Source organism: Pituophis catenifer, unplaced genomic scaffold (genome assembly GCF_029215685.1).
Source record: "Pituophis catenifer annectens isolate HBS135680 unplaced genomic scaffold, rPitCat1.0.hap2 SCAF_1, whole genome shotgun sequence".
NCBI lineage: Eukaryota > Metazoa > Chordata > Lepidosauria > Squamata > Colubridae > Pituophis > Pituophis catenifer.
The window spans coordinates 88,831,795-88,953,334 of record NW_027256881.1 but is presented as its reverse complement, the minus strand read 5'-3'; the positions used below and the strand labels follow the sequence as shown (position 1 = coordinate 88,953,334).

General features: G+C 39.3%; 1 protein-coding gene across 8 annotated transcripts; it reads left to right on the top strand.

Moving 5' to 3' along the window:
- The first annotated feature begins 69,411 nt into the window (after positions 1-69,411).
- MYB (MYB proto-oncogene, transcription factor) lies at positions 69,412-109,375 on the top strand. Of its 8 annotated transcripts, none has more exons than XM_070952378.1 (16): positions 69,412-69,434; positions 74,376-74,493; positions 79,062-79,133; positions 79,805-79,897; positions 80,949-81,169; positions 83,341-83,566; positions 85,697-85,777; positions 86,444-86,539; positions 88,945-89,199; positions 90,598-90,963; positions 92,071-92,210; positions 93,681-93,795; positions 94,556-94,681; positions 96,634-96,744; positions 98,428-98,535; positions 108,927-109,375. In XM_070952378.1, the coding sequence occupies exons 1-16, from the start codon at positions 69,412-69,414 to the stop codon at positions 109,041-109,043; spliced, it is 2,268 nt and encodes a 755-aa protein (XP_070808479.1). In that variant the 3' UTR covers positions 109,044-109,375. The 8 variants fall into 8 exon arrangements, with proteins under 8 accessions (XP_070808479.1, XP_070808487.1, XP_070808470.1 ...); XM_070952386.1 differs by having other exon boundaries at positions 86,444-86,548; positions 88,945-89,151; XM_070952369.1 differs by having other exon boundaries at positions 86,444-86,548.
- The last annotated feature ends 12,165 nt before the right edge of the window (positions 109,376-121,540 follow it).

Genomic DNA, 121,540 nt, shown 5'->3' with positions numbered 1-121,540 from the left:
TTCATACTTATGACCACTGCGGCATCCCCGTGATCACAGATTCAGATAGCAAGAGCATTTAGACTTATATACTGCTTCACAGTGTTTCACAGCCCTCTAAGCGGTTCACAGAGTCAGCATATTGTGCCCATAACAATCTAGGTCTTCATTTTACCGACCTCAGAAGGATGGAAAGCTTGAGCCAGTGAGAATTGAACTGCTGAACTGCAGGCAGCAGTCAGGCAGCAGAAGTAGCCTGCAGTACTGCATTCTAACCACTGTGCCACCGTGGCTCCTATGCTTGGCAACTGACTCATATTTATGACGGTTGCAGTGTCCCAGGGTCATGTGGTCACCTTTTGAGACCTTCTGATAAGCAAAGTCAATGGCGAGGCCAGATTCACTTAACAACTGTGTTACAGGTAGTCCTCGACTTACAACAGTTCATTTAGTGAAGCTACAACATCACAACGACCATTTTTCACACTTATGACCATTGCAGCATCCTCATGGTCACGCGACCAAGATTCGGATACTTGGCAACTGCTTCATATTTATGACGGTTGCAGTATCCCCAGATCATGTGATCCCTTTTTGCGACCTTCTGACAAACAAAGTCAATGGGGAACCCAGATTCACTTAACAACCTTCTTACTAACTTAATGACTGCAGTGATTCACTTAACAACTGTGACAAGAAAAGTAAAAATGGGACAAAACTCACCTAACAAATGTCTCACTTAGCAACAGAAATTTTGGGCTCAATTATGGTCGTAAATCGAGGACTACCTGTACTAACAACTGAAATGATTCATCTAACTGTGGCAAGAAAAGTTATAAAATGGGGCAAAATTCACTTAACAACTGTCTCGCCAAGAGAAATGTTGGGCTCAATTAGGGTCGTAAGTTGAGGACTACCTGTATCTAATTTCACAAGTTTTTCCATTCCTACCAGGTATTTCTGATCACATTTAACAATTGTCTCATTGCATAGCACTGGGTATTTCATTATTATCTAGCATCATATTTCTGGCTATAGAGTGGGATAATATATGATACAGTTCTTGGAAGGAAAAAGATGGTAAGATATCGTGACTGTCATGCTAGAGACAATGTTAAGAACACAGTACTTTAATACACTATTTCATAGTTATAATTAAGGATTTCTTTCATTCACCACATTAAGTTACAAAGGACAATAAATATTATTTAAATTTATCTGTAATAAAAGTTTAATTGCTCATTATAAAACAAATATACTACCATTTAAAGACTAATCTGCTACGTATGTCAGATACATTCTTCATTTTATAAATCAACTTGAAACCCTATCTGATCGAAGTTCATGCCTGCAGTATAATGATTCTTTTATATCAACATCTTTGTCATTCTGACCTTTTCAAAATTATAATAATACCACAGAGTAGGGTGGATATTGAAAATATGTGAGCTCTTGATAATGAGGCACATTATCACAAACTTTAAGAGGAACTGTTTACCCCACGTTCTTCAAAAGACTTTTTAGGCATTTATGAATATATTACTCCTTTAAGAATCATTATACTTAATGTTTAGAGCATATGACAAAATAAACACTCATGTCTTATACATTATAAATGTTAGAATATATTTCACTACATTTTTTTTGTAAAAAAAAAAAGTTGTGAAATAGTTTCAACTGGACAGCTTTCATAAATCATTATATCTTATCCTTCTTCCTTGTCTCAGAGGAAAAGAATAATAATCTTTTATTTTATGTACACTGAGAGCATATGCACCAAGACAAAATTCCTTGTGTGTCCAATCACACTTGGCCAATAAAAATTCTATTCTATAATAGTCATCTGATGTAATTTAACAGATTTAACATATTAACAGAGTTGGAAGGGACTTTATAGGTCATCTAGTCCAACCCCCGCTCATTTGACATTTCTGACAAATGGCAGTCCAATTTTTTCTTGAAAGTCTCAAGTGATGAAGTTCCCACAACTTCTGAAGGCAAGCTGTTCCATTGATTGATTGTTCTCACTGTCAGAAAGTTCCTCCTCATTTCTAGGTTGAATTTCTCCTTGGTCAGTTTCCATCCATTATTCCTTGTCTGGCCTTCAGGTGCTTTGGAAATATTTTCGGGCCCAGAATATTATCGGACTCCAGCTACCAGTCCTGGACAACATCTTTGAAACTCGCTGTTTGAGGAAGTTGCATAACATTCTCAGAGACTCTTCCCATCCTGCTTACAATCTTTTTGGACTGTTGCCATCTGGCAGAAGATACAGAACAATTAAAACTCAGACCACACGTTTTCTGAATAGGTTTTTATCCCAGAGCTATAATTGCACTCAACAATGAACTAAAGGGTCACCATCAGTGAGCTGTTGGACAATATTACTTGGTCTGTTGTGTGGATGTTTGGGTGGTTTAGGGGTGGGGAATTGTGGTGGGTGGGAGTGTGTTTGGGGATTATGTGTGTGGGACCTGGTCTTTGGGTGTTAAGTAAATTTCGTTGTATGTGTATACTGTGTATAAACATACAATGACAATAAAGTTTATTATTATTATTAAAAGAGATTGACCCCCTCCTCTCTGTGGCAGCCCTCAAGTATTAGAAGATGGCTATCATGTCTCCCCTGGTCCTTCTCTTCACTAGACTAGCCATGCCCAGTTCATGTAACCGTTCTTCATATGTTTTAGTCTCCAGTCCCCTAATCATCCTGGTTGCTCTCCTCTGCACTTTTTCTAGAGTCTCAACATCTTTTTTATAGTGTGGTGACCAAAACTGGATGCAGTACTCTAGGTGTGGTCTTACTAGAGTTTTATAGAGTGGTATTAGTACCTCACTTGATCTTGATTGTATCCCTCTGTTAATGAAATTTAGGATTGTGTTGGCTTTTTTAGCTGCCGCTGCACACTGCTGGCTCATAGTTAGTTGGTTGTCCACTAAGACTCCCAAGATCCCTCTCACAGTCACTGCTATTAAGCCTGGTTTCCCCCAGTTTATATGTGTGCTTTTGGTTTTTCTTACCTATCTGTAGGACTTTACTTTTCTCTACATTAAATTTCATTTTGTTAGATAGGGCCCAGTGTTCAAGTCTTTCAAGATCCATCTGGATCTTGAGCCTATCTTCTAAGGTGTTAACTATTCCTGCCAGCTTAGTATCATCTGCAAATTTGGTGAGTTCCCCTTCTATTCCCTCATCTAAGTAGTTTATGAAGATATTGAAGAGTACTGGGCCTAAGACGGAACCTTGTGGTACCCACTGCTTACTTCCCTCCATGTAGACTTAGACCCATTAAGGACTACTCGTTGAGTAAAATTTGTCAGCCAGTTGCGAATCCATCTGATGGTGAAGCTATCTATCTCACTTTTTTCTAGCTTACAAGGAAGTAGGTTGTGGTCTACTTTGTCGAATGCCTTGCTGAAGTCTAAGTATATTATGTCCACAGTATTTCGCTGATCTACTAATTTAATCACTATGTTGAAGAATGAAATAAGATTGGTTTGGCATGATCTGTTTTTAACAAACCCATGCTGACTGCTAGTTATTACTTTACTTGTTTCTAGGTGTTGGCAGATCTGTTTTTTTACTATCTTTTCCAGTATCTTCCCAAGTATTGATGTTAGGCTGATTGGTCTGTAGTTTCCTGGGTCTGGGTTTTTTTTTTTTTTTCCTTTTTTGAAGATGGGAACCACATTAGCTCTTTTCCAGTCCTCTGGTAATTCCCCGGTGTTCCAGGATTTTTGAAAGATGTGGTGTAATGGTTCTGAGATGACATCTGCCAGCTCCTTTAGAACTCTGGGATGTAATCCATCAGGTTCTGGTGATTTGTATTCATCAAGATCGGACAGGTGTTCTCTTACTATTTTTTTGCTTATTTTAACTTTTATTTCCAATCTGTTTTTTACAGTTATGTTTCTGGTAGGTTGGGCTATAGTTTCTTTTTGCATGAAGACCGATGCAAAGAATGAGTTAAGCAGCTCTGTTTCTCTCTGTTGCTTGTTACGTCCTTGCCGTCTTCTCTCTTTAGTGGACCAACTGTTTCCTTGATTTTTTTCTTGTTATTTATATGTTGGAAGAAACTTTTTTTGCTATCTTTGACTTTTGTTGCAAGTCTTTGTTCATTCTGAACCTTTGCTCTCCTGACTTCGCCTTTGCAGATTCTGGCTGTCTGCTGATATCCTGCCTTAGTTATGTGTCCCTCTTTCCATTTTTTGTACTTGTCCTTTTTGTGTTTCAATTTGTCAGAGAGATCTTTGTGCAGCCATGCTGGTTTCTTCTTGGATTTCTTTTTTTCTTTTTCAGCGATATTGCACTGGTCTGGGCTTTTATGATCGTATTTTTCAGAGTGTCCCAAGATTCTTGAGTTGTTTTCCCCTTTAGGATTTTCATTTAAGAAATCTTTCCCAAGTTCTCTCTGAGTTTATTAAAATCAGCTCTTCTAAAATCTAAGACTCTGGTATAATTTTGTTCTACTGCTTGTGTTTGCGTTATATTGAATTCTAGTATGACATGGTGACTCTCACCCAAGGTTCCTGCAGCTTCAACTCCCTCTATCACGTCTTCTCTGTTTGAAAGTATTAAGTCCAATATGGCTGTCCCTCTAGTTCCCTCCTCTACCTTTTGGACAACAAATTTATGTTCTACGTGAAGTTTCTCCAATGTTGGTTATATTGCACCATTCCAATTTTAAGCTGTTTCTAAAGTCTTGGAAATGAACAAGGATTGAGAATCAAAAAGTGAGGGAAGGAAAATACTATGTGTTCTTGTTTGTTTAAAATCTTGTTATTTCTGTACTGACTTTCTGGGCAAAATATTCTTCTCTTGGGTTAATTTGACTATAAAACCAAAATAACTGAAAGTTTTAATGTCACAGCAAAGTAAAAATAGTTGCTGCTGCATTCTTATTCATTTAAAATATTTAGATAGGAAAGTTTGTTTTGATGAACAATTATTTATTTGTGATCTTTTTATATCATTAGTTTTATATTGATATGCAGATAGTCCTCAACTTACAACCATTTGTTCAGCAATTGAAGTTACAAAGGTACTGAACGAAGGGATTTACGACCTGTGTCCAAAGTTATAGCCATTGCAAAACCGTTCTGTCATTTGATCAAAATGTGGGTATTTAATAGAGTTCCCATACACACACACACACTTTTGACTGCTGGAGCACTGCAACTGCCCAACTGGCCTATGTCCCCTCAAATGTGCCCTTTGGCCGTGGGATGAGTCCTTAGCTAATAATTGGTAAAATTTGCTTAATGACAATAACAGGGAATGCCAGGATTGTGGTTGCGGTCATGTGACATCTTGCTTTACAACTTCATCACTTAGCAACTGAAATTCTAGGCCCAATTTTGGTTGTAAGTTGAGAACTACCTATAGGCATCGACTGACATTTTTCCTGTGAATTTGGACACAATAATTCTAATTTTGCAGGTGGGATACCACCTAATATAACCGTACTCACATTCACTCTATTGTCTCTGTCCATTTGTGGTTCTTGAAAAATCTTGACTGAGTGGCATCATACTATATACGAAAATAATGGACAAAACATGTTTTCTGCCGGTACCAGCTGAAAGCAAAATCTATGGTAACAACGATGTACTCTAAAGCTGTACTGTTGAAGGGCTTCTATTCATAATGCAAAGAAATTGTGTTCAAAATTACATAGTCTTTTTAAACAATGTAGTATACACGCAGACCATTTGCTCATTTCTGGACTGCTGCTTCCTTTTTCTAGCTGTCATAATACAGGAATGCAAACTGTCTCTATATGTATATCTTAGTTTAAATCAGTCTTCACTTACATATGTTCCACTGTGTACACTTAAAAGTATATAGAGGGATTTGGATGAACCTTAATTTCCTGCTGAGATGTGTTTTACTTATAAATAGATCAGATTGGAAATATGCTAGTTTGTAGAGTAAAATAACTATAAGAAAACAAAACAATAATAAATGTTAACTAATGATGCCTAAATTTACTTTCCCCTTTTTCTCTCCTAATCCTTTTTCTTTTTATGATGTATCTTTTAGATTATAAATCTATAGGCATGAACTGACTTCTTATAAGCTACTCTAGAAAGTTTTTTGGCTACAGGCCAGGGTAAAATACTTCAGACAATAATATATAAAAAAAATGTTCACTATCCAGTAATGAAGAGGCCAGGTACATTTTCTTAATTTGCACAATAAGATTATTTCACACAGATTAATATTAAAGCACTATGTTGCGTTATAATAAAGGCATAATGCATTTAAACATGTATTTCGGGACATGAAGATGAAATAGACTTTCATTCTGCAAATGATTTTTTAGCCAAGTTTTTGTTGAAAGTGTTTTAAATCTTCTATTTACTAAAGTCAAAGTATGAAGGATTGTATCTCATCAGTCACACATAACCCACCATGTCTTATGTTGGCAGCAAAGAATAAAGAGACAATAGAGCTGTCTTTGTTTAAATATTTAATTGAGACACCTGGATGTAACCTAAAAAAGGGGAACTATATAGCTTTAAGTTGTCAGATATAGATGGATGAAGTAAAAGAACCATAAATAGGAAGCACTCTCAGTATTTTTCATCAAAAACAAAATACCCCTTAGCTGGGCAGCTACTATTAGATAAAACATTCATAAATGCTTGTATTTAGGCTATATTGTAATGCCATTGTGACCAAAAAGGTAAGAACTCCCCTTGTCTCCAGTATATTACATACATAAATAATCATTGTGACAATTAGGCAAGCTTATCCTTCAGTGTTTTTGAAATGAAAATGAGAAGCGATAATCATATACATTGTACATAATAGCTAAAGAATATCATACATTATTCTTAGTGTTACCGAATAGAAATAGAATAGAATAGAATAGAATAGAATAGAATAGAATAGAATAGAATAGAATAGAATAGAATAGAATAGAATAGAATAGAATTCTTTATTGGCCAAGTGTGATTGGACACACAAGGAATTTGTCTTTGGTGCATATGCTCTCAGTGTACATATGACTAACTATTCATTGTGACATTTACTTCTGAATAAACATTGTGAGCATAGCCAAGCTCCACTAAGGGTCCAATCCATCAAAGCTTTAGAATTTACTTTTTACATTAAACCTGTGACCTTAGTTGTACTTTTGCCACAATTTCTCTAGCAAATTCCTTTTATGCTGCTGGGTGGAAATGCACTTTATTGAATTCTGTCTTTGCTATCACTCTTTTCTGGCATCAGTGGAGCCAGGTGACAGTAGAGCTTTGAAAAAGGTTGAATTTTAAACATGTTGGGAAGCAAATACTCTGTAGGTCATCATGTGATTGAAAACAGAATTTCCTCCTGGTAGTTAAATTCAGTCTATATTATGACCATTGCCATCAGTATCAATTTATGGCTTATTCTTGTCTTGATGAAAGTGGTACTGTAGATGAAAGCTTGTAGTTAACAAATAATATATACCTGAAAAAAGTGGCCTATGAACATTTTAACACTGATGACTGTTGCAGCATCCCCATGGTCATGTGATTTACTTTCGGATGCTTGACAACTGACTCACATTATGATGATTGCAGTGCCCTGGGGTCATGTGATCACTTTTTGCAACTTTCTGACAAGCAAAGTCAATGGGGAAACCAGATTCATTTAACAATGGTGTAGTAATTTAACAACTGCAGTGATTACTTAACAAATGTGGCGTAAAATGGGGCAAAACTGACTTAACAATTTTCTCACTTATCTACATAAATTTTGGACTCAATTGTGGTCATAAATTGAGAAGTACCTGTAGTTTGTCACTACAGGCATTATGAGATTTACATAATGCTTCATGATGTAAGACAAGAAGATGAAATCAAAAATTTCCTTACTAAATTTTATGGTCTGGATATAAAGTTTTCAATGGAGCACTATTATGAATCTAATTCTCCAATTCCATCCACTATATTTGATAGAAAGAGTTTGTGTCCTGGGAGGAAGGATCTTTTATGTTAATTATTCTGTCTATAAATAAATAATCTATTGAATGAAACAACGGCAAAATAGTTTAACCATGTATAAGAAGCAAGAATTTTGTTAAAAAAATCCAACAATTTCTTCATGAAAGCTGATCACTATTTTAGTTTAAAATTGTATTAAAAACAAAAACCTTCAAAAACAAACAGTAGCAATCTGATACATTAAATAATTACAAAGAACACCTTAGGATTCCCAAAGAAGTAGGCAGCATTAAGAATTACTAATACTCAAATACCATGCTGGCATCTAAAATGCTGACTGCATGAACCTGTCTAGTCACTAGATCTTGCTGAAAAGCCTTTCTACAGAGATCACTTCAGAAATGGTGGGGAGTATTCAGAACCAGACCCTGTTACACACAGTGTCTGTTTCAGTACTGGAATAATCTATTTTTGTGCACTAGTTTCTTTGTCTTTATAAGGCAGATTACACCCATTTTCTTAATTGTAACAAATCATTACTGATCATTCTGAGGTTTTCTATCTTTCGTGATATTACTATGTGGTTTAGTTGTGCTCCTCCTGTTTCTTATAAATACAGGTAATCTTTGACTTATGGCCATTTTTGAGCCCAAAATTTATATTGCTAAGTAAGATTATTATTAAGTGAATTTGCCTCATTTTATGACCTTTCTTGCTACAGTTGTTAAGTGAATCAGTGCAGTTGTTAAATTATTAACACGGTTGTTAAGTGAATCTGGCTTCCCCACTGACTTTGCTTGTCAGAAGGTTGCAAAAAGTGATCACATGACCCTGGGACACTGCAACTATCATAAATGTGTGTCAGTTGCCGAGTGTCTGAATTTTGATCACATGACCACGGGGATGCTGCAATAGTCGTAAGTTTGAAAAATGGTCATAAGTCACTTTTCTCAGTGCCATTATAACTTCAAACAGTCACTAAATGAATTGTTGTAAGTCGAGGACTACCTGTACATTGTGAATCAATGCTTAGATATATGGTGTTTTAATTTTCACACAAATAAAATGTCTTTCTTAAAAGTCAAAGAAGAAATAAATGTCAGACATTAAAGAAATAATTATTCTGCCACCAGTCAGATATTTTCAAAGGTGTACTCCCACTGAGCACAGCAAGACAAGATTCTGTATTCACATGTTCAGGATTGAGTCAATTATTCTGTTTAACTGCTGAAACCTTTTGATGTGAGAGGTTTTGTTGTTGTTAAAGATACGTTAAGTGTCAGCGATGAACAGGTTGACAAGACTCAACATTTTTAAACACTATTTACACACAGTCACCTTAAATCAGCAACACTGGAAGGAAAGTTACCTAATTTGGGGTAATGAATGGATAGAAGAGTAACACATTTGTTGCAGATCAGGATGCTACAGCTGTCAGCCTGCTAAAGGGATATGTACATACTGTATGGTTAGTTATAATCTGCCACTGACTCACCTTTCAGACACTTAATAATGTGAATAAATAGTTTCTTCCTGTTAGAAAAATATGTTTGTAAGCATCATCATATGGCAAATCGTACCCATAGATAAGTATCAGGAGGAACAACTTGGGCCCTACTAGGAATGCAGAGCTGTGTTTATTTTTGTTTTTTCTCACAACAAAACCCTGGTTCTTTTATGACAGAAAATTTGCATATTTTATAGCACAGCATGCAAAACAGTTGAAAGTTCATGTGTCCTCAGCTGAAAGTGTTAATCCAATTGTCAACTGGGGAATTGCCAAGGAATTACTGGCGGAACATTTGCTTTAGATCCAAGAAAACACTGTTCTGTTCCAGATCCTGATTTTGGAAACAGCCTCATTGATAAAAGCTCACCAAAAGCAACATTGTATTGCCATACACCACTGGCAAAATGTGTGAAAGCCAGCAGATGAGTCAATTTCATTTTGATTTATTGTTTAAAATAGAGCTCTGACCAGGATTCAGTTTTGCTGAAGGATTTCCTGTTGCCATTGTTTGATAAATTAAATGCTTTTCTTCTTGAGACGGGAACACATTGTGACTTCCAGGGAACAAATGGGTAACTGAAAATAGCTCTGCTAAAAATGTCCATGGCAGAATGTAAAGTGAGTTAGTGAATTGGCTCTTCATAGTTCCTCTCCTGAGGAGAGGATTTGAGACCACTCAAAGCTACAGTAGCTACAGATAGTTGCTACTTGAGAGGCGACAGCAAGACAGTGGTCTCCAGTGACTTTAGAGCTCTGGGAGATAAGGGAACGCCATCTTTGTTCAAACCACAGTTGGTGCCTTTCCAAAGGGCACTGGGTTCTCATACTTCCTTTTCTAATCACTTTCTGAATTTACTTGTTAATTGCTTTTTAGCTATTAGGAACCTTCGGAATGACAATTTTTTATAGGACTGGGCAAGTCTCCTTCAATCCTCAATGAAAAACATTTTAAATAGCAAGTTTAAAGACTTTTTAAAAATCTTTTGTTTTTGGAATAAACAGCAAAAGGGTGATTACAAGGTTGATTCTGAAAAGTTGCAAACCGACTAAATAAAGATCCAGATCAATTTGAAATAAAATTTTGAAATTAATTAGAAGAATCCTTCCCACCAGAAAATGTTGTTTTGAATTCTTAAAGAAATAGGATGGGACTAGGTTGGACACTAGAAGGAATTACTTTTAACGAAGGAACATAAAGTTGGTTTATGTGATCAAAGTAAAACACATATGTTGCTATTAACTTTTAATAGACTTTTGCTAGTAGGACTGATGAGGTTTTAGGAATTTGTTTATAGATAAGATAAAATATGTGAAGAAGAGATCAGGGAGGTACTCTCTGTTTATACTTGTTCTGATGAAGGGAAAATCATTCCTTTATATATATTTTTTTCTTTAATACTTTGTTATTTTTTCTTCCTTTTCTATTGCATTTTTTTTCTTTTTGGCACTTTCTATTTTGCTTTTTATTGATTCAGTTTTTACTTTTATCTTTCTAATTCTAATGTTTAATTAAATTATTATAAAAAGAGAGAGAGACTGTTCTGGCTAATGTACTATTGTCATATGCTAAATAAATAAATACAGGTAGTTCTCGAGTTACAATCACAATTGAGCCCTAGATTTACATTGTTAAATAAAAACATTTGTTAAGGGAGTTTTGCTCCATTTTATTACTTTTCTTGCCAGAGTTCTCAACTGAATCATTGAATTTGTTAAGTTAGTCACAGGGTTGTTAAGTGAATCTGGCTTCCCCATTGATTGTGCTTGTCAGAGGGTCGCAAAAGCTGATCACATGATCCTGGGACACTGCGACCATCATAAATATGAGTCAGTTGCCAAGCATCTGAATTTTGATCATGTGACCTTGGGGATGCTTCAATGGTTGTGTGACAAACAGTCATAAATCACATTTTTCAGTGCCGTTGTAACTTGAATGGTCTCTAAATGAACTTTTGTATGTCAAAGACTACCTATAATTCTTTTTCTAGTTTTATATGCCATCCAGCAAAACTTGGCAATCTTATATGTTATTTCCGGATTAATATAAGAAAGTAAGAATTGCTTGTACTGTTAAGTCATTACCGTGTTTCCCCGAAAATAAGACCCTGTCTTAGATTTTTTTGAACCCTGAAATAAGTGCTTGGCCTTATTGTCATGTGCTCAAAAGCCCGATTGGGCTTATTATCAGGGGATATCTTATTTTGGGGAAAACAGGGTATATCCTGTTTTATTAGTCAGGAGTGGGGCAATTAGGGTATTTTGGGATGCTGTGTAAAACAGTACAAAAGAATTTGTTCTATCGTTTGTTCTTGTTCTGAGTCATAAGGATATACTCTTAAAGGGTAAAGATCTGTTTGTATCTTCCAATTAGAGTGTCAAGGGTAGTGCATTACGTCAGGCTAAGCTAAAGGCCCTTCTCAGATTTGGAATATTAAGATGTATGAGATACTTGGCTAATGCCAAGATGTACCTCTGATTGTCCATTATGGTAAGCTGAGTAATATTGCCCACATCCATTTGCCAGTCTATATCATACAGTTGTTGCTTAAGTGTGGTTCTTGCTTGCTCATAGCCCAGAGATAATAGATAAGTAGGGGAGAGTCCCGGGGGGGGGACTTTATTATAAACTGCTTGTTTCCACCCATTTTGAAACTTATCTTCTAATACCAGTGGCGCTAAGCCTATAGGGAGAAATATCAACTTCACCCAGCAGAATAGCATAGTTTGCCAAATTCTGGTCTCCATTTTAGCCTCCATGCATAATGAGTCATTAGAGATGCAGTGTGGAACTTAAGAATTTAGACTGGACCTGTTTTAATGGTTTAATTATAACAACAACAGAGTCAGCGCTGTTGCTTACCAAATTAATCTTTCTTTCTTTCCACATTACAACTGCTAAAACTGAAAATGTAAAAGTAATAGAACATTGGCATTTGAAACATTTGCAGAAGAATTGTATCTATATAATTTGTGTAGCATCTTTCTTTCATCATTGTTACCTATATTAATTGTGAAACCACCCTATTTAATCTGACTGTACACTGCACGCAGCTCTCAAGAAGAACCCTTTTCATAAGATCAGAGTCTTCATTTGTGGTTGGAATAATAAAAGGAAAAATACTTCAGAAATGAACTGGGTGTTACCTTACAGCCATGCAAATCAGAGAACATAATGCAGTCCTAGGTGTGTTTTCAGAAGAAGGAAATTGAAACGGAAATTTTTGTCGAATGTTTATTATCGAATGTATATTCATTTGGATTTGTATCAGCAGTTGACTGCCTTTAATTTAGAGAATAAGGATTCCTGATAGGAAAGAAAATGAAAGCATTATAATTAATATTTGTATGAGGCAAAAATAAGTACTGTAAGAATGGGAAACATGATTATCTGAATTGTTTCAATAATTGAGGGTCAGATTCTGGAGCTTTGGGATTTGGCCAGTTTCCTATCATAAAACTACAATGCAAAATACAGCACTCCTCCCACAAAAAAAATACACTGATTGATTCAGAAACAACCATATACTAAGTAATATATAATTTTATACATTATAAATTATATAAATACATAACTACAATGTCTTAAAATAACAAGACAAATACAAGAGGTTATAAACAAGCTTTTTTTCTTAGAAAAAATAATCTTAGACATGCCCAGATCTAAAATCATGTTAAGGTTTTAAAGATGATAGCTATTGTCTTGAATTACATCTGAAAGCTAACTGGCGGCCAATGAAGTTTCCACAGTAACAGTTACATGAATTAATATGGGCACCTGTAACTTCTTTGGCCACCTCATGCTGACCCTGCTGACCCTTCTAAATGATCTTCAAGAGCAGCCTCAGAGAGATTGAATTGCAATATCCAGACATAAAGTGATTTTTGAAGTTTCCCATTTCAGAAATACCTTTCACTAACATACAAAATCATCTAGAATTTTTCCCACAAGTGCAGGGTCCACTGAGCATTAAACCATTCAGTTGCAACAGGAATTGACCAACCGACTTATCGCCCAAGCCTGACATCATGGGCCGAGACAAAGTGACTAGCCCAAAGTCACCAGCTAACTTTCATTTCTAAATCAGAAGTAGAACTCTCAGTCTCCTGGTTTCTAGTACGGTGTCTTAACCACTAGACCAAACTGGCTGTCAACTCACATACCAAACATAGTTGTACAACTGCACTTTTGGCCACACCCTTTATCTGCTAATCTAAAAGGAACGTTTAAGTTCAAGAGGACTCCTGGATTGTAAACTAGTTCCATCCAAGGTATCATAGATGGATGACACTTTGACCACCTATCCTGTCTGACCTGGGGCTGCAGATATATAACTGGGTATCATCCATATATTCATGATACTGATTCCAAGCTTTTCCACTGGCTTCATGTGGATGTTAAGCAGCCGGGAGGAAGGACCATGATGTGTAGCATACCACAATAGAATGCTTGTGGTTCAACCTCTCTCCACAACCAACTGGAACCACCCTGTCTGGAAAGAGTACACTCCAGACCCAACCTCCACAATTAGCCCTGAAGGATATCACAATGGATGAAATTGCCAGAGATGTAGCAGGACCAGGAGAATGACAGTGCCCTCATCCTGATCCCATCAAAGGCCATCTGCAAAAGCAACCAATCTTCATATAAATCATAAAGCTATTCCAGCAACCAAAATAAGTCTGTTTCAGCTGCTTTTCTAAACACGATCAGGGAGGGTACCATTCAGCTCTTTCAGGATAGGAAATGACGAAAATCTTTGTTGAGAGAAGGCTCCAACAGACTTTCAACCCAAGACACTTTCATTGTACTTATACTCCATGCATCTTGTACGTAAGCTCACTCTGCATCATCTTGCTAGTCTTTGTCAACACTTTTCTTATGAGTCAGCAGAGAGTTGAAACTCAGTTTTTAAAAAGAGGATTCTTTGGTATTATTTTAACCACACAGAAGATAGGCACTAAGGTTATTCTCTCCAGCCCTGCAAATCTCCAATCAAACTGATCCCAGCTTGAGTGATCTTTCCAGAGAACTGGTGGAGTAGGTTTGGGTAGATGAACTCTTAATGTCAACTGCATTATATCAGTGTTTAAAGGTTTTTCAGATTTAAACAGAAACTATTAAAACATAGCTTACAGATACCTAAGTAGTAAAATCATATCTGCTACAAGAACATAATGCTGTTACCCCTCCACTCTCCCCTTCCAAAAGACCAGTCTAACTCTGGAATCATTAGAATCATGGTTACCAAAGATGGAGTTAAGGATGGAAAGGTTGAAATTACTGTTGACTGGCTTGGAAGAAAAGACTCTTGGTTGAGCTGAATGGAAAAAATCCCAGCTGATTTGGTCTTAAACTGTACATTTGGAAGTTTTTCTATGGCTGTAACCTAAGGAGCAGGATCTGGTGGTCTACTAGTTGAACTACAGATCTCATTCTTCCTCTCTGTCAGCCATAATGAACTCTAAGGACCTCAATTCCAGATAAGTTGAGTCTCCAGCAAGAATAAGATGTTAGGTGTTTCTATTTTTAAAACAGCATCACTCTGTTACAGAAAAGTACACCAGTTGTAGTACTGTTTAACTTTTGCTTGAATGCACAAAGATTGAGGGTCTAGGCTGAAGCTACACCTGCAAACCTTTCCTCCAGAGTGTTCTGACTTTAAAGGGTTCTCTACATATCCATCTGAATGTGCTTTGAAGCCTTTACACATTCAGAAGCCTTTTTGCCAGCAACCCTAACAAAATAGAGGAGATTAAGAAGTAAAAACAAGGCTCTGACGATCACAGCTGTGCCGCGCGATCATCTTAGTCTTTTTTTTTTCCTTTTTAAAGCATTTTTTACTACCTATTCGCCCGAGCCGGTAGTAAAAAAACACTTTTAAAAAGTTAAAAAAAAGGCTCCAAGGATCACAGCTATGGCGCACGATCATCGGAACCTTTTTTTTACGGGGGTGGGGTGGGGGGTCCATTTTTGCTCCCAGCAGACTTCCCTGAAGGCTGCTAGGCCAAAAACGGGGGGTGTAGGCCCAAAATGGGGGAGGGAGGCAAAGAACGGGGGTGGGGATGCGTTTTTGAAAGAGAGAGAGAGAAAGGAGGGAGGGAAGGAAGGAAGGAAGAAAAAGAAGAGGGAGGAAGAACTACAAACCTGGCACTAGACGCAGCTTCAGAGGATAATCCAGGGCTGGAAGGGACCTGGAGGTCATCTAGTCCAATCCTACGCCAGCAGGACATTCTTAGCGAGTTTCTGTCTTGATCCCCCAGTCACATGGTTACATAGCCATGCCCACCCAGTCACATTATTCCACCAAGCCATGCCCACAGAACCAATAGGAAAGAAATTTAGATTTCACCACTGTGTCAAACTTGATTTCACTGAGGAGCACATCATGGTTGTGTTTGACCTTGGGGGCTAGGGTGGGCATGGTCAGGGTGGGCATGGCCAGCTTGAAATCGCTCATGTCAGGGGCGCCTGTGGTGGGTGGCCCGAGGGCTCTGCCAATGAAAACCGGCTCCCGAGCTTTGTTTTTGGCTGCTCTCTGTCAGCAAAAATGGAGTGCTGCCCACGGGCCTCCCAAGCTCTGTTTTCACTGGCAGAGGCACTGCAGGCCGGTCCTTTCCTGTTTCCAGGATGGCCTCATGGGCCAGATCTAAGCCCCTGGGCTTTGAGTTTGACACCCCTGCCATATTGGATTACAAGTAGTCCTCAACCTACGACCACAATAGGATTTTAAAGATGGTTGTTAAACAGCACGGTCATTATGCATCATGTTACTCCACCCAATTTTACAACATTTTTGGCGTGCTCACTAAGCAAATCACCTGTGGTTGTTAGTGAGATACCACGGGACTGTAATTTGCAACCTCCTGCCAGCTTCTCCGTTGACTTTCCATGTCAGAAGCCAGCAGGGATGGTTGCAAATGGCAATCAGGACACTCAACAGTCACAAGGGTGAGCCTCTTGCCAAACTTCTGGATCACAATCAAATCACTGTGGAAAAGCTGCAATGGTCGTAAGTGCAAGGACCAATTATAAGTCACTCTCTTCAGTGCCGCCAAACGGTCGCTAAACGAATGGTTGTTAAGCAAGAACTATCCACATAATCTTATAAATCTAAATATGCTATCCCCTCCCTCTTTGTATGAACTAGAAGGAGAACTTGTGTGAGACGTTTGGCCCAGGCTCAAGAACCTCTTATCTGACTATTGTCTTGGTAGTGGTTCTCTCTCCTGTCCTTCAAGACCATTCCCTGTTCCCCCTACACTTATGTTATTAGGCTTTCTTATCAAGAGTAAGCTCTGAGTTCATTTATTCCAAACCCATCTGGAACCCCTGGTCTGATCTCTAGGCTCATTGCACTACAGTCCACTTGCAAGGGAGACAACAGGGACTGTGCTTGCCTGCCCATTCTTCCCTCCACCCACCTTCTTGCCCTATGTTTTCTGGTTCAGAACAGCTACTGCTTTTATGGCAGCTCTGTTCCATGTAGTATTTAAAAGCTAAACAGTTCCATTGAGAGCCTTGTTTGTATTTCATTGCATATACTGCAACTTTTGCTCTTTAGGGATTCAGCGCAGCTCTGGGTTGGGTCTATTATGTGGCTTACTGAGTTTTTGCAAAGCCACAAAGCATGTGTATGTGAAAAGCGAGAGTATCGTAGGACAGCCTTTTCCTTCCAAAGGTGTTGGGATTGTAAATCCCAGGAATTTCAAATCAGCACCAAAACATGCTCTACAATTCACAACAACGTAATCTGGTTTCCCAGTAAGGAAAACTTTTGGAAATTTTCCATATGCTTAATGCTGGTCAAAAAAATCAGGCTATCCTATGGGATAGTTGTTTCTAATATATATAAGAGCATTAGTCAATTGACAATTGTACTACATTTTGGATTCTCTAAGGAATCTCTAAGACCTTTCATTCACTAACACAGAGGGTGGTCAATATTGTTTTAGGTGAAGATCAACTAGTTCCTCTGTTCCAAAAGTTAAGAATAGACTGACTTATAAATTGTAGGAAATGCCTCTTGGAATTTAGCCAGTATACGTTTTGATCCTCTCTTGATCTTTATTTTCACTAATCCTTTTCTTTTTGTGTTCTTTCCTTTTGTAGATCTGCCAAAATTCTGTCATTCATGTTCCTCCTCCTTTGTCTGTCATGCTTTCTCCCTTCCCACCCCCAGATATTTTTTTGTTAAGTTTAATTACGCATTTTGCCAGCTTTGCTAAGTATAAATTAACTATCCACAGTACAGTAAAAGAAAGGTAAGATAAAATCTCTGAGGCAGGTTCAATTGCTGCTGATTTCATGGACATGTCCATATTGTTTTCATGGTAACAATACTGAACTGATATATGTTGCCCTTTCTTGGCTTTTTTCCCCCAATTGCCTAGTAGTCTATAGATTTGGGATTTCCTGGATGTCTCTCCTTGCTTAGCTTTTTGACATTAGCTAAAGTCCACTAGATATTGCCACCTAGTTTGGCCCAATAGATCAGAACATAGTATTAAGGCAGCATTGGTTCCATTTTCAGCAACCTATAGTGGGCTCAGAATGGGGGTATAGCAACCTTCTTAACCTTCTTGATCTCTCAATGGTTTTAATACTCTTGACCATGGTATTCTTCTGAGCTCAGAGGGTCGGGCTTAGAGTCCACGGTATTGGAGTGACTCCTCTCTTTCTTTCAATGGGGAAAGAAAGACCTAGCCCTCAAGCTCCGTTTTATGGGGTGCCTCTACACTCTCTCCACAACATCTAAATGAAGTCACTGGGTGAAATTGTCTGTTCATCAGTATGTTGATGATAATCAGTTGTACATTTATGCCCTAGGCCGAATAGATAGCACAGTCAAGATTTTCCCCTCAGTTTCTGGAGATTATGGAGGCCTGGATGGGGAAGAACAGGCTTTAACTCAATCCTGGCAAGACTAAATGGCTGTGAGATTTGGTCCTCTGAATCCAGAAACTAGACATTTATCACCATTATGTCTGGAGGGAGTGAACAAGTATGGACTTCAATAATCTTCCTGGACACACAGCTCTTCCTCAAAGAGTAGCTGGCAGTTGTACCTAAGAAGAGTTTTGCACAATCTCATCTGGTGCACCAATTGTGTCTATTTCTGGACTGGGAAGCCCTGCTTGTAGTCACCCATGCCTTAGTCCCCTCCCCGTGGACTACTGTGATGTGCTCTGTATAAGACTGCTATTGAAGACTATCCAAACTGCAGTGGGATGGGTAGATATGGGTCACCATGATATGTTCATATAACATTACTTTTAGGAAGCTATACTGGCTCCCAACATCCTTCCAGATGAATTCAAGGTGCTGGTTATCACTAATAAAACCCTACATCCATGATGGCGAACCTATGGCACGTGTGCCACCTGTGGCACGTGGAACCATATCAGTGGGCATGTGAGTGTTACCCTAGCTCAGCTCTGGTGCACATGCGCGTGCCAGCCAGCTGATTTTCAAACCTTCTGGGCCCACCGGAAGTCAGGAAACAGGCTGTTTCCGGCCTCCGGAGGTCTCCGGGGGAGTGGGGAAGGCCCGTTTTTCGCTCTTCCCAGGCTCCAGAGGTTTTCTAGGAGCATGGAGATAGCAAAAATAACCTTCCCCACTCCCCAGAGGCCTTCCGGAGGCTGGAAATGGCCCATTTCCCAAATTCCGGTGGGACCAGAAGGTCCGTTTTTCGCTGTCCCCAGGCTCTAGAGGCTTTCCAGAGGCCTCTGGAGGGCCTCCGGGGGGTAGAGAAAGCCATTTTTTGCCCTCCCCAGGCTCCTAGAAAGGCTCTGGAGCCTGGGGAGAGCAAAAAACGGGCCTTCCGGTGCCACTAGAAGTCGGCAAATGGGCCGTTTCCGGCCACCAGAGGGCCTCCGGGGGTGGGGAAGGCTGTTTTTGCCCTCCCCAGGCTGCAAGAAAGTCTGGGGAGGGCAAAAAATGGACCTACCGGGCCCAACATGGCATCACGTGCCAAAAGCAGGAGGAGCGCAGGGGGATCATGCGTGCCTTCGTGAGAGGATGGGGCACATGGAATTATGAATGTGGGCACGCACGAGCGCAACCCCCCACGCTCTCCTTGCTTTTGGCACGCGATGGCAAAAAGGTTAGCCATCACTGCCCTACATGGTACAGGACCAAGTTATCCTCAAGACTATCTATCTTTGGTTATTTCTGACCAATCACATGATTGTCCATGCTTGGGTCTCCTTCTTAAGGCAATTTCTTCTGATAGGACCTAGAAGAAATGCCTTTTCTGCTGCAGCACTTTTAGAATAAGTCCCCATTTCCAAACTTACAAACCTTCAAGACAGCTTTAAAAACTTGGGTTTTTTCCACCAAGGAAATAGGTTAACCCATCTTCTGGGAGATGGAGGGTATGATTAGTGAGCTTGGCTTAATACTAATATATTAGCTTCTGAATTTCCTTTTGTTGCTATAGCATGGTTTTTATTGTAATATTTGTTGTTGGTGTTATTATTGTTATGGCATAGGGAGCCAAATGCTTAGCCAGGATCTGGCATTTTTATCCACTCATTGATTCCTTCCCAGGGAACTGAAATAGGCAGATGTTATTGTGTGATGGTGTACTGTTGCAGGATGTAAATTGTTCCAAGGACAATTGCCTTTTGTAATTGACTTATGGACAGTTTGTCAATGCCAGTGATGTTCAAGTGGTGCTCAAGATGTTTTGGGATTGTATTATTATTATTATTATTATTATTATTATTATTATTATTATCATCATCATCATCATCATCATCATCATCATCATCATCATCATCTCTTTTATTCATTAAACATGAAACTCAGTCAACTGAACATTTAAAAATGTGTCACAAATATTATTATTATTATTATTATTATTATTATTATTATTATTATTATTATTATTATTATTTAATCTTTGGTGAGATTCACAGCCTTTGAGACTGGTTAATAGCTCAGCAACTCGAGTCCTAACCAAGGAGCTAGGAACTGTTAAGGTATTGTCGGAGGATGTAAGCTATTATTATTATTTCACTATGATCACATGTTTGATCCTTGGTTGATGATTTCCATTCAGAAAAAAAACTTTGTAATTGTTTTCATGATCACATTAATTGATCCTAATAAATGTGCTTTAGATTTTTACTCTCAAAGCAATGTAACTATATTTTTTGCAGGTATAAAACCTAGCCATTTCTTTAATTTTGAAATGTCTGAAATACAAACATTACAATTAGAATCATAATTATGTTTGCCTTATAGGAAATACTTTGCAAAACTAGTTGTTCCAGTAGCTTCCTTGTTACAGCAACTTCTGGGCTGGGATGACAAATGAGAGCAAAACGAAGTATATTAGGAAAGAGTTCTTCAAAAGCTCTGGAGACCAAACTCCTGATCTTTCAGAAAAGATAAAAAATATGCCAGTCTTTTAATGTACTGTCTTTCCGGTGAGACTAGTGGGAAAGGGAAACCAAAAACGAACAACAGAGAAGACATAAAGGGGAAAAAAAATCTCACCCTCTTTTTATTCTTGGCAAACTAAGCAGTTCTTTTGAAATGGGGGTCTTTCAGCCACGGATTCTCCATTACTTTTCCAATGGATTTGTGTGCCAGCTATCTCATGTTTAGAAGATTGCTAATATAGTTCCTGATGTTTTTAAATAAAAGGACAAATACCCAGGAGTTAAACCAGAAACTCTTCATGAAGTGATGTACCTACATATCTACAACTATTTGGGAGTACTAACAAAGGTAAGGATTTGAATTTGGATTTTGCTCCATTACTAGTAATCTTTCCCTTCAGGGTCAGGATAGAAAGCTGATTTTAGGAAAGAATAATCCAATTTAAAAAAAAAATCATTCTTTACAAGTGGGTAAAAGAAACCCTGGATGGCATCCAAGCATCAATAAGATTATAATCAGCTAATTTGTTCAAAAGGAATTTGACAGTTTGAACAGTTTGTAGTGAGCCTCCATTTCTCCCCTTCCGTCTTCTACTTTCTAGCCATTTACTTTGGCAAAATTAGACTGTTTGTCTCCCATAACAGCACAGCTTCTCTTGGTCTAGCAATCTCATACCTGCAACCACCTTTGGGCAAAAAGACATGTATTCTCCTTTGTCAAGCAATATCAGAAAAAAGTATTACTGACTAGTTCAAATGAAAGATTTCCTAATGAAGCTATAATTGATAGTCACACATGATACCTGTAATTACATGAAATATTCTTTTGTTTTGCTTTGGAAAAAAAGAAAGCAAACCTTCAGGCTTTCAGGGTGTGTGTGTGAGAGAGAGAGAGTTCAAACACAAACCCTTGTACACTCGGTTATCCCTCCAGCTACAGATAAATTTTAGCATTCATCAAATCTCTTGCCTGTTGGATGCACATACAATCACAACACACCTGCAGATTTCAGAAGCCCGTCCTGCTGGCTGGCTTCTTCTCCAGCCCATCTCCTGAGTGATTCATGCCAAAACACATGTTAAACCATCAAAATAGAGAATAATACGAAGCTGGTTATAGTCTTTTCAAGTGAATGCTTCAGAAAACATTGGGCTCCAGCAAAACCAGTCATGATGTGATATGTCACATTCCAGCTTTCTAATCCCATATCAAGAAAGAAGAACTACAGGTAGTCCTCTAGTTATGATCACAATTGAGCCCAAAATTCACTCTGCTAAGTGAAACATTTGTTAAGTGTTAAGCCCCATGTTACGACTTTTCTTGCCACAGTTGTTAAGTGATTCATTGCATTTGTTAAGTAAGCAGCATGATTGTTAAGTGAATCTGGATTTATCATTGATTTTGCTTGTCAGCAGGTCGCAAAAGCTGATCACATGATCCTAAGATATTACAATTGTCATAAATGTGAGTCAATTGCCAAGCATCGAAACTTTGATCGCATGACCATGGGGATGCTGCAATGCTTCCTTTTTCTACTCTACATGGGGCATAGAATTTGTTCTGACATTGATTTCCTGAAAAGAGCTAAATGCAATAAAACCTTTTCTGCTTTGGATCATTTTAAACCCTAAATATAAGGGTGAATGCCCCATGAGTAGAAAGAGGAAGCATTATGATAGCATGGTTTAAACTATTGTGCTAGTCTATGCTTTCCTTAATCATGTGTTGTTGAGTAAGTCACGGTGGCTCGATTCAGACAACATGCTAAGCCATAACACTACTTTTTACAATCACAATGGCTCTGTTTTGTACAAAACAAAAACTAAAAACAAATAAATATATTATGGTTAAGCTCAGTATGATGGCCAGTATCATCTAATCCAGATGGGAGCAGGGATGAATTTCAAATAAACTATAATGTAGGAATTTCATCTACTGGGGATTTAAAAGTCTCTATTTTTTAAGGTATTTCACAGCTATTAATCACGACCATCCAGAGGTAATCCAGCTTTGTGTAGTTTGAGAGTGTGGGGACCATTTGTTCTCTCAGTTCTTTAAACACTGTGTTAAGCACCATTGATGAATACATAAAGATAAATCATACTCTGTCTGCATATGGCAAAATGTACTTTCGGAGATTGGTATTAGATTATTTGTTTTTCTCTGCAACTGGATTTAATCCAGATTGTTAACTGGGGCTCCCTATTGCTGTTGTTTTAAAAAAATTTAGAGCAATTCTACATTCAAGTTCTACCAGATGAACTACCTTAAAATCTGTTATATCAGCAGAACTTGAGAGACATGCCAATATAAAAGACATGTTGAAGAATTGTCTAGAAACATCAGCAGAACAACTAAAACAAGGAAGTGTTGTGGGCAACATGGAAAGACTCATATTATCTCAGGCTGTTTTAGTCCATGATTATGCTTCAACTCAGGGAGCATTTTTTTAACCAAGCCAAGAACCAGTGCAAGGATCTTTTTCACCCATCAAACTCTGTGGCATTTGAACTCCTCCATTGGCAGGCACTCATGAGAGAAGTAAGGCTGGTCTTTAAGCACCTTGGAAAGCTCCAGATGAAGAATTTGTTCTATGAAAAACTTGAAATGCATCAAGTCCTTCCAGTTTACACTTCCCAATTTCCACTCTTTCTTTTCCTAACTTTAGGTCTCTGCTGGAGAATATTTATCTGTTTGTTTGTTTGTTTGTTTCTGCATATATGTATATATGTATTTAATTTGTTTGCACTCATCTCACCACATGAATATGATTCTTTAAAGATCTGAACATGGGTGGTCTTCTCCTTGTAATAACTTCTTGCTTTAATAAGTGCCTCCTGCTAAGCAGTGCAACTTGATAAGCCAAAGTCAGAGATTCCAAGGAGAAATCAGTTAGATTAATCCAGGCCAATCCAGCTTAATCAAGCTTTCAGGATCCAAAAGAAATACTAATATTTCTGAAGAACAAGCATAAAAAATATTTTAAGTGAAGAATAAAGACCAGAAATCCCAGTGATCCGCTAGAGTAAGGATCAGGAGAGCTGCAACAAATGTTGCTTCCAATACTTATATCCCATGTCACATCTGTATTCCATATGTGCTTATTAAATAGCCATTTTGAAGAAATTTCTGAGAAAACATTTACTTCCAAGGAACCCGGCCTTACATTGTGGCTCTCTTCAATGCTTCACTGCTTAGCAACAGTACTATTTCCATGGCTTTGGAGGCTCTGAGATATTCTGAGTCAGAATTCAAAGAGGTGAAGAGACATTATAATGCCCCTAATGTCATCCTTTGCTCTTTTAGGTGTAAACTGTCCCTGTGATATTCTCATCAGACTTTCCCCTCCTTTCCCTGTGGAGTGACCCATAAGGCCACAAAAGCATATCTTGTGTTTTTGACAAGTATGGTGGAGTAAAAGATATTTGATTCTAGGTTCCTTATCTATTTTTACCAATAGATTCATACACATTTGGCTTCAGGGATCATGTGTGCTCTATGAACATATCCATTCCTAAAAGCAGCTTCATGCAATCTTTCCCAAATAAGAGTGAGTGAAGATTCTGATGCATATTCTATAACTCTCTGGTATGGCTCGCAAGAGTAAAATCACTTTGCTTGCCATGTAATCACAGACAACACAAAACTATGAGGAAAGAAAGAAAAGCACAGAACAAACCTGTTTGTAGAACTAACAGAGCACGATGGGAAGAACAGATATCAGTGAAAACATCTTTGAAAACATATATGAAAACATCTTTTCATAGGCCTTGGATAACATTGACTGATTGCAATCCAAATATTTGTCAGTAAAATTTATTGTGACTATAATCTGACTATATAATAACACATAAAACACAAGCTAATTAACTACAGGCTTTTCAGAAAACAGACATTTTTAGGTAAACCCAAAGGAGAATGTTTCTGTTTTTTTAAACAACTTGTTACAAAACCTGCCACAAGGTATTAGTATCTGGTAGGGAATGGGAAGAAGGACACATTGCTTAAGTCTGAAATAGATAAATTAGATGCAGGGTGGGTGGGTGCTTAGGTGGAAGGATAGATAGATGGACTGACAGATGGATGGACAGACAGGGTCTTGTATGCCATCTAGCCCAGTGCTGCCCATTCAAATAGATAGCATCTCTCCACTTAACATCTGATCCACAGCTGGGATTGTCAGTTCCAGGATTCAACCTAGGACTTCCTGCATGAAAAATGGCTACCACAAAATGATAAGAATAGTGCTCAGATAAACACGACTTTGTTCAAGTGTACTAAATTTTTTAACTAAAGCCTATACTAGACAACAGGAAATAAGAAGGCTTAAATATAGTTTATCTATAGTGGAATCCACTTGCAGAGATAAAAGTTTTGAAAGCTGTGGGAGTTGGTGAATGGCAATGAGATTATGACATTTGTTCCATCAGAAGTAAGGAGATGAAAGGAGAGAAAAGGAAAGTAACTTTTTCATGAAATAACTATAAAGTTGTAGCTTGTAAATGCAAGAGGCCCAATATAATTAAAACAAAGCATTTTGAAGTCCCACAAGGTTGTTCAACACAAAGTTCACTTTGAAACAGTATTTTTTAATACAAGGCACGTTAACTTTTAAAATACCAAACACTACCAGCCTAAAATATATATATATTTGATTTGGGGCTCATTTTTAGAGCCCATTTGCTTGTACTATGAAGTTTTTGATACATCCCATGCCATTAATCTCATCAGGTGAGGACAGATCCTGATTCAAATTCCAAAGCTTCAGAAGTTTTCCATAGACTGGATGTGTGTAATTATGCCAAGAGAGAATTCAAAGAAACAATTGAATGAGTACTTTAGGTGGACATAATGAGCTCAGAGGACCCCAAAAGTAACTGACCATAGAGCAGAAGACAAATGCAAAGCCAATCATATGGAAATAGGTTTTAGGCTACATGCAGGTGCAAAAATCTTGGAGTAAAGAACTGGGCTTAGAGATGAATATCAAGAAACATCCATCTGCTATGACTTGCCAATATTTTTTAGCTAAGCTTACACTACTGAGGAAAGTGCAGTGCTTGCTATTTTGAGTATGTGAAAAAAAAAGGATTGTTAGGCATTTATTCGTTTCTTTATTAAATGTCTATGCTTACTGCTGCTTGAGGGCTCAAGAGTTGTTCATCAATGTCCTGAAAAATAGAGAATGATGGCACACTGCACCTTTGTCACCTTGGCCATCAATCCAAGAATGTAGAAATAACAGAGTACTTAAAATTACTACTTAAAAGATAGAAAAACCTAACATATCAATTTTTAAGCTTTCTAACAACATATATCCTATGAGTGCATTTTAGTACAAATTCAGATATTTTAATAACATAGCATTTTATCTTCAGTCACCCTAGAAGGAAATCAACTGCCATGTGTTTCCTCAAGACAAATGATAACAGCTTGGTGATAGACAAGGAAACAATCTATAGATAGATGTGAAAGGTCTAACAGATGATAGAGGACATTCTTGGAGGAAGAGGGTTAGAATCTGAACTTAATATTTAAGGTTTCAGAATTTGATCCATACAATTTGAATGTGGTTTTGCCAACTAGAACAACCTGAGGTAAAGTGCCTTCAATGTACCGAAGAACAAAATCCTGTAAATATGCAAAGCAAACTGTGCCATAAAGGGACTACAAAAATCGGAAGGTAGAGGTTCAGAAAGATCACTCCATAATATACAAAGCCTTGAAATCACTTGTACTTTGAGAACAAAAAAGAGGCTATCCTAGAGAAAACATGACAGACTCTGAGCTTTACTTTTTGATAGCTTTACTTTTCACCTCAGCTTTACTTTTTGATGAGCATTAACCAGATTACTGGATCTGCAACTCAAATCAGTTTGACTCTGTTAATATCGGGGTATTTTGTGGAATCAGATAGCTTTAGACGGCAATAAGGAAAATAATAGGCTTGTCTTCATAATTCCATGTTTTATTTGAAAGGGGGAAAGGGGAGTGATTTCCCACCTCTGAGGCAAAGGAAGGAGAGCCAGATGTAAAGGGTAAATATTAGTCCTAAATTGGCATAGTATTTGCTTCCTGTTCCAAGACTTGCTTTAATTTTTTGGAACACTTTCATTTATTTAAAAAAACCACTCTCTTTTCTGTTACTCTGTAACAATGGCATACGTGTGTGTATGTGTGTATTTATGTATGTGTGTGTGTCTGAAAGAATACTCACACTCATATGATGGCACAAAACTGTAATTTCCCACTAGTTCAGGTCTTAACATGATTGGACTATTTGGGTGTTTAGACAAACATTGAAAATTACTTCCATCACTTTCTGATTTTACCTCCTGGCTTCAGTCTTTGATTTATTGTCTACCACTCAAATGTGACATTTTTGTGATATACTTTAATAGTTACCACACCCAACACCCTTATATTATTATTATTATTGCAACAGGAGTTCCCTTCTCCAGCACACATTTTCACTCAGCAGCCTGCTTATTGGAATGTAGTAGATAAAAACCTAGAGCACAAAAGTAATGAACTCTTTTATGAAGGGATCTGTGGAGAAAGTATGTACATAAAGGACCTGAATCAGAAAACCTGACAAAAAAATAATTAAGAAATTGGAGCATTTTCTTCCTAATGAAAGGTTACAGTGTTTTTTGAATTTTGTTCAGGAAAAGAAAAGTATCTAAGGGGGATATTAGAATGATTGTTAAGAATTGAGAAAGTAAATTCAAACACATGTACCACATCCATATTTGATACAGGTAGCCCGTGTCATATTATGTGGGGTGTGTTTTAACCATGATTAGTGAATGCATTGCAATTGGATTCACGAATTTCCTAAGTCAAAATCATACTACATTAGTTTAGTATGATGTGAGAATCCAATCAATTAAGGCATAACAGAAAAGAAATGCTTTTCAGTATAAGGCACACTTAATTTATGTAATTTATTGACAAACCAGCATGATAACTGATGGTAACATCTATAAAAGAACATGGGTAGGTTGCTGGGAGGGATGAACAAAGAACCTCTGAGTGCAGGTCCCAAATGTGCTTTTTCAAAAGGCAGGGGTGCGTGTTAAAAATAGATACTCCCACAGGTCACCCAGGCATGAAGGTCATCCCAGCTGCCTAGCTAAAGCAAGCCTGTATCAAGGGGCAGCAATATAGGAAAATCCTGAATGATTTCAGGACAGACAATCATTCTCCAACGAGAGGAAAAACGTCAGTCAGGATGGGTATACGTCCCGTCTAGCCAATGACCGAGCACCTTCCAAAGCCAAAGCTCCGCCCCCTTCGAGGCTGCCCCAGTTCTTCGTCTCGGTCTTCGCTAGACAGGACGTGTCCTCCTCTGACTGTTTTTTTCCTCAGCTTCAATTAGCTCCATTCTAAACGGCAAGTGACTTTCTCGCTCCTGCAGGCTTCGTGCCTTGCTTCAGGGCGAGTTTTTGTTTTTTTTCCTCTAGTTGATTGCTGCGCTGAAAAGGCCGTTGCCTAGCAGCAAATTGCCGGCGCTAGAAGCCGCGCGCCCTCTCCCTGAGTCGCGTTTAGAGCCGGACGGCTAGCGACTGAAGAGCGCCCCTTTTCCCAGCTGATCGGCGCAGAGGGCGATCGGAGAGATAAGGCTGGAGCGGACGCTCGCCTTTGAAGCCTAAACGGAGCTTGGAGCTAACGGCAGTGAAGCGCGCTCTCTCTCTCCTCATTTGATTGGCGCAGGGGTTCATTAGGGAGGATCGGGCTGTAGCGATCTCTCCCCTTACCTGACTGACTGTGAGGGCTAGGTGCTGCGAAGTACGGATAGCCCTCTCCCTCCCGATTGTTCCCTGAGCTTCTAGGCCCTGTTTCTTCTGTGGACGCCATTTCACTGTTTCTGGCCTTTCAAAATGGCGGCCGCCATGCGGAGCTCCGATGGGCCTACTTCCTCCTCTCGTAGGCGCCATCCCAGCGATCCCCTCGAGGGACCTTCTACTTCTCTGCCTCCTCCAAGCAAAAGATCCCGCTCCACCAGGGATAAGGCCCAGTCCTCAAGGGCCCAATCCTCCAAGTCGGGATCTTCCCGGGAGGAACAGCGCAGGCACAAGGCCATGGAAAAGGCCTTCTTAAAGGCGCAGACTCAGGCCCAGCATCCAAACCGCTCTTCATCTCTGCCTCCCTCACGGCCTTGCTCGCCTCGTTCAATCAGGGAGCTCTCTCCGGACATTAGGGATGTCCCTCCAACGGTTTCGCCTTCGGAACCCCAGAGATTATTTCAAACCATTCAGGATTCCAATCATCCTTCGGCCTTGCCTCCTCCTCCTCCTCCTCCTCCTCCGGCCTTATCTTCTCCAATGACTGCTTCCCTGGAGGCTTTCATATCCAGGGCTATCCGTCAGTCGATTGCGGATTGCCTGAATCAAGCGCCTGCGGCTACCACTTCAGGAGCAGCTCCACAGACCCTTCCTGAGGCCCCGGAGGATTCCTTGTTGGACCAGGAACATTCTGCTCCACAGGTTGCTCTTGACCAAACTTCTGTTTCAGACGGTGAGGAGTATCTAGATCAAGCCTGGTCAGATGATGAAGGCCTGGGGCCCGACCAGCCGGCCTTTATTGGTCTTTTTAAGCCACAGCTCTTCCGCTCCCTGCTGTTTAAGGCCATTGCTGTTACCCGTTTGGGTCCTCCTCCCTCTGCTGTGCCATCGTCATCAACTTCAGATCCGGCAGCGGCTATGTTTGCAGAACCTACCAGCGAGCCTGACACCATCCCAGCTCCAAAGCTTTTTACAGATGTCTTGCATCGCCAGTGGGCCTTACCAGGGGCTGGTCCTAGCCCTAACGGACTGGACAAGCGTCTCTACAACTCTGCCTCGCCATTGGCGGATATTTTACAAGCCCCGACCGTTGACCCTCCTATCGTGGCTTTGACTGATACATCTCATCCTGCGGGTCCTCCTGAGGACTCCCTCAGACCTGAGGACAAGAGGGCGGAGAAAACTCTCCTGAAGGGTCACCAAGCTACGGCCTGGTCTATCCGGGCTTCAACATCTGCCTCTTTCTTCAATCGAGCAGCCCTCCTATGGCTGAAACAGCTGCAAGCCAGGCTTCCTCTTTCGGACGCATGGTCTCATCAAGACCTTAATAAGATTGCTGCTGCATTGGAATATTCGGCGGATGCCACCTTGAATTCCACTCGTTTCTCTGCCAGGGCCCTGGGTTCTAATGTGACGTCTCGCCGTCTCTTGTGGCTAAGAAACTGGCAGGCCGATGTACGCAGTAAATGGCAACTGGCTTCGGCTCCTTACACCAGTGGCTCCCTCTTTGGTTCAGCTCTAGAACCCTTGCTTGTCGAGACCAGGGATCGCCGGAAGATTCTTCCCCCTACTAGTCGTCGTTCTGATTCCCGTTTCTCCTCTTCACGATATCAGCCCTTTCGGACCTCTGGTTTCTCTTCCTTTCAGCCCCGGGGACAACGTTCCTTTCCTTCCAGACCCCAACAGGAACCCCAGGTCAGGCAGGGGCCCAGGTTTCCCCCTCGGAAACCTTCACGGGGTGGCAGGGGGGGTCGTTGGTCTCGAAGGGGCAGATGAGCAGTTTTTCCAGGCCCCTATTGGAGGTCGCCTTTCCTTATTTCACGATCAGTGGGCTTCTTCCATCAACGATTCCTGGGTTCTAAACACAATTTCCCTTGGTTTGTCATTAGAGTTTTCCTCCCTCCCACCCTCCCGTTTTATTTCTTGCCCCGTTTCTCGTGATCCGGTTAGGGCAGGGATTGTTTCAGCGGCTATTGAACATCTGTTACAGACTGCCGCCGTCGAGAGGGTCCCCCCTTCTCAACAGGGCCATGGTTTTTATTCCCGCCTTTTTGTTGTCCAGAAAGCTTCGGGTGGCTGGCGTCCCATTTTAGACTTGAAGGCTTTGAACCGGCACATTAAATACCGCCGGTTCAAAATGCACTCTCTTTCCTCTATTCTTGAGTGCATTCGCCCTGCTGATTTTCTTTCGTCTATTGACCTAACAGATGCTTACCTGCATGTTCCCATTTTACCTTCCCATCGCCAGTTTCTCCGATTTGCCTTTAAAGGGTTGCATTACCAATATAGGGCCTTACCCTTCGGGCTTTCCTCGGCCCCCAGGGTATTTACTAAGATCATGGCCTCGTTAATTGGATTCATAAGATCACAGACAATTCGCCTTCAATTTTATTTAGATGACATATTAGTTATGTCTCCTTCCCTTCAAGCAGCCCAGCAGGACTTGTCCTTGGTTCTGTCCGCCCTTCAGTCACATGGTTTTTCCATAAATTGGTCCAAAAGCCATTTGACTCCTTCTACCACCATCCTTCATTTAGGTGCCTCCATTGATACTGTTTCCTCCACCGTTTGCCTTTCGCCGGAACGCCAGTCCAATATCCGTGCTTTAGCGCGTCAATGTCTTACGGCTGGCTCGGCATCTGTTCTCCTCCTTTCCCGTCTTTTGGGAATGATGGTTTCCACGTTCGGCATTACACCCTGGTCACGTTTGCATAGTAGAGAGCTTCAATGGCTCCTATTGCCCTTTCAGCGTGCAGACTTGGATTCCTCTTCCCGTCGTATCAATATTCCTCAACCTGTCCTCCAGTCTCTTCTCTGGTGGCTTTCTCCTGCTTTATCCCGGGGGTCTTCCTTCAGAGAACCTCAGAGACTCCAGCTTACTACGGATGCGAGTCTCTCTGGCTGGGGGGCACATATGCAACATCACATTGCTCAAGGTCGGTGGACCTCGCAGGAATCTCTTTTCAGTATTAACTTGTTGGAATTAAGAGCCATCCGGCTCGCACTGTTACAGTTCCAGGATTTAGTGGTTGGTAGACATGTGTTGGTCCTAACCGATAATACTACTGCTAAGGCCCATGTAAATAGATTGGGGGGCACTAGGTCTCATTCTCTGATGGACGAGGCCCGTTTGTTGGGCTTATGGGCCGAGGAACATCTGGCTTCCATCCGAGCGGATTACATTTCTGGATTCGACAACGTCCAGGCCGATTCCCTCAGTCGATCGCAGGTGGACCAGGGCGAGTGGGCTATCTCTCACGACCTCTTCCAGGATATCGTTTCTAGATTTGGCTGTCCGGTTGTGGATTTATTCGCCTCTCGTATGAACCATCGTCTTCCCCGTTATTTTTCCAGGTTCCTGGATCTGCAGGTGGAAGCCACGGATGCCCTTCGCAACCCGTGGCCTTCGGGACTATTATACGCCTTCCCTCCCCTTCCCTTAATTCCCAGGGTCGTTCGGAAATTGCTCGAGGAGCAGGCTCAGCTCCTCCTGATAGCTCCATTCTGGCAGATGCGCCCCTGGTTTGCGGACCTGATGGACCTTTCAGTGGCTCCTCCTTGGCGAATCCCTGTCTCCAAGGTCATCCTATCACAAGGGCCCCTCATTCATCCGAACCCGGGGTGGCTTCGCTTTACTGTCTGGCGGTTGAGCGGCTCCTTCTGACGGGGATTCTGCCTGAGATCGTCTCCATTATCCAAGCTGCCCGCAGACCTTCTACCGTCAGGATTTATGAAGCTACTTGGCGGTCCTTTGTCTCATGGTGTTCATCGGTTCCAGTTTTACCTACTTCAGCTTCAATTATCCACGTTTTGATGTTTCTTCAATCAGGGTTTCGCAAAGGGCTGCGTCCCAATACGTTACGACGCCAGGTGGCCGCCATTGCTTCCGTCTTGTCCTGCGGTTCGACGGATCCTATCTCTCGCCATCCAGTCATCACAACCTTCCTGCGGGGAGCTACCAATTTGCGGCCACCCACGGTGCATCGGTTTCCAACGTGGAACTTGAATAAGGTTCTTAAGGCTCTCATGGCTCCTCCCTTTGAGCCTCTTCGTTCGGTCTCTCTACGTTTCCTTTCGTTAAAAGTGGCATTCTTGGTGGCTATCACTTCCTCCCGCAGGATTTCGGAACTGGCAGCATTATCTGTCCGGGCAGACCTTTGTATCTTCCATACCAATAGGGTGGTTCTCCGGCTTGACCCGGCCTTCGTGCCTAAAGTAAATTCGACCTTTCACAGGGCACAGGAGCTCGTTCTCCCAGACTTCTGCCCTCGCCCTGTCCATCGGCTGGAGAGGGCTTGGCATTCGTTGGACGTCCGCCGGGCGCTGAAGATTTATATTGCCCGTACGGCCGCGCACCGAAAGACGGAGGCTCTGTTTGTTGCCTTCCTCCCTTCCTCTCTAGGAGTGCGCGTATCGAGTGTGACCTTGGGTCGTTGGATCAGAGCCGCAATTGCCGTGGCTTACCGACAGTCGGATTCCCCTCTGCCGCATCCCATCACGGCTCATTCTACGAGGAGCGCCTCGACATCGGCAGCCTGGGCTACTCAGGCTTCCCTCGAGGAAGTTTGCCGAGCGGCCACATGGACTACAATCAGTCCCTTCATCAGACACTACAAGGTGGATTCCTTTGCTTCCGCTGACGCTGCTTTCGGCAGGAGAGTTCTACAGTCGGTTCATGTCTCTTGAGGACTTCCGGACCACTTTCTTCCCTCCCTGGTGACATCTGGCTTTGGTATGTCCCCATCCTGACTGACGTTTTTCCTCTCGTTGGAGAATGGACATTGGTCTTACCTGATACGTCCGTTCTCGACACGAAGAAAAACGTCAGTCAGCCCCGCCCTTGGATTCGGTCCGGTGGTGGTTGGGGGGGGTGATATTAATTCTCTCTTGTTTCAGGAGGACACGGAGCACAACTTCATCGCTTCGCCTCACCGAAGAACTGGGGCAGCCTCGAAGGGGGCGGAGCTTTGGCTTTGGAAGGTGCTCGGTCATTGGCTAGACGGGATGTATACCCATCCTGACTGACGTTTTTCCTCGTGTCGAGAACGGACGTATCAGGTAAGACCAACGTCCATTTCAGTGATGAAGGCAAAAGTATCATTTCATATTGCATGGGAGAAGGAAACCGTAAATCATTGTTATATTTTTACTAAGAAACCACATGAATAGACAATAGGAAATTATTGACAATATGAATGCCAGAGGACAGGCCCCACAGATCAAATAGCACTTAATGAGCAACTGAGGAAGAACATTGTGAATGACTAATCTTCATTTGATGAGGACTGAGTATCATTCAAGATTTCAATTTCTACCTAATAGTACAGTTTAGTTCATTTAAAAGTAAATATGACATAACCAAGTATTTATTGATTCCAGCAGGCCTTATTTAGTACCAAAGCATTGTTTACCAAACTTTACTGTGCCTGGCCCTAACTTTCAGAAGAAGTAAGAGAATATTAATCTAAAAATTGTAGACTCAGCGGCACCTCATCTGATTATAAGATGCTGAAAACAATTGTCATCACAGCCATGTGGTAGTATTCTCTTTCTAAGTTCTTTTAAACTTAAAAAAGTCCTGTTTTTAAATAACCTTAGGATATTCAGATTGGGAATAAAATTCTGTTTGGTATGTTTGCTTTCAGCTGGACAGCAGTGTGCAGCAAAGCCACAGAAACCTGTGGCATTTTGAAAGCTAATGCATAAGATCACAGTCCACTTGATTGCACAGGTCTCATGAAGTAGACTGTGATCTATATAAACGTATCCTTTAATAAATATGCTATTAAGTGGCAACAGAGCTCTTTGTTGCTGTTGTTTTTATGAAGCTTGAAGATCAGCATTCTCTAATAGTTATCCCTTAAAAATGTGTGTACGGGTGCGTGTGTTTCCTGAATTTAAAAAAAAAAAAAAAAGAATACAAGATAAATGAGCTAAGAAAAAAAATAGAAAAATGAAAAGTCAGGAAGAAAGCAAGATAAAAGTACCAAAAGGAAAAAAAAGAAAAGAAAAAGTAAAGAAAATAGAAAAAGAATGACTTCCAACTTCCTTTGATACAGATATAAAAACACATTAAATTCTCTAAAGTTAACAAAAGTGTGAATTATTTCTATAATTCCATATAACTCTAATTCTCAAATTACCCATTTAAAAATTGAGAAGAGGGGAGTTCTATCTTTGATAGGCAACAACTCAAGCAAATTAATAAGTAAGAGAAGACATGTAAAACTCAGAATGATAAAAAAACATTTGAATAAGTACAGAGAGCCAACTAATTTGGACCTTCATCTGTCATAATGTGCAGACTGGAAGACTAACAGGTATTTTACTCTAGTCTAGGCATAGAGGTAGCATCCTCCTTATTCTATGCCCCAGACCAATTACCAGTAATCCTCGACTTACAACAGTTCATTTAGTGATCATTCAAAGTTACAACAGCACTGAAAAAAGTGACTTATGACCATTTTTTCACACAACTATTGCAGCATTTCCATGGTCACGTGATCAAAATTCAAACACTTGGTAACTGATTCATATTTATGACACAGAAGGTCATGTGATCACCTTTTGTGATCTGACAAGTAAACTCAATGGGGAAGCCAGGTTCACTTAACAACCATGTTATTAACTTAATGAAAGAGCCCTGGTGGCGCAGCAGACTAAAGCACTGTTATTAACATCAGCTGTCTGCAATTACTGCAAGTTCAAATCTCACCAGGCTCAAGGTTGACTCAGCCTTCCATCCTTTCTAAGGTAGGTAAAATGAGGACCTGGATTGTGGGGGCAATAAGCTGACTTTGTATAAATATACAAAAGTATGAAGGCTATTGCTTAACGCATTGTAAGCCGCCCTGAGTCTCCCGAGAAGGGCGGCATATAAATCAAATAAAAAAAAATTAAAAAAAATGACTACAGTGATTAACTTAACAACTGTGGCAAAAGAAAGTCATAAAAAGGGACAAAATTGACTGAACTGTCTCGTTTAGCAACATAAATTTTGGGTTCAATTGTGGTCATAAGGATTGTCTGTAGGTCATCTCATCCGTCATGGAACACAAGAAAGTAGAGGGGAATCCAAGGTTTGCCATTCCTGTTATAAATATAGAAAAAGACATTCAGAACAGAACTAAGCACAAGCTATTAATATACAAATCCACATGAAATTCTGATGCCAGAATTTCATGGCTGTAACTTTTTAAAAGTTTTATTGTAAGTGTGGATTATTAAACTCAAATAAAACATTCCTCCATTGCGATCCATCACCTCCTTCTTTGCATGGATTAAAGAGTGCCTTACAGGTTTTACTTTTTTCAGTATCAGAAGAATGAGATATCACTTTCTCCTGTTGATGCTCCTTGACATAGCTAGTGTGTTGACTGTGTGATATTTAACAAAAATAACTTCTAACATTATGCAGCCACATACTAGCATGACATCTGTTGTTGAGAGAAGGTGTTGAGCAATGCACAATCAGTTCAAAAAGTTCCTTTCCCTGTGAATGTTTTGACAAAAATAATGGCTTAGAATATTTTCTGATAGTCCAGATTCTCTTACCCTGATTCTTAGAAAATGTATACATTACATTCCTGGTTCTGAAACTGATAGAAATGCCAGTACCAATAGGAGTAAATCATCCTTCCCTTGTACTTAAAACAAAGATATACACAGAAAATAAAAATATGCCAATTTAAAGCTATCTTTCTTCAGTCAGTAGTTTATGGAAACATATTCCAAATAGAATTTTTTTTTTAAATGGTTAATCAAATAAGTAGATACATATTCCAAACAGAGTCTAATCAGGCGAGAGTTCTGTCTACACCTACTTATTTCTCCTAAGTATTATTTTAGGTTATAATTTCTTTGAGCATAGTCCTAATTTTCTTGTCGTTTTATTGCTTCAGCTCCACCAAACACTTTCTTCAATCTTCAATGTTTATTATGCTAGATGTTATATCTTTTATTGCGAAACATGAATAGACAATTAGCTTCTTCAAGTTTCAATACTAAATGACCTGGAAAGTACATTTTGAATTGCTGACTTAGTCTTTAATATTTTCAGATACAGTTGGAAAAAATCTGTACCAAGAAGCCTTGGAGACCTGTGCCAGAATGGACAATACTAAATTGTTCAATAGTATTATTCAATACAAAATAATCTCTATGTTGCTAATAAAGCCTTATTTCCTAATAGGAGTTAGATAACAGTATTTATATTCTTTTGGAGAAACATTATAGATTTAGATTAACTCAAATGGCTTAGAACAGGGGTGTCAAACTCGTGTCGTCATGGCAGCATCAAGTGACATATCATGACTTTTTTTCTCCTTCCCTAAACTGGGCATGGGCATGGCCAGCGTGTGACACATCCGGCCTGTGGGCCGCGAGTTTGACAGCTTAGAATAACACTTGAAAGTCACCACTAATTATGGAGGTGGTAATAATCTTGGAAGAAATCCTTCTCTTAATTTTTCCCCATCTTCCTCTGTCCCAAACAATGTCTTTCCACCAATGCTATAAAAAAATGTGTGTGTACATTTTTACGTACATTTTTTATTACTTTGGTAGCTTGTATGAAGTATATATATATATATATTGTTATAATTTTTATTTCCGATTTGCCTTTATTTGTCCTTATTTTCAAATAAAAAAAATGTGTGTATATATAAGCAAAGTAAAGATACTAGGTCCTACATATAGTATTACTTGTCAGTGTTCCAAGTAAGAGTTAACACTACTACTATAATACAATCTATAGTACAATATAATACAATCTACCAATTTGAAAGCAGAGTCTGAAAAGTAACTATTAATTCATCTCTTTCCTTCTCTTATATTTCAAGTGACAATTTTTTACATTCCACAGTCATCACCTGATTGGCCCCCAGATACTGGCTATTATGGCTTTAGTCAATCAGACTTTTCACATGGGACTACAGGATTTTACCCAATTGTGTCTACTCATTTGTGAATCAGTGACACAAATTCTTTCCCTTCACTGTGTGTTATACACATTGCAGTAGGATCTCTAGAATAGATTTGCATAGAGCATATTACATACCAAATAATGCAAAAGCTCTGTCTGGGATTGCACCAGCCATGAGACAACAGTTCTACTTATTAAGTTCATCAGCCAGGAAGAAAACTGTAGCTACACATTATAGTTTAATTGGAGCCAACACTAGTTGAGGACCCTTTCTCCAAGAAAGGTTGTTAATGCTATTTTGACCATTATTTACATAGGATTGCTGCAGGAAGCTTTGAGGATACTAATGCAAAGATTAAAAAACAATGAAAGAAACAAATTAATAGTACCAGTATGGTAACTCACGGTTAGCTTCTTCCAAAAAGAAAAAAAAAATGAAAACATTTTATATTTCTCAAATATTGCTGTCTGAGAATAGAATAGGATCACGTAATCCTTTAAACGCCAAAAGGAAATTGTAAATAAAACATAGGATGGCCCTCAGGGTACTGGGAAGTATAGAGAAGATGGAAAAAGCAGATGGCATAGAATAAAGACTCCTGAGAATCTAAAAGGTTTGCCAACACAGGGTGCCAAAAAGTGCGGGTGGGGTGGGATTAGAAAATTTCTTTTTAGTAGGAGCTGGAAGGCAGGTGTGCATGTGTAAATCTCGAGCAAACGGGAGACTGATGCTGAAAATAAAATAGCTGTTACTCTGGCTTGTACTTGTCAATAATACTCCTAATGAATGAGTGGAAAAAGAAAGAAAGGCTTTTAATGGGAAAATTCCAAAAGAATGGCAGCAAAAAATGGGCAGTCCTTTGTAGACCTGAATTTTAGTGGCTGTACGGCAAGATATGAAACCTTCTGTTTCCTGAAGCAATTGCAGAGACATAAAGAGATGAACAGCCTCCTGAAAGCAACACGATGACTACTTGGAGCAGACCACGCATTGTATTGATATTTAAAAAGTCCAAAATCTCATCTCAATTATATAACGTTAAGAACAGATGATAGTTACTGTTTGAATTGTTCTTCCATTCACCCAAGAAATGGTCATTCCTATCAAAGCACTTCCTTGAAATTCTCGGGGCTATTTCCAAGAATTAGCCCAACTTTGACCAGATGATCACCATCTCCAGAGAAAGTAAGAAAGAAGAAAAGTGGTTTTCCATGGCGATGCTACGCAATTCATCTATGGGATTCTATCATTCTTCAGATATAGGGACTGAGGGAGTACTGTGCCTTTAAATCTTTCTTGTGGCCACTCCCCTCTGGTTCTGTTGTCACCTCAGTTATTTCTCTCAGTCTTAGTGTAGGGACATGAGTTTAGTTTTCTCTCTTTGTGAGGGTATTTTTTCTCTTCTTTCTATCCTTGTGCCTTAGCATTTTGTATATATTGTAGATAGTTTTTGTATAAAGTATAATTTTTTTTGTATAGGCAAAGGGAGCGTTTAAAAAAAAAAAATTTGCAAATGGCGTGCGGCTGCCGCGGAGGCAGCTAGCCATCGGCTGCAGGCGTGGACGTCGCTGGGTGAGCTATCCGGACTGTCCATTATCCCTTTTGGTAACGAACGGCCTTTCCTTCCGTTGGAGAGGCCGCACAGCCTGAGAGCTGTAATTCCGGGCCGCCAGCAAGCGGAGTGGAGTTGCTGGTCCGCTGGCTATTCCCTCGCTGCCGTTTTTGCTCCCTATTTACTGGCGGCTGCAGAGTACCTGCTCGGGGACCCAAGTTCAAACTCTGCATTTACTGTATTTACCTCGCGGCGCTCTAGGGATCGTCCATTGTCCTGCGCCTTCTCTGCCACCTCATTTCAGGCCGTTTGCATTTTCGCGCCCTTTTTCAGCCGCCATTTTCTGACTCAGCGAGGCAGCGCTTTTAGGGGATGGTCAGTCCCTAGCGCTTATACAACTGGGCCACCCTTGAAGACTGCCTACTTGTGAGTAGGGAAAACCAATGCTATCTTCTGGTTTGTGAGTATTGCCAATTATTCGGGGACCTTGGGCCTTAAAGTGCAATTGGGAGCTGGCAGCCATTTTGAGGGCAATTTTTTCTTTTTATTCACTGTGGGGCCGGTTTACTGACAGTGGGTCCCCTTTCTTTCCTCTAGTATTCTGCTGCCACCTGGTCTCTGATAACACTATGGCTGACCAGGAGTTTTCCTCAGACCCTGAGCAGGCTCCAATTATTCCAAGGCCAAAAAAGGCCTCCAAGAAGAGGTCCACGGCCCATTCTGCTGGCAATACTTCTCATTCAGCCCAGTCTTCGTCTGCCTCATCTACCAGAGGCAGGGAGGAACAGAGGAGGCACAATGCCCTTGAGAGGCAGTTTACCAAGGCTCAAAAGCAAGCTCAAGTCAGGGGTGAAGTGATTGTGGATATCCCTTCTACTCAGCAGCCTGGGGGCGATCATGACTCTGATTTTCCTCCTCATGTTGTTCCTGCTGCAGATACGGTTCAAGGGGGGGACAGACCTGCTGAACCTCGAGAAACCATCTCCCCTGGTAGACCTGGGCCCTCGGCTACCTTTACACCCACGGCTGCTGGCCTACGCCCGCAGGAGGGGATGGGTTGGCCCCCTCATCTTGACTTTCAGTCTCTCTTTACAGATACCCTAGCCAAAGCTATCTCCTCCAGCCTACAACAAGGGATACCACCTTGGCAGATGCCTTTGCACCAGATAGTGGTTCAGCCCCCCTTGCCACCTCAGCTGCCACCACCTACTGTCATTCCAGCTCCGTTACCTCAGGCGCCCTTGGAGATTACTCCTAGTGAGGAGGCAGAGTCAGGTGAAGGGGATCAGCCAGACCCCGAGTTCTCTGATGATGATGAGGTGATTCCTGATAGGCCAGCCTTTGCCACCCTGTTTAGACCGGCTGTATTCAAAACCTTACTTAGAAAGGCAAAGGCTGCTACGAATATGGGCAAGATAGTTAATCCAAATGACCCAGGTGCATCGGCCATCCAGGCACATGGCGAACTGTTCGCTGTGCTGGCTCCAGACCAAGATTTCATTCCATGCCCTGAGCTTTTTCAGGATGTCATTAAGAGACAATGGGAAACCCCGGGTGTTCCGTCTGCCCCAAGTGGCCATGACAAAAAACTTTATTGTGCTGACCCAGTCTTGGAAAATTTGCTTAGTTTGCCTTCTGTAGACCCCCCAGTGGTAACTCTCTCATCCTCTGCGGTGTTGTCCTCGGACGCTGTGGAAATCTTAAAATCGGACGAACGGAAAGCAGAGGTTTCTTTCAGGAAGACGCATCAAGCAGCTGCCTGGGCTGTGAAAGCTGCAACCTCTGCATCATTCATTAATAGGGCTACGTTAATTTGGCTTCGCCAGTTGCAAGATCGATTACCCTCGGGGGACACCAGGCTTAATCAGGACCTTAATAAATTGGTGGCCGCAACAGAGTACTCTGCTGACGCCTCCCTAGATGCTGCTAGATTTGCTGCCAGAGCAATGGCGTCCTCTGTCACATCACGCAGGCTCCTTTGGCTCTAACCTTGGAAGGCGGACGCCAAATCAAAGTGGAAGCTAGCTTCCGCCCCTTACCAGGGCTCTTCACTTTTTGGAGCAGCTCTGGACCCTATTTTGATCGAGGGGAAGGACAAGCGGAAGGTCTTGCCGGTCACATACAATAGGCAGGAACGTAGATATGCCCCTTATGCCCAGCGACAGCCCTTTCGGACTGAGCCGGGTCCCAGGGGGCCCTACTACAACAACAGACCCTTTTCCCAGGGATACGACCGTTTCCCAAACAGACAGGGTAACAGTGACAGGGGACGTTTCCAACCATCTTCCAGACGTCCCTATAGGGGTTCGTCCTCCCGCTCAGCTAGAAGGGGCAAATGACTCTCTTTCCCCTGTTCCCATAGGGGGGCGGCTTCTTCACTTCCTACCCCAGTGGGAGGCCACCACGTCCGACCCCTGGGTCCATCGCACGGTGGGTCTAGGCCTGTCATTGGAATTCCAAACTCTCCCCAAAAATTTTTTCATTCAATCCCCAGTACCCACCAACAAGGTCAGGAGGGACAACCTTTGGGCGGAGATGCAGCATTTATTAACCATAGGGGCTGTAGAGCCGGTACCCCCTTCTCATCAAGGGAAAGGGGTATATTCAATTTTGTTTCTGGTTCCCAAGTCCTCGGGGGACTGGAGAGCTATCTTGAATCTCAAGCACCTCAACAAATTTATCAGGTACAAGAGATTCAAGATGCAATCTCTCAAAACCATCCTAAATTGTGTTCGGAAAGGGGACGTTATGACATCAGTCGACCTTCAGGAGGCCTACCTCCATGTACCGATCCATCCCCAACATCGCAAGTTCCTTCGCTTCGTTTTTGCCAGACGACATTACCAGTACCGTGCAATGCTGTTCGGCCTCTCCTCTGCCCCGAGGGTCTTCACCAAACTGTTGGCGGCCGTGGCGGCCTCCATTCGTCTAATCCCTATCCGCATTTTGTGTTACCTAGACGACATTTTGATTTTGTCCAGTTCCCACACCCAAGCGCAGCAGGACATGTTGACAGTGTGTCGGATCATGGAGCTCCACGGCTTTTCTATCAATCGTCGGAAGAACCATCTTCTTCCTGCCACGTCCATCATCCACCTTGGAGCCCGAATCGACTCAGTGAAGTTACAGGTCTTCCTTTCGGAGGAGCGTCAACAGAACATCAAAGACCTGGTTCTCCATATCCTGGCCTTGAGGCGAGTGTCTCTCATAACTTTGTCTCGATTGCTTGGCAAATTTATCTCCTGTTTAGGAATCGTTCCGTGGGCACGGCGTCACTCAAGACCACTCCAGTGGTTTCTCCTGCCGTTTCAGAGACTGGGCCAGGGGTCATCCAGAACCACAGTGTCGCTTCCACTGCAGGTACGTGTATCCCTCCGGTGGTGGGTATCGGGGACCCTGAAACTGGGTTGCCAATTTCACGAACCAGCCAGAATAGTCTTCACCACAGACGCGAGCCTTTCCGGTTGTGGGGGTCACCTGGAGTCTCAGGTGATCCAGGGCCTTTGGACTCAGCTGGACTCTCGGGACAATATCAATGTACTGGAACTGAGAGCGGTGCGACTGGCCCTAGTCCACTTTCTACAGCGGGTGCATCACCGACATGTCTTGGTCCTCACGGACAATATGTCGGCAAAAGCCCACATAAATCGGGAAGGGGGCACCCAATCTCAGGCTCTCATGCGGGAGTCGGAGACTTTGTTGGACTGGGCGGAACTTCACCTATTGTCCCTGAGGGCGGAGCATATCTCCGGGTCTGCAAATGTAACAGCGGACTGGCTCAGCAGAAAACAGCTGGATCCTTCAGAGTGGAAACTGGATCCGGACCTGTTTCGGGAGCTGACTCGGCAGTTCGGCCTTCCGCTGGTGGACCTGTTCGCCCATCGGGACAACGCACAGCTTCCCAGGTTCGTGACTCGTTTTCCTTGTCCGGGAGCCGAGAACGTCAATGCCCTTCGGTGCCCGTGGCCCCCGGGGCTGCTTTATGCCTTTCCCCCCATCCCTCTGATTCCGGGGGTGATCCGCAAATTGCTTTGGGAACGCGCAGAGATCCTTCTGGTGGCTCCACACTGGCCCCGACGCGCCTGGTTCGCGGACCTCGTGAACCTTTCCGTTCAACCCCCATGGCGCATTCCTCAGGACAAGGTTTCGCTCAGCCAAGGGACTGTACTCCATCCAAATCCCCAGTGGCTGCAATTAGCCGTGTGGCACTTGAGCGGGTCCGCCTGAGAAAAGACAATATATCCGGAGGAGCCATCCACATTATCCAGGCGGCTAGGCGTCCGTCAACCGTAAGGATTTACGATGCCTCTTGGAAAGCATTCTGTCAGTGGTGTGCCGCTCGTCACGTTGACCCTACTTCCGCTACAGTGCCGGAGGTCATAGACTTCCTTCAAGCAGGGTTTGCTAAAGGGCTAGCCCCCTCCACTCTTAGGCGTCAGGTAGCTGCCTTAGCGACAGTCCTGGGATCTGGTGACGCTAGGTCCCTGACCCTCGATTCACGCATTAAAGGTTTTTTACGGGGGGCTACTAATCTCCGTCCCCCTCCCATTCATAGATATCCCTCGTGGGACTTGTCCCTAGTTTTGAGGGCCCTCACGGCTGCCCCCTTTGAACCTCTGGCATCTGTCAGCCTTAGATTTTTGACCCTGAAAGTGGCGTTTCTTCTTGCCATTACATCGGCTCGAAGGGTTTCTGAACTTGCTGCCCTTTCGATCCGTAGTGACCTTTGTATATTTAAGCCCAACGTAGTTGTTCTTAGGCTTGACCCTTCCTTTGTGCCCAAAGTTAATTCCGTTTTTCAAAGACAACAAGAGATTATTTTACCTGATTTTTGCCCCCTACCTCGTCATCCTCTGGAGATCCAGTGGCACACACTAGATGTCAGACGGGACCTGCGTCACTACATTGCCAGAACTTCATGCTTTCGCAAAACCGAAGCTCTTTTCGTTTCATTCCACCCGGCATCCATGGGACAGAAGGTCTCTTCTCAAACTGTAGCTAGATGGATTAAAGCTTGCATCGCCTCTGCTTATAGCTCACAAGGCAGATCTTCTCCAGGGAGGATCTTGGCTCACTCAACCCGCAGCGCTGCCACGTCGGCCGCCTGGTCAACTCAAGCATCCATTCTGGACGTTTGTCGCGCTGCTACGTGGATGTCATTTTCCCCATTCGTCTGCCATTACAGGATCGACTCCCTGGCTTCAGCAGAAGCTTCCTTTGGCCGACGGGTGCTGCAGTCTGTCCACTCCCCTGGGGTCTACGAGCCCAGCCAGCCTCCCCCCCAGTAGTTGGGTGCTTGGGCATATCCCATAGATGAATTGCGTAGCATCGCCATGGAAAAAGAACGTTGGATTACCTGAACGTTCCTTTTCTTGGCGATGCGGAGCAATTCATCCCACCTCTCAGGCTGTCTGGGATGGGGAGGTGGTCTCTGGTGTTTTCCTCTCTTTTCAGGTTATGTCTCACATGGAATTCCTTCGAGAAATAACTGAGGTGACAACAGAACCAGAGGGGAGTGGCCACAAGAAAGATTTAAAGGCACAGTACTCCCTCAGTCCCTATATCTGAAGAATGATAGAATCCCATAGATGAATTGCTCTGCATCGCCAAGAAAAGGAACGTTCAGGTAATCCAACGTTCTTTCTCAATACATATGGCTTTTGCTCCTATAGTCCTAGGAAAGAGGCAATGGCAAACCGCTGCTGAACATCTCTGCCAATAAAAACTACAGGGACTTGTCCTGGCAGTCTCCGAGAACTGGGCATGATTGAACAGAAAGGGGTTAAAAAAAAACAAAAAACGGCTAAATAGGAAATTTAGCAGACTAGAATATTAATGCCTGTAGCTAATTAAGGAGACCTGGGATTACTTCTCTTAATACATATTTATTCAATAACATTCAATATTGTTGTATTTTGCTTGGGAAGGGGGGTTATTTCTCTTTCCTACCTTATATTATGTGCATGAGTATTTATGGCCTCAATATGACTTTTTAATTTTTTTCCAGGGGCATTAATGCTCCTATTTTAATAGTATGGAAAAAGGGTGACATTACGGAAAGAGGGGAGGTAAGATCCTTTCTTTTTAAAATGTTCCTCTTTTCACCTCCTTTAGCTACCTAAGGATCCTGGGGAGCTAGGAGCTATCACAGGCCTTGATGCCATTCTTCCTTTATTCCAGGTAGATTTCCAGTAATATATACCAAGATGTTCAGGATTGTTGATATTGTGCTTCTTAACTGCCTCTCTCCCATTGCATGTAATATACCAAGAGTAGTTTTGAAAAATAAATAGTTTTGAGTAATTAAATATTAAGGGCAAAACAAGTATGGCAGTGGTCCAAGAATGAGTAATTAGGCATTAACATGAGATCTATGCAGCAGTAGTGAGAAAAGAGATCTCATTTCCCTTTACATCTGCAGAGAATCACCCAAGGGAACTCTCTTCACCTGTAAGCCAGATGGCCCCATCTGACCTCCATTACTTACATACATACATACATACGTACGTACGTACGTACGTATGTATGTATGTATGTATGTAAGTAATGGAGGTCAGATGATAATTATTTACATAAGAGTTCACCACATAACTTAATAATATAGCCTGAGTTTGTTTTGTAGTTTGTTTCCTGAGAAAGTGGATGAGGTTCTTAGATCTCTAAGCACCACTCTCTGTATGTTGGCTCCTTCCTTGCCTGTCTTACAGAAGCCTCTTACAGGGGTGTCAAACTGGCAGCCCATGGGCTGGATGCGTCACATCCAGGCCACGCCCACCCCAGATCTGTGAAGGGAAAAAACATACATCACATGACAGCAACGTGATGGTGTGAGTTTGACACCCGTGCTCTAAAGCATCAGTCTTGGCCAGTGTTGATTACAGAGTCTTCTAATGCCTTAAAGGAAATTGGTGATGTGGCTTTGTTTAAGAAAATCTTTCAATCCTGAACATTTTAATATATTCTACATTAGGCTCTGTTGGTAAATAAGGAGGTAGTTTTAATGAAACCGATTATAAGATCCTTTCCAGCAAATGCTACGATCTGGATTTGGCATAGAGGCAACCTTGATTGTCTGAAGGGATGATCGATGCTGGAAAAGACACGGGAGAGCATTACCTTCCCTGGCTTCTGATGTCATTGACCACAGTAATTTTCAGAGAACTTTAAGGTTGAAGTCACAGCTTTGTGGTGGCTCTATGACTCTCCTTCCAGAAACACTAAAGATAGCACTGTAGGTATTTGGTTTTCTTGGAATTGTACTGAGGAATCCTACAAGGTTCTGTCCTGTCTGCCCTGTTACCTAATTAGGGTTAATACATGGCAGAGTTTCACCCAGAGTTCTGCAATAGAACTTTCTTTAGAAATCCACACACTCAGAAGCAAGCAGCAATGACTCCAGGACAGCACTTGGCTAAAGAAGTTACTTTTACTGTAAATACAAAAAGATCTAACAATGAAGACAAACTACTAAAGAAGTAAGCAATTAACCTTCTTTTTAAAATAGGCCCAGGGTTTAAAACTTTACCTCATCCACTGTTCCTTACACAGTAAGGGACTTCTGGCCATTTGTTTTGTAACATGTGGAAGTCACTTAGTCTGTCTGGTCGTCAGCTGTTTCCTTCTAGCATCACATCAGATTCAGGCTGCAAAGATCTGTACAAATATTACAATACAGTACATATTTTAGTTGCCTTTGTTCAAATTTTTGCAGCTCTGTTCTGATAACCCTAATTTAGTATCCATATGAAGCATTTCAAAAGAGTCATTCGCAGATTTGGAGACAACTGTCACTTTCTCTCAGCTTAGCCCACCTCAGAGGGCTGTTGTTGAAAGGAAAAAAAAGGAGAAAGGAGTATTAGATACGTTTGCCATCTTGAGTTATTTATAAAACTAATAAATACAGGATAAACATAAATAAACAAGTTGTCATCAACATGCTAATTGCACTCATTTTGCCTTTCCTTTGAGCTCGGGATTGAAATTCTGCAGGGCCTAAAAAGCTGAAAATGATTGCAAACGGGTATAATTTTTCCTGATTCCAGAGACTGCTCTTTGGAATTGGGAATACACCTGTTATGTTGGCTGCCTAGGATCAGATTGCTTATATTTTGACAGCAAAATTGTCCTAGTGGGTGAACAAAATCTTGGTTCTCTGATATGGGATTGTGGGCAGGGAACAGCTCAGCAGTAAGATTAACTTGGAAATAGCTGGCAGACCTTGTGTGATGTGATAATGCTAAAAGAGATTTTTTTTTTTTAATACGTGCCTTTGTGTATAGTTGGCATGTTTCCATATTCATTCTTATTCTAAGAGATTTCATTATGTAGCTTTCCATTTAAAAAGACATCAGTTCTGTTGAGCAGTTGTCTACAGCCAAACAATACACCATTCTCTTTAGGTTTTAAGATACAAAGTACAGTAATTATTCATTACCGACTAATGAAACCAAAGTCAAATTTCTGTGAAACCATTTGAAAAATTTCAAAGCTGGTTGATATTAATCTGTATTGTAGCTTGTAACAAGACACATTATTTTTCTTGTGACATTATTTTATTTATTACACTACTTGGCTGCTTTCTTGTTGATTGGATCCTCACTGCCCCTTATAGAATTTATGAAGTGCACCTGAAACCTGCTATTCTACAACAGTACTATTAAATAGTACAACAGTACTAGTAAAAATTGGAAAAAGCAACATCTAAGCCCCTAGTCCTCTTGAATATGAATAGTTCAAAGCAGAATGGTTATTACCCCAAGAGAAACAAATATGCATGAAAGATCCCCCAGCCAGAATTTTGCACGTACTTTTAGATATAGCAGTTTCTACTCCTGAAAATATATGCTTTATTTTAAATAGAAGAGCAATTTGTTTTTTTCAGCAATAGGCATTACAGATAGTCCTCAACTTACAACCATTCGTTTAGTGACTGGTTGAAGTTACAACAGCACTGAAAAAAGTGACTTATGACCATTTTTCACTTTTATGACCATTGCAACATCCTCATAATCACATGATCAAATTTCAGACACTTGGCAACTGGTTCATATTTATGACGGTTGCAGTGTCCCAAGATCAGGTGATCACCTTTTGCGACCTTCTGACAAACAAAGTCAATGGGAAGCCAGATTCATTTAACAACTGGGTTACTAACTTAAAAACTGCAGTGATTCACTTAACAATTGTGGCAAGGAAAGTCATAAAATGGGGCAAAGTTCCGTTTACAACTGTCTTGCTTAGTAACAGAAAATTTATGGTAAGTCAATTGTGGTCGTAAGTTGAGGACTACCTGTACTGTCCAGCCTCGGCCAATAAAATATCCCGATATATGTGTGATCCTCTTCCACGTTTTGTTTTGCTCTGCTCTGTTCTGTTATTTTCTCTTCTGTTTTATTATGCTTTTAGGCATGATTACCACTCCAAACATTATCCATTACTTCTTTATGTAGTCTTCAGTTTGATGCATTTTTGCTTGACCATTCAGGTAACAAGAAATATATTCCGCAAATCTTTAACAAATAATTCAACATCATATTTCCTGGATTTAATATTTCTGAATATTTTTTCCAGTTGGTGATCTTTCAGGATTTTGCCTTGAATTCAAAGCAAAATTACCTACCTAGAGAAATAAAACCCTGAAGCTTTCTATTTGCATTTCAATGGAAAAAATAGTGTACAGTACTATGCATCATTTTTATCATGATGAGCATATCTAGCACTCAGAAGAAAGCTATGAAACTCTGCTACAGGAATTAGAAAACCTCACTGGGTTGATCTTGGTAGGATACTGTCAATAGCTTAAGACTTCACGAGTCAGAACTGGTTGATTCATAACAACTGGAGCAAGGGGAAGAATATTTGTCTTCTCATAGCTGTTTAACACTAACATTACCAAACCTGGTTTTTTTTTCTCAGCTCACTGTCCAGATATGACTCAGAAGAGGAGTAAGATTCAAAAATGCAAAATCCAAGTTCTACTAACTGTGGCTTGTGCAGCCATTTTTGTAAAGGACAGCACTTTGTTCATTTCTAGACCTCATCATGACTTACTCTCATCAACTGTTTTAGAAGCATACCCATAAGAATACAGAGCACAACCTTAGAATGACATTTAAGACGATCCTAAAATTATTGCATTATCCACAAGAGTGATTTTTGTCTATTAACTTGCATTACTATGCAAGTGGGAAGTTGCAGGACATTTTATGTGAAGGATTGTTTTCTGCACAACAAGGATTACTGGCCACAAGGGCTGCTCTTGGACAAGTTACAGAAATTTCTAACATAGCTGAGGATTTTGATTCTTATTTAGAAAGATTTGAGAGATGCAAATCACATTTGTTTATGTACGTAATGTAATAGCATCTCCTCAGTATAAGAGACTGGATTGAGAGCATCACATACCTCCAGAGCATAGGAAGCCTCATTAACAGTAAAATAAAATGTATTGCTATGGGGTACACATTTACAGCACACTTGCCACTTTAAATTAGTGACTTGTCACCATTGTGAGAGACAGGGCCACATTATACAATGTCACACCTTCCAAGGGTACAACGTGTTTCTACGGTATTTCTTTCCTTGCTTTTTCAAAGACCCAGGAGCCAAATCTATATTTTGTGAGTATTACAAGTGTTAGAAGTGATGGTAGATGCATTAAATAAATGCTTTTATTTTGTTGAACACAAAATTTCAAAGTATATGTATTAGGGGTGTCAAACTTGATTCCATTGAGGGCTGCATCAGGGTTGTGTTTGACTTTGGGGGGGCCAGGGCGGGTGTGGCCAAACACAATGTTTCCAGGGTGGCCCCTTGGGCCAGATTTAAGCACTGATCTATAAGCTTGCTATAAATGCCCCCATTAGTCATGTGTGAGGCATCCACAGAATCTGTTTAATCTGATGAAACAGGTTTTGTGACATCACAACTCAGCCGTACTCCATTCCTAAATTACAATGTATAAAAGGCTGGAGCTTGCAGCCTTGTGATGGGTAACATTCCTTTAGTTATTCCACCCTCTTCCCCGCCACAGACATCTTTGACCCTACACTCAATAAATATTAGCCTATTTTAAAAAATAAATTTATGGCATCATAAAAAAGCTCAAAGCTATATCCTGGTGCCAAGATCATTTTTTTTTGTAAATCATATTTCTTATTTTTTCCTTCCCTATATAAAGAGAACTGGAATAAACGGAGTATCATAGCACTATGTCATGTGTCAAACAGCAATTGAGCAGCTCTAACTCTAGTTCTTCTAAGGAAGATTGTCTGGGGATTACAATGTAAACTTTTATCAACTGGAACCAGAACCAGTACCAAATACACAGGATATGTTTGCCACAATGATTGGAGGCAAATCCAGTAAAGGTAAAACGGATTTCTCATGTGCCATCAGCAGTTAGATTTGGTCTCCGTCTTCGAGCAGTACCTAAACACTCAACAAACATCTGTATCAGTATCAAAGACTTCCTTTGGGGATTTCAACACTCCTGCATTTTTTCAGCGTACAATACAATGGATCAAGTATTGCAAAGCTTAGGTTGTACCGTCTGCATCCTGGATAATACTTTAATCCCTGCTTGCTTTATGGATGAACATTTAGCACTACTCAATGTGATGACTGGTGTTCTAATTATGCAAGGGTTACTTTCTTCAAAAGGCAGTAGAGTACTTACCGTACAATATTGGTTGGCTTCACCTCAATCTTCCCGAAAATATGGCTGATGCAGCACAGTGGTGAATACATTTTCACCTATTTATTTCAGACTTGTTAAATTACTATGGACAAATTTTGTCATCCTAGCCTCATTTCTGCAACCACTGCATGAGTTGTTGCAGGAAACTGTCCAATGGAAATGGAAAACAAAATGTGAAAATGCTTTTCAGATAGCAAACCATGTGGCTTGCATATAATGACCTAAATAAACCATTGAGGTCAGTGTGATATGCCTCCACAAATGATGCTGAAACTGTTATTTCACATTTCATGGTTGATGAAGAAGAGCATTCTATTGCTTTTGCATCAAGAATACTACCTTCAATGCCCCAAAATTAAGAGGTTCTTGCCATCATTTCTGGAATAAAATATTCATGGTGGTCCTCCTCCTCCTCCTCCTCTTCCTTTTCCTCTTCCTCTTCGTTAGTTTTCATCTTCTAAGCAACACCCAGAGACATTGTTGTGAGACAGGGAGATATCTAAACTGTTTCAACAAACAAATAAATTTTTAAATATAAGTAACGGGGATTATTTTAAAAATACTTATGTGGAAGAACTACCTATTCATTGTAAAGATGATTCATTTGCAACTACTCAGGTGACTGCAACATTTTGGCAAAAGTATGGGGTTATTTTTCAGTGCTGGCCTAGCTATTTTATATTTGGTCAAATGAGGAAATCTTTATTTTGAGATAAACTTTCCATAGAGCAGAGCTGCATCCTTTGGTGAACTTGGTGGCTATACCATCAAAATTTCAACATAATTTCTTAGATGAGCTTCCTGATGGACCACCAGCTATCAATAAAATGAAAACACAAGCCCATCATTCCTTAGTGGGTCTGGGCTAGGTCAAGGATTTATACATCACTGTACTATTTGTTATTCAATATGAATCAATCCCTGCAGTACCTCTTTACTCATGGATAGCATCAAAATGGGAAAGAATCCACATGGATTAGGCTGAAATAAGCAGAAAACCTTCTATATTGTCATATATTGTTATTCCAAGTAGGGGAGTTAATAGAAGTACTGCCTACTATTAGTACCAATACAATATTCATACTACTTCTTGCTGAGAAATTCTTGTGCAGTCCGGCAGCCAAAATGTGTAGACTATTTAGCCATGACAAATTGCACTTTGCCCAGGGTGCACTATGAAGAGGCTAGAATACATTGCACCCGTTAAGAAAAAACATGGATGAAATAAAATCCAGGAACAATATATTCATATTAATATATATATGACAGATTCATATTACTATATATGATGACATATATTAATATTGCAAATATGGACACTCAGCTTGCTGACAGCTGTGCTCACTGTTTTAAAGTTCATACTTAAAACCAGCAGTAGATGGCCCACTTTTCACACAATGAAGATTATAGCAAAATCTACATAACACTTTAAGGAAAAGAAACACATACAAAGCTTTCATCAAACACAGATGTTGGCAGATACACATTTGTGAGGACAAGTGAGAACACGATTAGAAAAAAAACAGAGATAATTTCTTCCTGAAAGATATGGGTAATAAGTAGCCATAAACCATTAAGAGGGATACCAAAGCCCGGATAGTCTAGGATATAACATCACTACATAAATAAAGTAACAAGGGTGGGAACACAAAATTGTTAATCTAGAAATATTTATTTGGCTGGGTGGATGGGAACTGTAGTCTAATACATCTGGAGAATATTAGAATGGAGAAGGCTAATTTAACTTCCTTTTTCTTGTTTTCTTCTTAACTCAAAATTCTTGGCTGTTTAAAAAACGGTTTTGGAAGATTCTTCAAAATAATGTTGTGGTCAGGCAGACAGTGATGGGTGTTAGTATCTTTTGGCTCCCCTATAATATTTTCATCCCAATAACCACTTAATTGCCTCATAAAGAACTGAACAGAAACAATTGGTTACATAGATTATTTGATTATTTATTGAAATTTATTAGCCATTCAACGCCAGTAGGTGGTGTATAAAACTGGAAAATCCATAAAAACTATGGACAAAGTCCAAATGGACAGCCAAGAGTAAAACAATCTTATAAACAACACAAATGAAACAAAACACGGACCACAGATATACAGTACTATAATGCATTGATATATCAACTCCAGACCTGTGACCAAAGCCAGGTTTTAGGAGCTTTCTGGAACCTAAGCATGAGGGTATGGTTTCAAAGTATAGTGACCACAACAGAGAAAACACTAGATGACAACATTTAATAGATACCCTATTAGTGCACACCTCTGTCTGAATATATGGGTGGACAGAAGCAAGCAGAGATAAATGGTCCCTCAGATATCCAGGTCTTATGCCATACAGGGCTTCATAGATAATAACCAGCACCTTGAACTTCATTCGGAACCTCACTGGCAACCAATGCAACTCACACAACAGCAATGACATATGGGCATAACAAAAGGCACTACACCACTGCATTTTGAACCAGCTATAGTTTCTGGACAGACTTTAAAGGCAGCCCCATGCAGAGCATATATTATTGCAATAATTTGATTGAGGTAACCAAGGCATGAATAACTTTGAAGGGCTTCCCAACCAACAACTGGTAGACAAGATGAACCTGTGCAAAGGTCCTCCTGGCCATTACCCACTCTTTGAGCAGTAGCTGCAAATCCAGAAGGACCACAAGTTGCACAAGTTTCGAATGGGGAAGTGCAGCTCCATCCAAGACCAACGATGGTAACATCCTCAATCCCAGGAGGCCAAATAGCCATAGCCACTCAGTCTTGTTGTATTGAACTGAAGTCTTTCCCAATCAAAAACAGCTTTCAGACTCCAAGCCAATAACAATGACAGCTTCACCTGTGTCATTCAGATTTGAGACACACAGCTGGGTATAGTCAGCATACTGATGATACCAAACCCTGGATCTGAGAGTGACCTCTTTCTGTGCTTTCATGTAGATGTTGAACAGGAGACAAAAAAGTGTCAGGCCCTGAGGGGCCATGGACATGATCTCTCCCCTCCCCCCCTCCCCCCCATCAGTCCTGGCTGGGAACAACTATTAAAGGATGTGAACCACTAGGGCACAATATCTCCCACTCCTAAACCCAAAAACCAGCCTAGAAGTATATTATGGTGAAGAATATCAAAATCCACTAAGAGATCAAGAAGCAGTAGGATGGACATGTCACCATGGTGGAGATGGCTTGTTTGGCTAGTGTCCATAAAAGTTCTGCCACCCTCTTAACCCATTAGCAGGACAATTACTCTTAGTAGTGATGTGATGATGGAAAATGGAATACCTCATCTGAAAATTAGAAGTCAGTGGACTATCCTAACATTCAATTAGATTAAGATATTTCTGGCCAAAATAAAATATCTGGAATTTCACTCTCACTAGACCAAATTATGTATGATTGATATTCCAAAAGAAACTAAGAGAGACTACCCAGTTCTCTGTAGGAAAACTCTAGTATAGGAAGTGTTTGCTTTGCTTGATGATTATCTGCTCATCATTAAGAGGATTCTTCTCATTACAGTTTCTCTTGTTCATACAGCTCAAGGGCATGTGGTGTCCCGAGGCCACAGTGACTAATGGCACCGCATCCCACTGATGTGAAGATTTGCATTTTTAGAATGATTCAAAAAGAGGGGCAGTATTAGCACCCTATAAACTTTGGCATCCAAGGTTTGTGCTTTCTTGGCTATAGTTTAAATCTGACCCTACAAGACTAATAAATTTTACTGTAGGCCCATTCAACTCCAATAATTAAAATAGAAATTTAAAGATCTAATAATTTTTTTTCCAAATTATTTCAAGGCAGTTCAACACATTAAAAATGTTCAGCACAACAAGAAACATCGCTTGACAGAAGAATTTGCCATATAATGGGGCCAGATTACTAATGCTACTAAACCTCCTTCACTTCAAGAAACTAATTTTAATCAAATCTATGCAAATGGGAAAGGCTTCAGGACCAGATGGTTTTCTAATGAATTACTACAAGAAATGCACTAGATTTTTTCTCTTATTTAAGTGGAGATAGTATTTTCAAATAAATCACTGTTGTTTAACTTTAATGAAACAAATACTCTCAAAGCAAGGGTATGTATTTTAATTATATAACTTTACCTTGACTAGTGCTGATGTTGCTTTTTAAACAACTGTTCTGATCCAGAAATTACAACTTGCACATCTGTCTGTTGTGCACACAGAACAAGCTGGTTTTATATGAAGTTATCAACTTTGTGATAATATCACATTTTACTCGGTGTTCTTGCTCTAACAAAATAGGATCCACAGCTATAATTTAGAAACTGAGAAAGCCTTTTGTGTGATCTATTGGACTTTTTTCAGGTACTTTTAATTTACTTTGGATTTTCCCAAGTTTTATATTTTGTATCTGCAAATAAATGACCATTAATGTAACCAAATGTCCTTTGTGAAATTTGTGACAAGGATGTTATCTTTTAATACTTTCTTTTTAATTTTGCTTTAGAATCCCGCTTGTATTAGACCGTCTAAAAATACCGATGGAACTGTGGCATGGGACAGCCATACAATTCTACTGCATGCAGTTACATGTGCATAGAATTTTATTTGTTTTGAAAATAAACCAAACATTTATATTCTTAATCTCATTAATCTCATTTCACTACTGCACTAGTTCTCAAACTTTGCAATATTGCAACTCTCTAAAAAGGATAATAAATTTGACTGGTCCTCCCTCCTTCAAATAGAATTAATAATTAGATTAAGTTGGGGCAAGAAGTAAATATGCTACTAACTTTTAATAAATTTAATGATTAAATTTATTGTGTGCATCAAAGGGATTCTCAAAAGGTCAGTAACTGCAACAGACCACCATGACTATATTATATGTGTGTGTGTGTCTAAATAGTCATATAAAAATTAGAGATTCTCCACTAGTGTAGATATGAAATACCTTAATAAACGTCACAATGAAATGGAAATATGATTATTTTTGCATCTTCTAAATCAGTCTATAGACCTCAGGTAATTGAAGAAGCAAGAAATAATCAACATCATGTTAATATGTGCATTAGGCCAAGGGAAATTAACATGTAAAGTGGACATTTGAAAAATACATTGGTCCATTGTTTTGCTTAATCCTCCAATTTGTAGAAAACTTTATTTACTTCATTTATATCATATTATTTTTCTATAAACAAGTAGCAGGATAAAAGTAGATAAACAGATTATATGCTTTGCCTGTATGTGCTTGACACTTAAAAGGAAGGTCAGAAACAGGTCATTAGTGAAAAGTAGTACATGAGTATAAAGTCTTTCATTAGGGATTCCCCTTCACTGTGACAGACATAAAAGTGGGTGGAGAATCTTAAAGAGTTACCAGAATATGGTGGGGAAATCACTTTCAAACTTCTCCCTGCAAAGTGTCCTTTGCAAATCTAGAAGACAATTCCCCATTTACATTTTTGCATTAAGTGCATTGCAAAATGTACAGCTGTACATTATGCATTGATTGCTGCACTGATTCTAGGCCTTTTTTTATTAAGTGAGTTCATGTTGTGGAGATACTATACTTGCTGTTCCTTCAAAGCACAGTTTGTCCTCAAGAAAAGGCACAGAAGCCATTCTTCCAGCTAGCATGACTAGGAGCTATTGTAATTGCCATGTGGAATAGAGTGGCAATGGACAATTTCCCTTCCTCTTGTTTTATACTATTTTGTGACTCAGTTGGGAAGCAGGACGACTTTATTGATCAGGCAGGATGGGTGTATGTGTGTCTCCTCCTCTTCCTTCTCCCCCTCCTTTCTGAGAGCCTATTACAAGAAGAAAATGGTAAAATCAACGGTGTCTGATTCAACTTCAAAGCATTCCATTTCACATTTATTTCCAATAGGAATACTAGTGGCAATCCTACCATTACCTTGGTATCTCCTGCACTTGATGGCCACTTGTGTGAGCTATCTTCAATTGACTTCCAGCATTGTCTTCCACAGCCCCACCTGAGGAAGGCCCTTAATATCTTGTTGACTTTGTATAGCGCCATTCACAGATCCATGCATGTGGCATTAAGTTATAGACTTTCCTGTAATCAATCCAGGCTCTGTTCAGACTGGTCTGTCTAGACCTTGAATCTTGGGCAACTGCTCTATGAGAAACTGATGTTTTGAGCTTCTGGTGTTGTTCCCAATCCCTTCTGAGCTGTATTCATGTACTGGGCCATTTGGTCCTATAGTCTGGTAGCTAAGATGCTTGATAGGACTTTCTATGTTGTGAGGAGGCAGGTTATTGCCTGATAGTTGGACAGTCCTATTTCCTTGTGGGGGTCTTTCATGATCAGCAATGTTATCCCTTAAGTTAGCCAGACAGGGTGGAAATCTGATGCTAACAGCTGATTCATCTGTGCTGCTAGGTGTTCATGCACTATTAGTTTCTTTAACTTCTGTAGTAAGTGTGGCTCATGTATGGGCCAGATGCTGTCCAGCTGTTCATGATTTTGACCCACTGTTGGATGTCTGCTATTGTGATGGTGACTGGTTCCTGTTTTGGGAAATTGCTGTGGTTTGTTCTCAAGTCCTGCTGCCACTTTTCACTGGTATCACGTGTCTTATCTTTCTCCCATATATTCTTCCAGTACTGTTCAATTTCTGCTGTTGTTGGCTCTCCTGTTACTATATTGTTGCATTGCAGTTGGGAGTACACCTTGGCCAGTTCTTTGGAGAATAGTATTTAAATACCATGTAAATTATAGATCACAGATATGTGATGTGAGTGTATTTCAACAAAAGAAATGGTCATGAACGTAATGGTAAATAATGTCAATATAACTAGTTATTTTGCAAAGGTTATTTTGCATGTCGTTAAGTATGAACTGGGTTAAGTACTTTAAATTACAACTTGTTTTCATCTAATTTTGTCTGACGGATTAACAGAAATAAAATCAATAGCAAAATTTGCTATGGTCCATGTGTTTTATACCCATGGGCTGAATTGGATTTGTGAGATACATGAAAATGTCATGCAGCTTCATTGCGTGAATTGTAACAAATTAACATGATTTACCCCAAGGAAATAAATTTATCAATGCTTTATCTTATTGCTTTAAGCTGTATTATTATATTACTTTTTGGACACAAATTTTTCCAAGCTAAAATCCATTAATGAAATAGCAATAGATTGTATCCAATAGTGTGTGGAAAACTGAATTATCCCATTTTGCCAGTCTTTCATTGCATGCATTATATTCCACTATATTAAAGAGAAAATAATTCTTATATTACTTTTATATTAACTTGTAAGTGCATTATTCCTTCTTTAACTATTGGAGTATTATATGTACTACTATTCTATTAGTTTAAGAATCATAACAGTACTTAATTATACTATTCAAGGTGAATACACTTTAAAAATAAGCACAGCTGAACCATCACACATTTTTTCAGCTGTAAGAATGATTGCATAGACTCATTTCAGCTAGTCATATTGCATTGCTGTATCTACAGTGCTTGCATTCTTCTGCATATCTGAAAGTATCTTCTCAGACCTTACAATAGACATCTGAAAGTTAAAAGCAGAATCTGTACAATATTGCATATAAACATATGCATTCTACTGTTAGCCATAACAATTCTACTGATTTTGTGTCATTTTGTGTGAGAAATCATACATTCCTGTGTTTCATTTGCTAGGATATCATTCCTAGGAACTCTTCTTTGTATCTGCCTGGATATCAGCAATGTATTGCCACTTTCCAGCGCATCTGTTTTTGTTTCAATTATTTCTCTTCAGTGGTTTAGAAATCTCCGCAAAATGTTCACAGATTCAGTTTGTGAATATGAGGATAAACATCAAAATAAAATAATAAAAAAAAATAGAAAACTGATAGTAGCTTCCTCCATAATCTATCATTCCAGTACTACATTGATTAATCAAATTTAAGAATTATAGATTTTGGATTGGAAAGTCCAATTACTGATCGCATAGAATTGGAGGTTCACGTGAACATCTTACTGTCTCTGCAATCAGTATCTGACCACAGCTCTGGCTACTAAAATTGTGCAAAGTAAACAATTGCCCCATTTCCTTTTCTGTGATTAAACCTGTGGCTTCCACTCCGCTTTTCTAATTATTGGATATTTAGACTGCATTCCAAAGCAGGATGCAAAGAATATTTCATAATATTGTGACCATGCTTGTTTTTTGAGTTAATATGCCAAAAATTGTAAGTATGGAATGTGCACTTGCACACAATTCTAAACCGTGGAATAATAAAACAGGGATTTTAGTGGAATTCATTTCCATGTACTGCACTTAGCATTGGACTATGAAGTTTTATGTAACAAATGTAAAATTTGCAGAATTGATTGAGCCTCACAGTTCCACACTACATGGAAGTGAATTCTACTAAAACGTGTTTTCTAGCTACGGTACATTCCACACCATTTCATTAGGATGAAACTTGTGCAACTTGATTGTAATGCACTCTATAAATTGTATCACAACCCATATGCTTGGAGTTTGCTGCAAGTACATAATAGTACATGAGCTACACGCATGCTAGGAAGGTGAAAACCATGACTTCCCACACATGAACCCACAAGGGAAATCCTACGAGTAGAACTGCTATACATGGCAAAGTATATATAGATTATATATTATTGTTTCTTTAAAGAAATTCTTTAATTTGTCAATAAAGTTTCTTTCAAAGGAATTCTATTTCTGACTATTATGCATGTTACCTCATTTGGTAATTAGTATTTTAAATCAGAGCTGTTTGATTTCAGCTTCAGGTCTAGGAATTATACATTATTCTTATTCCATCTTTTTTATTTATTTACTTGCAGAGTATTCTATGGTGCTCAGTATTTTAAAAATATTTTTCCATATACTTGAATACAAGCATTTCAGCCTTATGAGGAATTGCTAACATGTAAGCCAGCAATACTGTATTTATGGATTTACTTGTTCATTTGATGTAGCTGCACTTCAGACTCCATATTCAGCCTTGATAGTATAATCATTTAACAAGCATTTTATACCGACTAATTTCATGAGAGTCAATCCTAAACAAATTTGCTAGGTAGGAAATCTCACTGATTTCATAGGAAAACACACAAGTACATTTAAACAAAAAAGCCACAAACTCAATAAATTTAATAAATAATTTTCCTTGAGATTGAAATTTAAATATTTGATGTATTGCAAAATGTGACTCATTTCTATATTTTATGGTGTTTTTTGAGCCATTTAAAATATATCAGGTACTTTCTTACAATGATAGTCACAGTAAAAGATACAGAAATCACAAGTACAGAAAATAAGCATAAGAATCTAATGGAATTATTGTACTAAATCAAACAAAATAGCCTTTTTTCTTTCTATCACTGCAATCTTTTTTAAGCTTTTAAAGTTACCAATGTCTTGAAAATCTAATAGGAACATATTGTAGAGGGTCATATGTAAATAAGATCATGCAAAAATTAAATTATCCAACTCTTATGTAGAATGAGGGCTCCTATACAGATTGTCCTTGACTTACAGCCATTCGTTTAGTTATCATTCGAAGTTACAATGGCACTGAAGTGGTCACGTGATCAAAATTTGGATGCTTGTTAACTGGCATGTATTTATAACAGTTGCAGTGCCCTGGGGTCATTTGATCATCTTTTGCGAACTTCTCACTAGTCAAATCATTGGGGAAGCCAGATTCAGTTAACAACCATGTTATTAATTTAACAACTTCAGTGATTCACTTAACAACAGTGGCGAGAAAGGTTGCAAAATGGGGCAAAACTCACTCAACAACTGTCTTGCTTAACAATTGAAATTTTGGGCTCAATTGTGGTCATCTGCAGTACTGGTACAAATGAAAGAGCCTGTAGTACAGTGGACTAAAGCACTGTTATTAACATCTGCTGCTTGCAATTACTGCAAGTTCAAATCTCACCAGGCTCAAGGTTGACTCAGCCTTCCATCCTTTCAAAGGTAGGTGAAATGAGGACCCAGATCGTGGGGGCAATAAGCTGACTTTGTATAAATATACAAAAGTATGAAGGCTATTGCTTAACACATTGTAAGCCACCCTGAGTCTCCGGAGAACGCGGCATATAAATTAAAAAAAAAAAAACTGGCACCACATCTTGGCCTATAATTCTATGAATTCCTCTGAACCTGAGGCTTGAATTGAAGTAAATATGCCCTTTGACAAGCAGACTACTAATTTTACAGAGAAATATATCAAGAACATATGCACAAGGCTGTCATACTGCCTATACTGTAGAGACATACATATATCATCATGCAGGAAAATGCATTGCATACTGCAATTGTATAGGAATTTCAAAGAAGCTACAAAGTTGCATGAATTATGCAAGCAATCTGTGCACACAAGTATAAAAGCCAGTATTACAAAGAGCTGAGCATGACAAATATTGTATCCTGGCTTTTCACAAGCAGTTATTACAGTTAGCTGCCAACCCTCTGTATATACATTTCTAACTATCTAACTCTGAAGTTGAGTATCAATATGGAAATTACACCTCCACTGCATGTCACTTGTGAACCTCAAATGTCTTTGTAGATGTTATACAGTGGTAATGTTTTTTTTTTTTTAAATGAGCCCAGAGAAATAGAGATAAAAAGAACATTTTCCACATTAATTTCCCAAGGTTTTCCTAAATCTTTTCTAGAAATTGAGACTTGGAACATTCTGATGACAAGATTTTCTTCAATGATTTTAGTCAGGTACAATGGTTTGTTTCTTCCCATAAGATTCAATTTTTTTAAAGACTTTAAAATATTTTTTCCAAGTCGTGGAGTAGGATTGCCTCTTTTTTCCTCCAGTTGCTTTGCATTTCATGGCAGTCTTTGGATAATACTTATCTTGTAGATATAGGATAGGCCCAGCAAAACATACCTTGCATTGCCCTCAAAATATGTTGCACTTTGTATGAGCCACTTATTTGTAAATTCTCATTTTTAGAAATACGATCATGGTAACATGTTTCATAAGCAATGCTTGTAGAATATTTTGAGCTTTTGTGCTGTTGATATGGTAATTTCCAAGTTTCACTTGCACAGGTTGTTCCTCATAAAATAACACTGTGAAGCTGGATGTTTGTTACGGTATCAACATTGGGGTAGTCAAACCACCAGTATTCTGTGACTCACAACCGCAGTTGAGACTGGAATTGTAGTCATAAATTGTTGCAGTCATAACTTGAGGCAGCACATGTTGACTCAATTTTACGACCCTTTTACAATGGACATATAGTGAGTCACTGTGGTTGCTAAGCAAATCAAATGATTAAGCAAATCACATGGTTGTTAAGGGAATCTATTTTTCCAAATGAGTGTTTTTTGCCAGTGTGTGCAATTATAATCACATGAACATTAGGACAGTGCAACTGGTCATAAATGGAATCCAGCTACTGAGGGCCTGAAATAAAATCACGTAACTGCAGGGAGGGGGTGACAGTAGTAACTTCAAGGATGGGTTGTAAGTTTGCTTTTTGGAAGTCTGTCATAACCTAGAACAGTTGTTAAACCAGTTGTAAGTCAAGGACCTCCTACAGTATACTAATGTCTTTTTCAAATTTGCAGTAAGATTGTCTATCTCAATACCTCCACGATTTGATGTATGCTGCCTAGATAGGTGAACCTCTGCACATTCTTGATGGGATGGTGTTCAACATCCAATTCTGCATTTCCAAGATGCACTTTTTTGTTTTGTTTTTTAGGATTTATCCTCAGCCGCTACTTCTATATTGTCAGGTATGTCATTTCTGCTAGGAGTACAATTTAATCCACTAAATTCAAATCTGTAGTTTTTCTATGGGATGTAGACATATGTCCCATTCAGCCATTCTCATGACAAAGCCTACAGTCAGAAGGAATAATGACAAGATTATGCACCATTGCTGTAATGTTGTATTAATGTTGAAAAACAGTTGATACCATTATCAGTCTTTACACAGTACCTGGAATTCACGTAGAGGCTATATTCTAGACAAATAACAATAACAAATACATTTTTATGATGTTCCATGGTGATTCTCTGTGTATGTTGTCAAGTGGCTTTTGAAATCAATTTAATTGATTGACAATAGATGTTGGAATTCAGTACTTTGTTCAGTGATGTGGCACAGCATTAACACCTGGTCAATGTAGCCCAACTATTTCTTCCCGTAATGTATTGTCCACTGCATTTAGAAGCCATCTTAATGGAATGAAAAAAACCCCAAAAACCAGCATTAGGAGCGGAAAGAAATGTGATGCTTCTCCTGTTGTAACAGTTAGTGGCATTACCCTTTTGGCAATTTGACAATGACTCCATTTTTCCACTTGCCTGAGACACACTATTTTTGCTGAACATTCATTGAGTATTCCTGCTTCTTGCTGTTCCCACTAGAATGTTTTCAGTAGTTCTGTTGTGATTTAGAATAAATGAGGGTCTTTGTAATTTTTTAATGGTCTTATTGCTTGCAGTTTTGCTGTGATCATCCCCTGGTTTACAGACAAGACTGGACACACAAAAATCATGTTGTGGCTGACTATGGTTGATTTTGTACCTCTTTGAAATGCTTTATATAGCATATTTCTTGTTCTTCCTTAATGAGCAGAATCTTCCCATTCTTATCTTTGAAAGAAGCCATTGGACTTCATCTTTGCTCCTGTTATATCTCAGATAATACAATATATACAGTATATTTTCATTCACTGCTACTTTTACTTCAATTCCTTTGTCTTTCAAGCTTTTTTGTTTTTAGTCAACATTCTTTTGAGCTTAAGGTCCAGGTCTTGACACAAGCAGGGAAAAAGAAATGCATTTTTTTTTGCTAGTTTCCTAAAAACTGGATTACTGAGACCAAAGTTACCTCCTTGGAGAATGCTTTCATTTGCATGCATTATACAAGGAGATGAAATCTGACCTACAGTTGCAATTTCAGTATTTGTAGTTTGTTCTGTCATCAAGACTAGAGTTCTTTCTGTAAATTTATTTCTCATTTTGTCTGACTTCCTTGTTTCCACGCTAGTTTTTAGAAGGTAGAAATATGCAAAGATTGTAACAGTGCCAAAATAACCCATAGAAATGTCATTTTGCTATATTTCTTACAAAAAGACAAACACACATTAGGTTATCCTTTCAAGCAGTTAGCCTGAAGAGAAAAAAAATTCTTGTTATTTGGAACACCATTGAAAAATCCCTATTTCAGAATTCATAACCAGAAATAGAATTCAGATTATTTGGATATCTTTATTGCCTTCAACTTTCTTATATTTTTAGTGGATAGTGACTACTGTAGCAATATTCCCAGGTATATGTGTTTTAGAGTGGCTGAGATCAATGATATTTGAACATTTACTTTCCCTTGAAAAAAAAGATACGTAGGATAATTTAACTAAGGTCCTTGCTAGCCATCATGTTTCATCAGTTTAGGCTGGTGCACCAAATGCAGCCCAATTTAGATAAACATGGTTTAGTTTAATATTGCAGAATTTAACTCAAGCACAATAGCATGTTCTATCTTGATAATATTAACTATTCACTGATTCCCAGATAACCTCATATTTCATGTTACCGAGTTACTAAGACAATCTTTATTGGCACTAAATGAAAACATTGGGTGGCTGCCCTTTAATTGCTGTATTATATTTGATTAATTACATGCCTTTAAATTGTGTCAACATTTAATGACATTAGATAGGCTTTCTCCAGGATGATCTCTCTCTCTCACTGTGCATGGTAACTCAGTGCCTTGAAAAGATGCTGGAGATGGTCTCTGCTCCAGAAGTTTGAGTTCTAGCATCATTGGCAGAGTGAGCTACCTTCACTTGCCTCAGCTTCTGCCCACCCAGCAGTTCGAAAGCATGCTCCATGCAAGGAGATAAATAGGTACCACTTCAATGGGAAACATGGTGGTGTTTCATGGAAATGGTCAGATCCCTGCCAATGTTGGATCTATTTGGATGCGCTGCCCGACTGTGATGCAACATCAGCGGTGAGAGGTCCCAGATGACATCTCAGGATGCTATTCTTCTTTCTGGTGTGGAGCTAGTTTCCCCCCTAGGGTGTACCATTGATAAGCGTGAGCATGAGCTAAATGAACTAGTTCTCTTTGGCAGCCAAATAACTACTATGTACTAACACTATGGTCTCCTGGCTAATTGTACCATCATCGTATGCTAAATAAGTAGATAATATCTGCTAAACTAAAGTATCTTGAATGTTGACATCTCTTGTTCAGTATTTCAGTATATTCCTTCTTTGAATGGGTTACTACTTATCCATTAGTTTCTTTAGCATACCAATTAAAGGACAGAATCCTTAAAATATCCCTTGTTTTTCTACATCTATTTCCATCTTCAATGTATTTACAGAAGTTGTATTAATTTTGTCATTTCCAACAGCTCCTTGAAATTCAGCTTCATTGATTTCATTCCATGGTTCCTCTGTATCCTTATTGAATAAAGCTCAGGATTTCAATCTGTTCCTTATGTTCTCCTTCAAAACAATGGATATACATTCAAGATTACACTAGTCTGTTTTCTTTCACTTTAGCTTGATTTCAAACTTGACAAGAACAATTTGTGATCTGTTCCACACTCAACCCCTAGCCACGTTTTTGCAGTTACAACTAATTCTTTCATCTTCTTGTGCCAATAATATAACTAATTTATTTGTATTCCAGGTCATGCCTGTGTGTGTGGACATCATCTTGATTATTTGAACACTGTATTAGCAAAAACATTCTAGGAGGCATACAACATCCAAATATATAATTATATTTGGCATGAAATGCTATGGACACAATAAGGACCAGAATTTTGGTCACTAAGCATTGCATTCATTAATCAAGTCATCGCTTAACAAGACCCAAATTTCAGGACTATTTTTACTGCAGTCATTAAGCAAATCACCATGGTTGTTAAGCAAATTATGTTCTTATTAAGTGAATCCCATAGTCATTATCCAGCTTCTCCAATTGACTTTGCTTGTCAGAAACCAACTGGAAAAATTGCAAATTGCAATCCCGTGACTGCAAGACACTGCAACCATCATAAATGCAAGTGATTGCCAAGCAACTGAATTGTAATCATATGACACCAGGGGTAGTGCAATAGTTGTAACAAATTCTAAGTCAGTTATTCTGAGGCCAATGTAACTTCAAACCATTGTTAAATGAACAATCATAAACTGGAGACTACCAGTAAAACAATTAAAACATGATAACAGAACAATATAGACTAAAAAACAACCATAATAATAAAAAAACAAATAAAAAAATAACTCCAGGCCTGGTCTTAAGGTCTTTCCAGAATCCCAGGAGAATGACCACCATACATTTTCTGGAGGATGTGGTTCCAGAGGGCAGGGGCAACAACAGAGAAGGCACAATTCAGTCCTATAAGATAGCAATGTTTAATTGAGGGAGCCTTGAGTGCACCCACTCTATCTAAATGCGTTGAGTGGGCCAAAACAATTGGAGACTGATACTCCCTCAAATAATCCCCTCAAATAATCAAGCCCTATGCTATGAAGGTTCTTAAAGGTGATATCCAGCACTGTTCATTGCATCCAGAGCCCAACTGGCAACCAATGCAGATCATTTAGGAGCAATGATACATGGGCATAATGAGAAGTGGCTGTTACTGCTTGTGCTGTCATAATATAGAAAGTAAAGATGACCGCAATAGAAATATGCAAGCTCCATTATCTAAGTGATAAGGGGTTAATTCAGGGGTGAAATCCAGCAGGTTCTGACATGTTCTGGAGAACCCGTAGCGGAAATTTTGAGTAGTTCGGAGAACCAGCAAATGCGACCTCTGGCTGGCCCCAGAGTGGGGTGGGAATGGAGATTTTGCAGTATTCTTCCTCTGGAGTGGGGTGGGAATGGAGATTTTGCAGTATCCTTCCCCTGTCATGCCCACCAAGCCACGCTCACCAAGCTACACCACCCCCACCAAGCCACGCCCACAGAACCGCTAGTAAAAAAAAATTGAATTTCACCACTGGGTTAATCATGTCTTAAATCATAGGGATGGGGAGCTGGATTTACATCAGTAATTGCTATGATCTAAATAAATTTCCCTTATTACTTGCAAGTGGGAAAAATACTGCACTTCCCAATACTTCTATCTTGTCAAATAGACTCTGGTTGCATGTCAGTACATCATGCAAAGTTTTGGAAAGTCCCTGCTAGTGCTTGAGGAGAAGACACACATTTGGAGGCTCACTGGTTGCATATGAGTACATTTTTCCAACAGATACCTGCACATAGATGGTGTTTAAGTAAAAGAAGGTCAGATATAGTAAATGTATACAGTTCATTCATTAAAGTTTGGTCTTCCTTGCTTTCTTATGCAAAACATTATAAACTGCAGAGCAACAAAAAGTCTCCGTGATACACTCTTGTGTACTGTTCTCTCATAATGAATTCAACCTGAATACTGCCAAAATTATAAACTGACCACAAAAAACAAGGAGAGAGGTACTCCATGCATAGACAACTCCAAGGGTTGCAAAAAAAAATCAAACAAAAAATAATATACAAAAGAAACAAGCCATAGACCAATGATGGCGAACCTTTTCGGCACTGAGTGCCAGAAAGGGAGCGCGCATATGCGCGGGACATGAAATGCCGAACAGGGAACACTTTGTGCACACTCGTCAGGCCGCGACCAGGAAGAGGAGCTGCCCAGGGGGCATGCGCGCACCAAATAAGGTACTTCCAGTTTCCAGCACGCAGATGTGTGCCAGCCAGCAAGTCTTCCAGTTACTGCCGTGCATGTGCATGTGCCAATCAGCTGGCCGGCGTACATGCTCATACCGGAAAATGGAAAACCAGCTCTTCCGGTTTCCGGCACTGCTGCACGCACAAAGGCCAGTTGATTGACACATGCGCATGTGCGCCAGAAACCCAGAAGAGGAACAAGTGACTTCGCGCATGCCAGGTGACATGGCTCTGTGTGCTACTTCGGGCACACGTGCCATAGGTTCACCATTACAGCCATAGACTAACCCATACAGCCACAAGACTAATATATAAACACACAAACCAATTCTATCCGGGCAGAATATGCTTAATGGCCAGCCATTAAATAAGATGCTACCGAGAGTGCAGGAAAGTGAAGACTGTTTGAAGGGCCATCTTTTCCCAGCCATCCAACCCATTGGATGAGACAGAAAAGGTGTTAGTTCCTTATGTTAATGAGGTCCATGTAGAGGGACCAAGGAGGGTTTTCTCCATGGTGGCTGTCTCCCTGTAGAACAGTATCCCTGGGGAGATAAGACTGTCGTCCATCTTGATAAGCTTTTGAAATGCTCTGAAACCATGGTTTTGCCATAGGAACTGGGGACCCCAGGGCAAAATGAAGCCCATCAAATAGTTTGATTGTTGTCACCAAGGAGGTAAGGGTTTATTGGGTTTTGTATCTAGAGTTCTGTAAAGCATTAACTTCTGTAAATTGCCCAGAGTCACTGTAAATTGGGCAGGCATGTGCATTTTCTTAATAAAAGTTGGAAAAGTATGAAGTACCTTGGAAATGTATACAACTGGTTAGCTGGGCCTTCAAGAGGAAAACCAAGCAAGAATGCAGAAACCTGGCAAAGACCACTTATTTTTTTTCTTGGGTATAAGCAAACAAGCACCCCTTCCTACATATGTACCCCTCATAGCTGCTCCTAATAGGTTGCTAGGTGCCATTCTAACAGAAGCAACACCCACTATCTAAATAATGGAATGCCACACAGACTTATGATAAGCCTCAAAGGGAGTTGGTGGCCACTTTTTAGTCGGGGATCCTTTGCCCGTGCCTTTAACTAAGCGCAAGCAAAGTCAATCAATAGGTGAAGTCATCAGCAGTTATCTGTACTTCTCCTGTTGAATTTCTGCCTGTCATGGACCCAATTCTGGGACGCAAAGAAAGGGGCAGATTTCGGACACACACCCACACACCCCACTCATTGTTCCAGAACTGGGAAGAAACGCGTTCCAATTCAAATAGGATGGTTTCCTCCTCGGCAAAGCAAAACGGGCATAGTAGCTCCAGAAGAAGTTTGAACCAAGCCCTGAACTACAAGCCCCAGGGGAGGTGAAGGCAACCCCAGGCCATCGTTTTAATGCACTGGCGTCGGAGCCGTCCCAACTCCGCTGCTCTGAGCTCACGACCCAGCCCGCGTTCGTGTGTAGCCCAGCGGGGAGGGTGCCAAAGTGCGCCTCCGCAGAGCGGGCACGGCGCAGCGAAAGGCGCCTTTCCCGCCTGCTCGAAGGTCCCTCCTGAAGCTCAGCTCCGAGCCTTTTGCCGCCACCACCTCAGCCGCGCGCGCTTCGAGAGCCGAATGGGCTGGCAGAAGTTCCCGAGAGCCAGCAAAAACTCAAGAGCCAGCGGCTCGAGGAGCGCCTGCGCACTGCAGGGGCGCCAGATTTGGCGGGAGGGGGAGTGTCCAAAAAGCCTTTGTTAGATGGCATCTGTTTACAGAGTTACGCTTTCATCTCAACCTGTTTCCTCCTCCCCTCTCCGGCTCCTGAGAACTTAACAGCATAAGAACCCTTTTTTAAGAGGAGACACGCCAAGCACTGCTTCCAGCTGCATAAAGCCCTCTCCTCCCCCGCCCGCCCACCCACCTCTCGCCTTTTCCCCCCAGTGACTAATGCAAGGATGGCCAGGAGACCTAGGCACAGGTAAAAAGGCAAAGACTGGAAAAGGCAAAGCAAATTGCTTTGCAACACCGAGGCATTTTTTTTTTAATTTTTATATATATATAGATATATTTGTCGTTGTTTCTCTCGCGCGCTCTCTTGCTGGCTCTTTCGGTCTCAGATATGTTGGTAATGTTGCGCGCGCGTGCGAATTGTTTTGTTTTATAGCGACCAAGATTCTTTGGGGGGAAAAAGTTAAAAGGATTGGAGAGAGATTGAGAACTGTTGCACAGGGTTCAGAGGAAGCGTTCTCTGCCAGTTCACCTGTCAGGACGTGCGTTAAATCGTTGTATTTAAATAAAATGCTGCATTGAATCAGTTGGTGCTTAGCAACTCACTTTCTCTTGGGCTACTTAGATTTTCCCCCACCTCCGCCGCTTATTAGCGATTAGGAATAGATAATAACACTCGGATCCGTGCAAAATTTCCAGAAGGGGTTGGGTGAGCGTCCGACCGAGTTGCAAGTTGTAGGTGAGCCGAGATAATTTCAGTTAAAAGATTCGAGAGCCGTTCCAGTCTTGCAAAGGGGATCCGTTGCTTCTGACAATCGCGATCTTGGTTTGCGCTCGTTTGGAGGCGAGAGAGCACAATCCTTACGCAAAAAAAAAAAAAAAAAAAAGAGCAAAATGTCGGAGCTGCAGGTACCCGATTCCGTTTTCATTCATTCGTCTTTTCATTCATTCTTCGCGGCTGGGTAAATGACAAGCAGGGTGGAAGGAAAACTAAATCCCTTTTCTGCAGTTGTCGCTTTCTTTCGGGACCGCAAACCCATTGCCTTTGAATTTGGGTCTCTGTTACTTTCTTTTTTCTTTTCTTTTTTTTTTTTTTTTGAAAGTGCTTGCTAGTGAAGTTTGCGTTCGCGTTGCATGCGCTGTTTTTCCTTCTGCGGGAGTTGGAGCTTTCCTTGCAGCGTTGCATGGGACAGTTTGGCACCGCAAGGACAAGGTTGCAGGTGGGGGGGGGAGAAGATCGGTGGTTTGTCAACTGTCACTTATTTGGTAATGGTGGAGTTTTTGACCTTGCTTTGCAGGCCTGGGTTTGACAGTTTCTACGGAGGGGAAACTTTTACCAAAAAAAAAAAAAATCTTGCTGAGGTGCTCGTTATGTGGTGGCTTGTGATCGTCCGGGGCGAGGACGGCTTGTGGTTGTGGGGAAATGTTGCAGGGTGGAGGTGACTGAGGCTACCCGCTGCTTACTCCTTTTCCCCTTTGCGCTGCGACGGCATGCAAGCAGCCGGCGAGCGAAAACCTGCGCCTCGTGGTCTGCAGAAACGCTTTCTTCAATGCGGGATTGTTTGCTTAAATTAGCTCGGGACAGCGTCCACGTGGAGTCAAGGATTGAAAAGCCTTTTCTCTTTCGCCTTCTCCGTTTTTAACGCGCCCTCTTTTCCGCTCAGCTTTCCTTGGCACGGAGGGCGCTTAACCTTTGGAACTCCGGAAAGTTCCGCTTTACTTCTAGGAAGAGAAAGGAAAATAAAATAAAGCGAGGGGCGGAGGAGGCGGCTTTGCAAAACCGCCTAAGGAATAAATATATATATATATATATATATATGGCCGTTGCATGCATGCATGTATGCAGACAACATTGCTAATCGGGCTGGCAGAAACGATTTGGGAGGGGGGGTGGGTAGTCAGTCTGCGGCGCTGCCTATTTTATTTTGAGTGGTGGCACGCTTCCCAGCCGCACGCTCGCTCGCTTCCTCCGGGTCGAGATCCGCAGCGCCGTGCGGGGAAGAAGCGGGGGCTATTATTGAGCTTTGCACTTGCACTTGGGAGAAAGCGCTCGACTGTGCCAAAGGCGCCGTCTTCTCGACGCAAGCGCGGGACTTTCGGGGCACTTATTTTTAAAGCGATGTGTAATGATGTTTCTCATTGCAAGAGTGAGGTTGAATAGAAGGATGTAGAGGGGGGGGGGAGGAGGTGACGAAGACACCGCCTCCTCTGCTCCAGTGGGATTGGTGAAGGGCCATAGTTCCCCCGTTGGCAACGGGCAGGACGGGCGGGGACACAGAAAAGAAAACCACCCGGGGTTCGCTTCTTTCCAGCACCTGTCGGACTAGAAGACCGGCGAGAAGGATCGCGAGTGACTGCCCTTCGGCTGGCTGGCGAATTGCTCGCTTTTTCTTCAATCACAGTGACAGCGGTAGTAGTAATAGTAGTAGCTGTAGTAGTAAGCGGCAGCAACAAATCACTTCCTCCCCGCCCCATCCCCACCCTCTCTCTCTCTCTCTCTCTCTCTCTCTCTCTCTCACACACACACACACACACACACACACTCTCACTTAAATTGGTTGCACAATTGAAGTTCCTTGGCAAGAGCGGAGTATTCATGAGTGTGTGGAGTATTTATGCACAAATTAGCTGGAGGAACGGCCTTAACCCTTTCCGTTTCTGCAGCCTGACACGTCATCTCAGACTGCTCTGAGCAATTGCCCGTTTATGGGTTCTAGAGATCAAAAAAAAAAAAGTGTATGGATGGAGGGACAGAAGGCTAGAAAGAAAGCTGGACTGCTTTTATTGGTTGGCTTTTTTTAATTGCAAAATGTGAGAGCATTTGAGTCCCACCATCCTCATCTGGAAAACAAAAGAACAGTTATGGAACTCAGCTTAAGGAGCCTATAAAATTGATGTGAAATTGGAAACTAAGGGTTTTTTCACATTGTCATGATTTTTGTTGCCTTGATGCCTGTTAAAATAAGTACAGCTCGCTAGTAGGTAAAGCTTAAAACATACAATTAAAATCTATACCAACATCAGAGAGCAGAAAAAATATTCAACTGTTTTCACAGCTCCTCAAGCCCCTATTGCGTGGAGCACATACACACACACATATACACAATTAAATTATGCACAGAAAATAAACCTCAAATTCATTTTACATAGGAACAGTCCAATCATATGATCAGCAATTTTTGCATGTCATAACACTTCATAAAACGTCACTTTTGATTGTAGGGTCAGTTTCCTGGGAAACAAGGGTTGCACTGTAGCCCAATTTAGTTTGGTTTTGAGTATTTTATACCAGTTTTACTGGTCTCTTGTGAGTGTCTAGAATGATGAGAATAGGTGGCACAAGATATGTATACATATTTATTTGCAAAAATAAGTACAAATACTTAGAAAAAGTATAAAAATTTATTTAGAAATTCTTAGTTTACTTTTATCTGATTTTTCAAAATGCATTTAAAAGTGACATTAAAGTGCATTCTATTAGTGTATTGCCATAGGTACCCCTTAAATCATCCATATTTTCTTCTCCACTTTAGATACAAGCTTTAGGCTAAACTTTCAAAACTTATGTTTACATTTTCCAGTTGAAAATAAAGTGTTGCTCAATAGAATTTGAAGTAAGGCAACTGTCATTGCAAAATACTTTGCATTTTACCAAACTACATGAATTAAACTGGATGTTTTTAGAAATTTCTGCTCTCGTATTCGCTTGGAAAAAAAGCTGGGGCACTCAGCAACTGAAGCACATTAGATGGGATTGAGGTAGCAATAGTAGGAAAACTTGTATTCTTAGAGATACCTGTACTTGGCCATGAATTGTGAATTTCTTGTCATTGCAGAGTAAAACAAACCAAACTGACTAGTTGAATTTATTTTGCATTGACTGTTGACTTTGGGCACTTTGAGGCTACATTGCCAGGCATATGTGCAAATTGATCCTCTTCAAAGTCAACCTCAAAGAATTTAGTAGCATATATCCTTGTAAAATATGTCTGCTGTTTCTTCAAGTACATAGAAATTTCACTTAGTATATATAAGTGGTAGGTGGGAATGACTTTGGGAGACAAGAGAAAGTGCAGCAGAGTAGACAAACAGTAAAATTAGTGTCCACAGAAGGACATGCGGTATGGGAGACTTTTCAGAAGGGACCCTCCTTGTTTTCTGTAGTGTAAAAAGGGAGGAGGGGGAAATATTTCAGACCTGCAAGAATCTATTAGGTATCCCTATAATAAAGGTAGAGCTAATATTCATTATTGTGTTTCTTGCTTGGACTACATTGAAGGATAAACAGTGTAGTTTGAACTAGGATCATCATGTCTAGTCTGCAGAAAACCTGAAGATAAACGGATGGTGGGAAAGTTCTCACTCTGCTGCCATCTAGTGGTCCTCTAGATTTTTGCAGGCTGGACACTGTAGTCATAATTTGAAGTTAGTAGGAATGTGATTCCCAAACTTTGTGTCCCACGGTTCCAGACTGAATTCACAGGGGCACAGTGGAATATTTTACACTGTGTTAAAAAATGGAACTGTTTGTGGGTTTATTGTGGTACGCCAAGACACCAAAGCACACGGTGTGGAATCACTGGGGTGCTATAAACTGAGGAAGTTTGTAAACTTCTACAAGAGTTATTATACTAGAGCTATTTGGCATAAGAGGTTATTAAATAATATGACAGTAGGATAGTATAAAATATTAGCCTTCTAAAAATGTAAAAACTTGGTTTTCATCTGAAAATTAAAATGTGGATTTTTTTTTACCTCTTTGTGAGATATTCTTTGAATGATTTGGCATAAGGATTCCAAATATGTACTTGGGCAAAGGACACAGCCTCTGTTCCCTTTATTGTCCTAAACATTGTATTTTAATTTGAAACCATCATTGGTTGAACAGCTGCCAAATGTGTAATTTACCACTGATCTAACAGCATGAGCAGGTCTAAACATGCATAGTAAGCAGAAGGTTGCCAACCTTTTGCTTGTATCTGTGGATACCAGAAACAGCAGAACCAGTTCAGAATGCTAGAACAGAATGCAGAACAAAATCTTGTCATGCAACTTTCCAGACAATTACCCCTATAACCTTTGCAAAAGTTGTTGACTTTCGCTAACTTTTTATAGAACCTGTGATATTGAAATCAAACTCTCCCCTTCAGTGTTCTGTCTTAATTTTGCTTTCTGTATTTCATTTCTTCAGCATATATAGCAGTGATGATGAGGATGAAGATGTTGAGCTATACGATCATGACTACGATGGGCTGCTCCCCAAGGGTGGAAAACGTCATTTAGGGAAAACACGATGGACCCGAGAAGAGGTAAACTGGCTTCATACTAAGGGTCTGTAGAAGACAAGAATTTTAGTACCATTTGTGGCTGGCTTCTCAAGCAAGTGGATAAGTAGAACCTTTTGGTTAATAAATATGAAGCTGAACACTTAATTTTTTTTTCTTTTAGGTTGCCATGATTAGGCCTGTGCCTAAAAAACGCAGAATTTGCTTTACAAAAGAAACCACACACAAGTAGTTTAGCAATAAGCAGTATCTTTTGAGAGGGAAATTATATATAATGTCGATGTTGGGGCCTACTCACACTGGTGCCAGTTGTGATAGTGAGGTGAAAATAGGAACAGCTAAAAAGACAATGGACAAATGAAAACCCACTAGTTTAGAAGGAAAACGATAGAGAGGTACTGACTATATTATTATATTGACTTGGAAGCCTGAGAAGTCAATCGGGCAGTGGAAATTCTATTTCCTGCACATTTTCCACGAAAATCAGCACAACAGTAATCATGTCTTTGTATGTTGGTTTGTATGAAAAATGGAGGTGGTTCTAGGTGGGGCACTGCTTCAGCTATTTTGAATACAGGGTTCAACCTGTTGCTACAGATAATGGCTGATTTCATAGCAGTTGGTCAACTGCAATAAGGTGTGTAGAAATTGGCATTATGCACTTGATAGAAAATACATAGAAGCCATTGGAAACATGTATTACGTGTAACTGGGATTTATATGTCATAAATGGTTTCCACCATTTAATAGGGTCAAGTCCTGAGGCAATAACACATAAACCAACTTTTCTCATTTCTAATGATTGTCATAAAAGAAACAAAGACTGAAACTTCTTTCAGTCACAATTAACAATGCATAATATTTATCCCCTTGTAGACAGATAATCAATTAAAGGTATTACAAGGAGAATCACCCTCTTAGTTTCTACAGCTTGAGTATAGGATGGGTAATGACTCGGTTCACACATTACATTTAGCTAGATGGTTCTCTGTTTTCAGCTTCCCAATTGTTATCAAGAAGCAAATTCAGCCAGCTGTGGCTAACTCCATAGCAGTAGCAGTTAGACTTATATACCACTTCATGGTGCTTTACAGCACTCTCTAAGCAGTATACAGAGTCAGCATATTGCCTCCAACAATCTAGGTCCTCATTTTACCAACCTGGGAAGGATGGAAGGCTGAGCCAACTTTGAGCCAGTCAGGATCAAACTCCTGGCAGTGAGCAGAGTTAGCCTGTAATACTGCATTCTAACTACTGCACCCCATAAATGTTCAATCATAAATCATGGTTAAACAGACAATGGCTTAAAATGAAGTGTGAAGGAGGACAATGTGACATCAAGAAGGAATTAATTTCAAAACAAAAACTAAATATAAGGCTGTCCACTTATTAAAATTGGTGTTAAGCTTAAAACATTGAGTATGTTTAAATAAAGTTTCTAAATAATTGAGTTGTATGTTTAGAACAGTAGTTCTTATGATATTAATAGTGTTTACCACCTAACTAAATAATAGGAATATAGTCTTTTTAGAAAGCTAAATATTAAGAATTGAATTAGTGTTTTTAATTCACATGTGTAGTGTACTCTGTATTTCTTTGGCACAGGTTGCTGTGTTAAAATACTAAATTTGCAACACTGCTGGCAATAACTTCAGCTGACTTTTTGCTAGAGACTCCAATTTTCATATTTAGTTTGCTTTAGTTTCAGTAACATGTTGATATGTAAACATTGACAGGTCATTTTCCCAATGATTTTATAAAAACTTAGGTTGTTGCTGCACTATTTGGCAACTCTTCAAAATAGCCTCTGCGGCTTAAATGTTGTGCTTTCTAAACCCTTCCTGGAGGTTACTGGGTCAAATGATCACAAGGAAGTAGTCATCAAAATTGCAACAAATTAGTACATTTCTTTATAGGGCCACAGAGAATAGCTTAAGGATGATTGTTACGTTACCAAACCAACGTTGTTACCAAACCAACGATTTGGTTAAGTTAGTTGAACATGGTGACAGTTATAGCAGTGGCCGCCAGCCTTCTGGGCACCAGGGAATGTTTCTGTGGAGAAAGGTTTTTCCGCGGACTGGAGGGGGCGTGGTTTTGCATGCTGCCTGCATCCCTCAGATGAGGCTTCATTTGTTTGCCCAGCCCAGTTGCTGGCATGCCGTGGACTGCGTGGTTGCTGGCATGCCTGTCCACAGACTGGGGGTTCGGGCCCCCCAAGTTAAAGTTTTGAACCTTAATTGCATCTAGAAAAGTGCTTCTATGTGGCGATTCTTTTATGTTGCAGCATAGTATTTGAAAAAATCTCTTTCTTCGTGCTTTGTGTTTTAAACCCAACACACTTTTAGTAATAGCACAAGACAGTATTCCAGGTAGAACAATGCTTTCCACTCACAGGCACATTTTTTATTAATATATTTGTGAAAATAGCCATATTTTTACAAATATATTAATATATTAATATATTTGAAGAAGGTGGTCCCATGAAAATAGCCACGGTACCGCCTCCTGCCACTGATAGCCTCCCACCAGCCAGTATGCTCCCACAGAGAGGGACTCCTCAGGGTGCCGTCGGCCAGACGATGTCGGCTGGCGACCCCCAGGGGGAGGGCCTTCTCTGTGGCAGCACGTGTCCTCTGGAATGACCTGCCCCCGGAGATACGTAGGATCCCAGATCTCAGTGCTTTTTGCCGTGCCCTTAAAACTTTTTTATTTCATCAAGCCGGGTTGGCTTAAACCCCCCCCCCCCCCACCTTAGATGTTTTTAATTGTTAATTTGATTTTAGTTGGGGTGTTTTAAATTATTGGGCCAAAATTTGTTTTACACTAATTCACTTTTGTACTGTAAATTAAATGACTTCAACACAAATGGTGCCAATATAGGAAGTGATTAGAGCAGCTTTCTTCAACCCAGCCCTCTGGATAAGATGAACTACAGGTACATATAGCATATGCACCAAAGGCAAATTCCTTGTGTGTCCAATCGCACTTGGCCAATAAAGAATTCTATTCTATCCTATTCATGATTTTCAGTTAGCATAGTCGATAACCTTGTTTGTTGGAAATTTGGGGGCTATGGTCTGAACTGTCTGGAGTACAGCAAGTTAGGGGATGCTGAGGTTATATGTGAAACTTGAACTAAGTGATACTGTCTTTATATTTCTTCATTTCTATTTTTGATCTTCATTTATTGGCTGTGGACAATTCACTGTGAGAGGCTATATTGCAGTTGCTGTCCAGAAGATTTCTCCCATTGAATTCTTCTCACGTAGTAAAATTGAACCTAACCAATCAACTATCTCTAGCTAGTGATATGAATGCCAAACGTCATGGAAATTGGATGTCTGCAATGGCAGATCTGTTTGTTGTATATACATGGTTTAAGTCGATGTGTGGATAAGTCAAATAAATGCATCTACACAACTATACATTCAAGATAATGCTAGATGCCTTAACTAAATATGTGATGTGTTTGATTCGTGTTTAAGAGGCAAGCTAGTCAACCAGGTTACTCCATTTTGGTGTCTACGTGGATCATGTGATGGCTATTTGCAACCATATCAGCCAGCTTCTGACAAACGAAGTCATTTGGGAAAAACCAGATTTGCTTAATGACCGCATATTTCACTTAGCAGCTGCAGTGGTTCATTTAACAACCAAAGCAAAAAGATCAGGCTGACTCACTTAATAACCACATTGTTTAGCAATGAAAATTCTGGTCCCAATTGTGGTTGTAAGTGGAGGATGACCAGCAGTGTTTTGTACCAGTTGAGAACCCAACTTTTTCACTGTTGTGGTTTGTTTCATCCCAACCTTCAACTTGACTGAATATAATAAAAGCATATGATGCATACAAGTCTCAAATGGGGTGTGTACCTAGGAATGCAGCAAATTGGCCAACCCTATTGTTCATATGCTCCAACAAACCCAATTCTCTGCCAATGTCAAGTTGATAAGGTGAAATTGTGAAGAGCTATACATTTGGGACTCCTTCCATCAGTTTGTCTTTAAAATAAATTGTAATCATGGTTGATTACCATTGAATTATAGGAATCCTGGCCTCTGCAAGCATATACATACATCCCTGGCCATTTCCATCCACACACATATTTCACCCTGAACTTATGATGATGTCAGGACCAACCTTGGCAGTCAATGCATATATAAATGGATGGAGAGAGAAATGGGCAGAATCTATATCATGTTTCTTTTTCTGGAGACAAAGCCCTGGCATATTAAAAAGAAAAAAGCATGTGACCTTTAAAAAGTTTAATTACATAATTTTTCCTGACTTCTGTGGCAGTTTTGATCTTCATCAAGCATACTAAGTTTTCAGTGCTGATTTCAGCTTAGTTTACCAGTTGACAGCTTTCCAAATATAAAATGTCACACTGTTTTCATTGAAGAAAACTACCCAGTTGAGAAATGGGGAAGAAAAAGACTACCGTGTTGCCTCAAACAATTAAATTGGAAATCTCACCTTTCATGTTTATGGAAAGCAAGGATATTCAACAATTCATAATGTTGGTTTGGTATTTTCCCTGTTTTGAAATGAAACCCCAAAATAATGGAATTTATATTACTGTCTTTAGGATGAGAAGCTAAAGAAACTTGTGGAGCAGAATGGCACAGAAGATTGGAAAGTTATTGCCAATTTCCTTCCTGTAAGTAGGCCTCTTTTCTGTTTATAACCACACATTTATCAGCGTGCAAGGAGAGAGGTTATTTCATAATTACAGATGGAGACTAAATAGGCATTTGGGAGACTTTCAGAACTCAAATTTATATACACTTCTTTCACTTCTCATGTGAAATAAAGGACGGAAAATATAAAGAGCCTTTGGGGGGAGATTTTATGTACAACAGATGGCCGATACATCATATATTTCACATAGTTAAACAACAAAAACTTCAGAATAGAAGTTGACTGTGATCTTGGGTTGATGTCGCTTGTTAAATATATATTTATAGTAAATATGGTTGCCAAAATGCTAAAGGGGAAATATATTATTAGTAAGAATAGCTTGCTTTTATTGGGTCGATAAATATGATCAAAATTTTAAAATGCTCTCAGTTATGAAAAACTACAACAAAGTGCCTGGGAGCTGAAACAGCCAGATAGTTGATTTCTAGCAATGTGTAGCTGTGTGTCTTACTTCTCTCCGTACCACTGTACTTACTCTTGGTAGCTGTACAGGTGATATCCTGAGCAGTAAAACAAAAAGGCAAGTGGAACCCTGCAATAAACATTGGCAGTTTAGATGTTTCTGGATGACATATTAACATCTGTAGCATTTTGTAATAATTTGCTTTGGATTTTGTTCTGCAATCCTAGAATCGGACGGATGTACAGTGCCAGCATCGATGGCAAAAGGTGCTAAATCCAGAACTTATAAAAGGCCCATGGACTAAAGAAGAAGATCAGCAAGTATGTTTGAGTAATCTGGATTTTACTGCTTCCTTAATTTTTAATATTGTGTCTAAACAAGCTGTATTCCAAAAGTAAAAACTCTGCATTTATATAGAGCATTGCCTTTTTTTTTTCTTATTGCTACAGAATTTATTTTTTTTACAGCCTCTCATGCGGCCTTGAAAATTTACCAGCATTTTAAATTGTTCAATTGGGATAGCCGTAGTGTAGAATATTTCAGAGACTGAGCTGTAAACCAAGTACTTTCAACAGCAACTATAAGGGGGAAGAAGGATGGAAGCAGTGTCTCAATGGAAGCCCCGCCTCTTTTGTATATGCACAATGTTATGGATATGAAAAGGGTAGCACTTGTAGCATGATACTGCTTTTATCATTCTGGTGAAAGCAGGAAGTTTCCTATAAGTACAACCAAACACATTGTGATGTAATTATTTAAGTTATTAATTAAAACTTTTCAAAAAAAATAGTATTTAGCAGGTAGCAGTTAGTTATTTTTGAATATTATATTCAAAATAACATAGGTTCTATTTTATTTTTATATTGCAGAAGGTATCCTCTGTAAAACCTTGCCTTTTGTTACACACATATCATATTAAGCAAACAATCTGTTATACTCTTCAGAAAACTGTTTTATTTACAAATGCATAGTATGATCTTGTTATTGAAATTAAAGCTCCTGTGCTTAATATGGCTGACTCATCAGAAGAGAGCGCTTATAATTGTTATCTTGGTGGATTAATGACTTTCAAATACAGAGTAAAACCACCTGACTGAATATCCTTTGGTTTCAGCTGATTGTTTCTTAGCATTGGAGTCATCCAAAGCAGGTTGATGGAGGGAGATAGACTACCTCATTGAAGTGTGTTGCAAATTAGGGAAGCTTGTTTATAAGTTGAAATTGGAATTCACCGTGGGGTTTTTCTATTAAGATTTCTCTAATCAGTCAACAGACAATTATTTGATGCAGTATGGTGATTTCAATTTGGCTCTATTTATATAACACTTAACCACTAGGGATAGTTTTTTTATTGTTGTTGTTTATTTGCAGGTAATAGAGCTTGTACAGAAATATGGCCCTAAACGCTGGTCTGTCATCGCCAAGCACTTAAAGGGAAGGATTGGGAAGCAATGCAGGGAGCGTTGGCACAACCATTTGAATCCAGAAGTGAAAAAAACATCCTGGACAGAGGAAGAAGATAGAATTATTTATCAGGCACACAAGAGGCTTGGAAACAGATGGGCAGAAATTGCAAAGTTGCTACCTGGACGGTAAGGTCAGAACATGACAATTAAAAAGAAGCCTGGATGGAGTGGGGAGATTCTTTCTCTTTTATAGCAGAAAAATATTTCTGCACTTTAAAAAGTTAAATGTTGCTATCAGTTGCATTATGATACATCAAGTAATAGACAAGTCTGTCAGGTTTAATTCCATTTATAATTTTTTTAATTAAAGTTTATTTAGTTCTACTGTATCTTTCAAACAAAATCTACAAAATTCGGATGCGTTTTTGTGCATATTTCTAATACATTTTTATATCCAGTTTTCCTAATGCATGCTTTTGCAGCAATTTTTTTTGCTTAATATTACTTTTTCCTATTGTATTTTTTGTTCAAGTTTTTCATACAAGGGTCCGTCTGAAACTCGTGAGTTGTGGGGTACCATTAGATCATAGCAGTGCATGCTAACAGCAGAAGGGCTAAAATATACAGCTACACATCTTAAAGGTTGTGTTTAGCAACAGCAAAGAAGTGGGGATAAATCAAGTTAACAGTTTTGTGAAGTAAAACACTTGCATTTCCATCTTCTTCCCTTCAGAATCACAGATTTCCTCTAAGTGATCCACCAGTCATACACACCAAGCCCAAATAATGGATTTTTAAAAAATTCTTTGAACCCTCAGCCCCCCAAAATGCCTGCTCTTGCCTTAATGTCTGCAAAATAGTATCACAAAGTCTAGAGAAAATGCAGGTATCAAGGGAAAAAACTATGCACACAGGAATGTGAAGAATAACATATAACATTGTGAACTAAGCCAATTTTCCCATCTACATTTTGTGTGATTGCAGGAACAAGTTAGATAAGATGTATGTTTTGTGTTGAGTCTTTATTACTAGAGCTTCTTTTAGAGGCCATTTTCTCAATTATGTCTGATCTATAGATTCCTTCATTTGATTACATAGATCATCTCCTGTATTGCCAGTAAGCAAGAAGCATTGTATTTAATACTTCAATAACAATCAGAATTAGATGAGAAGGGACACTGGCTTATGGACATTTCTATGAGTGCTGTATGTGTGACATGTATCCATGTCCTGCTATTCAGATTCCTGTGGATGCAAAAAAAGAGGAAGCATAATCAACTTCCTTTTTTTCTAATTAATGTACAAAGTGCTTGTAGTGAACATATTGATATCTTGATGTCTTTTAAAGATTGCAAAAAAAAAAAAAATCCTACTAGAGACTGCCTATTGTATGATCAAGCTATGCTAGAGTGGACCAAACACTTTGGCAATCCATTTTTCTGATGAGCATATGGAAAAGCTGGAAATAGGTCCTAAGTATAGTAGTCAACTGTTAGCAACAATTGTTTTGTCCCTGTAACTAGAAGTAATAGATAAGACCTGTTACCAATTGCTGTTTGTAGATTACCTTATGGAACTGATTAATTCCATCCATCCCTTTAACAACTTCTAGCCTCACGAGGAACTTGGGAAGAATAACTTATTTTCATAAAGGTTTACATAATATTTTTTCAATGTTTTCATAAGGTTTTCATTAAATTCAAGCAACATTAATAATGCTACAGATTCTTGTTGATCATGTATTTCTTAGATGGATGCCTATTGATTTGGGGTATCTCCATATAGAACTTGACTTCAAGCAGCTATTTCTTTCACTTGCCTATTTAGTTGGTTTAATTCATTAATCTGGACTGGAGGGTGGGAGGAGGCAATCCTTTTTTCTTTTTTCTTTTTGCATTAAATATGTGCATTGGTTTCATGCAGCCAGGTTCCTATTAGCATGTCAGATTCTCTTTATATTTCACAAGCGAAGAGCCCTGATACATTATACCAAAAAAAATCAGGAAGTTGCTCCATGTCCCCATTTGAACTTTATGTTAAGGATGCAGTGTCTGGGATCGGAGAAGACTAACATGAGTTGGGTTCAGAAGTGGCGGAAGATTTGCTTTGTATGCAGCTATGTATTATTGTATTTTGTGGCTAGTTTTAAAAAGGAATAACTAAAATACAGAGTGAAATAAGCATCTTGAACCTGCATAGGAAACTCCTATTAGAATTCTGAAACATTAAGTAAAACTCATAGTAATAAAATAATTGTTTCCTCCCAGTCAACATAATCAGGTCTGAAAGTTCTATTTGTGCAATATATATATATGAATATATATATATATATTTCTTTTGCCAATGTTTTTGTGCAGAACTGATAATGCTATCAAAAACCATTGGAATTCTACAATGCGTCGAAAGGTTGAACAAGAAGGTTATCTTCAAGAGGCTTCAAAAGTCAACCAGCCTTCAGGTTTTCCAAAGAACAATCATTTAATGGGTTTTACCCATACTCCACCTTCTGTGCATCTGGCAACAGACAGTCAAGCTGCAGCGGCCAGTGACTATTCGTATTACCACATTTCTGAGACGCAAAATGTAAGCTAATGGAAACATTTGGATTAAAAGTTAGATTTCCCAGCAGTTGAAATTGTGCTGTTGCATCAATTTGACAGTAGTATTTTGTTTGGATAGGAAGCGTCTGTGATCCAAAGTACCAATGAGGTTTACATAGCTTTTGGTTGGATCAACATTACAGTATTAGATACTCCTAGATTATACCAGGTGGCCAGAAAAAATGCTAATTAGGATTTCTCAGTTAACTTGTAGATCTTTGTGTAAATGTATTGCACTAAACACGGAGTTTTTCTAAATAAATGCACATAGGATTGCCCTCTGAAAGCAGGCCTGTATTGACTTTACTGAGAATAAAGCCTGCTTAAAATGGAACTCCTTTTGCCTGAACTTCTGTAGGATCGCTCTCTAAATTGCTTCTTCTTGTAAACAACTCTTGTCAGTAAATATGCTCAGATAGCTCAATATTTTTGACTCTAGATCAGTGTTTCCCAAACTTGGCTATTTTAAGATGCATGAACTTCCAATTCCCAGAATTCCCCAACCAGTATGCCTGGTTGAGGAATTCTGGGAGTTGAAGTCCATACATCTTCAAAGGGTCAAGTTTGGGAAACACTGCTCTAGATCACAGTGGAGTAAATGCAGAGAGGCATCTATTATCTTGCTTTGATGATACTTTAAATGTTTTAATTTTTTAATTTTAATAATACATTGGAAGTTAATGCAAAGAAAAAACTTACACTTCCTTTGGATTTAAATATATACCTTTCTCCTAATCTATACATCTGCCAGTTTATAAACTGGCTAGAGACCAAGTAATTAGTTTATGCAAATACATTGTACATGGATATATACCCGTGATGGCGAACCTATGGCATGCGTGCCACAGGTGGCACACGTAGCCATATCAGTGGGCACGCCAGCTCAGCTCTGGCGTGCATGCATGCACCAGCCAGCTGATTTTCGGGCCTTCTGGGCCCACCAGAAGTAGGGAAACAGGCTGTTTCCTGCCTCCAAGGGGGGGGGGGTTCTTTCTTACCTGGCTCCAGATCCTCTCTATACATCTGCGGAGGGCAAAAACAGCCTTTCCCACTCCCTCGGAGGCCCTCCAAAGGCCTGAAACAGCCCATTTCCCAACTCCCGGTGGGACAGGAAGTGACATTTTTTTGCTGTCCCCAGTCTCCAGAGACTCCTAGAGAGGCTACCATCACGTGCCAGGAGCGGGGGGGGGGGTGTTGCATGTGCAGGACAGGGTGCATAGAATTATCGGTGTGGGCTCGCACGTACAACCCTCCCCCGCCCCCCCCTCCTGGCACGCGATGGCAAAAAGGTTAGCCATCACTGATACATACCATAATCATTACTAATTGCATAAAATAGATCTAAGAAAATCTCCAAAAATCCAGCAAGGCCCTTTTTAAAAATGTAATTGGTTATTATGCATGGAATAATTTGAAAGTATAGAAAAACTATTCAGAATTTGCCAGGACTCAGAAAATGTCAACTTATAAGACAAGTATGTATATTTTCTTTGGGTTTTTAATTTTAATTTGCATAACATTTGAGGTAAAATGAAATGTTGAGGTGAAATACACTTGGATAGAAAAACTTTATTTCAGGACTTGGTGAGATGTGGGTAGCATCACAGGGTTGTGCATTTTTATGTAAGGTAACACAATAGGTAATTTTGTTCTGTTCTTCATATCTGGGCTGTAATATAGAACATGATATTCTAAATTCACTGCCATAATGGTTTATCCATATTTTACTGTTAATGTTTATGAAGCTTTAAAGGTCTATTGTAAACCAGCAATTAATTCTAAAAGTCAAGAACAGAATTATTTAATTTTCTGCTGGATATAATAACAAATCTATCATTCCAGGAGTGGCCCTAATGGTAGTGGTCATGATGCTACCAATTTGTTAGGGTTGTTTTCGTTACTAATTACCTGGCAACTTGAGAACTTCGTAATTTTTTATTTGAAATTATTAACTTCAAAAGAACACACAGTTGCATTTCAAGGAAATAGAATGATTAATGTGAAAGCTTTTGTTGTTTCTTTAAGCCAGTTATGTAATTAGGAAGTATTTTAGCATGACAAATAATTTACATTTTTTTATTTGTGTTTTGTTTTGTTCATTTTTTTGGCATAGGTCTCTCCTCAGATCCCATATCCAGTAGCACTTCATGTAAATATTGTTAATGTACCCCAGCCAGCTGCTGCAGCTATTCAGGTAGATTATTTTAAAGATAATTTGAAGAGTCAATTTGATGTAGATCTGGTGTGCAAATTAGATGCAAATACTTTATTTTGTAGTCAAGCAAAAGCAAAGGTCTTTCATGTTTTATGGCAAATGTTAAAGAAGTAATTTTGTAGATAAAATGCTGTGGCTAGCTCTACTGCTAGCAAATTTTATTCCAGTCTTGAAAAGATGTGGAATTCCGGGAGTTGAAGTCTACACATCTTCAGATTTACAAGATAGGGAAACACTGGTTTAGAAGAAACTGGCTGAGCAACATATACTCAGATTTGGTGAAGAAAAACTGCAAAAGCAGAAGGGGGAAATATATTCCAGGAAAGGAGGCATACTTGGTTGAATTTAACCTCTCATTTGCTCAACCCAGTTATCAGGGAAACCAGTGTTATATTTACATTCTAAAAAGGAGATGAGAGAGGATGCAATGTTGAAATGAGGTGAAAAGTTAGAAATCACTCCAGAATGATATCTTTAGTCTCATGTTCTCAACATGAATCTCTGTAAAAGTTTAGTGGAGACATTCTTCAGTTGGTAGCAGTCTCTTAGGCCTATCTACAACATGGCACGGGCCATTCTTATCATGGTGACTGCAGCATCTGGCTGGGCCTTTACTTTCTCTTTTCCCTTAACTCTTAATTTCAGAGACACTATAATGATGAAGACCCTGAGAAAGAAAAACGAATAAAGGAATTAGAATTGCTACTAATGTCGACTGAGAATGAACTGAAAGGGCAGCAGGCATTACCAGTAAGAATGTCCCCATGTATTTGGACGGAGGGATAGCAGCTTTACCCCAGTGCTTCTCTTCACTTTTTCTCTCTCTTCCTCTTCCTTCATTTTCTCTCTTTTTATATGTTACTAATTGGGACTCTATATTTCCATTGACTGGGACAAAATATTATAGCCTTCTTACCTGATTTATGCTGAGATGAAATATGAGAAATGAAGAACTTACATTACTTTGCATAATGGAAATGTAGTGTCTAACTCTTGCATTTTGTTTCTCCATGGTGCATTTCATCAGCTACATGTTATTTTGTCCTGTGATTCTGAAACTTCCATAGAATATTTAATTTAATGGCCACCCTTTTCACCCAATGTGTCCTTTCACACTTCCAAAATAATGGAAAATGAAAAGCCATTTGGATTTTGCAGTTCTCTGATGAAGAAATATGTGCAAAAGTGAATAATATACTCAGAAATTCTTTTAGTAGTTGATATTACCTAGAGAAATGAGTTATTGCTTGTTTGCACAAAAAACATGCTAGACAAAATAGCATGCAAAATGCATCTATGGGAACAAGTATACACAGAAAGATCTATAATTTGTATGCAGTTTTAAAAAAAACATGCACAGTCAACCCACTGTAGAAATAGGATGAATTGAACTTAGGGGCAGAAAAACGAAAACTTGAGAGGAATCCAAGTGGACAATTGTGTTGATTCTTCCTTTATATATTAAACGTTTAACACATATTAAAGCCATTTTGATGTAATGGTGAAGGTACTGTCCTAAAAACCAGAAGTCTTAAGTTTTAGACTTAAGTATGAAAGCCATGTGAGTGGTGGCTTGGGGCAGTCAACTCTCTCTTAGTGCAAACCACCTTGCAGTGTTGTTGTGAGGACAATAGCAGGCAAGAATATTAAAGGAGCAATAGTAGTAGGCACCTTGGATGCAACTCCAAAATAACTGGCGCACCACTTGAACATAATTGACATTGAGAAAATCACCATCGGTCAATTGGAAAAGGTAGCTTTACTTGAACAGCCCACATTCTGCAACAATTCCTTTTAATACCATCAAACAGCACCTGCCTACCTGAAGTCCTTGGGAAGGACTCAATAAATAGATACAAATGCCAAATCCAGTCTAAACATCTGGCTTATTGTGCAACCAACCATAATAATAATAATACAAGACATACTGTATGTAGCTCTTCCCTCCGCCCAAACCCCAGTAGCGCTCTTCTCAGAAGCAAGTGAGCAACAGGAAAGAAGCAGGCAAAGAGTGAAGCCTTTCTCTGTCCACACCCTGCTTACCTGCTGCTTTTCAGAATACCACAAGCATCATTTGCCTGGGCCACTTTTGGCGTACATATTGCATCGTGGACATGTTGCATCTAGTTTAATTGGCTTGGGAGACTTCAATTCCAAGTGGTTTGGGAATCACAGTCCAAGTCATGTCATGATCTTCTTCATGTTTTCTTTAAGGAAAGTTAGATTCCATAACTGCATGCATCAAACCGAAGTATTACGGTACTTTAATAGATAAATTTGTTTTCCCTCCCTGTTTCTTTTAAAAAGGAAAAATAACAAACCAATTTATGAAATGAATTAATACAGGTATTGCAGAAAAACCCCAAGTGGTAGCCAGCAGAAACCTCTGTGCATAATTGAATTCTGTCAATATTTAATTTCTAGTTAATACGACAAGGCAACTGTGTGCATGATGCCATGTTAGTTTGGCCACGTCTAATTTTCGTCTTACATTTTGCAATTTCTTGTCTTGCATGGTGATACTATAAAGAGACTTCTATTAATTTGCTTTTCTGCTTTCTTAACCACATTGATTTTACAGCCTTTCCATTGCATTGGTGTAAGCTGTAGTGCTAAACAGGGATAGGAAAAAGTCCCAAAAAAGTTGATGCTAGTTCTAATCTTGACCCATAAAAATAAATCAGACCAGTTCAGGTAACTTCAGATGTGATAATAGAGCAGACCTAAAAGATTTAACTTCTAAATCCTTTAGGTACAGACAAGCGTGAGCTTGCATTAGAGAAAATCTGCTATTTCCTTGCTTCTCACCAGGAAAATAAATAGAGCTACTTTGGTGAAACAACGCCATGATTATGTGGCTTAAAATTATACTTACTTGCCCAGGATGCAGAGTTGTTGCCCAAAATGAGGTAATGCCAAAATGAGAGCTATAAATCATCTACCCTTCTAAAACCCGCTCTTGCTGCACTGATGAAAGGAAACATCTTGACAACTGTTTCATAGGCATTAAGTGCTTAAGTGATGCAACCACTTTTATCTTTTCCTTTAACAGCCATCTGACGCCTTGTGCAATTTCATTACTAAGTTCCTTCTGCCTTTTTCTTTCTCCACTTTCCCTTCTCATCCCCGCTTCCCCCTCTTTTTAGACTCAGAATCACACTTCAGATTATCCAGGATGGCACAGCACCACGATTGCAGACAATACCAGAACCAGCGGTAATGGTGCAGCCATTTCCTCTTTGGGGGAGCATCACTGCACTGCATCCCCACCCATGGACCATGGCTGCTTGCCTGAAGAAAGTGCATCCCCTGCAAGGTGCATGATTGTTCACCAGAGTAACTTCCTGGATAATGTTAAGAATCTTTTAGAATTTGCAGAAACACTTCAGCTAATAGATTCCGTAAGTAGAATGATCATTTTCTGAAAATGTGACTGTTAGGGGAATCTGCCTGCTATGTTTACAGCTGTAATGTTTTCTTATATATATGGTCATTCTTTACTAAATGTTCAGGCCACCAGCACAAAAGGCTAAATACAGGTACCCTGTTTCCCTAAAAATAAGACATCCCCTGATAATAAGCCCAGTCGGGCTTTTGAGCACATGCGATAAAATAAGCCCTCCCCAAAAATATTTAAACGCTTGCGCAGCCGGTCCCTGCCATTTCTTCTGGTTAGGTTTAGGGAGACAGAGCTGGAAATCTGGTAAAACGGCATGAGGAGCCCCATCTTGCTCAATGCGCCCCAAAATAATAAGACCACATCGAAAATAAGGCCAAGCGTTTATTTTGGGGTTCAAAAAATATAAGACGGTCTTATTTTCAGGGAAACACGGTAGTCCTTTACTCACGATCACAAGTAGCCCAACATTTCTGTTGCTAAGTGAGAAATTTGTTAAGTGAGTTTTGCCCCGTTTTACGACTTTTCTTGCCACATTTGTTAAGTGAATCACTGCAGTTGTTAGGTTAGCAACACGGTTGTTAAGTGAATGTGGCTTCCCCATTGACTTTGCTTGTCAGAAGGTCCTAAAAGGTGATCACATGACCTTGGGACACAGCAATGGTCGTGAGTATGAACCAGTTGCCAAGCATCTAAATTTTACACATAAGATCATGGGGATACCACAAAGTATAAATATACAAAAGTATGAAGGCTATTGCTTAACGGATTGTAAGCCGCCCTGAGTCTCCGGAGAAGGGCGGCATATAAATTAAAGCAAAAAAAAAAAAAGATCGTATCTGAAAAACAGTCATAAGTCACTTTTTTCATCTCCTATTTCAGTAATATATTAGACTTCTGGATCCCAGCTTTTTTATAGTGCTGATGGGTTTTTTTTTATCACAATTTCAATAAAATCATTGTATTTTTAAAGATTCTAACTGAAGAGTAAGAATATGTGTTACTTTTAAGCACTGTAATTTGCGACAAGAGTTTTAATAAACTAAAAATACATGACATTTATAACATTATAAATATTGATTGATACACAATTTTCCATTTAAGGATGTTGCTATTGTATAAGTTTAGTCAGTAAAATATATTTGTGTAACAAGACTTTATAATTGAATGAACAGCCAGTTTGAGATAAAGCTTGTTCTTTTTTGGAATATATCATTAGGATGATTTGTATCTTAAATTTTTACATTTTGGAAAAGTATCACAATTGGGTCAAACTCAATTAAAAGGAACCAATCTTTCTCCTTTGGTTAATTCTGTGTTAGTAATTCAGTTGAGCTTCTTAAAATAGGTGGGAGGAATATGCACTCTCTCATAGACTCGTGGCTTCCCCCATTGTTTCCAGGATCTGTCGTCATGGGGTGATCTCAGCAGTTTTGAATGCTCAGAAACATCAAATGCTTCACCTACACAGGTTCCCTCAGACAGAACCCCACAGCTTCAGAAAACAGACAGCAGTGTGTGTAGGCCTGAAGGACACCCTCTTGCAGACTTGAGCAAAGCCATGTTGAGTCAGGATTCCTTTGCCTTACCAAAGTCCTTGACTGGCTCCAAATGTGGCCCAGCTCCATTGGTCATTCTGCGTGCAAAGAGAAGCCATTCCATGAACCATTTAGCCAATGGTCATAATAAGTCCTTCATTCTTGCTGAAGTCAGCAGCTCAACTCCTAAGCATTCCCCTGTCAAAAGCCTGCCTTTCTCTCCTTCCCAGGTAGAGCAACTTTGTTTAAATGTTACTAATTCTCTAAGTCAGTAAAGTGTTAACAACACGGAGAAACTAATCTTTGGGGCAAATGACTAATCTCTGCTGTGCTTGTTAATTGCATTCTGATTTTGAATCTACCCACTGTTGAGTTTAGAGAGCAAACAATCTAACTTACCTGTATACTTAATTCTTGATGATTTGGGGAGGATTTGTTGTCTGTTTGCTTTATTCTGCCTTGTAATTTCCTTCATCTGTCCAAAATTAGCATTCCTATTTCCCGTAATCATTTTTTATTTCATCCATTTTGCAGGATGTTTCATATAATCCCAGAATTTGGGCTAAACAATAACTTCCAAATTATGTACTAACAAGTTCATTTTTAAAAAAGAAAATCACATTAACCTAATAATGAAAATAAATTTGGGGGGTATTGGAGGAACTGTGCAATGTGACTTACAAATCAGTTGAATGGATATACTTAAATTGTCTTGGTGACATAGAAGATTTAAACATAAAAGTGTTTGCTTAAATAAACTGCTGGACCTTTTCTTGGAACAATTAAAATGATGAGTTAATGAATTCATCTTTACTAGTACTGCAGTTCTGGGTTTCTTTTCTAAATGGTAACAGTCTTTTGCAAACAAAATCAAATATTTACATTTTAAAAGCTCTGTGCATCCTTTACTACCCATGCTGTTAAAGCAAAGTAATGTTTTAACAAAGAAAATAGGAAATTATATTTTTTTACTTGTTTCTATTAAAAAAAAAATCCTATGTTTGTTCTACTTTAGCTGGAGGATTCAACAATCTTCAGAAAGCAAATTTGTTCTTCCCTGATAGCTAAAATTCCACTGAAACAGGTAGTTACTCTTTAAATATCATCTTGGAACAAATCTAAAAAAAACAGATTTGAATAGGCTTAAGTAATAGAAATGTAAAATTTTGGAAATACAGTAATCAAAATGCATAACAGCATACAGACTCTTAGATGAAATTAGTACTGATGCACAAAGTTACACTGTGAGTTCCTTTTCTTCACTTCTCTTGGTTTTACTTGATTACACTGTTTCAAAAGCTAAAAACCATTAATTCCATAAAAATATACATTTGCAGTTCTTCAGCACTTCTTCTATCCAAGAAAGTCTGGATCTGGAGAATCCCATTTTAAGTTCCACTCCACTGTGTAATCACAAAGTCGGTACAACACCTCTTCAAAAAGACCAAGGATTTAAGAGCCAGAAAGAAAATAATTCGTAAGTCCTCTTAAATTATACTTTTGACAGCAGTTTCAACTCTCAGTGAGAATGTTGTAGATATTTTGTATGTGTGTGGAATTGCTGTGCAAATTATTTTCTCCTTTCTCAGTGAAAGATAGCTTGGTGCTTAAAGCACCTTTCAATATAATTAAGGTGGCAAGATACATAAAGAGAGTTTTGTCATGGGTTTGAGAGTTACGTCTCATATTATCCCTTTACAGCAGAATCCTTTCTATAACTGTTTGTAAAATATATAATATAGGTAGTCCTCAACTTATGACCACAATGGAGCCAAACTTTATGTGCTAAGTGAGAAATTTGTTAACTGAGTTTTGTCCCATTTTATGACTTTTCGTGCCACATTCGTTAAGTGAATCACTGCAGTTCTTAAAGCAGAAACATGGTTGGTCAGTGACTCTGGCTTCCCCATTGACTTTGCTTATCAGAAGGTTGCAAAAGGGGATCACATGATCCCGGGGCACTGCAATTGTCATAAAGTTGAGTCAGTTGTCAGGCATCCGAATGTAACCATGTGACCATGGAGATGCTGCAATGGTCATTGGTGAAATGGTGAAAATTCAGCATGCAATGGTGGAAAATGGTAATAAGTCACTTTTTTCAGTGCCGTTGTAACTTCAAACGGTCACTAAACAAACTGTTGTAAGTAGAGGACTACCTGTATAGGTTCATTCTATATTCACAATAAGTACTTCATTTACACCAGGTAATTTACTTTATTTAAACAATTGATGTTGAAATTAAAAAACAGATAGGCCTTGTTTAACAGTGGTAATTGAGACCAGCAACTGTGTTGCTAAGCGATACAGTTGTAAAGTGCAGCATCATGTGACTTATGTGCTGACTTACAAGGGCAAATGCCGCATAGTTCCTGGGCCCCATTAGTCTTGTGATCGCCATTTGCTACTTCCTGCCAGCTTTCCCATTGACTTTGCTTGTGAGAAACCAGCAGTGAAGGTTGGAAATAAATGGTGATCTTATGACAATGATGCTGTGACTGTTGCAATTGTGAGCCAGTTGATGAGTGGCCAGATTGTGATTATAGGACCACGGGGAGGCTGGGACTGCTACAACTATGAAGAAAGGTGACCGGCCCCCTTTTTCAGCACTATCATAACTTCAAACTGTTGGTTAATGAGGACTAGATGTACAGTGCTAAACAAATTCATTATTCTGTATCATCTTCTAAGTGTTTGAATAATTGTGTGCAAATAAGTTTAACAAACAAATAAATAAATACATGTAGCTTGCTTGTACAACAAGCCAGTATGAATATTTCCATAATATAAATGGGAGAGTGAAACTGGGAATTTACAGCTGTAACACATTCTAATTGTTGCAATACTCTAGTAGTTGCATTCTAAGCAAAATGTTTCAACTAATGTCTTGAAACTTGTTTTTCTCTCTCTTGCCCCTCCCCCAACTCTTTATTTCTTTCACTTTGATAAGTTTCAGAACTCCAGCTATCAAAAGATCAATATTAGAGAGTTCTCCTCGAACGCCAACTCCATTTAAAAATGCAATTGCAGCTCAAGAATTAAAATACGGACCCTTAAAAATGCTGGTAAGAAAAAAGGGCACTAATTTAATGATCAGGCAAACCTTTGTTAACAGCCATATGACCAGAAGTCAGAAAAATAAAACAAGCAAAAATGAAAATATATAAAGATGAAATGACATTAATACAAATGTACAGACCTAGGGAAAGGCAGATAGCGTTCATTGTGGTGAACTCAGAAAGATATATGCAACCAATGGCCTGCAGAAGAACTGATAAACAGAAGTCATGCTGTCTTACCCTGAAATTTCTTTAGGATAGGATTTATTTATTTAAGTCATTGGGCTTCTTTGTAGAGAGAGCAATGAAAAACATACACACTGATAAAAGGAAATACTTTTGTAGTACCCGAACAGACAGGAGAAAGCATGTTTGCATCCAGCCTGGCCAAAGTGAAGGCCTGTCAGAATTTCAGAAGTGATAAAAAAAGAAATAGGAAGCTAGTGGGTGATTTAATGAGGTTTCTTGGGAAGCTCCGGTAGGACATAATCTTTGGGAATGGAGGAACATGACTACACTTGGCTATAACAAGCCAAGAACTGCATGCCGAAAGTTAGTAGGATCAAATTGGATTTAATTTAATTTGCGCCTATAGTGATTGAAATGTAGATAATACCATTTCTTTTCCTGAGGTCACATTAAATTTTTGTGACAATTTTGGGAAGCAATCCAGGAGCTCCACACCAAATTAAATAAACCTCTGGGTTTTAGCTCTACTATAAGGCATTTTCTGCTGTTCATGTGCATTTCTCTCTCTTCCTGTTAGCCTCAAACACCAACTCACCTGGTGGATGACCTGCAAGACGTCATCAAACAGGAGTCTGATGAATCTGGTATTGTATCCAGCCTATGTGAAAATGGTTCCCCTTTGCTGAAGAAAATAAAACAAGAGGCAAGTTAAACCATATTTCCTTAAGGTTACCTTAAGCTCCATCAGTTTAGAAGCCAACAAATGCTTCTAAATCACTTTAGGCACTGCCTCAGGAAATCAACTTTGGCAGGTTACTTTCAGAAAAGAATTTACTACTCCAATTTACATTTTTGGGAAATTAATCAGAATATTCAGAAATGGTTCTAAACTTTGGTTAATTGAAAGTAACACATGAAGTTGCCAATAGGAAGTCCAATAAGATTTAATAGTCCTAAAAAGATACTACAATATTGCTATTTTTGACTTCCAATTTCATGAAATTCCACTACTCTCTCTATTAAGTTTAGATTATTTTGGATATCAGTAGTAGAGCAATAATTTGCATTTAGCAAAACATGTCCAGGCTTATAATCCAGTCAGTGAAAAGACATCTTTCAACATAGCATGCAATCTTTAGTAGAAAAGAAATGCCTTTGAAATCTGGCTAAATTCATGTTATATCAATCAAATAGGAGCAAGTTTAAATCTGTATAAAGTGAACAGATCCTGAGTGCTGGAGTTCATTGTTAGAGGTGTGCATGACACAGGAAATCCATTTATTTCAAGCTTGGAACAGATTTGCCCCATTCAAAATGCTCTCTGAGAAGGATTTGAATTGGCTTGTTAAATTGGCTTGTTCCTTTGGAGTAATTGAGCACTTGAATGTTCTGCGTTCCTTCAGAACAAAACTCAAAAATATTTTAATCATTCCGGTTCTAGTAACTTATTACCAGGTGTTAGTTCCTTACTTTTCACTTTAGGGCAAGAAAAGTAAGCGGGTTGGTGGTCATGTTGACTGATGTTTATATCCTAACTGCTGAAAAATTAGCGAAGGACAAGGTTTTTAATTGAAAATATTAATGTAAAATGCTTAGAGACAATAGGTTCATCAACTGAGAAATCTATTTTGATTAGCATCTGTTACTACCCACCCATTTTTGCCCATTCAGAAAGAAATTCAGTTTTCAGTTTCTTTAAACAAAACTTATGGGTCACTCCAGCAGATTGCAGGACAAAAAGAGCAGTTAAATTATTTAATATTGTTTTTAATTAGTACATTTCCTTGAGAGATTTTCCTGAGGTTTTGACCTTTCTATTTTTTTGACATTTTGGGGGGAAATCTTTTTTCTTTCTTTCTTTTGCAGTTAAAGAACAAACTCAAGGTTTTCTTTGCCTAATGTTTTTGCTTGCATAGTGGGGTGTCTAGTGACTGCCAGGTGGGAGAGAAAGGCTGCTAGTGCTTTTGAATTGCATGAATAATATCACAGTAACATTAAAACAAGTTCTAAAAGTGCGCATATGCATGGCAAATCTGAGCAAGCCAGTATTGCACCAGTAGTATTTACATTTAAGTAGCTTCTGTAGCATTAATACCACCTCTGGTACGAAGCAAAGCAATGGACACAAACATGCACTTTTGCATTATCTACACCAGTGGGGACCCAGCGGTGCATTCAGGTGAAAACTCAAACATCACCTTTTTGAAAAGCAATAATTTACCAGGCAGCTCCAATAGTCTTCTACTTGTGTTTCATTGCTTCTTTTCAACACTTCACTCCTGTATTACCCCACATAGGCTAAAGCAATAGCAGCAAGGACATAATGGGCTCCTGCTTCTCTGTTGGTTAAGGTGGAAGAGATTTGAAGAAAGCAGCCTAATCATAATTCATCAAACAGCCCAGTCCAAACACTCTCTAAATGCTTTCATGTTGGAACAAAACAGTATGTTTTCTTTCACACTCAGTACACCAAAAACAGCTTTTTCAAACTCGAAACACTTCGCTTATCTCTGTTGCGTGGAGCAGCTCAGGACATTGTACGCTGACTGAATTAGGTTTGGTGCCAAAGCTTATGTCAAAACGCACTTGCTGTTAAGCAAGACAGAATGTGTCAATCAACTCTTATTTTAATATGGCTTTTGTTCCTGCCTGCAGGTGGATTCTCCAGCAGGGAAAGCAGAAAACTTCCTTTGCTCAAATAGTTGGGAAGGGGAAGGGCTAAACGCACAGCTTTTCCCATATGCATCATCAGCAGAAGACGTTCCTGTATGTATTACTGTCCTACATCTCAACTTCTTGGGCTAGGGTGTTTTTTGTTGTGGTGTTTGTTTGTGCAACCTTGATTGGTCCAAGGCCAAAATAAGAAAAGAATACCCCATATCTGGGCACTCCTCCTAAAAAAATTTTTTCCCTTTTCCCTACTAGTTTACTCGTAGCTGTTACCCTTCTCAGTAGCTACTTCATGATAATTTCCTTCTCTGCTTAACTGCCAGCTTTTGGTCCTGCATTATTTAGTAGCCACTTCGTTAATGTGACTTGGTTTGATTGTATAACATCAGCATAATGTCAGTTCAGACATTTACTTGAAGTTCTTTAAAAAGTTCTTTCAGATAAAGATTGTGACAATTTGGAGGACTGTGCAGATAGTCCTTGGATTATGACCACTTGTTCAGTGACTGTTCAGAGTTACAACAGCACTGAACAAGGGGGACTTGGGACCCAGTCTGCAAAGTTGCAATCATCACAGTATCCCCGTAGTCACATGACCCAGGGGTGAAATGCTCCCGGTTTGGACCGGATCGCTTGATCCGGTAGCGAGGGCGGTGGGTGGTTTGGAGAACCGGTAGCAAAAATCCCTTGCCCCCTCCCCCCCATGCCCAGCTGAGCCATGCGATCATCAGAGGCTTTTTTTTTTAAGAATTTTTTCCCAACCTCTTTGGCCGAAAAAATGCTTTTAAAAGTTTTAAACAAAAGGCTCTGATGATCGTGAGGCTCAGCTGGGATCGTCAGAGGCTTTTTAAAGCATTTTTTTTACAATTTCTTCGGCCGAAGAGGTAGAAAAAATGGTTTTAAAAGTAAAAAAAAAAAAAAAGTTGGCCACGCCCACTTAGTTACATTACCCCCCCACACACCAAGCCACGCCCACAGAACCGGTAGTAACAAATTTTACATTTCACCACTGATATGACCACACTTCGAGCGCTTGGCAACCAGTTCACACTGATCACCATTTGCGACCTTCCCTGCTAGCTTCCCACAAGCTAGGTCAGTGGAGAAGCCAGTGGAAGATTGCAAGTTGACACTTCCTCACCCATTTCCTCATAATCTATAGCACAGGTGTTAAACTCGCTGCATCACGTTACTGCCACATGATGTTTTGCATCATTTTTCCCATTCGTCGAGCTGGGGTGGGCATGGCCTGCACATGACACATCCAACCCGTGGGCCGCCAGTTTGACACCCCTGATCTATAGTATCCACCCATACTTTATAGTACCTGGTAAGCTTTTGCCAGCCAGCTTACCTGGAGCTCCCATCCTTCCCTTTATGGTCATATGAGTTGGTTCCTTGATGACCTGTGCAGTTGTGAAATTAAAACTACCAGGATTGCCATCCCTAAGCAATACAATCATTTGACATCACGTTTTATGATTGCATTGCTTAATGCTGAGAATTCTGGTCCCGGATGCCATCATAACTCAAGAACTACCTGTATGCGGTACTGTCCCTTACAAAAAAATGTCTTTTAAAGTCCTTCCAATTTTATCTGCTATCTGTTTTATTTTTTCAGAGTATTCCAATAGTTGAGTACTCCAAAATTCCAAATATTCTTTAAATGCAATGTGATAGGGTGGAAAGGAGGGTGGAGAGAGATAACCAAACAATCATATTCAGTATTAAACATCATTCTTACACTGTTAAGATTTTATTGTGGGTCTTTTTTTCCAGAATCTGTTGACCAGTTCACATTTAAAGATGCCTACACCAGAAGAAGAAGACAACAATCATAAATTATTCACATTTCATAGATCTAGATCATCAAGTAGCCCACTTCAGGTAAAAATTTTCATTTTGTAAAATTCCATAGCTAATCCTTGAATTTACTTTCAAATAGAGAAATAATTCTTTCAATCCAGAGAATAATTTGTTTGTAAAACATGAAGATCTCGCTTCATTGTATAAGGGGAAAATGTTGTAGATGTGTTTGTATAAGAATTTAACACAAACCTAATTAGCTATTGAATGCAGTATTACTAACCAAGTAAAATATTTCAGGAACAAGGAGCTCTTGGGAAAACATAACTGAACCTGTTGACTTTTCTTGACAGTAGTGGAACAGTGGCATTCTTTTCTTCTGCAATCTGTGGGGAGGAGTGATTTGGGGTGCTCTGTTGAAGTGTAAAGGGAAAGGAAGCCAAGAAACATTGATATTTTTTGATTCCCCATTTCCGGTGTCCTTGTTTTTGTAACAGTGAAATATGAACTTCCTCAGATCAGGTTACTTTCAACCAGATAACCACATGAAACTCAATTTGAAGTCTTGAGTTTTGAGTTGAATGGAAGAGTAGCAAACACTGCAGGACTGTTTTTTTTAGTGGTAGAACTCAGACTTGTTATGAATGGGAATGAGAACCTAATACAGTACCAGACGTCTTCAGATAGACTTGAAAAGAAGTTCTCTCTACAGAACCACATTGGTAGTCTGCATGGAAAATACTGAGCCAGTTGGATCAGTGCTCTGGATCTTTTCATTAGCTTCCAATAGAAAACTGATGTAAAAACTTTTACGGTACAATCCTGTGGATGTCCATTCATAATAAATCATTTTGAATTCAGCAAGGTTATTCCCGAATAGTTGGATATACATTGCATTTTTTATAATCATAAGAAAAACCCTGGAAGATGAAACCAAAGATCTGTGTCTAGTTTACTATCTTAGTTTCTCACTGCAGTCTGCTAGATACCTTCAGGAAGCCTGGAAGCAGAACATAATGATAAGAAACAGCTCTCACTGTTCAGTAGAATCTGGGATAACTACTGTAGACAAGATTAGATTCACATGCTTCATTCTTGTTCCTACATAAAATGGCCTAATGATGAAAATCTATTTCACCTATTAAGAAAGTGATAATGCTTGAATGTGTCTCGTAGGCATAAGACATGGAAATTTGCCTCCGGCTTTGCTATTTGCAAATATAAATTAGACAACAATTACTGCTATGTTGGCCAAGTTCATGAAAATTTATTCTTAATCACTTCTACAGAGCTGAGCCAACAGAATATGCAGACTATTTTATTACTGCTATTTATGTAAATAAGTACATTAGAAACAATTATTCCCTAAGTAAATGAAACAGAAATGGCTTGTTATCTTAACTTAAAGTTGGCATTAAATTGTTGTTTCTTTTGTGTGAACTCATAAATGGGCTTTTTCCCATCCCAGTTCTTGGGTAGCCAGAGATTTTTAGACTGTAAATAAATCTGTATTTGTGTGCAGTTATTTAAATCATTGAATGTGGGAACTCAGATGGTGTATTTCCTGATCCATTTCCCCTTTCTAATCAGGAGATAGAAGCTGTTAAGTAGTCCATTCAATGACTTGGTGGGCTGGATCACAAAAAGGGAAAATATGTTTGTACAGGATGTTTCCTCCCTTTGTTAACCTAAAAAGATGGTGATGCCTTTTGAGAGCCGTATGGAAATGTACACAGAAGCTAAATTTCCTGCCCTCCACAACTGTTCCAGGCATTTGGGCACAATCCATTTCTGGATTGGGTTGCCAGCTTTTCATTATGTTTATTCCTCCTTTCGTCATTTTTCCTAAGAAGGATCTCTGATGAATACCACTTTATAATGTTTGGTAAGGCCACACTTACTGCATCTAGTTTTGGTTGCCACGATGTAAAAAAGACGTTGAGACTCTAGAAAGAGTGCAGAGAAGAGCAACAAAGATGATTAGGGGACTGGAGGCTAAAACATATGAAGAACAGTTGCTGGAACTGGGTATGTCTAGTCTAATGAAAAGAAGGACCAGGGGTGACATGATAGCAGTGTTCCGATATCTCAGGGGCTGCCACAAAGAAGAGGGAGTTAAGCTCTTCTCCAAAGCACGTGAGGGCAGGACAAGAAGCAGTGGGTGGAAACTAATCAAGGAAAGAAGCAACTGAGAACTAAGGAGAAATTTCCTGACAGTTAGAACAATTAATCAATGGAACAACTTGCCTCCAGAAGTTGTGAATGTTCCAACACTGGAAGTTTTAAGAAAATGTTGGATAACCATTTGTCTGAAGTGGTGTAGGGTTTCCTGCCTAAGCAGGGGGTTGGACTAGAAGACCTCTAAGGTCCCTTCCAACTCTGTTATTCTATTCTATGTCAATACACAACAATTTTGGTGTGGTATTTCTTTCAAGAAGCAAACTAGCAAAAGAAATGTTATGAGGCTCCTCAACATGTTCTAATCTCATGCAGTGAAAGTGCTTTAGCAGTTGTCTCCGTTGTCTATGGAAACTTAACAATTCAGATGTAGAAGTGGGATAGATGGGTGGGATTTTGTTTGAAATAAACTTTTCATGTAAGTGTTGCTCGAAGATAATATTTTTCTGCAGAAGCACCATAATTCAGCAAAACCCACTTTAGGGGCTTTGGAAGTCATAATAATTTTTAAATGACTGCATAGAGAGATAAAGAAGAGCTGCCACTATCAGAGGAGAAAATATCTTAAACTTCGACTAATTGATTGAAAAGTGTTGACCTCACTAGGCTTGGACAGCTAGATAATTCATTCGTTCATTTTATTACTCTTGAATATTAAGAAAAACATTTACATTCAATGTGCAAAATCATTTCTATATATCAGGCTATATTTTCAATATACATACATGAATGAATAGACATTCTAATATTTTCTTCCTGTATACCAATATATAATAAATTTGAGGTATATTTAAAAAAAAACATTTTACTGAAAATATTTGGAGTTCACTATTATAGACAATGGCAGATGAGAGAAGAGTGGTTTGATCCTGCCTTGTTTCTTGAGTACTTATTTGCAGGAAAATGTAATATGTGAATCTGCCATTGAGTTGAGTAGTTTTAAGAAAGCAGCTTTGCACAGTCTTGCCTTTATTGCTGTGTTTTCCCTGGAGGTTCACTTTTACTTAACTGGATATCCCAGTTAAACTCTGTAGAGTTTGTTTACTGTTCACTCTTCCCTGAGGCAACAGAAGACACGTTACAGGATAAGTGAGATAATTTAGTTGCCAGAAGAAGGATATGCAGGTAGGATTAATGATGTAACAAAATGAACTAAGAGTGACACAGCTGAAAATATTCCATGGTTTGATGGTAATATGTGAACATAATGTAAACATAACAAAAGTTACCTTTGTTATCCATATTTTAACTTTTAAAAAGTGCTAATAGGAAATCTGCTTTGAAAAAAGAAATATGTTTTGCAAGAGAGGGTGAGATAACAAGGATTGCCCACAATTTCATAGGATCCGTGGTCTAATGCAAAACATACAGGCCGCCAGTGATGGGGCACGAGCAAGTTAAAAGTAGCTCCAACTAAACTATTGAAAAGAAGGAAATAGAAACATGAGAACCACTGTTGCCTTGATCTGTCTATGGCATTGTCACATGGCAGTTAGTGAAAATTTAGTGGTTTATGGTAAAGGTCATTATTAATAAGGGGCAATTTTAAGTGAGTGGAACCCTAAACATCTATTAGTGTATAGTATAGCCTTTATTGTCATTGTACATCATATATACAATGAAATTGGTTAAATTAATGAGCATCATTAAGAAGGAAGCAGTGGGAGTACCTGGATGCTAATGTTGACTAACAAAGCATTCCTGCAAGAAAACCTTGTGAGAATGCTTCAAGATGGATGGATTACAATTCCTAGAATTCTATAGGTAGCATGGCCATTATCATTTATTCTGAGACTTCAGATATGTAGTACAGGAGGGCATCCAGACCAAGGATGGCTGCTATAGGACTAGATCACAAAAACCTGTCTTCAAACCTGCCAAAAAATGTGTCACTGTTTAGGCAGCATGTTTTGCTTTTGAGCAATCATCTCAAGAAGACAACGAGAGTGAACAAAAGCAGCAGCATTCTGTTCACTATAGGCAGCAAAAACTTGTTGGTTTCAATAGTGTCTCCTTGGCCGTGGTGCTATTTTTCTGTTCCTCTGGGAGCAAGTAGGCTCTAGTCATAATTTCAGAGGGTTTGGAAGTTTTCATTAGTGTCTAGCAAAATCTGATTGTGACTTTTCCTTCCCTTCTTTCTGTGGCATCCAAAGCTTTTGTTTTACCCTAAGCATCCATGCGATTACCGTTTGCCTTAGAAAGAAATAGCTTTCTTTCTTCTGGATTACTTTTATTCTGTTTCTCTTTAATATCATTTAATATTATAACTTTATATTATAAAATGAGCAGTTAACAATCTCACCCCATTTAATAAAAAAATAAATAGACCAGTGAAATATTACCAGTCAAGAAGGACTATTTAACATACATCTAGTCTTATGAAAAGAAGGATTAGGGGTGACAGGATAGCAGTGTTCTGATATCTCAGGGGCTGCCACAAAGAAGAGGGAGTTAAGCTATTCTCCAAAGCACGTGAGGGCAGGACAAGAAGCAGTGGGTGGAAACTAATCAAGGAAAGAAGCAACTGAGAACTAAGGAGAAATTTCCTGACAGTTAGAACAATTAATCAGTGGAACAACTTGCCTCCAGAAATTGTGAATGCTCCAACACTGGAAGTTTTAAGAAAATGTTGGATAACCATTTGTCTGAAGTGGTGTAGGGTTTCCTGCCTAAGCAGGCGGTTGGACTAGAAGACCTCCAAGGTCCCTTCCAACTCTTCTATTCTATTCTATTCTATTCTATTCTATTCTATCCTATTTTTTGAAATGAATGTGTCTGTATGTGTATAAACAAGTATGAAATTAATAGCTGAGAATTCCAAGGGCTCATGTGTGCAAAACCAACTTCTAAACCTATCATATCATAACAATTGAAAGTATTCCCAGCTCCTATGAGAGCAACAGGAATATTTTTATATAGAGCTGCATATGGTAACTCAGTGTTTCCCAAACTTGACCCTTTGAAGATGTATGGACTTCAACTCTCAGAATTCCTCAACCAGGCATACTGGTTGGGGAATTCTGGGAATTGAAGTCCATGCATCTTAAAATAGCCAAGTTTGGGAAACACTGAATACAATGCATCTGCTTCTGTATTAGTTCACCCAAAAACATTGGTAATATTACAAGTGGGATAGCTCTCTCAGCCTAGATAATGAAGAGCAAGAAATAAGACCATTATTACTTTGAACCTTGTCAAACACTTTGAAAGGGAAGGTATTCAAACTTGTTCTCATAAATCAACCATCTCTGTTTGCTTATAAACAGACTCCCAAAGTTGTGATGAGCCTTAGGGTGTGACTGTGCCTGGTAATTATCAGGTCACAGAGTGCTTGTAATGAATATCAATCCTTACTCATTTCTGTAGGTTTTAGATAAAAAGGTCAGGCCACTGTTTACATTATATATCATGTGAAACAAGCGCAGCAGTCATACAGGGACATTTATCATTTTGGAATAACATTTGCCTTCTCCCTATCAAACAATGAATCATATGAAAAACTTTGACCTGGTATACTACAGTATATACCTTAAAGCTTCCATAAATCATTTTATAAAATGTTCAAAGCGAAAGCTAACATACATTCCTGTACCCTTTGATCCATTCTCATTCAATTTTTGGATACTAGGGTAAAGATTGTTCAGGAGTTGAGTTGTCATCAATCCACAGAATCTTGAAGTCTGAACATGTAATTGGTTGCATTACAACATAGCTTTTACAGATTATAGTGTAAAAGAGGGAACAATTACTGTAATCTTCCAGTCATCAGCCATGAATGCAGTCTTCACAGCCACATTTAGCAAGTTGCGCAGCCACTCCATAAGCCACAACCCTATTTTATTTATTTATTTATTTATTTTATTTTATTCGGCTTATATGCCGCCCTATCTCACAATGGACTCAGGGCGGCTCACAACAATAAAACACAAGCCACAATATAAAATAAAGACCAAAATCTAAAAAAATGTAAAATTAACCCTTAAAACCAATTAAAACCCCATCATCAGTCCAGGTCAAGGGATTTGAAAAGCCAAGTTTTTAATTCCCGGCGGAAGGTGCGAAGGTCAGGAGCTAATCAGAGCTCCAAGGAGAGTTGATTCCAGAGGGTAGGCACACCGACCGAGAAGGCTCTACCCCTGGGGGCCACCAGCCGCCACTGTCTAGCCGACGGCACCCTGAGTAGGCCCTCTCTATGGGCGCAAACCGGGCGATGGGATATCGTTGCTGGCTGTAAGTGGTCCACCAAATATCCTGGTCCTAAGCCATGTTGGGCTTTATAGGTCATCACCAGCACCTTGAATCTCATACAGAGGGCAACCGGTAGCCAATGCAAACCGCGCAGAAGGGGTGTAACATGGGAGTATCACATGTTATCACAACCCGCGCGGCTGCATTTTGCACCAGCTGAAGCCTCCGAGTGGTCCTCAAGGGCAGCCCCATGTAGAGAGCATTGCAGTAGTCAATCCGTGAGGTGACCAGCGCATGAGTAACTGTGCGTAGGGCATCTCGGTCCAAGTAGGGACGCAACTGGCGCACCAGACGTATCTGGGCAAATGCCCCCCTGGTCACGGTCGTTATCTGGTCTTCTAAACTCAACCGTGAATCCAGAAAGACGCCCAAGTTGCGCACCCTGTCTACAGGGGGCAAAACTTCACCCCCTTTTTAAGATTTTAAGATTTCTCCAGTTATATAATCTACGTTAGCATCGTTATTTTTTCAGTATTCTCAAAACGTTTATTAGTTTCTTTGGATCAGTATTTTTCTTGGACACCAACATATTACTATACAAATCTCTGAAACACACCTTCCAGCCTTCCCTCATGTCTGTTTCATTAGAAATCAATTTTATCAGTTTTGCTTTTAATTCCGTTCATTTCTGCTGGTGATTTTTATTTAACCGTCTGCTCTCAATTTTTTATATTCATCAAAATCTGTCAGTTTTTTTTCTGTTTTTTTCAGCCATAATTCTGCAAGGAAGAAGCCTTTCTTGTTCTGTTTGAAAGTTTATTTTCAATTATCTTTCTCTACATATATACCAAACAATGCCTTTTCTTTTTCCATCACTCATACTCTAATATGCATTTTTTAAAATATTTTTCATATTTTCTAATATTTCTAATATTTTAATATTTTTTCATACAACACTCATACTTTTTTCTTGCAGTTTTCTCATTTTCTCTGCTTTTTTTCCATTCCATTTTCCCCCCAAGTTTCACTCTTCACGCTACCAAAAATTAAAATGATTCAGAAATTTTTATCACCCTTGAATTCTTCACTGATTCAGTCTTTCATCATAATCATTTCAACAACCATTTTTTCAGATTTATATTCATTCTTTTTCCATGCAAATAGAGCTAGAACCAAATCTTCAAAGCAAACAAAAATACAGTGCACGTAATCATCAAGCAATTATCATTGATTCAGAGTGTTGCACAGTTTTGCCCAAAACTCATCGCTTGTTCTCCCATATTACTGTTGTTTAGAACATCATATGCAGCAATCCTTAACCTAAGAGTTTCTAGTTCCATATGCAAAATATGTATGTGTATATTTGTGTTGACCCAATTTTCTACAGCAGACTAGACAAAATCAGATTTTGGTTTATTGCATAGGTTTTATCACTTTTGTTCAAAATTAAACTCACACAGTCACTTTCTGACTGTATTTATCAACTTCTCTGTTAAATCAGATCTGTTAAATCCTTTCTCTTAGTTTGACAGGTGGGCAGTTTTGGCCAGTATGTTCTGGTTATGTATTTTAGTCAATATACATGAGTGCTATCCTTTGTTAAAAGAAGGAAACCTGTTAGTCAATCAGTAGAAGGGACATGAAACACTTTCTTTCATGCCTTATCCCATATCATGTCAAGGAATATCCACTGCTGCCACTATTCCCTGCAGATCTTACCAGAAGCTCATCATTTTCCATGATCAGAACCATTTTTTGGGTTTCCAGTATCCTTTACAAAAAGAGATCAGTCATTTGGTCAGCAGCTGCTATTTCCCCTGAGCAGATCTGACTCAGTGGAGTTACACAGTGTTGAAAATTACTGGAAATCTAACCAGCTTCTCGAGAGTGGAGGCTGTCTAGTGAAATCATGAAGAGGAACAGCACTGTGGTATATCTGTGAGGTAAAATGTATGTCACACCTGCCCTTGACTGTGGTTTGCAGAGGATTATGCTGTGTAAAAAAAAAAACCTATTAGTGGGAGGGTGCTGTTTTACAAATCCATAGCTACATATTTGGACTGTTTTTGACATGAAGATTGATTGCTTAATGAGAGGACTACTGAAGACCAAAGAACTAAGGGAGAGATATAGATCAGGAAAAAAATGCATAGTTAACTCAGGTTCACGTTAGAGGGTTAAACTCTTTGTCTCATCACTTGTTTTCTTCTGTGAGGATTTAGATGATTTTGATTTATTTTAATTTTATGGAGTTTTATATCTCTGGTATGGAGTTTTATGGTGTTATATGTAAAAATCGATTCTTGGTTAAATTGCATTTTAGTTCTGCAGCATACTCAAGGTAGTAATACCATTGGAAAAAAATGGATAAAATTTAACTTTGTCTAATGTTTACATCACACCACATCATTTTGATATGGGAATGTCCTGATTAAGGAGCATTAATCAAGCTCAGAAATAAGCAAGTGTTGCTTCATCGAAAAACTTACTTTGATGGAAATACAGTTTAAATGGCATTGGAGATCCCAGTCACAAAAATCTCTATATGGTTTGGATGGTCAATGAATGACCATGTTTAAAAAACCATATATAGTATTCCATGCCATAATGTATTTTTTCTGTCACAGAGATAGACAGTTGTGTGTCTTTGCAGGTTTTATAATTAGTGTTGCTGGAATTGCTGCTGTGAAAGTACCAGTTCTGATTGTCTACCAGTAAATTTTAACAAATGGGTTAGAAGAAAGCAGTACTTATCTCTGTCAGCAAATTCCATAGTATGTTGACATTTTTGTCCTTCCTGATGACTGGAGGCAGCAAGAGATAGTTTACAAGACTATAGAACAAGTTTATCATTTTCCAACACAGTGTTGTGTTGAGTTTTCAACCTTTGTAAACATCGCAAACACAGACTGTAGTTAAGAAATGTGTTTCTATTAGCAGGCCTTTCACCTTTCCCCCTACATTTCTCTAGGGAAGACTAACCCTCCTTTTGTGCATTAATATAAAGATTTTAAGTCTTAGCTTGGTTTTAATACACTGTTTTTCAGTTCCAGACATACAGAATAGGCATGCAGTTCTAAAAGTAGCAGCAGTCTGCTAAAGCACACAATGCATGGTGTCTTATAGGCCAAAGCCTAAAATCTTGAAAGGGCCCAAATATAAATATAATAATGTCACAGAGGAGGAGGAGAAGTAGAAGAAAGATTTCACGCACATACTCTGCTTCAGCATACCTAAAAGAGCACATGGGAAGTTTTGCAGTTGTTATTTCTTCTCTTATGCACCAGAGGATTCTTAAAGGATCTTAACATCCAAGCAGGGTGATATAGAAGAAGGCAGTCTTAAGATTCACTGTTTCCCTTAGCACAGGACAATGGAGACTGATGTCATGTTGAATCTATCATGCATTTTATCATAACCCTGAATTTCATGTTACCTGCTGCACCCTATGATTCATATACTGAATAAACAACCACGTTGCAACATCAGAATTATTCTCATAGTAATGTCCTGAAAGTAACATGACTACCAGATAATAGTCATCTTTTAGAGGCACAAAACATAGAAGTTTGTTCCTGCTCACATTCGCAAAGCTTAATAAAAGGTTGAGAATAGCGGATTCCTAATCAAAATGTTACGATCTGTTCTTGTCTAGGCAATCAGAAGTTTAATCTTACGAACAAAGCAGATTGGAGAAAGAGTGCCAAATTAGAAAGCTGGTAACAAATTAGAATAAACAGGTTTTTGGAGGTCAGGGTTGAGCTCTTCTTGTCTGGTCTTTACATGAGATTAAGTCGCCTCCTGAGTACTTTATTGCTTCTCAAAGGGACCAGGCTTATGTGTTTTAGACAGAAATCCATTGACTTCCCTTGGAACATCCAAGACAGGAACAAGTGATGAAACATGTACTACAATTCCATACATTTGATTTATGTATCTGAGGTCAAGATGCATGTACAAAAGACCAGGGCTTGTGTCTGTGACACATTCCATTGTCATTTTATCATTGTGGTTTGTATGGCAGCCTTTGGACTTCCCCCTTCACACTCCTAAGAGGGAAAAAAAAAACCTGTTTCTCAATTCTTCTCTCTTCTTTTTGTCTTTAGCATTTTAGCAACACATGGGATTCAGCTTTCTGCGGGAAGACAGAAGATCAGCTGACTTTTTCCGACCCAGCACGCAAATACATGGGTGCATTCTCAGCTCGAACTCTGGTCATGTAAAAGTCCACCAACAAGCATTACGTTCTCTTTTCAAAACACTTTAACAGTTGATTTAGATTTACCATTCTTCTACATGGGAGAAAAACATTTTTGTATATTTGTTTGTTTGTTGTTATGGTACAACATTTGGGAGCAGCACAAAGTGCATACATTCACAAAAGCATATATTAATCAGGTTGGAATTCACCCAACTTTAAAAAGGGAAACGGACAGATCAACATTCTCTTACATTGATGATGCTTTACTGTAAGTTATCAGGTATTCAATTTTATGCAGTTATTAATAATTACGCAGATTTTAACGACACAGTGATTTTAAACGATTAAAAATGTTTGGGGAGATCAAGTGCACAGTATTAATTCAGTGAAGAGTTGCTACCTGAGTTCCAGTGCCAGTGAAAATGTTGTCTAGGTTTTTGTTGGTTTTTTTCTTTTTGAGAGCTGGCACTCAATCAGTAGCTTATGCTAAAATCATTGAACAAATGTCTTGGTCTGAAATACTGCAAGAAAAGCATTACTGCAAATGCTACTCTAAAAGTTAAGGCGGGGCATACCTTGTCTGTAAATGCTCACTTACCTTTAATTATTTGAAGTACTGTTCTACTTAATGGAGATCTAGATAGCTTCTCCTTTTTTATTAAGAAAAGCTTGCTTTTATTTTTTATTTTTACTGTATGAAGCATAGTTTTATGAAAACAAATTATATTTTTATTCAGTAATTTAATTTTGTAAATGCCAAATGGACTTTGGGTTGGGTTTTGTTTTTTTTAAGTTGTAATGTTCTTTGCTGCTGCAGACTTGCAGCATGTAGATGGACTACTAAAGGACCATAAAGTTTTACATAAAAAATAAAACCCTAGTCGGGGAGCAAGTAGCTATTTGACTATGCACTAGCATTTCTGATTTTTGCAATATTGTTTTGTTGCTCCCCCTTTTCTTGGACAAGCAATATTTTGAAACACTTACTGAGAGTTTTCATGTGCCTACATGTATGTATTTTCAAAGGTTTTGAAAACATAGAATGCAGATCTTTACTATTTTGGGAGAACACAATCTTGCTTATGTCTTCAATTATTGTCTCTTGTTTAAAGATTCCATACATGGACTCTGCACAATTCAAAAAGAAAATTATGGCCTTGGGACTGCCATATCTGAATTTTTCTCAGTGTGAAGAGAAAGTGGCTTTTTTTTATGTCGGACATTGCCGCCTTAATAGAATTAGGTGCAGCCTTGTCTGCACTTTTTATAATACACTGTACTGCCTTGTAGATAAATAAAGTGTGGCATTTTGTAAAAATTAACTGCTTGTTTATTACCTTAGATAAGCTGGCATTTTAGCAAACTCGTCAAGAACGTCATTCGACTATGTCCATTTGTTCTGTTAGTTTTGCAAAATACTAGAATGTGTAAGCTTCGCCTATTTTAAGTCAGAGCTGTTTCTGCCATTTCAAAACTAAAACAACCAAATTCTTGTTTCATACGAGTCTATGTAGAAAATCATCTATATTCTCATGGGACAATATGGCAAGGTTTTAATAATTCTGTCTGCAGTCAGTTGAGGTGGTGAAACTGCAACTCAGATGTATATTTTTCTGAACCTGCTTGACTCCTCTGTCAGCCTTGGAAAGATGGGGTGCCTTTAAAGAGCAGCCAGAGATATAGAAAAGGTACTTGTGGATCCAGAGTACCCTAACCTGCTTTAATTACAGCACATCCCTAATGTACCTTGTGTCTGGCTCACATGTTTTATAAACCATGGTTTGCTTAGACTTGGTTAAGTCACAATAAACCAGGGTGGATTTGATTTAAATCAAACTGATTTAAATCGTGATTTAAATCACAATTTAAATCACTAGTAAAAAGGCTTGATTTAAATCAACTCGATTTAAATCATAATTTTTAAAGAGCAACTGTCATCTCTGCTACTCCTTTGACCCACTGTTGACTCACCGATAGTCCCAGTGTTGCAGAATATACAGCCTCATGCTACATAACTAAGCTCCATTTCATGCTGAATAAACTAAATTATGTATGTATCTTAAATAGAAAACTATCTTATGATAGATTTTTACCCCAAAAGTTTTTTATTAAAATAAATTAGATAAAAATCAAAAAAATCCAATTTTAAAAAAAAATCCAATTTAAATAAAAAAAATCTGATTTTTTTTTAAAAAATCATTGATTTTTATCCACCCTGCAATAAACAGACATAAGCTGTGGCATTATGTCAGTGAAGGAACGCAACCATCTTTCAAACAGACCACAGTGTTTTCATGTAATATATCCAAAGGGCATGGTGGTAGGGCAACAATTTGGGAAGATCTACTGCTACATGACAAACACATTTAAATGATTTTGACCTAATTTTTTTCATAGAATGTAAAAAAGTACCAAAACTTTGCCTGTAATTTAAAAAGCAATTCAAAGGCCCATGAAATTTCCAATATCTACCAGTATATACAAAAAAGTGTCTTATTTCAAAATCTCTAGTTAACTAGGCTTGTACTGTGGGACCAGATAATGAAGATAAAGGGTTGGAGTTTTGATACATAACATTCCTATATTTCTAAGAGATGTATTTTATCCAAAGCATTCAACACAATAAAAGACAAATAAGACTGGACTGCAGTTGTTAACCACAAAATGGCTTGTAAAAGATACTTTTGATACAACTTTGGTCTTGATTACAATTGATAATGTGTTGCAGCTTCAGGAGAATTTGAAATAATCTCTGAAAAAGCAATGATAATCCAGTCTTTGCAGAAAATAATACAATTACACGGCATAAACCAATTCCCAATCTATCCATGAGAATATTGCAAGAAGTTTATTAGGAACAAAAACCCATTTTACCATATAGTAACATATTGTGCATCTTTCACATCCAACATTACTAATTATTTTCAATATAATTTGTTCCATTTTTATGTAATTCTCTTTAAACATCAGACAGGCATTACACCAAATTTTCAATGAATTTTATTGAACTATATTAAGCAGATAAAAATATACAAGAATCTAACACAAAAATACATTAAAAAAGAAACCAGCAAGTATATTCAACATTACCTTATTTTATTTAAAATAAAACTAAATACATCTTCATTCCATATCTTGCCCCATTTTTCATAAACTCATCTCTAAATCTAACTGTATTAATCAACAAAGATGCAGTAAAAATTAACAAAATGTCTAACTACGTAAGTATATAATACTGTTCCAATTAGTCTACCATGACAACACCAAATAAAAATCATTGTTATATTACAATGCATGCCACGCCTCTTAATATATCATAATATTTCATGCAAATGCATAAGAGGTGGAATTGGTGTTACAATATTTCTTCATTGTCCTCTGGTCACCTCTATCAACAGTCTAAACTGATGTTCTTTATCCATTCAGTTATTGAAACCCCATAGTTGAAACCTTGAAATGACAGGTTCAAGAGAGTTAAGTTTAGGAAATCTTATTCATGTGCTGATACACAAAAAAAATTGAATAGCATGTTGCAAAATATCTCTACTATTTTCCGCCATTATTAACTTAGCTGGCATTTACTTCTTCCAAAACTACCCATAGAGATATATTATATGATAACAAAAGACTGGTCCGTAAATTTAGATACCAATTTAACTACAACTTGATTGTGGGGTTCTTATTAACTCATGAGTGTTAGCTTTTGAAGCAAATTGAATGGATCCTATTGGATGAGTGATCCTATAGTCCAGGTATGTCAAACTTGCGGCATCATATCATCATGTGACGCATCAGAACTTTTTTCTCCTTCACTAAAACGGGGGTGGGGTGGCCATTGCGTGACGCATTCAGCCCGTGGGCCGTGAGTTTGACACCCCTGCTCTAGTCATTCAAAGTTGGGCAGATCTGGAGAAATGGAAAGTGAAGAGTTTTATTCCTCATCTGTGCCATATAACTAGAGAAGTAGAAAAACGGGGAAGGAAGGGTTAAGCACTGCAATAAATTATGCCTTTCCCCTGCTACCTGTTAAGAAGTTTGGCAACATTCAGGTTCTCAGACTAGAACTACTCAGATGAGTTGTGAGTATAATAAAATAGCCCAGCTGTACTGTAGTAAAATAGCCCAGCTGTGTCTCTTCTAAGTGTCCCTCCTTAAACCACAATTCTTTTAACATGTTTTTAGCTTAGTTTGCTTTTCACTTCCTTTTTACCAGTAGATAGAAGTTGGTTCTAAGATAGCCACTTGGCTCGGCCATCACTGTTAGATTTTCCCAATAACCACATTATATTATTTTAATTTGATAAATTTACATATTCCTGTCTTTTGCCTGTCTCTTTTTCATATACCCACACCAGAGAATTGCATGGCATTTTTCAAGAGCATAAAATTCTTGAAGAGTTACAACTCTTAGAAGCAATAGAAGAAATCAGCAATAGCAAACTACTTGTAAGAATAAATAGTAATAGCTGCTGGAAGGAAAAAAAAATACAAAAGCATACTATGTATGCCACATTGAGCTCTAGAACATAAATCTAAACAAGCACATTAAACAAAAGGATAAGAAATTGTAAACATGTCTATCAACATTATCCAGACTGCATCCTTCACATGTGTTGTATGTAATGAAACCATAGTTTCATTATTCATAGCCATCATGATTTTTGTAGTCTTAATACAGCTGAAAGTCCACTATATGAGTCCCGATGATGTGGACAGGATTTTGGGGAGACTTAGTGCGGCCACGTGTTTACTGGACCCGTGTCCCTCCTGGTTGGTACTGGCTTCCCAGGAGGTTACACGAGGCTGGCTCCAGGGTGTTATCAACGCTTCGCTGAGTGAGGGCCACTTCCCCACTGCCTTGAAGGAGGCGGTGGTGAGGCCTCTCCTCAAGAAGCCGTCCCTGGATCCGGCAATATTGGCCAACTACCGTCCTGTCTCCAACCGTCGCTTCATGGCGAAGGTTGTGGAGAGTGTGGTTGCGCGACAGTTCCCACAATTCCTGGAGGAAACATCTAGATCTGTTCCAGTCAGGTTTCAGGTCTGGGCACAGCACGGAAACGGCATTGGTCGCGTTGGTTGATGATCTCTGGAGGGCTCGGGACAGGGGTTGCTCCTCTGTTCTGGTCCTGTTAGATCTCTCAGCGGCTTTTGATACCATCGACCATGGTATCATGCTGCACCGGCTGGAAGAGTTGGGGGTGGGAGGCACCGTGTTGCGGTGGTTCTCCTTTCTCTCCGACCGGTCGCAGTTTGTGTTGGCAGGGGGGCAGAGGTCGACCTCGAGGCCTCTCATCTGTGGAGTGCCGCAAGGATCAGTCCTCTCGCCCCTTCTGTTCAACATTTATGTAAAGCTGCTGGGTGAGATCATCCGTGGCTTCGGGGTGAGATACCACCAGTACGCTGATGACACCCAGCTGTACATCTCCACCCCAGGCCACCCCAATGATGCCCTTGAAGTGATGTCCCAGTGCCTGGAGGCTGTGCGGAACTGGATGGGGAGGAACAGGCTCAAGCTCAACCCTTCCAAGACTGAGTGGCTGTGGCTCCCGGCATCCTGATATAGTCAGTTGACTCCATCACTGACTATTGGGGGCGAGTCTTTGGCCCCCACAGAAAGGGCTCGCAATCTGGGAGTCCACCTGGATATGCAGCTGTCCTTGGAGGAACATCTGACAGCTGTAACCAGGGGGACCTTTTGTCAGGTTCGCCTGATTCGCCAGTTGCAGCCCTTTCTTGATCGGGATTCCCTGTGCACAGTCACTCATGCCCTCGTCACCTCTCGCCTTGACTACTGCAACGCTCTCTACATGGGGCTCCCCTTGAAGAGCACCCGGAGGCTCCAACTGGTCCAGAATGCAGCAGCGCGGGTAGTGACGGGAGCAGCATGGCGCTCCCATGTAACACCGCTCCTGCGCGAGCTGCACTGGCTCCCAGTGGTCTTCCGGGTGCGCTTCAAGGTGCTGGTTATCACCTTTAAAGCGCTCCATGGCATCGGGCCTAGCTATCTTTGAGACCGCCTGCTGCTACCGACGACCTCCCATCGTCCTGTGCGCTCCCACAGAGAGGGCCTCTTCAGGGTGCCATCAGCCAATCAATGTAGGCTGGTGACCCCCAGGGGGAGGGCCTTCTCTGTGGGGGCACCTACCCTCTGGAATCAGTTGCCCCCAGAGATAAGGAGAATCCAAGACCTTAGTGCCTTCCGCCGTGCCCTTAAAACCCACTTTTTCCAGCAAGCCGGGCTGGCTTAAGAAGAAATTTTAAATGTTTTAATTGGTTTGTATTTTTAATTTTGGGCCAAATTTATATATATTTTAATTGTTTTTTAATATTTGTATTTTATGTTTTTTAATTCTGGCTGTACACCGCCCTGAGTCCTCAGGGAGAAGGGCAGTATATAAATTTAAAATAAATAAATAAACAAAATAAAATATACTGGGCAAAGGTAGTACTGATTTAATTGTTCTGTTATTACACTTAGATTTGCTTTTTAAATTTGTGTCAATATACACACAAATATTCTAAAGACACTACTGGAAATATTAATAAATATTAACGTTATGCTCTTAGCACCCCATAGCAAAGGAAGAACTGAGTGTATTAATCACACTCCTGGAATGAAAAGCTAACCAACTCATGGCACAGAAGGGTTTCCCTTTATATCAGAATCTGTCATTTACCCTATACCTCCTGCACGTTTCATCAGAAGGAATTCAACAATTCCAAGCAGAGATTTAATCTAGTCTAATTCAATATTTCAAAAGTTTAATTGGGAACACTATTTACTCAAAAACAGGTTTACATTCCTGGAATATGCTTCTAAGAAAGCAATGCAATTGTAACAAGCCAGTAGTTTCAATAGCAAATGTGACTCTGTTTTAACACGCTGATTCATAGAGCTGAATCTACGGCTAAAGTAAATCAATGTGGTCATCCTTAAACAGAAGACTTGCCATGCAAAGCAGTTTCAAGAATCATACAAACCTTTGTTGAAATCAATCACCTTTCAAAGTTTTGCATAGCACTGCTCAGCCTCTATAGACATGAGGACAGAATTTGCCAGAAAGAAGGCAAGGCAGGCAGGAAGGAAGGAAGGAAGGAAGGAGAGGGAGGGAGGGAGGGAGGGAGGGAGGGAGGAAGGAAGGAAGGAAGGAAGGAAGGAAGGAAGGAAGGAAGGAAGGAAGGGAGAAGGAGTAGTAAATAGGAAACTTGAAATGTAAAATCTTGGGAGATTTAAGGTCTTAATGTCACCCATATTTCATAAGCTTTCAATTTCTTTGCATGAGGCATTATGAAAAATGTGAGAAGAACAGAATATAAGTTGGTGAATTTTATAAGATTTAATTGTAATTGCAGACACTTGGTTTCTTTTTTGGTTTGTTAACATGGGGAGGTAAGACCCAGCACTGAACAGGTCACCAATCCCTGAATTAGCAACAGTAGGGTACAATATCATGCTGCCGGCAAGCATACACAGAAAACCTCATGTCACTTGGATAATATTTCTGCACACTATGTGATAAAGAGCTACACTGCAAAGCTTTTATGTGTCAAACATACAGAGCATGTTGGTGAAATTGAGCCACAGAGAAGCCCTTAGTATTTGCCAGTATCAACATATTGGAAATAACCAGTCCCCTTCCCCAAATAATCTTTATTTCTAGGCATGCTTCTGAGTCCCAGGTACCCCTGTAGGCCTTCTTGAGAAACAAAAAATATATTACAGACTGCAGCCTAGTGTTGGTTGAGAAGCATGTCCACTTGACACACTTTTCCCCAAAAGCCTTGCTCGATTGGGATCTAGGATCTACCAGAGAAAGTTGCTCACCAAAATGGCAGCCTTGGTTCAAACAAGAGAAACAGTCACAGATTGGGACACCAAGAATACAAGGTACAACAATAGATGCACACCACATATTTCAATGCATCTGTTTATTACAGATCAGCACAATCGTAAAAGTATATATAAACGTATATATAAACATATATAAAGGAGATACATATTGTTGCTTTTAAAACACAGTGAGTCATCATGATAGCATCGCTGTAAAGTTTTGAGGATTTATGCCCACAGAGAAAAGCTGCACACATGGTGTGTGATGTCACCGCTTCCCATCTATATCGCTGAACAGGAATCTTAATTAGACATGCTTCTACAGTGCTCTCAGTCAAATATGTGCCTGTGTTCCCAGCATTACATCAGTAGTATTTAATCTCAGTATGTTGTAGTTGCCCTGGAGAACTGACACCCAATATAAACTGTTAAAATACTAGCCCAATCATGTAATATGTCCGTGGCTGGGAAATCATATGGCAGCATTTTCAGAATAATGTGCCTATCTATGTGACTGAGACTCATAGAGAACCCATTGATGCATCTGAAAATTGTTATATAGAAATATTGCCACAGTCCTTTTATATTAATGTATAATTTAATATTAAAATGTTGCCTATTGTTTCCTTGTTTTGCATTATTTGTCTGTTTATTAATTTACAGTTTTTATAGCTCACCCAACTCAAAGGGTTTCTGAGCAACTTATAACAAGTTAAAACTACAGATGTAACAATAAATAAATCACAGCAATAAAAAATCGACAATGCAATAATTTTTTTCTCCTAGGATCAGGGATGTGTTCTATTTACCTTTACGAGGTAACCAATCCCGTTCGCAATGGGATTGCACACTCGCTCACTTCGCTCACGCACACACTTTGCTTCTGCGCATGTGCAGAAGTTTCTGCGTATGTGCAGATCGCTTCTGATAACGTCGGGGTCAGTGGGCGGAGCCTCCCACCGGTTTTACTACAGGTTCTATAGAACTGGTCCGAACCGGGGGCCACCCACCACTGCCCAGGATGTATTTAAGATGTATTTTATTTTAGAGTAAGCCTGCTGAAATAAAACCAGTCTTAAAGATATTCTAAAACCCATAAGGGAAGAAACTTTACACACTTCTGGGTGTAAAGGTTCCATTCTTAGAGGCAGCTACCCATAGCGAAGACCTGTTGTCTTGTCCATGTCGCCCTCATTTCAGATAGAGCAGGGCTGTTAACATTATCTTCCAAAACTGTATACATTGGATGGGTAAATTCAGTTCTGGCAAGACAGTGCCTGATATAATCCATTGTTTATTCTACATCTGCCGAATAAGTGCCTCCCCGGGATACTATTTATTTAGATTATTTTATCCCATCTTTATTATTTTTATAAATAACTCAAGGCAGTGAACATACCTGCTACTCCTTCTATCCTGACTCTAAGGCTAAGCTGCAAATGTACAGGTAGAAAGACCTAGGTCAGACCTGCACGTAAAGTAAGTCACTGAGTAGTACCAACTAGTGATGCTTCTGAAACACAGAATGAATAAATTTGTGTGAAAATTGGCATGATTGCAATTCTTGTTTGTATCGTTGCTTTTAATATATATATTGTAATTTTATGTATTTGTTACATTCAAAACTGCACAGAGTCAGTTTGGAACTGGTGAGGTCTAAATAAAATAATTAATGTAACTTAAACATGTTTTAAAAGTTAATTTTTATTATATGTGTCTTCCCTAAACTATATACTGTTAACAAAGTATTCTGGGCCCTCTGAAACCATTCTCTTCTTTCTTAATTTTAAAATACTAGGAAGTTTACCTTCTGTGATGCATTTTCAAAACTGGCTCAGAATTCTTGATGAAAAAGATGCTTTATGAACTCCTAATGTTTTCACAAGGTATACCAGAAATTTAAATGTGTTATCACTTTAAACATTTGCAACGGAAACCTTCCATCAAAATTTTCCATTCTGACATTTAATTATTGAGCAAATTCTACATGATGATAAAGTTATCTTTATTGACTTTCCTCATCTGGAACTACATCTTCTACAGCAAAGGTGTCAAACTTGCAGCGTCACATTGCCGTCCCATGATGTATCGCGATGTTTTTCCCCTTCGTGGAGCCTGTGCATGATGCATCCGGCCTGCAGGCCACCAGTTTGACACCAGTTTCTACACAATCATCATCAAGTCTAAACCACATCTGAATTGAGCCTGAACCCTTCCATAAATGACCAAACAAAATCTGTGTTTTCCATGACAAATCTCAGCTATGACAATCTGGATTGGCCAGAGACAAGGAACTGGGAAACTTCTCATCAAATTATATAATCAGCCCTTCCTACATCTTTAAATAGTAACAAAAAGCTCTACTACCATATCCCTATAGCAAAAGAACCAAATGACACTGTTCCATTAGTGCAGGGGTGTCAAACTCACGTCATCACGGCCGCATCACGTAACATATTGCAACTTTTTCCCCCTTCGCTAAACCAGGCATGGGCGTGGCCAGTGCGTGATGCATCTGGTCCACAGGCCGCGAGTTTGACAGCTCTGCATTAGTGAATCACAGGAGCTCTTCCCCGACAGGAGCTAAAGACAACTGAGAATAATACCTTATTTGAGGACAAGGATATCTATGTGTATCCAAGTATCAAAATCTGTTCCTGAATGAAATTTAGTCTTACAGTCCAGTCTATTGCTGGTGGTCTCTGTAAGTCAGAAGCTTTAGCAAACTAAAGCAAACTGGTAGCCCCAGAGTGTATTTGTAGGTTAGAATTGGTTTGCTTAACGGAGAGTTCAAGGTTGAACAGCAGAACTAGAGGCATACAATGAAATGTGTTCACTTGGGAAAGACAGAAGGTAGTTCAAGCAATATTTGCATAATCACATTAACTTAAAGAACCTTCTTTAAAGTTGTCCTAACAATGCTGTTCATTGTTGAAAGACACAGCTGTCTATGCTGATCCGACACAGAGGGGAATTGTGCTGTTACAGAGCAAACATCTTCACTACCATTCATAAGAATCCAAATGCAAAATGTTTGACTACTTTGGCAGCAAATGGAAGCTTTGCTCTTTAGGAACACCTGGGCTGAAAACGTTCTGTCAAGATTCTATTTCTTCCTTTGATTAGTCTTATCTAATTGCCATCAAATTTAAGACCACAGCATGTGAGAAAAAGAACACACACATCAGGCTAAAATGCTTATTAAAATGTTGCAATGAATAAGAATGAGCTGTAATAATTTACCTTGGGGTATATTTACTTTTGGCTCTGCAAAAACACAGGTAGCATGCCATAATTCCATACAAATATTCCACACAACAAATCTCCTGGTAACATAATTGCCACCTTTAAAAACTTGATTAAGTCATATGCATCTTCATCTTTTTTTTTTTTTTATCAAAACTTATCCACTTTGAAAGTGGCAATTGATCTATTACTTGGCAGGTAATAGCTGAGAAAAGGAAATACCTGTCTACTGTAACATTGAGCATGCTAATTGAAGCAAAATGTACCCAAAGACTTATTATGTTTTTGAAGGAGGGGGCAAATGTACAGTAGTCAACTAACTTCTGTGGAATTTAATTTGGCAGATACAATCAAGCTTGCATCCAAACAGTTCTGATATTTAAAAAAAAAATATCGGCAGAATTTCTGCTTAGTCATGAAAGGTGTTTAAGGATCAGCGCTCAGATTAATCCGATTTCAGTGCTTTGGCTACATGTCTATCAAAGACTGTTCTTTGTACTATTGAAGGTGGAAGATAAAAGGGAACCAAAGATCTTTTCCTATACACTGAGTTAATAGTATATTGAATGTGGGTATTATATTACCTGCACCTCAGCCCAGACTTAAATCAGATGACTTTTTAAGGAAATGGAACCTAGAAGTCAATCTATTCATCAGCATCCAATCACATTAGAGTAAGGTTGCATTCATTAAGTCTCTAAGAGAATATCTTGAAGAATTTAGAACTGAGTGGGGTCTTGTTACTGCCTTATAGAGACTCACTATAACAGTTACAAAAACTTTCATTGCTCTTATTCTTGCCATTTCTGCTTGGTTAATAATGGCAAAAACAGATATTTGGGCAGAAGTAGTTCAAAGAGAGCATTAATCAATTCACTAGACACTAGAGATCTGGTTATTTAATTTTTTTCTCTCAGTTTCCTCTCTCCTATACCTATAGGATTGCACTGTCCAAAAATAATAATAATAATAATTGTGAGGGGAGGGAAGTAATTGCAAATTATACATGCAATGCCTATAGAGAAATCTCTGGCTCTCAGCAGGAATTTTAGTGACTTTTATTTTGCAATTTCAAGACTGAATCAATAATGAATAAAAAAGAAAGAGAAAATGTGATAAAATGTATTTAAAGAATGCTATGTTTATTTATTTCATAATTAAAGTTCTAGCCCAATGTCTCTCTTCATTTTTGTAAATTGCTAAATTAACTGTCTAGCACAAAGATTCTGCTTCTCTCTTTAGTGAAGGAGCAGGGATCTGCAATCTACCGGCATTTATTCAAAAAAGTGTTTTATTTATTAAAATTTAGAGGTAATTAATTACTTGTAAAAAAAGTATTTTTGATAGGCTAGAACAGTTTTTCAGTCTTGGAAATTTGTTTTTTACCTGTGCGAGTAAAATCTAAGCCTAGCTATACCCACTTGACACATCGGTGTAACATT

Coding starts and splice junctions, on each gene's coding strand:
- MYB (XM_070952369.1), top strand. CDS start 69,412: ATGGCCAGGAGACCTAGGCACAG. Junction 74,494..79,061: donor CACGATGGACCCGAGAAGAG/GTAAACTGGCTT, acceptor TACTGTCTTTAG/GATGAGAAGCTAAAGAAACT. Junction 94,682..96,633: donor TGAAGAAAATAAAACAAGAG/GCAAGTTAAACC, acceptor TCCTGCCTGCAG/GTGGATTCTCCAGCAGGGAA.